A 122,827-nucleotide genomic window follows, 5' to 3' on the forward strand; every position below is an offset into this window, starting at 1 on the left:
ATAAGGATTGACACATTGTTGGATGAACTATTCGCAGAAGTGTACCCGTGGAGGCCAATCAGCTGCTGATAGTGCCTGCACACGCTGTACATGGTACGGAAACAACTGGTTCTCCCGCAGCACTCTCCATACAGTGACGTGGTCAACGTTACCTTATTCAGCAGCAACTTCTCTGACGCTGACATTAGGGTTATCGTAAACTGCACGAAGAATTGCCTTGTCCGTTGCAGGTGTCCTCGTTGTTCTAGGTCTTCCCCAGTCGCGAGTCATAGGCTGGAATGTTCCGTGCTCCCTAAGACGCCGATCAATTGCTTCAAACGTCTTCCTGTCGGGACACCTTCGTTCTGGAAATCCGTCTCGATACAAACTACCGCGCCACGGCTCTGTGCTAATCCATACATCAAATGGGCATCTGCCAACTCCGCATTTGTAAACATTGCCCTGACTGCAAAACCACGTTCGTGATTAACACTAACCTGTTGATGCTACGTACTGATGTGCTTGATACTAGTACTGTAGAGTAATGAGTCGCATGTCAACACAAGCACCGAAGTCAACATTACCTTCCTTCAATTGGGCCAACTGGCGGTGAATCGAGGAAGTACAGTACATACCGACGAAACTAAAATGAGCTCTAACATGGAAATTAAGCGTTTCCGGACACATGCCTACATAACATCTTTTCTTTATTTGTGTGTGAGGAATGTTTCCTGAAAGTTTGGTCGTACCATTTTGTAACACCCTGTGTATTCAACAAGTTCCATTTGAAAATTTCATTTCTTCGTCATTACGAGACATAGCACAAGAGCAGAGGAAAGACAACGTATGGAAAGACATTAAATACCTTTGGCAAGATAGGAATAATGTTACCATTAGAAACCATTATACTGTACGCAAGAACATTTGGCAAGATAGGAATAATGTTACCATTAGAAACCATTATACTGTACGCAAGAACATTCTGTTTCGCCACTCTCTCCCTGACAGCAACAACTGGTTATTATGCATTTCTGACGAACTTGCTAACAAATTAATTTGGTATACTCATTTAAGTTACGCACATTATGGGTCCAGAAAATGTTTTCTTGTACTGAGACAGAACTGTTATTTTGCCAACATGGAGAAACGTATTCGACGAGTTTTAGCGTCATGTAAAATCTGCCAGAAAGCTAAATCAGACACGACTTCACATATTCCTCCGTTGCATCCCATTGTACCCATTAAATTGGGACATATGGCCGCTGTAGACATTTTTGGTCTGATTCCCAGATCTAATAGAGGATTTTGTTACATCGTTGTCGCTGTTAAACTCACTTCGAAATTTGTTACCTTCACTCCGTTACGCGAAGCTGCTGCTAAATCTATTTCGAATGCATTTGTAAAACATTTTTAATTTCATGTAGGACATTTATTGAAAGTAATTTCCGACAATGGACCACAATATTGATCTGCGATATTGACACGTATGTTACGAGCTAGAAACATTTCTTCGATCTCTATATCCAGGTATCACGCTTCTTCGAACCCTTCTAAACGACTGATGCAAGAAATAGGTAAACTATGTAGAATATACTGCCATAAAAAACATATTGATTGGGACACACACATACTCTCGTTCCAGGATGACTCCCTACCAAATGAATCTACTATGTTATCTCCGACAGTTATATTGAAAAACGTTGAACCACCCAACAAAAGTAAAGAATTAGTATCTTTTCCTACATCTCGTCGACTACGCCACCATGAAATAGTTGACATTGCGCTCAACAACATCCAACGTGCCGCAGAGCGACATAGAAGACAGCAAAAACAGGTTTGTACTCGCCGTGACTTTCACATAGGACAGAAGATATTAGTATGCTCACATTATTTATCCAACAGAGGAAAAAGTAGATGTAGTAAATGTGAGCTTCTATACGCAGGTCCATATAGAATTCGCAGCATTTCTCACCCCAATGTAGTACATGTCGAAACTCTGAGAACCAGAAAAACCAAGGGCAATCACCATTTTTTCAATATTAAACCCTTTACTGAATGAACATACTTCATGATTTATCACAATGTAATGCCATTTCCAGATATTTATATGACCACTTACTGATGATGATTATATTTTTTCTTGGCAAGTGCCCGGCAAGGTAAGGCTAGGAGGGCACTTTTCTTGTCATTATATATCAGACAGTGCACATTTTTCATTTTTATGTATATATGATTGTTTTCCTACCGAAAGTAAAATTTTTGTCTGTATGCACTATGAAATCTTGAAGATATAACAAACACCAGTTGACTTTGACACTTGGCCTTATGATATCTCAATATCTTGACTATTCTAGATTTTTTTGCTACTACGTTATGATATTGTGTGTACATTTTTGGACTTGAAAACAGTCTATGTTTTTGACCTTATACGTTTTCTGTCATGCTATGCTGTACGATTAGTTATATCACTAGAAACAAGTTTTCATTTAATGGGTATGTGATTTAAATGCAAGATATTAATCCATATTCATCATTTTCAGAAAGCAATACCATGTGAAGGAAATAAATTATACAACCACATTGTTTTTCTATGAAACGGAAAGTTTACCACTAGAAAGAAAGAAAGAAGATGCAATACTTTGTCATGAAGAGTAAATGGATCAGAATTAACAAGAATATACTATACACACCGTATAATAGCAGTCTTGACTAATTATTTTTCTTTCAGAATACGAGTCGATTATTGCAGGCTGTCAGACACAACTACACATGTTAATTTTAGTGATGAAATATGCTAGAAGTAAGAAACTCTATAATATATGAAGTTTCGAATGATAATGAATATTTGTATGAGGAAAATGGTAATATGAATATGAATAATGAATAATGAAGTATCTATTTTTTGCAGATGATAATAAATGATTATGAATAGTTATATGAAGAATATGGTAATATGAATAATGAAGTTTTTCTTTGTAGATGATGATAATGATGTAGTTATGGTAATATGAAAAATGAAGTTTTTCTTTGCAGATGATGATAATGATGAAGTTTATATATTTTCTATTAGTTAAGAAATTCTATGTAGTTATTTAAGGGATCTGACTTTCCACACTCCAATCCGTAGAACGCCAGTTTTCTTTCTCCTGATAAGTTCGGTGGCAGGAGGAACAAGACTTTTGGTCCGGTGAATACAGGGTTATAAATACAAAATGAAATTGGGGAAATGCAGGAGTAGGTTTAATAATGAATAAAAAAATAGGAGTTTGGGTAAGCTACTACAAACAACATAGTGAACGCATTATTGTGGACAAGATAGACATGAAGCCCATGCCTACAACAGTAGTACAAGTCTATATGCCAACTAGCTCTGCAGATGACGAAGAAATTGAAGAAATGTATGATGATATAAAAGAAATTATTCAGATAGTGAAGGGAGACGAAAATTTAATAGTCATGGGTGACTGGAATTCGGTAGTAGGTAAAGGAAGAGAAAGAAACGTAGTAGGTGAATATGGATTGGGGGTAAGAAATGAAAGAGGAAGCCGCCTGGTAGAATTTTGCACTGAGCACAACGTAATCATAGTTAACACTTGGTTCAAGAATCATAAAAGAAGATTGTATACATGGAAGAAGCCTGGAGATACTGACAGGTTTCAGATAGATTATATAATGGTAAGACAGAGATTTAGGAACCAGGTTTTAAATTGTAGGACATTTCCAGGGGCAGATGTGGACTCTGACCACAATCTACTGGTTATGAACTGTAAATTAAAACTGAAGAAACTCCAAAGAGGTGGGAATTTAAGGAGATGGGACCTCGATAAACTGACTAAACCAGAGGTTGTACAGAGTTTCAGGGAGAGCATAAGGGAACAATTGACAAGAATGAGGGAAAGAAGTACAGTAGAAGAAGAATGGGTACCTTTGAGGGCCGAATTAGTCAAGGCAGCAGAGGATCAAGTAGGTAAAAAGACGAGGGCTAGTAGAAATCCTTGGGTGACAGAAGAAATACTGAATTTAATTGATGAAAGGAGAAAATATAAAAATGCAGTAAATGAAGCAGGCAAAAAGGGATGCAAACGTCTCAAAAATGAGATCGACAAGAAGTGCAAAAAGGCTAAGCAGGGATGGCTAGAGGACAAATGTAAGGATGTAGAGGCGTATCTCCCTAGGGGTAAGATAGATACTGCCTACAGGAAAATTAAACAGACCTTTGGAGAAAAGAGAACCACTTGTATGAATATCAAGAGCTCAGATGGAAACCCAGTTCTAAGCAAAGAAGGGAAAACAGAAAGGTGGAAGGAGTATATAGAAGGTCTATACAAGGGCGATATACTTGAGGGCAATATTATAGAAAGGGAAGAGGATATAGATGAAGATGAAATGGGAGATATGATATTGCGTGAAGAGTTTGATAGAGCACTGAAAGACCTGAGTCGAAGCAAGGCCCCGGGAGTAGACAACATTCCATTAGAACCACTGACAGCCTTGGGAGAGCCAGCCATGACAAAACTCAACCATCTGGTGAGCATAATGTACGAGACAGGTGAAATACCCTCAGACTTCAAGAAGAATATAATAATTCCAATTCCAAAGAAAGCAGGCGTTGACAGATGTGAAAATTACCGAACAATCAGTTTAATAAGTCACGGCTGCAAAATACTAACGCGAATTCTTTACAGACGAATGGAATAACTGATAGAAGCTGACCTCGGGGGAGATCAGTTTGGATTCCATAGAAATATGGGAACACGTGAGGCAATACTGACCCTACGACTTATCTTAGAAGCTAGATTAAGGAAAGGCAAACCTACATTTCTAGCATTTGTAGACTTAGAGAAAGCTTTTGACAATGTTGACTGGAATACTCCCTCTCAAATTCTGAGGGTGGCAGGGGTAAAATACAGGGAGCGAAAGGCTATTTACAATTTGTACAGAAACCAGATGGCAGTTATAAGAGTCGAGGGGCATGAAAGGGAAGCAGTGGTTGGGAAGGGAGTGAGACAGGGTTGTAGCCTCTCCCCAATGTTATTCAATCTGTATATTGAGCAAGCAGTAAAGGAAACAAAAGAAAAGTTCGGAGTAGGTATTAAAATCCATGGAGAGGAAATAAAAACTTTAAGGTTCGCCGATGACATTGTAATTCTGTCAGAGACAGAAAAGGACTTGGAAGAGCAGTTGAACGGTATGGACAGTGTCTTGAAGGAAGGATATAAGATGAACATCAACAAAAGCAAAACGAGGATAATGGAATGTAGTCGAATTAAGTCAGGTGATGCTGAGGGAATTAGATTAGGAAATGAGACACTTAAAGTAGTAAAGGAGTTTTGCTATGTGGGGAGCAAAATAACTGATGATCGTCGAAGTAGAGAGGATATAAAATGTAGACTAGAAATGGCAAGGAAAGCCTTTATGAAGACGAGAAATTTGTTAACATCGATTATAAATTTAAGTGTCAGGAAGTCGTTTCTGAAAGTATTTGTATGGAGTGTAGCCATGTATGGAAGTGAAACATGGTCGATTAACAGTTTGGACAAGAAGAGAATAGAAGCTTTCGAAATGTGGTGCTACAGAAGAATGCTGAAGATTAGATGGGTAGATCACATAACTAATGAGGAGGTATTGAATAGGATTGGGGAGAAGAGAAGTGGCACAGCTTGACTAGAAGAAGGGAGCGGTTGGTGGGACACGTTCTGAGGCATCAAGGGATCACCAATTTAGCATTGGAGGACAGCGTGGAGGGTAAAAATCGTAGAGGGAGACCAAGAGATTAATACACAGATTCAGAAGGATGTAGGCTGCAGTACGTACTGGGAGATGAAGCAGTTTGCACAGGATAGAGTAGCATGGAGAGCTTCATCAAACCAGTCTCAGGACTGAAGACCACAACAACAACAACATGTAGTTATTTAAGTATTTGTTGCAGTTCATTTTGACAGTATGTCTTATGTCACATAGTATAATGACTGAATGTTTTGGGGAAAGACAGCTAGAGTACATACATATTAAGTACACATATCAATACTTGTTTATTCGAAGTTTACTACTTTTCAGCATAATATACATTTGTTCTTTCAGCACAGTAATCCACTTTATATTTTTTCCAAGAGAAGCTTTTCATGATATTAATATACTATATGCACTTAGTTATGGAACCTGTTCTAATACTTGCATTTTTTACCCAGTTGTGTGTATCGTTCATGAATGTGACTACATATACTCTACTTGTTTTATAACATTGCTACAGCTGACTCATGACGAATGACGTTATTAATCCTTATTTCCAGCAATAAGTCAAAAGCAAATATTTTCACACCCAGCAATTGACCATCGATCCCAGCACAATGCATTGTTGGCACAAAAAAAATTATTACCAGTCCCTACTATTACCAGTATACACCTAAATAATGCTACCAGTTTAAGATATATTTCTAGTCCTAAATATAATGCATATTTTTCTGAAGTATTGATTCCATGATGTCTATGTATTATTCGACTAAACACCTTGAATACTAGTTCCAGTGTCTTACTTTTTAAATATTTCTTATGTCACTTGCATGATCTCATATATAAACACTACAATTTTTTTGTTCTAATAAAACCGCATGTCACTCCAAGCATGTGTGTCAATTTGTACCTCTCTATCTACATTATTCCGTGATTTATTCAGTTTTCAAATTTATACTGACTTTTTGATCACCAGGTTTATTTTTTTGACAACTGCTTCTACTCCATATAATGGTTTTAAATGTGTGTAATATGCGTATGTGGGTGTGGCTCACTACACTTCAACGTAAATCATTATGCATAAACATAGACTAGTGCAAAAGACTATCGTAAAAACTGTTAGAATGTTAACGTATTTTTCGGTGCCAACAGGTATAATGAGTTTAAGCTAATTCAATCGACATTATAGTGGAAGCACGGATTTATGATCCACTGAACAAGCAAATAATTAACCATGTTCTGTGAATAACTCGGTGGAATGCTGACGGATAACGTGGAATAACGCCGACAAAAAGAAAAAAAAAAGAAGATGTTCAAATGTGTGTGAAATCTTATGGGACTTAACTGCTAAAGTCATCAGTCCCTAAGCTTACCCACTACTTGACCTAAATTATCCTAAGAACAAACACACACACCCCAGTGTGCGATTTGCAGGGGGGGGATGGGGGGATTTACCCCCCCCCCCCCTCTGCATCAGACCATCCCCTCCTCTGGTTTTAGTTTATGGGATGTTTATTTCCCACGCACTGGAGTAAAACTTTACATATAATTTAAATTTGTGGAGCCGAACACTGAAAGTTTTTAATAAGTCTTACTATTAATATTATTAATATGTTTCAGTTTTCTATCATCAGAATAAGTACAGCTTTTCACAAGTGTGCCTCTACTTTTTGAATTCCTCTCGTGTACCTGTATGTAGATGATTTTGTAAATAAGCTTTACCTATAATGTACTTTTAAAGATATAACAAGGGATGGCTTTTCTGATAGTGCATACGCGTGAATAGTGAGTTTCGGCATTAACATCTTTTTATAAATAGCTGTTTAACCATGCGTAACGCCACGTTACAAGCTAGTAACATATATAATTCTACTAACCCCCTAAGACTCCCCCCCACTGGTAAAAGCACAAATCGCACCCTGACACACCCACACCCGAGGGAGGACTTAAAACTCCGCCGGGACCAGCCGCACAGTCCATGACTGCAGCGTCTGAGACCGCTCGACTAATCACGCGGGGCTTACCACCGACATCTTGACAGGTAATCCTCGCTTTCATTTTAAGGCACTTTCCAACTCACGAATTGAAAATGACACAGGTTTACTTGTCGAAGTATTGGAGTTCTTTACAAATTTATCCGGCCACATTCTCGCGAGTAATTAGAGCACGCAACAGGGCGGGAAAAGCTAAACTTCTCCTTGGGCAATACGTTGAAATTATCGTCTGACTGCTTCGTAGGCTACACATTCCTAATCAGTAAAAGCTAAGAAGTTCTCGTTACTATGTATGCAACTGATACGTTGACGGAAACATTTTAAACCATTAGTCTTTAAAACCAAGACGTCTACATCGTAATATCACGTCCACACTATCTGATTGTAAATTTAGGATGATAGGTTCAAGGTATTTATCCATCTTCACCTACCTGTCAAAGTCTTATTTCTGTAACTTTTCAGCGTGCCCCACGTAGTGTTCTCACGCCGAAGGGGGCTGCCGTCTATTGCTTCGCGCACAAGCGTTTCAGTCTCTGTTATCTTGAATGTTTTGTTGCTTTCCCCACGCAGCTTGTAACCTGTGCACAAATTAATTCTATGGGATTATACTGATATTTTTATTTATCAGCCAGAGCACAAGATCCCCTTTCCAAGTGTTTGTGCTAGGTCTTTTCTCTGTAACAACTGAATGGTAAGTGGCACGGCTCACTGAACAATTCTTGCCATACCTTGCTTCGAAGTCGGTCATTGTAATCGACGATCGACTTCGAAGCCAGGTAGGGCAAGAATTGTTCAGTGAACCACTTCTTGAACGTGACAGCGGTTATCTTGGAATGGTACACAGTACTGTTTTTCTTACACATAAATACAAGTTTACTGTTAGCAACCAAGTTAGAAGAAGGGCCAGCATGCAGAATAAGTACCCAAGAACATTTTCCTATGCGAACTTTATGGCAGTACCATCACTCATTTTCCAGCAAGTATTCGTGGAATGATTCTCGTTCACCCGTGTTTTATCAGAGTAATACACCGAAAAACTGCCTCCTCCTCTTGTATTGCGCATATATATAATGAACGTGGTTCGTGCTGCTACTATGTCACTTCTTTCAATTAAAAACTCTTTGCTTAACAGATTTGAAACCAATGTCTTTCTAAATTCTTTGCATTGACGAAGCGCTACCTTCGATGCCAAATTGCTCAGGCATAACTGTAACGATGTTTTGTGATGTCAGATATTCCCCTCTTATCTGCATTTCAAGAATATCGTTGTCAAAACCATCTATTTGTGTTACAGGTTTCTTGCGATTTCGATGCTTTCCAAGCGACACGAAAACAAATTTTCCTGAGATTTCTACAGCTCCGACACTTTTACTTACTATTCTCTGTGTAATTCTCTTGCTGTCACGTGCTTCTGCAGTGCGTTCTACAGTCTTCAGAATGTCAAAAATAGAAGTATCGCTTTCAGATTCACATTTGAAAAAGTTGCAAATGCCGGACATAAACCTCCTAGACCTGCTTGCGAATCATCTATATGATTACGGTGCAATGCATAATTAGGTGTTTGGCAGATGGTTCATCGGACCACTTTCAAGCTATTTCTCTACCGTTCCACTCTCGAACAGCAAGCGGGAAACACAAACACATTAATCTTTTCCCTTGCGAGCTCTAATTTCTCTTATTTTATTATGATGATCATTCCTCCCTATGTAGGTGGGCGCCAACAAAATATTTTCACAATCTGAGGAGAAAGTTGGCGACTGAAATTTCATGAGAAGATTCTGCAACAACGAAAAAAGCCTTGGTTTTAATTATTGTCATCCCAGTTGGCGTATCATATCTGTGCAGTCTCTCTCCTATTTTCACTATAATACAAAACGAGCTGCCCTTCTTTGAACTTCTTCGATCAATCCCACATGCTGTGGATCCGACAACGCACAGCAATACTCCAGAAGAGGGCGAAAGCGTGGTGTAAGCAGTCTGTTTAATAGATCTGTTGCATTTTCTAAGTGTTGTACCAATAAATCGCAGTCTTTGGTTTACTTCTGACACAACATTATCATGTGATCGTTGCAATTTAAGTTATTCGTAATTGTAATCCCTAAGCGTTTAGTAGAATTTACAACCTTTAGATTTGTGTGTTTTATCCTGTAAACCGAAATTTAGCAGATTTGTTTTACTATTCATGTGGATGACTTAAGACCTTTCATTATTTAGAGTCAACTGCCACTTTTCTCACCACACAGATATCTTGTCTATATCGGTTTGTAATTTGTTTTCATCATCTTATGACTCGATAAGACGGTTAATCACAGCATCATCTGCAAACAGTCTAAGAGGGCTGCTCAGATTGTCCCTTAAATCATTTATTAGATCAGAAACAGCAGAAGGCCTACAACACTGCCTTGCAAACGCCACATATCACTTCTGTTTTACTCTATGATTTTCTATCGATTACCACATATTCTGACCTTCCTGACAGGAAATCACGAATCCCGGTCGGACAATGAAGACGATACTCCAGTAACATTGCCTATGAGAAACTTCAAGTTTATTGCCATCACCTGACAAATTCATTTGGAAATCACACCAATACGTTTACATATACATGTTCATAGCTACACTGCTACAAGAAAGTAGCACTGTGAATCAAATTCCATTTTCGCGAAATTCGGCAAAAGCGCAGCGTGCGGGATAAAGATTCTCGCAGTCTAGTCTGTCGCTCGCGGCTAGCCGCTCCGTGAGAGAAAGAGTCTTATTGGCTCCTAGCAGTTAAAGGTCAGGGATACGCAGAATGGCTGAAAATGGGGCCGCCTTCCTAAATGACGAGAACTTTAGCACAAATGCATATCAAAATGCCCTGAATTTAAAAAGCTACACTCTATCATAGACAAAGCTCTGACCCATATTAATTAGAGTAGATATGTTTTGTAGGTTCCAGCTCACTAACTCACTCACTAGCTCAATACTGCATTTTCTAATTAACTCAACCGATTTTTTAAATTCAGTCTCTTTAAATCATTCCCTCCGAATTTTGAGCTTTAGCTCAATACCTCAATTTTTTAATAACTCCACCGATTTTAGCTATTTACCTCATTTTTTCGTTCACCAAACGATTTCTGAGTTCTTTATTTCGTGACTCATTTCCCTAGGTGAACGTAAGAAATTAAATTGGTTAACAAAGGTAAATTATTCACTTTCACTTTTCACTTTCCGAAAACCACGACGCCAGTGTCTCTATAACTTTTTCTAGTTTCTTATACATTTACATAATTAAAAATTTTCAGTAAGTATTCCATGTTGTGCATTGTAAGATTCTTCTTACCATATATATCTACATAAGCAAGTGTATCATTCGGAAGTTTATCGTTAAAAGTTGCACAAAGTTTCATAGTCGTTTTCTGGGTAGTTACAACATTCCTTCTACGAGTCATATTGATTACATAAATCAAATAATTCGTTATGAAACTAAATGGTCTAATATCGATATCTGATTTTAGTACAGTGTTATACTGGAGACAAGGTAGCTCCTGAGGGCCGGCGACCCATATAACACCATAGAGGACGAGGTTGTCTGTGCCCAAGGTGTACCCAAAAGCACCATGGTAAACACCAGCTATTTACATACAAGATAATGGAAACAGACATGCCGAGCACTACTTCCTGCAGGGGGAACTGGAGCCAAGACCTGCAGGAAGTATCACTACGCCAAAACCTGATTGGCTGGAGACAGCTATTTGGGAGCTAGAACTAGGCCCGAAGTTCAGTTCACGCCGGATGCCGACGTCGTGTACTGCGACCATTGCAGATTGCGTCTTCGTCTCGGAATTGGACTGTTACTAGTGTGTGAGAGTGTTTCCATGAGCCTTTGTAATTAGAAGTGAACTTTTGTTGCCTCAATTAGGAGACTTTTTTCTTTATTGTTACCTTTCATTTGTATGTTCAGTCATCAACCTTGTGAACTTACATTAATAAAAGTTGATTTTGTGAAAAATTGAGAATTGTCAGTCACAACATAGAGTAATTCGTTTAAAATCGAGAAATGCGTCATATGCTTTTAGAAAATCATTTGGTGGATTAATATTCCACATCTCCTGTGGGAAAATTTCGTTTCTACCGTTTTTCAAATATATATGCTGTAGTTTAACGTGATCGAATAATGAATAGTCAACTAATTGATTATTTCTAGGATTTGTCTGAAACATAACAAAATACGAAATATGACATATCAATCTCCACAGTATTATAGCAATTCATAATATCTAACTTGTTCTTTCTACTCAGTCCAGCAACTTCTTCAGTTTGAAGTTCATAAAAAGAGATCGGAATTTTCGGATTTTTCAGAATATTTTTTCGTTGTTCAAGCTCGTTATTTGGTTCATATTTAACAATAGGAACACGAATCTCCATAGAGTCTACAGCAATTTTACCTTCTTTTGGAAGAGTGTCTTTTATTTCAATTCCATCATCATTTCTGTCAGCCCAGCGAAGAATTGCGTCTCCAGAAGTCGAACTGCACGTAAAAATTACAGTTAAACCTCCTTCCCATATAATTATTTTGTAATCCTTAAAAAATCCACCAAGCATTGACAACAGGTGAAGGACTTCATTTCTCTTACTCTTTATTTTTCCAGTGTTAAGAATATGTCCCTCTAAGTTTATTTTGCCAGTAACAGATGAAGTCAGATGAAGTAAAACTGATGAGTAAATAAAAGGATGTTCAATTCTAGATAAAATATTATTCCCTTTTTTACTGTTATGAAGTCAAACAGTTTTGCTACGTAATTATCGATTAACCACTTGTTTGATTTCCCATCGTATGTTGGATAATCTGTTCCATCAGTTCCAATAATACTGAAATTCATGTACAATTATGCTTGATTTGGATGAAGCCACACATCGCCATTATTTATTTCAATCTCTGTATCCTTATTTGGAGCATTCAAATTATTTTTAGTTTTCTCATTCACAGGGAAGGACCAAAACTCTCAATTTTATTCATGATTTATAAAGGAAAAAATTAATTAAGACATTTCTAATTCAACTATTACAGTAGCACTATTAAAGTCAATTAAATTATCGTTTTCATCAGTTACAGTTATTCCTAAGTCTTGCTTAGGATCAAAAATAGGAATATTTGTAGGATAATGTGGTTTGTGAATTATTGATCCACCAAATTCTGCATTAGGCTTGAATGAAGTGATAATATCAGTTTCTTTCTGAAAATGATCAGTATGCTTTACAAACATTCCATCAGCGAGATTGAAATTTATATTGATCAATTCAAACAGAATAATTTTAGGAACATCTTTAGCTACAGTTTTTTCTTTAGACTCAACAACTTGATTACTAAAATCAAGCAAACTTCCAATGCTATCTACTATATCTATATACAATTTTACATCACTTTTGATAACAATTCTGTTTAGAATTTCATCTGCTTTAATGTGAATATTAAGATTTGTCGAATAAATAATTTTTTAAAAAAATTTTCAAACTATACTGATCTACAGGAATTTCTATTGTCTCTATCACAGTAAAGTTTGATATTTTTTGATGTAATATTTGGAGTTAAAAAAGTTGAATAAAAACTGACTAGTGAAACTTTAGTATAAGTATCTCATATTGGCACAGTCAATCGTTTTTTCAGAACAGATGGCTTACCACTCAGTTGAAATAATCTACTCATTTACTACTAAAAAGTTTTTTATAACTGAGCAAAACTGATTGGGAGCCAAAAATAAGACTTCTAGAGAAGAAGTTGAAAAACAGACATGGTATACTTTTACCAAATTATGTTTGATGTGCAATAATTGGACTGAGTGGACGTGGAAAGACTACATTAATGAATGACAATTATAATCTAGCTCCTGGTTTGTTGAACTGGAATAAAATTAATCATCTGTATGTTTATTTTAAAAGCTTAAATCAACCAAAATATCAAGAATTTATAAAAAGATGTGAAAACATTGAAGATAAAATTAATTAAAAAATTGTTATTTTTATTTAATGAATAAATCATACCATTAAATGAATGCAAAGAAAATTCAGTTGTTGTATTTGATGACTTCATTCTCGAAAATCAAGATATCTTTAGAGATTATTTTACTAGAGTTAGGTACAAAGGAATAGATTGCTTTTGCTTAGCTCAGACTTATTCAAAAATACCTAAACAGTTAGTCAGAGACAATCTAAATTTGTAAAATATCTTTAGACAAGATGGTACAAATTTAAATCATATTTACCATGAGTTTTTTTGAGGAGATTTGATGTTTGATAATTTTAAAGACCTCCCCCCATGAACCATGGACCTTGCCATTGGTGGGGAGGCTTGCGTGCCTCAACGATACAGAGAGCTGTACCGTAGGTGCAACCACAAGGGAGGAGTATCTGTTGAGAGGCCAGACAAACGTGTGGTTCCTGAAGAGGGGCAGCAGCCTTTTGAGTAGTTGCAGGGGCAACAGTCTGGATGATTGACTGATCTGGCCTTGTAACATTAACCAAAACGGCCTTGCTGTTGTGGTACTGTGAAGGCTGAAAGCAAGGGGAAACTACAGCAGCAGTTTTTCCCGAGGGCATGCAGCTTTACTGTATGAAAGCTGCATCAAACCAGTCTCAGGCCTGAAGACCACAACAACAACAATTTTAAAGAAATGTGTAGTAAATGTTGGAATGATGTGTTGGGATTCTTTACGACAGACATGAGTAGAAAACCGAATTATGGCAATGTCATAAATAAAATACAACATTTCATAACAACATAAATTTAAACATAAATGTAAACATCGAACATAAACATAAATGCTTAACACAAACATTAAACATGTTTAATTAACGTTTTTATTCCTTAATAAACGTTTACAAAGTATGATGAAGATGTTGTTAAAAAAGCTAAGTGAAATAGAAAGAAAACTGAAGAATTAAAAGAGCAATTCAAGTTTCGGAAAGAAGCAACCAAGAACAGTGTATGAAAAGTTAGAGAAAGAGGAAAAAATCCGTCTGTACGAGTGTTAATCTCTCCTGTCTTACATTGGCTGCGAATGTCTATTCTCAATAGCGTTTTCATGAAAAGAGCATTATCCAGTTTGAATTCATGTAATAGTAGTATGTTGATCATTCCTGCCGGTAACAAGTTCGGCATCACATATTCGTTTTTGGAAAAATTATTCTGTTTAGTAAGAGATGTGTTATAGCATTTCCATAAGCAACAAAAGATTCACTGCTGCTAAGTATGGCCACCAACCATATAGAACCATATTACATGATTCTCGCGTCAGTGTGAGACCTGTACCGAGTTGGATTAATAGGTGTGAGATATAATTATCACGTATCCTATCTTAAATGTGTGGTCCCTTAACAAATTACCCAGCAGACGGTTATAAGACGAAAATACCACAAATAAGGACTATGGGCATTTTCCGAATGAATTGTCCCAATCATTGCCTTGCAAGAGAACAAGAAAAAGAGAAGATTTAGTAATATCCTGTCTACAGCCTTCTCCTCTTGGAGGCATCAGAATCTGAATTTGACTACGATATTAGCTGATTTGTGCTTGGTCATCAATGATAATGTCATAGATGGGGCACTGTCAGACCTCCAAAGATATGTGAGAACCAGAAAGGATGTGGATTTGTGGTTAAATCGTAACGTCCAACACCTACTTATCACATAAGCGTTAGAGGGTTTGGCTACCCTGCTGGAAACACATTTATGCTGTTGCACTTGCAGCTACTGCTCAGTCCTCTCTCTTTCTATTGGTGTATACTCTGTAGTGTTGTGATAAATCTTATACCTACAGTATCCTTGGTTGAAAGCATCAGAATTTTGCTAAGATGTCCCCATTTTCTATTGCTTTAACACGCTCTAGTACCATAGGGGTGCCTTTGCAAGGGCTTAAACAGGGTGAATCACCTAAAACTTGCACCACAAATATTGCGGACATAGACAATGTAACTGATGTGCGTTTTCACAGAATGGATTGGTATCGGTGACTCGTATTATTAGCCAGTAAACATATTGTAATAATACTCACAAAGTGTATTTTTTCTGCAAACATGCAATGGCTATTGGCATTAACAAATTAAAAGGAGGGTAAATTAGAGTGTCAGTGGTGATTATTGCAGGATTCTAGTTGAATCGTTAGTGAGAAATATTGTATTTTCAAAAGATTCCACACTCACACTTGTTTGGGCCATTCAGCCTCCATAGTTGCTAGATATGAAGTTGTTACATTTGCTTACAGTGTGCTTTTGTGTTCCTTGAGAGCATTATGACCTGCTAATCTGTTGGTGTGTGACAGTCCAAGCAATAGGTCATGAGTGGATGATGGGATTTACCAATGCAGAAAAAATTTTCACACTCTTGCTGTGTGGTGTGTGTAGATAGAATACAGTTTGTTATTATGTGGTGGTATGCAGAAAGATATCCAAACGGATATCAAACATCTCGGCAATTATTTATCAAACTCTTCACCCAGTTACATGAAAGTGGTCGTGTAACACCTACAGAATGTAATGAGAGGAAACAAGTGATGACAGAAGAGGGGAATGTTATTGTTCTTGCTGCTGTTGCAGCTGATCCGCACATTAGCACCTGCTCAGTCGCACAAGCAAGTGGCATGAGTCAGGCAAGTGTTCTACTCACATGTCGCTCCATCAAGAGCTTTACGGAAAGATTATGAGAATCATGTTAACTTCTGTACATGGGCATTATAATAGGATACTCCAGTATTACGTATCTTCTTTAGTGATGAAGCCACATTTACCAATCATGGCCATGTACACTATCGAAACGTGCACTATTAGTCTGATGACAATCCCAATTGGCATCGTCAGGTAGAACATCAGCATCTATGTAGTGTAAATGTGTGGTGTGAGGTAATGAATCATCAGCTCATAGGCCCATTTTTCATAGACAGAACAATGAACGTCCACAAGTATCGCAGCTTCCTAATAGACCATCTTCCACAGATGCTATAGGACATTCCTCTGCAGAATACGAGGAACCTGTGGGCCAACATGATGGCTATCCAGCCTGTAGTGAAGCAAGTACTACAGAATGTCTTCAAGAATTGTTTTCAGATCGTTGGATACGATGGAGAAGACCTGTACCTTCGCTAGCCCATTCCCTGGGTTTGATGCCTGTAGACTTTCTTCTCTGGGGAAAGCTGAAAGATGTTGTCTACAAGGACACACCAAATACATCTGATGATATGTAATTACATATTACTGCAGCCTATTCAGACATCTCTGCTGAAATGCTAACACATGTGTAGCAGTCATTCCATACCAGACTGGAAATGTGTATTGCCGCAGCTGGTTGTCATGTGGAATACAGCCTATGATGGTCAGTCGTCTCGTTACTGGTGAGAATCCATATAATTAGTGTATGCACTTGTGTTGTTCTTTAGCTTGTGCTACCACAGCCATTGCGCAGGTGTCAGTGTTGGAACTTTTCAAAATATGATATCTCGTTAACGATTAGTAATGTTACCCTGAAACAAACACCATGGACATTCGAATTTACCGTACTTTTGGTCTGTTAATAAAGTAACGGAAGAATTGATTTTCAGGAGCCACTGGTTGCACCATGCGGCAAAAAGCCCAAGGTGATGCTGGATAAGGCGTTGGGACCAATGAAGGGTAGGAGTGAGGGCAAGTAGGGCAGTGTCATTGGCATACTGCAGGGGGTGTATTGGAGGGGGGGAGGGTGAGGGCATATCCGCCGTGTACAGTAGATAGAGGAGAGCGGAGAGGACAGAGCCCTGGGGCACACCTGTGGAGGGGTTGTTATCTCGCTCCTCTTATAAAGTGTAATGCAAGTATTATTCTGTCAGTAACTCATTATAACATTGTTTTGGGTAAGTTAGAGCGGACGTAGAATTTCCAGTCATTAATATTTTGTGGCGATGCCAGTAAAATTTTCCTTTGTTATACAAAATTTCTTCTGTGAACTCTGGATTCACAGAGTATGTTAAAGGAAAAAGATTTTTGTGTAACTTAAATGACAGTTTACATAAGTGGACACTCTGCACTGAGCTGCACGTCTGTGCAGTTCCTACCTTGATGTTGTCGGTTTATGCCGTAATTTTACACTTATATCAGTTCAGCAAATACTTTGGTGTTACGTGTATTTTATGTTTTCATTTTCTTACTACTCACAAACCAATGTCCCTACAGTGTATTATCAGTGGATTGTGTTCCCAGTGGGCGACTGATATGTGTGCAGTTTAAATTTCGGAAGATATGTACTTTATTTTATTATATACTATCCACCTGCTGGAAAATTATTCTGATAAGGTATTATTACGTTCTCCTTTTAATGCCACAGAAGTTTTCTGAGTATCAAACCATGTCATGATGCAAAAAACTTTACTGGAGAAACCAATGTTTTGGCTAGACCCAGAAGAAGGCCTCTGTGCTGTGGCCTAAACGTTGCTTTCTCCAGTAAAGATTTTGGCATCATAACACTGTTCGATATTAAGAAAGTCCTCGTTAGTTGTTGCCAGTGTAAACACAGTCTAACATAACATTTTGCTACCCTCAGCAGTAGCAGCGTCCCAAGTGGCCAGCAAGGATCACTAATGAATATGATATCAGGTGAGTGTGAATACTAATGTTTATATTGATTTGCAAGATAGATTTTTTACAATAAGAAGTGTATGTAGTGCTATAAAAATCAACACTAAAGCCTAGTTTACACGACGACACTAGTTTGCAGGCAATTGCGCTACTGGCTACTGCATATGTGCGTCGCACGTTTGCGCAACTCGTTGGTGAAACTGAACACTTTCGGCGTGTTTCAACTTTGGCGACACTAGTTGCGTGAGTTTTGAGGTTATGTGTGTTCGTAGAGTGTAGACAACTGAAATATGAAGTGGAGAACGGAGAATAATGTTCGCTTTTAGGATATTTATGCTTTGCAAAGGTATTTGTGGATTTTCAGTGACGCTGATTACAAAAATAAGCAACATATTGCTGCCGCTGAGACCGTCGTGTGCGATCATAACATATCTGAGCTGCAGGGCAAAATTTATTGAGTTAAGGAGCACATATACAACTGAATTAAGAAAAATACAAGCAAGTGTAATTCTAGCTGTGGCAATGCCCTCGTCTACAAGACTAAAATCCCATCGTTCGAGTTGGCCAACTCTTTGTTAAGGAATATTGTTGACAGGAGGGAAGGCCACACAAATTCAAGAAGCTGCATTCTTTATTCAGTATTCATCTATTTAAAACGTCGCTGCATTGCTCCCCATTTACATGTTAGAATTTTGAAATATTGCCACTGTACAGATCTATCTTCAAGAGAGTAGTTTGCAAACCATTCTCTTCTTAATGTGGCCTGCGTCGAATAATTATTGTTGCTAATGTTAGTAATTATTACTGTTAGTGTTAATAATTATTGGTGTTAATGAAATAACATCATCACCAACAAAAACCGTTATCTTATAGCATGTCGATTGTTCTCGATTGTAATGCACGTAATATGATATGTAATTTCAATTCTGGCGACAGTGCCTCATGTATTAAAGTACCTTTATTCCTTATCGCACAATTAATTCTATTCAGAAGAAACGTGAGCAGTTCTGGTGACATTCTAAAATAATTAAAAGAACTTCTTGGATCTTCCATTATAAATTATATCAGCAAGGATGCTGAGCAACCGAGCTGACGTCTTTTCTTCATCCAGTCACGAATCGAAACACGTTTCTTATTGTTTTCTTATGCAGCGATTCCATACAACAATCTTTAACTCCAGCACAACTCATGTGACGTTCAGCCGCCAAAACTTTCATTTCAGACACGACTCAGGGACCCACAAAACGATGAAACTGAAGTGTATACTGGTGTCGCCCTGTCTACAGTCATATATGAAAGCACCTGTGTGTAACTCATTCCACACAAGTAGTGGCGCAACACAATGTCATCGTGTAAACTAGGCTTAACTAAAAAAATTACACCACATTTATGATTATTTGGTTTCCTAAGGACCCTGGAAGTTCCAAACGGGACACTGAAGAACAATTTCCTTGCAATTCTCTTGTAATGTACTGACATTTACTGAAAAATGTCGTTTTCTCTAATAAAAAGATTGTTAGTTAACACCAGAAGACCTGAACTTTTACAGAAAGACGTCTTACACCTATCCAACAAAGCAGCATTCTGTTCAGTATACTTTCAGCCAAATCACTGGATTGGAATATAGGAAACCTATATGGAATGTAATATCTACATTATTTACCGTATAAAATAAGCCCCCAAAACTGTAGCTAAAGGGAAAACCACAGAGACGTGATAATAAATAGTCAAAAACAATAAAAATGTTTCTCAACGCAGGGAAACCAATTCCACAATTGTTGCTGAATCAGCCACAAACTGAAAGAATCGACAACACATTCGCTTTTGAAGCAGAAGTAATTACATTTAAGGAAATATTCGCCAGTTAGCAAGTCCAGTTAAACGTCAGAAAGAGCAAATCATTTGGACTCAATAAAAAATTATTAAGTGTCAAGGAAAGTGCCTATGACAATAACAAACAGATGACAACAGAAATATATGCTTCTCATGATGAAATGTGTTAATTTTTCTTGCTTTCAGCGGCATAAGCTGCATATTTAGGCATATTCGAATGTATTTCTTTATGAATGAGTTGTGGCTTACATCACTGAATCAAAGCGATTTCTGCTGGTTTTAGATGTATTTCACCATAATGCATGTATCGTGGTAACTTACTAACGCACGAAACACAACAACTTTTCCGTTAATTAAGTAGGCGATAATTAAAACCAAACATTTTTACGAAGGATGTGACTGCTTTACCACGGCTTAGAACGCTACGGTCGCTCCGGCTGTCAAACGGTAACAACTTTCGCACCAAAGAGTGTTGTAAATGTATTTATTATTTTATTAGATTGTGTCTTCACTGGACGGGAGCGCTTTTCTGGGATAACTAATCAGGGAATAAATTGTCGTCGTACAAAATGCACTCCAAGTTAACCCGTGGTTAGGCTATTCCTCGGTTAGCTGTCCCTGGACTTATCCGGAGATTATACAAGTTATTCTATTCCGATAATGTATTTGTCACTTCAGCAATCGCCAATCACGAGACTATTAGAAAATAGTACACACAGACGTATATATAAAGTGTTGTAATATACGGTATACACTTTCATTTATACGCTACTGGCCATTAAAATTGCTACACCAAGAAGAAATGCAGATGATAAAGGTTATTTATTGGACAAATATATTATACTCGAACTGACGTGATTACATTTTCACGCAATTTGGGAGCATAGATACTGAGAAATCAGTACCCAGAACAACCACCTCTGGCCTTAAAACGGCCTTGATACGCTTGGGCATTGAGTCAAACAGAGCTTGGATGGCGTGTACAGGTACAGCTGAGCATGCAGCTTCAACACGATACCACAGTTCATCAAGACTAGTGACTGACGTATTGTGACGAGCCAGTTGCTCGGCCACCATTGACCAGACGTTTTCAGTTGGTGAGAGATCTGGAGAATGTGGTGGCCAGCACAGCAGTCCAACATTTTCTGTATCCAGAAAGGCCCGTACAGGACCTGCAACATGCGGTCGTGCATTATCCTGCTGAAATGTACGGTTTAGCAGGGACAGAACGAAGGGTAGAGCCACGGGTCGTAACACATATGAAATGTAACGTCCACTGTTCGAAGTGCTGTCAATGCGAACAAGAGGTGACCGAGACGTGTAACCAGTGGCACCCCATACCATCACACCAGATGATACGCCAGTATGGCGATGACGAAACCACGCTTCCAATGTGCGTTCACCGCGATGTCGCCAGACACGGATGCGACCATCATGATGCTGTAAACAGAACCTGGATTCATCCGAAAAAATGACGTTTTGCCATTCGTGCACCCAAGATCGTCGTTCAGTGCAACATCGCAGGCGCTCCTGTCTGTGATGCAGCGTCAAGGGTAATCGCAGCCATGGTTCCGAGCTGATAGTCCATGCTGCTCCAAAAGTCATCGAACTGTTCGTGCAATTGGTTGTTGTCTTGCAAACGTCCCCATCTGTTGACTCAGGGAGCGAGACGTGACTGCACGATCCGTTACAGCCATGCGGAAAAGATGCCTGTCATCTCGACTGCTAGTGATACGAGGTCGTTTGGCTCCAGCACGGCGTTCCGTATCACCCTCCTGAACCCACCGATTCCATATTCTGCTAACAGTCATTTGATCTCGACCAACGCGAGCAGCAATGTCGCTATACGATAAACCACAATCGCGATAGGCTACAATCCGACCTTTAGTCGGAGACGTGATGGTACGCATTTCTCCTCCTTACACGAGGCATCACAACAGTGTTTCACCAGGCAACGCCGATCAACTGCTGTTTGTGTATGAGAAATCGGTTGGAAACTTTTTTCATGTCAGCACGTTGTATGTGTCGCCACCGGCGCCAACCTTGTGTGAATGCTCTGAAAAGCTAATCATTTGCATATCACAGCATCTTCTTCCTGTCGGTTAAATTTCGCGTCTGTAGCACATCTTCGTGGCGTAGCAATTTTAATGGCCAGTAGTGTACATTACGACAGATGTAACAGACTTTGGTGAAAGCTTATCATGGAGACATTCATTTTCAAATGCAGTCATTCCATTATTTATTTCTGACTTGATGCATAACTCAAGACTTCACTACACTACACTTCAGTCTGATTTCTTTCCATAAGCAAGCTATACATAGCAAATCAAAACTAAACAGGTTTAAAAAAAAAAAATTGGAAGAATTACTCGGAACGACGATCACTTATGTAATATTAAATTGAGGCGAAAGAAATATCGAATATACACAAAGTCGATTACCAGAATAATTACGATTAATCGATTAATTTAAATTAATAGCGCGTACCTACAGCTTAATCTTTAGTTTACATTTTACTTTCACCGAGGAAAATTTACTCGAAAGAAACAACCAAAATTTATGAACAAGATAATGACATGGACTTCCACAAAAAAGCGTAAATAATTAACAAACGAAGTGTTGTGCATTGGAGCTCTCAAGGCATCAACAAACATGCAGACAGCTCGCTGCGTACTACAAGTGGTTTCGGCAAACAATTAACTGGTAGTCAGCAACGAAACATTGCAGAAGGATGTAGTTCAATGTGAGTAGGAAACAATACAAAAAAATTAAGACAAACATATGCTGTGTTTTTAAATATGTAAATAACTTCCCAAATACACAAAACACGCTTGTACTCTCGCCCGCAAACTAGATGTAAATAGGAAACCACCTAGTTAAACTAATGTCTGTTGTGGACAATAATGCGAATCCCACAAACTAAAACTCAACAAAAAATGCTGAAGCACCTTCTCAAGTTGTGCACTGAAAAGGAAGAAGAAATGTACACTTCGTTAATGGAAGAAAAGCTTTCGTGGGTAGTGGAGGGGAAACATGTTTAAGGCTGTGATTAAAGAACACATTCGTACGAAAGTGCGTTACGAAGTGCCAAATAAAATTGAAGCTCAGTACCTCAGAATTGTAATGCATCTAGAAATGCCGACTCAAGAAGCAGAATTAAAACAACAGTTCGTGCAGTAGATGAGTAAGGAATGCTCTATGGCGAAAACAGGACCTGTTTACATCTGAACCGAATTAATATAGGATGATCTTAATTCGACTCAAGCGAAGGGTCCGATTCCACCTGTAAGCTTTGAGCCGTGACGTGCAGATGACGTCATTCGTTGAAGTGCTACAGGCAACTAGTTGGTCGTGTTACCTTCATGTGTTGAAACTCCTAATCGTGCAGACATTAAACTCTTTCGTTGGTTTTCTCAGTAACTATTGAAAACAGTGATTGCAGTTTAGGTTGATTTTGAATAAATTTCCCTTACTAACATGAAATTTTTGCCTGATACACCAATTCCCATCACAAGTCGAATTTCAGTTTGTACAGTATAGTGATGTAAGGTTTTAAACCCCTGTTTCATTATTTTGTTTTATTAGTTCCTGATTTCGTGCTAAAATATTTGCAGGTCAACTGAAGAATGGGATACAACTCATCGGCTTTGACCAATTCTGTCATATTTTAATCATTCATATTACTTGTTCACTTTCGAGCCGTAGATAACAAATTGGTTATCTTCTGTATCAAAACGTTAAAATCGTGAATGAAAATAAATGATTGTGTTATTAATTAATAGAATTTGTATTCTGTTTGTCGCTTGTAATTTTAAATAATTTGTGTACGCATTTTGACTGATACCTTTGCCTGATAGGGAGTTTTCCCACTAACTGTTCCTCTGGAGTTGATTCATATCCTGCACTAAGTAGCACAACTGAGCAGGATACTAGTACTAGCAAAAGCAAAAAAAGTGAAATATATAACGCTAGCATCCTGTTCCTGAGATGAACTGTGAAATTTGAATCCTATTTTTCAGTTGACGTATACAGATCAACAGAAGTTCGGTATGCAAATTTTATGTTGGTTGTATTTTTCGCCTTCGCTAGCGCTAGTATCCTACAGGATAAAATTTTTACGTTTGTTGCTTTTTTCGTCGTAGCTAGTATACTATTGCCCTTCTATTTTTCACTTCACCTGTAGAGGTCAACTGAAATACAGGACACAAATTTTATGTTTGTCACATTTTTCACCTTCGGAAGTGGGGTACAGGGTACAAATTTTACATTTGTTGCTTTTCTTGCCTTCGTGAGTACTAGTATCCTATTCTTCAGTTCATCTATGTAGGTCAACTGAAATATGGGATACAAATTTTATGTTTGTAGCATTTTTCACCTTCACTAGTACTAGCAGCCTATATAGATCAACTGAAGTATGAGATACAAATTGTATATTTGTCACTTTTCTCGCCTTCACTAGTACTAGTGACATATCATTCAGACCAATTAAATAGGTCAACCAAAGTATGGGACACAAATTTCACGTTTGTCACATTTTTCACCTTTGCTAGTACTATCATCCTATATAGGTCAACTGAAATATGGGAAACAAACTTATTCTTCAGATCACACATGTATATCTGTATTTCAAATGTAATGGTACATACATCGCTTTTTCTGAAGTAGAAAGCCCAAATATCGTCTTCTTCAGTTGATCTACAGGGTGTTTCAAAAATGACCGGTATATTTGAAACGGCAATAAAAACTAAACGAGCAGCGATAGAAATACACCGTTTGTTGCAATATGCTTGGGACAACAGTACATTTTCAGGTAGACAAACTTTCGAAATTACAGTAGTTACAATTTTCAACAACAGATGGCGCTGCAAGTGATGTGAAAGATATAGAAGACAACGCAGTCTGTGGGTGCGCCATTCTGTACGTCGTCTTTCTGCTGTAAGCGTGTGCTGTTCACAACGTGCAAGTGTGCTGTAGACAACATGGTTTATTCCTTAGAACAGAGGATTTTTCTGGTGTTGGAATTCCACCGCCTAGAACACAGTGTTGTTGCAACAAGACGAAGTTTTCAATGGAGGTTTAATGTAACCAAAGGACCGAAAAGCGATACAATAAAGGATCTGTTTGAAAAATTTCAACGGACTGGGAACGTGACGGATGAACGTGCTGGAAAGGTAGGGTGACCGCATACGGCAACCACAGAGGGCAACGCGCAGCTAGTGCAGCAGGTGATCCAACAGCGGCCTCGGGTTTCCGTTCGCCGTGTTGCAGCTGTGGTCCAAATGACGCCAACGTCCACGTATCGTCTCATGCGCCAGAGTTTACACCTCTATCCATACAAAATTCAAACGCGGCAACCCCTCAGCGCCGCTACCATTGCTGCACGAGAGACATTCGCTAACGATATAGTGCACAGGATTGATGACGGCGATATGCATGTGGGCAGCATTTGGTTTACTGACGAAGCGTATTTTTACCTGGACGGCTTTGTCAATAAACAGAACTGGCGCATATGGGGAACCGAAAAGCCCCATGTTGCAGTCCCATCGTCCCTGCATCCTCAAAAAGTACTGGTCTGGGCCGCCATTTCTTCCAAAGGAATCATTGGCCCATTTTTCAGATCCGAAACGATTACTGCATCACGCTATCTGGACATTCTTCGTGAATTTGTGGCGGTACAAACTGCTTTAGACGACACTGCGAACACCTCTTGGTTTATGCAAGATGGTGCCCGGCCACATCGCACGGCCGACGTCTTTAATTTCCTGAATGAATATTTCGATGATCGTGTGATTGCTTTGGACTATCCGAAACATGGATTGGCCTCCCTATTCGCCAGACATGAACCCCTGTGACTTCTTTCTGTGGGGTCACTTGAAAGACCAGGTGTACCGCCAGAATCCAGAAACAATTGAACAGCTGAAGCAGTACATCTCATCTGCATGTGAAGCCATTCCGCCAGACACGTTGTCAAAGGTTTCGGGTCATTTCATTCAGAGACTACGCCATATTATTGCTACGCATGGTGGATATGTGGAAAATATCGTACTATAGAGTTTCCCAGACTGCAGCGCCATCTGTTGTTGAAAATTGTAACTACTGTAATTTCGAAAGTTTGTCTGCCTGAAAATGTACTGTTGTCCCAAGCATATTGCAACAAATGGTATATTTCTATCGCTGCTCGTTTAGTTTTTATTGCCGTTTCAAATATACCGGTCATTTTTTAAACACCCTGTATATAGCCCAATTGAAGGATAGGATGCAGTGCTAGCAAAATCAAAAGAAAAAGTGACGCATGTAACATAGCCATGGAATACCTCAGTTGATGTATATAGGTTCCTGTACTTCAGTTGACGTATATAGGCCAATTAGTATCAACTGAAATACAGGATACAACCTGAAGTGGCCGTGCGGTTAAAGGCGCTGCAGTCTGGAACCGCAAGACCGCTACGGTAGCAGGTTCGAATCCTGCCTCGGGCATGGATGTTTGTGATGTCCTTAGGTTAGTTAGGTTTAAGTAGTTCTAAGTTCTAGGGGACTAATGACCTCAGCAGTTGAGTCCCATAGTGCTCAGAGCCATTTGAACCATTTGAACCAGGATACAACCTATATATTTCAACTGAGGTATTCCATGCCAGTGTTATGTATGCCGCTTTTTCTTTTGCTTTCACAGCACTAGTATGCTATCCTTCAGCTGAGGTATATATTGATCAACTGAAGAATAGGATACTAGGACTTCCTACTGAGGAAACAGCGATATATGTAACTTTACATTCGAAATGTGAATATACGTGGTATGTGCCTAGGACAGGTTTTCTCTGTACTCAGCCTTCATATATATGTGCAACACATCATCCGTGGTAACTTATGACGTCACTTTTCAAAGACTAGCATAACTTAATCATAGCTAACACTTGGTTCAAGAAGGTTGTATACATGGAAGAACTCTGGAGATACTAGAAGGTATCAGATAGATTATATAATAGTACGACAGAGATTTAGGAACCAGGTTTGTAAGACATTTCCAGGGGCAGATGTGGACTCTGACCACAATCTATTGGTTATGAGCTGTAGATTAAAATTGAAGAAATTGCAAAAATGAAGGAATTTAAGGAGATGGGACCTGGATAAACTGACTAAACCAGAGGTTGTACAGAGTTTCAGGGAGAGCATAAGGGAACAATTGACAAGAATGAGGGAAAGAAGTACAGTAGAAGAAGAATGGGTACCTTTGAGGGCCGAATTAGTCAAGGCAGCAGAGGATCAAGTAGGTAAAAAGACGAGGGCTAGTAGAAATCCTTGGGAAACAGAAGAAATATTGAATTTAATTGATGAAAGGAGAAAATATAAAAATGCAGCAAATAAAGCAGGCAAAAGGGAACACAAAAGTCTCAAAAATAAGATCGACAGGAAGTGCAAAATGGCTAAGCAGGGATGGTTAGAGGACAAATGTAAGGATTTAGAGGGTTATCTCACTCGGGGTAAGACAGACACTGCCTACAGGAAAATTAAAGAGACCTTTGGAGAAAAGAGAGCCACTTGTATGAATATCAAGAGCTCAGATGGGAACCCAGTTCTAAGCAAAGAAGGGAAAGCAGAAAGGTGGAAGGAGTATATAGAAGGTCTATACAGGGGCGATGTACTTGAGGACAATATTATTGATATGGAAGAGGATGTAGATGAAGATGAAATGGGAGATATGATACTGCGTGAAGAGTTTGACAGAACACTGAAAGACCTGAGTCGAAACAAGGCCCCGGGAGTAGACAACATTCCATTGGAACTACTGACGGCCTTGGGAGAGCCAGTCCTGACAAAACTCTACCATCTGGTGAGCAAGATGTATGAGACAGGCGAAATACCCTCAGACTTCAAGAAGAATATAATAATTCCAATCCCAAAGAAAGCAGGTGTTGACAGATGTGAGAATTACCGAACTATCAGTTTAATAAGTCACAGCTGCAAAATACTAACGCGAATTCTTTACAGACGAATGGAAAAACTGGTAGAAGCCGACCTCGGCGAAGATCAGTTTGGATTCCGCAGAAATGTTGGAACACGTGAGGCAATACTGACCCTACGACTTATCTTAGAAAATAGACTAAGGAAAGGCAAACCTACATTTCTAGGATTTGTAGACTTAGAGAAAGCTTTTGACAATGTTGACTCGAATACTCTCTTTCAAATTCTAAAGGTGGCAGGGGTAAAATACAGGGAGCGAAAGGCTATTTACAATTTGTACAGAAACCAGATGGCAGTTATAAGAGTCGAGGGACATGAAAGGGAAGCAGCGGTTGGGAAGGAAGTGAGACAGGGTTGTAGCCTCTCCCCGATCTTATTCAATCTGTATATTGAGCAAGCAGTAAAGGAAACAAAAGAAAAATTCGGAGTAGGTATTAAAATCCATGGAGAAGAAATAAAAACGTAGAGGTTCGCCAATGACATTGCAATTCTGTCAGAGACAGAAAAGGACTTGGAAGAGCAGTTGAACGGAATGGACAGTGTCTTGAAAGGAGGATATAAGATGAACATCAACAAAAGCAAAATGAGGATAATGGAATGTAGTCGAATTAAGTCAGGTGATGCTGAGGGAATTAGATTAGGAAATGAGACACGTAAAGTAGTAAAGGAGTTTTGCAATTTGGGGAGCAAAATTACTGATAATGGTCGATGTAGAGAGGATATAAAATGTAGACTGGCAATGGCAAGGAAAGCGTTTCTGAAGAAGAGAAATTTGTTAACATCGAGTATAGATTTAAGTGTCAGGAAGTCGTTTCTGAAAGTATTTGTATGGAGTGTAGCCATGTATGGAAGTGAAACATGGACGATAAATAGTTTGGACAAGAAGAGAATAGAAGCTTTCGAAATGTGGTGCTACAGAAGAATGCTGAAGATTAGATGGGTAGATCACATAACTAATGAGGAGGTATTAAATAGAACTGGGGAGAAGAGGAGTTTGTGGCACAACTTGACTAGAAGAAGGGATCGGTTGGTAGGACATGTTATGAGGCATCAAGGGATCACCAATTTAGCATTGGACGGCAGCGTGGAGGGTAAAAATCGTGGAGGGAGACCAAGAGATGAATACACTAAACGGATTCAGAAGGATGTAGGTTGCAGTAAGTACTGGGAGATGAAGAAGCTTGCACAGGATAGAGTAGCGTGGAGAGCTGCATCAAACCAGTCTCAGGACTGAAGACAATAACAACAATAATAATAATAATAATAATAATAATAATAATGCATGAAGATACTAAACATCATGCACTTATCAGACTCAGTGCTGAAAGGCATAATTATTGGTTCCACGGTGATATTACACACAAATGGTAACAGACTTTGTAAATTATTTGCAAAGTACATTGCTAGCTCTGCTGGTGACATAAGGTCCTAACGGACTGTAATGGATCTGAATGTGGCAAGAATATTAGTTGTTACTAATTGATGGCACCATTTGGGGAGAGTACACAGAAAAGAGGTTTTGAATCCAGTAGACACAATGCTTTGAAAATATTTGCATCCACAATGTGCAAAAGGCTTCTTTACAAGCAGACCAATGAAAACTATTGTAGTTCCACTTCTGTGTTCATAGTACATAAGTACCAATGTTTTGAAGACGACCCACATGATCATTATATGACGATTAAGACGCCAGATAATGTGTGCTACATAGATTACATTTAGCAAATAGAAACAAACACACCTCGATCCCGAACTGAATCCTTGACCTCCTGCACACTAACCAAAAACGCTATCCACTGTACTAACTGCACAGCCCTACTATATGCTGAGTTGCCGTACATGTGATTACACTGTTGGCAGATTGCCAATCTTTAACGTCCATTTACTGTCAGAAACATGCGCAGACATGTGAAAGACCTTTATGTATTGCTAGTAAGTGAGGAATTGTGCTGTGAAGTTTGAGTGCAAGAGTTTTCCTTCAGCCTGTATAAGGCTCAAGTTACTTTGATAATGGGGAATGTTGAATTGCCGAAAGTGTGCCACAAAAAGTCTCCTTTATCCACAATACCAGCCCAAGTTGGAAAGAGTTGTGATAAAATTTTAATTATTACATTGAAAAAATGAAGCTGGATTATTAATTATTTGTGTGTATGTTTGTACATATACAGGGTGGTCCACTGATTGTGACCGGGCCAAATATGTCACGAAATAAGCGTCAAACGAAAAAACAACAAAGAACGAAACTTGCCTAGCTTGAAGGGGGAAACCAGATAGCGCTATGGTTGGCCCGCTAGATACCGCTGCCATAGGTCAAACGGATATCAACTGCGTTTTTAAAATAGGAAACCCCATTTTTTATTATATATTCGTGTAGTACGTACAGAAATATGAATGTTTTAGTTGGACCACTTTTTTCGCTTTGTGATACATGGAGCTGTAATAGTCACAAACATATGGCTCACAAGTTTATGCGAACAGTTGGTAACAGGTGGGTTTTTTAATTTAGAATACAGAACGTAGGTACGTTTGAACATTTTATTTCGGTTGTTCCAATGTGATACATGTACCTTTGTGAACTTATCATTTCTGAGAACGCATTCTGTTACAGCGTGATTACCTGTAAATACCACATTAATGCAATAAATGCTCAAAATGATGTCCATCAACCTCAATGCATTTGGCAATACGTGTAACGACATTCCTCTCAACAGCGAGCAGTTCGCCGTCCATAATGTTCGCACATGCATTGAAAATGCGCTGATGCATGTTGTCGGTGGATCACGATAGCAAATATCTTCAACTTTCCCCACAGAAAGAGGTCCGGGGACGCCAGATCCGGTGAACGTGCGGACCGTGGTATGGTGTTTCGACGACCAATCCACCTGTCATGAAACACGCTATTCAAAACGGCTTCAACTGCACGCGAGCTATGTGCCGGACATCCACCATGTTGGAAAAACATCGCCATTCTGTCATGCAGTGAAACATCTTGTAGTAACTTCGATAGAACATTTCGTAGGAAATCAGCATACATTGCACCATTTAGAAAGCCATCGATAAAATGGGGGCCAATTATTCTTCCTCCCATAATGCCACACCATACATTAACCGGCCAAGGTCGCTGATGTTCCACTTGTCGCAGCCATCGTGGATTTTCCGTTGCCCAATAGTGCATATTATGCTGGTTTATGTTACCGCTGTTGGTGAATGACACTTCATCGCTAAATAGAACACGTGCAAAAAATCTGTCATTGTCCCGTAATTTCTCTTGTGCCCAGTGGCAGAACAGTACACGATGTTCAAAGTCATCGCTATGCAATTCCTGGTGCATAGAAATATGGTACGGGTGCAATCGATGTTAATGTAGCATTCTCAACACGGACGTTTTTGAGATTCCCGATCTCGTGCAATTTGTCTGCTACTGATGTGCGGATTAGCCGTGACAGCAGCTAAAGTACCTACTTGGGCATCATCATTTATTGCAGGTCGTGGTTGACGTTCCACATGTGGCTGAACACTTCCTGTTTCCTTAAATAACATAATTATCCGGCGAACGGTCCGGACACTTGGATGATGTCATCCGGGATACCGAGCAGTATACATAGCACACGCCCATTAGGCATTTTGATCACAACAGTCATACATCAACACGATATCGACCTTTTCTGCAATTGGTAAACGGTCCATTTTAACACGGGTAATGTATCATGAAGCAAATACCGTCCACACTGGTGGAATGTCACGTGATACCATGTACTTATACGTTTGTGACTATTACAGTGCCATCTATCACAAAGCGAAAATAGTGGTCCAACTAAAACATTCATATTTCTTTACGTACTACACGAATATGTAATAAAAATGGGGGTTCCTATTTTAAAACACACAGTTGATATCCGTTTGACCTACGGCAGCGCCATCTGGCGGGTCAACCATAGCGCCATTTGGTTTCCCCCTTCAAACTAGACGAGTTTCGTTCTTTGTAGTTTTTTCATTTGATGCTTATTTCGTGAGATATTTGGCACGGTCACTATCAATGAACCACCCTGTATACAATTATGGTATGAATTGCAATCGCCATGCGAAAATACCACAGCATGTTGGGAGAAGAGTGACAACAAAATGGTGTGACTTGTTGATAAAGTGAAGATGGGCTACTCCATTTTGTTTCAGTTGCTGTAGTGGCATGCTGCTGCACTGTGGGCAAGGATTTCAGTGTCTACCAGTGCTGCAGGTATGTACATGCGAACAATTAACACATTAATTATGGAACACTATATTTTACATGTGATAATGAAAACTTTATCACTACCAATCATGAACCTATAGACCGACAGACATGAATTACAGTATATGTGAGATACCATACAGGTTTTTTTTATGAAGTTTCAGGTATTCAGTTTCTTATGATATAATGGTATTATCAACAGTATTCACTATTGTGCAGTTACAAATGTATTTTTCAGATGGTTTTGACATGTCCTTTGCATTTTTCTCCAGTTTAGGGTGCAGTGCATATCTCTATGGAATTGCATCAAAATTATATGAGCGTTCCTTAGTCTGAAAACTGAAGTGTTTAAGGTGTCCTTAGATGAGACTGCCATGAGTGTTCCTTCAAGTTTCTGATGCTCCTGAATCTCTTAGGATACATACGATAACTTTAGGGTACCTTGTGAGTGTGCATCTGTGAGTGCCGCTTCAGATGATAACTTTGTGTGAATGTCTTGCTGCAAACGCCACAGATATATGGGCGTTCACCAGTGTGCAGCTTCAAATGCCGATTAAGGTGACTATTTTGTGTGAACGTCTTGTCGCAAATGCCACAGCTATATGCAGATTCACCGGAGTGCACCTGTGAATGCTGTTTGAGGTGATTACTTTGTGTGAATGTCTTGTTGCAAATGAGACAGATGTATGGACGTTCACCAGTGTGCAACTGCAAATGCAGCTTAAGATGACTACTTCTTGTGAACGTCTTGTTGCAAATATCACAGGTGTATGAGTGTTCAATGGTGTGCACAGCTGCATGCTGCTTCAGGTGAGAGATTTGTGTGAATGTCTTGTTGCAAATCTCACACACGTACGGACGTTCGCCAGTGTGCAATCGTGAATGCTGGAATAGTGTGCCACTGTTTGTGAATGTCTTGCTGCAAATGGAACAAGTGTATGGGCGTTCACCTGTGTGCACATGGAAATGCATCTTCAAACTACTACTCCTTGTGAACGTCTTGTGACACACACTGCACAAATGAAGTAGTTTACATCTCTTCATGCGTGAATGCTTCTTCAGGTCCTCCAACTGTGCAAACACCTTCTTGCAGACGTCACACTTGTGCACAAGACACCCTGTATCACTTTCCCTTCCACAGAATGCATCCTGCTTGTTGGTACATTGAATATTGCCGTCTTTTCCTGCAGCTGGTGAAATGTTGGTAACCAAATCACCGCTGTCATCAGTACTCCTGTCATTCTCCATGGCAACAGGAACAGCACTGCAGAAAAGTTGAGAAAACTATGTCAGAATGTCATATCATAAATATGCAACCATTAATATGAGAAACTATATCAAAATTATCTTAACATATGCTTAGTTGTCTAATGTCTCAAAAAGTTTCCCCTGAAATTAATGTATGGCAGGCTAGATTATATATTCAGAGCACTAAGTGAACAATTAATTGAGTTTTGTAGGGTGCTTTGAAGACACAACGGTGAGAACTACGTTCGTATGAGACATTTCTTGGAGCCAAAGTGTTGCAAATTAGACAGAATTTCCCAGATTTTAAATGTAGGCAAACTGACTGTGGGATTATTACAAAAGAGGAACACCAGGATAAATAAAGACACAATCAATACTCCAGCAGACATAAGAAATTAACTGACAGGGACCATACAACTGTATTACGTAAACTATATCAACTACATGAGCATTCTAAGCCACATCATTTTTTGTAGGTCATTGAGATGTTGCGAGATATTGACTGTTTTCATACCTGTTTCTACCACACAGAACACACCAGCCAAAAAAACAACTAATCGACTTTCCTTACACTATGATACGAGGGTTGTCCAGAAAGTAAGTTCCGATCGGTGGACACCACAGTGAAAACCCGATGAAGCTTTGCACAGATGTGTTAGGTAGTGTGTCTAAGTATGACTGACTATCACATCAAGATGCTCTTTTCAGTTGTGAGCGCACTGTGAGCGAGTAAAGGTGCCTAGAACAATGATGTCTCCCACCAAGTAGGAGGGCCCACTGAGAGGCTTCGCCTTAATGAATGCAGCCCACCTGACACAACTGCCACACACTACCTTCTTCATGGCAATTCTCAGCTGCATTCTGCAGGGGCACTGAAGAGGCTCCTGCAGCCTTTTTGATGGGAAGTGTTCAATAACCCACAACACAGCCCTAATTGGCTCGTCCTGAGTAACATCTCTGTTCACATGAAACGCTAGATACGAAGACACCACTTGGGCACAGGCTACGCGCTGTAGACTAGAGTAGACAATTATCAGAAAGCACAGGCGGCTGCCTTCTATGATGATGGTGTAGGAAATTTGGTATAACGCTCTGACAAAAGTCTAAGTTGGAGCGGCGACTATGTAGAGAAGTATCTGCAAAGTGTAGCTAACTCTTGCAAATAAAATGTTTCTGATTTCACTATGGTTTCCATTTAGCGACCGATTGGCGCTTACTTTCTGGACAACCCTCGTAAATGGAGTCACCGTGACTGTGCGCAGTGGATAAAAAGTTCACAGAGGGGTGGACTACTTAACAGAGGCTGTCCTAAGAGAGGGGTGTGTAGATATTGACGATTCCTGGAAAGAATTTATATATGACAATGTGTGGCTAGAAAAAGGCCACCCTAGGATTTGGTTAAATGTTGAGTTTCAGTATCCATGCATTGATTATCTCTGATACCACACCACAGACAATAAGAGTCAAGCATGATATAAACAAGAGGCAGCTGGCACATGGAAAAGTATGGTTTGGTGTCCACAGATGAAGCTAACTTCTGTCTGTGGCAGTCAGATCCATGTCAGTGTACCTGTAGGCGATTGGTGAAACATCACAAGAACTGGCAGTTCTCGAGAAATGTATCTCTCCATCAACTGCAATCACAATGCATGGAACTCATGAGTATGGCAACAGGATCTTTTAGATAATGTTTAAACGGAGGCTGAATGCTCGCAAGTATGTGACAAGAATGGTGAATCCTGTTGTCATAGTCCTCATGACCAGAGAACTAAACGGCATATACCAGCAGATTAACACGAGATGATGCAATATTATGCAAAGGCTTTGATACAAACCTCCAGCCAGTAGTATTGATGGCAGAACGAATACTGGGGCAACTGTGGTGAGACCTATGCCTACTTCGGTGGCCTTGGAATCACATGGAACCCCTGATGTCGCTACGTCTTCCGGCAGTGAGCATCTTACCGGTCAGCCATCACTCCAGGGTGAATGGCGGACAGTGGTGGGCTCGCGCGTGCCTGGCCGAAAGGCGAAGGTGGAATCTGGCCGCGTGGCAGCTGCCTTACCCCTTTCCAACAGGTACGGGGTGCTTCCTAGTGGTGATGACATCGTTTCCGAGCCACCACAGGATGCCTCGCCTGTTGGGCCAGTGGCCGATTCTCCGGCAAGGTCCCGACAGTCACAGAGGGCGGGCCTATTAGTTATAGGGAGCTCCAACGTTAGGCGGGTTATGGAGCCCCTCAGGAAAATAGCGGGTAGGTCGGGGAAGAATGCCAGTGTGTACTCGGTGTGCTTGCCGGGGGGTCTCGTCCGTAATGTGGAGGAGGCCCTTCCGGCAGCTATTGAACGCACTGGGTGTGACCGGCTGCAGATAGTAGCACATGTCGGAACGAATGACGCCTGCCGCTTGGGTTCTGAGGCCATCCTTGGTTCCTTCCGGCGGCTGGCTGATTTGGTGAAGACAACCAGCATCGCACTCGGAGTGCAAGCTGAGCTTAATATCTGCAGCATAGTGCCCAGAGTCGATCGCGGTCCTCTGGTTTGGAGCCGTGTGGAGGGTCTAAACCAGAGGCTCAGACGACTCTGCGACTATAATGGTTGCAAATTCATCGACCTCCGTTATTGGGTGGAGAACTGTAGGGCCCCCCTAGACAGGTCAGGCGTGCACTACACACCGGAAGCAGCTACTAGGGTAGCAGAGTACGTGTGGCGTGCACACGGGGGTTTTTTAGGTTAGAGGGACACCCCCTTGGGCGAAACGATAAAATACCTGACGGCTTCCCAGAGAGGACATTATCATCGTTGATAAAGAACGTCCGTCCTCAGAGACCAAAAACAGGAAAAGTTAACGTAATATTGGTAAACTGCAGGAGTATCCAGGGCAAGGTTCCTGAATTAGTATCTCTTATTGAAGGAAATAGTGCGCATATAGTATTAGGAACGGAAAGTTGGTTAAAACCGGAAGTGAACAGTAACGAAATCCTAGACACAGAATGGAATATATACCGCAAGGATAGGATAAACGCCAATGGTGGAGGAGTATTTATAGCAGTAAAGAATTCAATAATATCCAGTGAAGTTATTAGCGAATGCGAATGTGAAATAATCTGGGTTAAGTTAAGTATCAAAGGTGGGTCAGATATGATAGTCGGATGCTTCTATAGACCACCTGCATCAGCAACCGCAGTAGTTGAGCGCCTCAGAGAGAACCTGCAGAACGTCGTGAAGAAGTTTCGTGATCATACTATTGTAATAGGGGGAGACTTCAATCTACCAGGTATAGAATAGGATAGTCACACAATCAGAACTGGAGCCAGGGACAGAGACTCTTGTGACATTATCCTGACTGCCTTGTCCGAGAATTACTTCGAGCAGATAGTTAGAGAACCAACTCGTGAAGCTAACGTTTTAGACCTCATAGCAACAAATAGACCGGAACTTTTCGACTCCGTGAATGTAGAAGAGGGTATCAGTGATCATAAGTCAGTGGTTGCATCAATGACTACAAGTGTAATAAGAAATGCCAAGAAAGGAAGGAAAATATATTTGCTTAACAAGAGTGATAGGGCACAAATCGCAGAATATCTGAGTGACCACCATCAAACGTTCATTTCTGAGGAAGAGGATGTGGAACAAAAATGGAAAAAATTCAGAAACATCGTCCAGTACGCCTTAGATAAGTTCGTACCGACTAAGGTCCAAAGCGAGGGGAAAGATCCATCGTGGTATAACAATCATGTACGAAAGGTACTACGGAAACAAAGAAAGCTTCATCATAGGTTTAAGAGTAGTCGAATCATAGCTGATAAGGAAAAGCTGAACGAAGCGAAAAAGAGCGTAAAGAGAGCAATGAGAGAAGCATTCAACGAATTCGAACATAAAACATTGGCAAACAATCTAAACAAGAACCCTAAAAAGTTTTGGTCATATGTAAAATCGGTAAGCGGATCTAAATCCCCTATTCAGTCACTCGTTGACCACGATGGCACCGAAACAGAGGACGACCGAAGAAAGGCAGAAATACTGAATTCAGTGTTCCGAAACTGTTTCACTGCGGAAAATCGTAACACGGTCCCTGACTTCAGCCGTCGCACGGACGCCAAAATGGAAAATATTGAAATAAACGATATCGGAATTGAAAAACAACTGCTATCACTTAGTAGCGGAAAAGCATCCGGACCAGACGAGATACCCTTAAGATTCTACAGTGATTATGCTAAAGAACTTGCCCCCTTTCTATCAGCAATTTATCGTAGATCGCTGGAAGAACGTAAAGTACCTAGCGACTGGAAGAAAGCGCAGGTCGTTCCCATTTTCAAGAAGGGTCATAAATCAGATGCGAATAATTATAGGCCTATTTCGCTTACGTCAATCTGTTGTAGAATAATGGAACATGTTTTGTGTTCTCGTATTATGACGTTCTTAGATAATACAAATCTCCTTCATCATAACCAACATGGATTCCGCAAACAGAGATCATGTGAAACTCAGCTCGCCCTATTTGCCCAAGAAATTCACAGTGCCGTAGACACTGGCGAGCAGATTGATGCTGTATTCCTGGACTTCAGGAAGGCATTTGATACGGTTCCGCACTTACGTTTAGTGAAAAAAATACGAGCTTACGGAATATCGGACCAGGTTTGTGATTGGATTCAGGATTTCCTAGAAGAAAGAACACAACATGTCATTCTTAACGGTTCAAAATCTGCAGATGTAGAGGTAATTTCGGGAGTACCGCAGGGAAGCGTGATAGGACCTTTATTGTTTACAATATACATAAATGACTTAGTTGACAACATCGGTAGCTCCGTGAGGCTATTTGCAGATGACACGGTTGTCTACAAGAAAGTAGCAACATCAGAAGACTCGTACGTACTCCAGGAGGACCTGCAGAGGATTAATGCATGGTGCGACAGCTGGCAGCTTTCCCTAAACGTAGATAAATGTAATATAATGCGCATACATAGGGGCAGAAATCCATTCCAGTACGATTATGCCATAGGTGGTAAAGCATTGGAAGCGGTAACGACCGTAAAATACTTAGGAGTTACTATCCGGAGCGATCTGAAGTGGAATGATCACATAAAACAAATAGTGGGAAAAGCAGGCGCCAGGTTGAGATTCATAGGAAGAATTCTAAGAAAATGTGACTCATCGACGAAAGAAGTAGCTTACAAAACGCTTGTTCGTCCGATTATTGAGTATTGCTCATCAGTATGGGACCCTTACCAGGTTGGATTAATAGAAGAGATAGACATGATCCAGCGAAAAGCAGCGCGATTCGTCATGGGGACATTTAGTCAGCGCGAGAGCGTTACGGAGATGCTGAACAAGCTCCAGTGGCGGACACTTCAAGAAAGGCGTTACGCAATACGGAGAGGTTTATTATCGAAATTACGAGAGAGCACATTCCGGGAAGAGATGGGCAACATATTACTACCGCCCACATATATCTCGCGTAATGATCACAACGAAAAGATCCGAGAAATTAGAGCAAATACGGAGACTTACAAGCAGTCGTTCTTCCCACGCACAATTCGTGAATGGAACAGGGAAGGGGGGATCAGATAGTGGTACAATAAGTACCCTCCGCCACACACCGTAAGGTGGCTCGCGGAGTATAGATGTAGATGTAGATGTAGAATACAGAATGTCTACATCCCTAGGGGGAGTGCACCTCAAACTAACAATTGGGGAAAGTAAGTTTAATCATTTAATAGCTGTAGTGGGCTTAACAGTTCCAGGAAATTCAATAAATATCAGACTGGTGCTTCGTGACATAACTCTTTTCATTTTCGATAGTGTATTTGAATAAATTCTGTAAACAGTGTAAAGTTAACTGGAAAGGACCAAATATACACATAGAAAATGATGTTAATTTATTTGAAATTTTTGATTCTAAAGAAAAAAAGTATTCAGTTTTTGCTGTCAATTGTTGTTGTTGTTGTTGTTGTGGTCTTCAGTCCTGAGACTGGTTTGATGCAGCTCTCCATGCTACTCTATCCTGTGCAAGCTTTTTCATCTCCCAGTACCTACTGCAACCTACATCCCTCTGAAACTGCTTAGTGTATTCATCTCTTGGTCTCCCTCTACGATTTTTACCCTCCACGCTGCCCTCCAATACTAAATTGGTGATCCCTTGATGCCTCAGAACATGTCCTACCAACCGATCCCTTCTTCTGGTCAAGTTGTGCCACAAACTTCTCTTCTCCCCAATCCTATTCAATACTTCCTCATTAGTTATGTGATCTACCCATCTAATCTTCAGCATTCTTCTGTAGCACCACATTTCGAAAGCTTCTATTCTCTTCTTGTCCAAACTATTTATCGTCCATGTTTCACTTCCATACATGGCTACACTCCATACGAATACTTTCAGAAATGACTTCCTGACACTTAAATCAGTACTGGATGTTAACAAATTTCTCTTCTTCAGAAACGCTTTCCTTGCCATTGCCAGCCTACATTTTATATCCTCTCTACTTCGACCATCATCAGTTATTTTGCTCCCCAAATAGCAAAACTCCTTTACTACTTTAAGTGCCTCATTTCCTAATCTAATTCCCTCAGCATCACCCGACTTAATTAGACTACATTCCATTATCCTTGTTTTGCTTTTGTTGATGTTCATCTTATATCCTCCTTTCAAGACACTGTCCATTCCATTCAACTGCTCTTCCAAGTCCTTTGCTGTCTCTGACAGAATTACAATGTCATCGGCGAACCTCAAAGTTTTAATTTCTTCTCCATGAATTTTAATACCTACTCCGAATTTTTCTTTTGTTTCCTTTACTGCTTGCTCAATATACAGATTGAACAACATCGGGGAGAGGCTACAACCCTGTCTTACTCCCTTCCCAACCACTGCTGCCCTTTCATGTCCCTCCACTCTTATAACTGCCATCTGGTTTCTGTACAAATTGTAAATAGCCTTTCGCTCCCTGTATTTTACCCCTGCCACCTTTAGAATTTGAAAGAGAGTATTCCAGTCAACATTGTCAAAAGCTTTCTCTAAGTCTACAAATGCTAGAAACGAAGGTTTGCCTTTCCTTAATCTTTCTTCTAAGATAAGTCGTAAGGTCAGTACTGCCTCACGTGTTCCAGTGTTTCTACGGAATCCAAACTGATCTTCCCCGAGGTTGGCTTCTACTAGTTTTTCCATTCGTCTGTAAAGAATTCGTGTTAGTATTTTGCAGCTGTGACTTATTAAGCTGATAGTTCGGTAATTTTCACATCTGTCAACACCTACTTTCTTTGGGATTGGAATTATTATATTCTTCTTGAAGTCTGAGGGTATTTCGCCTGTTTCATACATCTTGCTCACCAGATGGTAGAGTTTTGTCAGGACTGGCTCTCCCACGGCCGTCAGTAGTTGCAATGGAATGTTGTCTACTCCCGGGGCCTTGTTTCGACTCAGGTCTTTCAGTGCTCTGTCAAACTCTTCACGCAGTATCGTATCTCCCATTTCATTTTCATCTACATCCTCTTCCATTTCCATAATATTGTCCTCAAGTACATTGCCTTGTATAGACCCTCTATATACTCCTTCCACCTTTCTGCTTTCCCTTCTTTGCTTAGAACTGGGTTTCCATCTGAACTCTTGATATTCATACAAGTCGTTCTCTTATCTCCAAAGGTCTCTTTAATTTTCCTGTAGGCGGTATCTATCTTACCCCTAGTGAGATTGGCCTCTACATCCTTACATTTGTCCTCTAGCCATCCCTGCTTAGCCATTTTGCACTTCCTGTCGATCTCATTTTTGAGACGTTGTATTCCTTTTTGCCTGTTTCACTTACTGCATTTTTATATTTTCTCCTTTCATCAATTAAATTCAATATTTCTTCTGTTACCCAAGGATTTCTACTAGCCCTCGTCTTTTTACCTACTTGATCCTCTGCTGCCTTCACTACTTCATCCCTCAAAGCCACCCATTCTTCTTCTACTGTATTTATTTCCCCCATTCCTGTCAATTGCTCCCTTATGCTCTCCCTGAATCTCTGTACAACCTCTGGTTCTTTTAGTTTATCCAGGTCCCATCTCCTTAAATTCCCACCTTTTTGCAGTTTCTTCAGTTTTAATCTACAGGTCATAACCAATAGATTGTGGTCAGAGTCCACATCTGCCCCTGGAAATGTCTTACAATTTAAAACCTGGTTCCTAAATCTCTGTCTTACCATTATATAATCTATCTGATACCTTTTAGTATCTCCAGGGTTCTTCCATGTATACAACCTTCTTTCATGATACTTAAACCAAGTGTTAGTTATGATTATGTTGTGCTCTGTGCAAAATTCTACCAGGCGGCTTCCTCTTTCATTTCTGTCCCCCAATCCATATTCACCTACTATGTTTCCTTCTCTCCCTTATCCTACACTCGAATTCCAGTCACCCATGACTATTAAATTTTCGTCTCCCTTCACAATCTGAATAATTTCTTTTATTTCATCATACATTTCTTCAATTTCTTCGTCATCTGCAGAGCTAGTTGGCATATAAACTTGTACAACTGTAGTAGGTGTGGGCTTCGTATCTATCTTGGCCACAATAATGCGTTCACTATGCTGTTTGTAGTAGCTTACCCGCATTCCTATTTTCCTACTCATTATTAAACCTACTCCTGCATTACCTTTATTTGATTTTGTGTTTATAACCCTGTAGTCACCTGACCAGAAGTCTTGTTCCTCCTGCCACCGAACTTCACCAATTCCCACTATATCTAACTTCAACCTATCCATTTCCCTTTTTAAATTTTCTAACCTACCTGTCCGATTAAGGGATCTGACATTCCACGCTCCGATCCGTAGAACGCCAGTTTTCTTTCTCCTGATAACGACATCCTCTTGAGTAGTCCCCGCCCGGAGATCCGAATGGGGGACTATTTTACCTCCGGAATATTTTACCCAAGAGGACGCCATCATCATGTAATCATACAGTAAAGCTGCATGCCCTCGAGAAAATTACGGCTGTAGTTTCCCCTTGCTTTCAGCCGTTCGCAGTACCAGCACAGCAAGGCCGTTTTGGTTATTGTTACAAGGCCAGATCAGTCAATCATCCAGACTGTTGCCCTTGCAACTACTGAAAAGGCTGCTGCCCCTCTTCAGGAACCACTCGTTTGTCTGGCCTCTCAACAGATACCCCTCCGTTGTGGTTGCACCTACGGTACGGCTATCTGTATCGCTGAGGCACGCAAGCCTCCCCATCAACGGCAAGGTCCATGGTTCATGGAGGGGTGCTGTCAGTTTCGTAAATATAATGCTGTCAATTATATTTACGAAAAATAGTATGAAAATGGAAAATAATATTTGCTTCTGTTGAAAACACGCACAATTTTTATTTGGCTATTGAATTAAGGGAGACAGTGGCCAGAAAATGTAAAAGTAAAAAAAAAAAAAAGATGAGAATGTCATTGGGAGTAAGAAGCATCACAGGATGGTTAACTAGGAGAACGAGGAATACCACATCAGATGAAGTAAAGTGTGACAGAAAAAGAACAAAAATATGCTCCTGCGGGAGAATTTAAAAACATTACTTTGGCAAATAAACCATTATCACAGTACTTACGCTGTATCACATTCACTTGTTGACACAATGTTTATGCCTTGGCCTATGCTGCAATAAACATTTATTGCACTATATTATGACTGTGCTGTGATTGCTAGTTACACGATTTTGTGCTGAAATATAATAGTAAAATTAACAAAACCCTCTTTGGGGCTCACACACTGTGTGAGATACAATGGGTCTACACAGTTATTGAGTTATGTGCTTGGTGAGCACACAGCCCCTGGATATGTAATATCGTTATCCATTCTTCATTCTTCTTGGCTAAATCGTTTCCCTAACTCTACTGCTCATCTGCCTCTTTCATGTCAACACCCTCTATTCTATGACACAATGTGACTATCTCAATGAAGACAAAGCAATTTGCCAATGTAAGATTTTTAAAATTTTTTACACTTGGTAATTTTTCTTTTATTAGGATATGGTGCTTCAGTTTTTACACGCATCTCCTAATATCTACTGACACCACAGAAAGAGTAACAAGTATATACACTGGCGGAAAAAAATCGCAACACCAAGGAGTTGTGTGACAAATGAAAGTTGGTATGCATGTTCCTACATCTGAAATCTATTCAAATTTCGTGTCAGTTGCACGAAATCACGTTTGCTTTAAATACATGCTGTAACGATCGTCAGTGTTTATGCTGTAGTCTATGTTACAATAAACATTTATTGCACTATATAACGACTGTGTTGTGATTGCTTATTAGATGATTTTGTGCTGAACTATAATAGTAAAATTAACAAAACCCTCTTTGGGACTCATACACTGTGTGAGATACAGTGGGTCTACGCAGTTTTTGAGTCATGTGCTAGCCGAGCACAGGGACCCTGGATATGTAGCATCGTTATCCACGCTTTATTCTTCTCTGCTAAATCGTTTCTCTAACTCTAATGTCCATCTGTCTTTTTATGTCAACACTATCTATTCTATGACATAGAATGACTGTCACGTTAGTCAAGAATGCCTTTAACGAGACAAAGATGCAACGCATCGCTGAGATTGAACGGGGTCATGTAATAGGGCTATGAGACGCTGGATGTTTCTTCGGCGGTATTGCAGAAAAACTTGGGAGGAATGTAGCCACTTTACAGGGTTGTTGGCAGCGGTGGTCGCAAAAATGTATGGCTACAAGGAGACTGGGCTCCAGACAGCCATGTGGCACTTACTAAGAGGGGACAACCATCGTTTTTAGCATATGACTCTGCTGCATTGTACTGCATCTGCAGCGGCAATTTGAGCAGCTCTTAGCTGCGCAGTGACACAACGAACTGTCACAAATCAGTTACAGCAAGGACAGCTCCGAGACAAACGCCCTGCAGTGTGCACTGCAATGACCCCAAACCACCGCCATTTTCAACTTCACTAGTGTCAAGAGTGAGCTCATTGGACGGCAGGTGGGAGGTCTCATGCGTTTTCTAGTGAGAGCTGGTTCTGCCTCACTACTAGTGATGGCCATGTGTTGGTTAGGAGCAGGCCGGTTGAGGGCCTATAACCAACCTGTCTGTGTCCTAGACACACTGCAGCTACACATGGAGGTACGGTCCACAGTGAGATTTCATGTGACAGCATGAGCACTCACAGTTGTCCCAGACACCCCACTGGAAATTTGTACATTAATCTGGTGATTGGACCTGTTTTGCTGTCATTCATGAACAGCATACCAGATGGTGTTTTCCAACAGGATAAACCTCACCCACAGACCGCTGTTGAAACCCAATGTGCTCTACAATGTGTTGACATGTTTCTCAGGCTTGCTCGATCATCAGATCTGTCTCCAGTCTGGCATACGGGACATCATGAGACACAACTCCAGCGTCACCCACAAACTGCATCAACTGTCCCTACATTGATGGGTCAGGTGCAACAGGTATGTAACTCCATCCCAAAAACTAGCATCCAGCACCTGTACAACACAATGCATGCACGTTTACATGCTTGCATTTAACATTCTGGAAGTTACACCAGTTCTCGATGTGAAACTTCCTGGCAGATTAAAACTGTGTGCCCAACCGAGACTCGAACTCGGGAACTTTGCCTTTCGCGAGCAAGTGCTCTACCAACTGAGCTACCGAAGCAAGACTCACGCGCGGTCCTCACAGCTTTACTTCTGCCAGTATCTCGTCTCCTACCTTCCAAACTTTACAGAAGCTCTCCTGCGAACCTTGCAGAACTAGCACTCCTGAAAGAAAGGATACTGCGGAGACATGGCTTAGCCACAGCCTGGGGGATGTTTCTAGAATGAGATTTTCACTCTGCAGCGGAGTGTGCGCTGGTAGAGCACTTGCCCGCGAAAGGCGAAGGTCCCGAGTTCGAGTCTCAGTCGGGCACACAGTTTTACGAGTCTCGGTCGGGCACACAGTTTTAATCTGCCAGGAAGTTTCACATCAGCGCACACTCCGCTGCAGAGTGAAAATCTCATTCTGGAGTTCTCGATGTATCAGCATTTCACATTTTCAATGGTTTATCTCATGCTTACATTAACCAGTGATCTTGCAACGTATTACGTATATTACCTACACAAATGTAGTCCCGAAATTTCATTACTCAATATTAATAATTTTTTGGTGTTGTGACTGTTTTTTCTGTCAGTGCTTATTTACATATCAGATAATCACATACTTTTTTGTGTTTTGTGCTGCTCAGGAATCCACACTATATACCATTAATTTTTCCTTCTTTGCCCTCCCTTAGAGTTGACATAATTTTTGAACGGTAGCTCACTGACAATCTGAAAAAAAAGAAGGAAAACAGGCTCCTCAACTTTCCAATCACTTGAACCGTAGGCAGCAAGCATCACTGGTGCCAAATACACATGGCACAGTTTTAAACTGGTTGCAGTGTGTTCGTTTAATGGGAACAAGAGCACCCTCTTCAGTTTCAGGAATGATACACACAGACTTGCTCCCTAATTGTACACAGTGGTCCTTTCTGTCTAGTGATGCTATTTCCCTAATGTGTACCATTATTCATTGCATGTTTTTACTACTATCGGATAGCAGACACCCACTCTTTGCACTTGCTTTCCCTGGTACAACACCCCAAATATAGAGCCCCTAATGACATCCCTTTTGACAGCAAAAGATATAAAAATTAGTTATCCTGACCTAGCTACTGGCAACAAAATATTAACACTATTGAAAGTTTGAGCAACAGAAATACTAGGGAACTAACAACATCTATTCCACGAAAAGAACTAAATAAAAGACTATCAGATGATCACTTCATCTATGAAGTATGCAACTCTAAATAAAGAATTCCAAATATATGCTTTATGAAGGTTAAAACCCAGACGAGATAAAGTGATCAGAGATAACATTTATCCCAGAAAAGAGTTGTAGCCGCATCGAGCTGTAAGTTCGCTGTGACTACAATGAAAAACTTCAATGGAGATGTTAATTCAAGTATGGTCCTGACGTATTAGTCATAGTTCTGAAGAACGGTGATAGAACATTTACCGTTTACCCGGACAACGGAACAGAAATTATACGCGAGGGAAAAGTAACTCGTGTGATACTTAATCAATTCTGGGACTTAGTCGTCGTGATCTGTGATCGTCACGAACATTGAAGGACACAGCAATGTACCAGACGCCGACATAAACTCTACAAATAAACTTGAGTAGGAAACATATACACGCAATCATGAAGAATTCGCAGGTACGCCGTGTTGTCGGAAGCTGCAGTCAATGTCAGAATTGCTGATGTAAATCGTAGTTTCAGTTCCTTGACAGATCGGTGTGCTTTCCAGTGCATTGGTTAGATAGTTCAGAAGTTCACTAAATTAAGATATAACTTTAATACTTCGTGTCGTGTCGTCTACATCATTTAATTGAACTTTATTGTGTAACTGTGAATAATTATTTTCTTTATAGAACGTCGAAGCTAAAGGTGATTGAGTGACATTATCAACAAGGAACAGTAATTGAACATTATATTACGACGGTATCTGTATTTTATTTAGAGAATACATTATCTCTGGATTTATGACGTAGGAGTTGTCGAATTAGCACCGTAGCGACGCACTAACGACGCTATAATACTTCACAAATCAACATCCTCGCAAGACTAATGCGGAATCGGCTTGAATGGTAGAACTTATAACAATTAGAGATATCATATTATCTACGTTTGAACATTCATTTGCAAACAGGCCATAAAAACTACCGTTATCAAGTTTCGTGTAAGCTTATAAGTCCGTCGCGAAAACGCGAAGGATATTTGGTTTATTGTTTCAGATCGTTAAAAGAAAAGAAAAAAATTCATTGAAGTCTATGTTTATGTGCTGCTCCATGACTCTGCTGTCAATATCTTTATTCTTTGCTTTTGTGTAACTTCTGTGTTTTTAGTAAATGTTTTTTTCGTATCCAGGGTGTAATTATAAAGTTAATAAAACGTTTTCTTGCCTTTAAAATAATATTTTTCATCAGATTATGGGCCCAGAACGCGTGTAAAGGCAAACAACATAGTTTAATTAAAACAATATTTGAAATGAGCTTATATCTGTAAAGAAACATGATTGCTAGCGGCGATTATAAGGTCGGGTCTAGCGAAGCGGGGGATACAACCCGTCGGCTTTGACCAATGACGTCAGACATTAGTCATAGATAGTAATGTCTTCACTTCGAGGCATAGATAATAAAACAGTTCTGTGTTCCAGATAAGCGCTTTCATTGTACATTAAAATAATTATTCGTAATAATATTGAGGTAATTTGGAGTATTAGTTTGTTATTGTAGAACAACTTTTAGTGTCTTATTTGCGTTTATAGAAATGGATTTATCTGTTTCTGGGTATGTAATTTTCGTTACTGTCTGTCTAGGCGAGCTTCGGTTATTCCTCGATATTTCCGTGTGGTAAGTTCACTTTTCCATTTGCTTCTTTTACTGTATTTCACAATTTTGACATATTTCACTGTTTTATTCCACCAATATGTGTATTTTCGTGTTGTGAAGTACGTAATAGAACTTTCTCAGCTGTCGATCTTCTTTCGTTTCCCAGCACTAGTATCAGTACGACATTTTCGAATTGTACTTGCTATATTACAGGCGAAACCCACGACACAACTAAAATTTGTATCCCGTCCTTCACTTCGCCTTTACACTGACACTATATATGTCAATTGGCGAGCAAGATACAAATGTTGCGTATAGCTATATAGCTCAAGTAACGAATGGGATACTATTAGCGTCCAAGGCAACAAGAAAACTGTACCCCATAATGAAGTACGGGATGCAAATTGTACATGTGTCGTCTTCTTGTCTCCGTGTAGTTCAATTGAGGTACAGGTTGCAAATGTAACGTACGTCTATTTCCACCTTTTCGTTACCAGTGTACATATATCGAGGTCAACAGCAGTCTGGTATACATATATTACATACGTAGTTCCTTCTGTCATCAGTAGTACTGATATGTACGTAAGAAAAGACTGTTAGTAATAGCGGAGACGAGATAAACAACACATCTACAATTTGTATCCCGTGTTCCACTTAGGGTTTACTGAAGCGGAGGATACATTGTTCAAGTGAAGAACTGGACAGTAATGCTAGTGAAAATGAAGAAATCGACTTACGACAAACTCGTATTCCGTACTGTACTTAAGCAACACACTTCAAATGAGCTTTCAATTTGTATCGGGTGCTTCATTTACGGTTTAGTGAAGCAGGGGATACATAGTTCAAGTGACACAACAGGACAGCAATGCTAGTTGAAAGTAAGAAATCGACTTACGCTGAACTTGTATCCCGTAGTGCACTTAAGCAATACAGTTCGAAAGAGTTTCGAGATACAACTGATATACATGTAACGTGATGTATTCTTTGCTAGTAATATATTTCATTCATTTCTTTCCATTGTATGTTGCGGAGAAATACTAAGATAGAAACACGTGATATTGTTAACGTGAAAATACTACTGGCCCTGTAACGCGCGCGTGGGGCACACGATATTAAAGCCTGTACTATAGTAAGTGAGTGGGGTTCACCTTACGAGACAGGATTTTTTTATAGATATTGACCGCGTGTACCTAAAAGGAGGCAAATCAGACTTACACCCACTCAGTAATAACAATGATACGTCAAGCAAGTCCGAAGTGCAACTACACGTTAGGAAGTACAAGAAACAACACAGAAAATGCTACCAATTTGTTAATAAAACGGTCGCCAGCCTAATTAGGCATTAACTGAGTTTCTTCCCTGTACAAGTTGATGTACATTCATACAAAACAACACGTAGTAACACTGCATACTATGGTAAATTTTAGAACCAGAAAATCTATTGAACTGATAATTTCACTTTCTGTACTAATGTGGGTAAACCATAAATACATAACATTACACTATAATGTTTACTACAAAACTTCGTACTGTCTATTGATCTGATTAAAATCGGGCATAGGTTACCCTAGAAATAGCACTTTCGAAACACACACAAAGTCAATTTTGATAAAGGTAAAACACTGATAAATTTTGGTTTCTACTTTGGCTTTGACTTTGCTGATCAAATCAGTTTAGAATACTTCAGAATTCAAACGAATAAAAAATGCCCTCAAGATTTCCAATATATGATTTACTACTCTTTTTATCTTATTTCCTGCTCATTTAAATACCAATATATCTTCCTCAAAATAATTAAGTTTCATTACTAAATCAATATCAAAAATAATCTTCCCACTTTGTCAGACCTTTGTTATTCGTCTATTAGTTCATTAACAAAAAAATTCTTTAAACATCATTCTAACATAGCTAGGTCTGCAGTTAATTATTATTAACACAAACTTTAATTTCTCATCTTGGAACACTCGGATTGCACAACATTTGGAAAGGACCCTGTCTAGGTTAGTTGCGAGGATAATTAAATGATAGGACAGTTCTGATAAAATTTAAGTTGTTATTGAATAGTATGGAACAAAAGAAACACTGGTCCACACCAATACAGTACTAAAAGTTTCAACCTGTTTGTACCGATGTGGTGGTTGGCAGGCGGCGAGATGGCGAGGCACAGAGCACACATACAATCACAGCAATGGCTCTTGATGAATCGGCACTTTACTTCTTCTTAGCGTCGCAATACTTTTCCATTTAGTGCCTAAGGAATTTTGCCATGCTGTATGGGCGTTGGAACGGCATATCCGAGGCTCAATGAAACCACGTCTTCCAGGAGAGCCTCCTCGATCCAGAACGTGTTGCTCAGACCAATGCCCAACTCCGACTACTACTGCTGAGCCCGTTATGCCATGCCGCGCCCGTGTATATTTTCCCGCGCTCGCCTGCCATCCACCTTTTACCGCTCCCCTACAGACAGGGTATTCACCCGAGGTTTTGCATTCTACATATCCTAATACATTGCCTACGTATGGACCAGATGCACAATTACAATTTTAAACATGTTACAATAGATTCAACGTTTGTTACACTTCAATTCTATTACAATATTGCTTGAAATTTGACATAAACATTAATATTCACATTGAAAATTGTTTACAATTTCTTTAACATAATGGCATGAAACAAAAAAAATAAGAGAAATGAAATCGGAACATCGATTACACTAATTTATCGAAAAAAAATATTATTTGTATAATAGGACAGTGTTGTTGTTGTTACACATGCCCCTGTTTCCAGTAAATTTCACTAAGTGCAAATTTGATGGGAACACTGAACTTTATATTTATACAGGGGTTCTGAATCTTTGTGTGAATGTCCCATCAAAAAAAATTTATACCACAAACTTCCTTTCACTCACATTATATAGGTCTATACTTTTTTAATATATCAAGAACATTTACCTATCGTTTGCTTAAGTGCCTTTGGCACAGTCCAACCTCCTATCTCAACATTATTTAAGTAGCAAATTACTCATTATTATTAAACTTCTCAGAAAAATAAATTCGAAAGCTGAAACACAAACACTTGCCCTCAAAGCATATACAAATATCTATATACACTAAAAAACAATTCGTTGCTGCTTGCATTGAATGGCAGTCCATTTCCTTATTTACTAATAAACACATAATAATATTTAGAAAAATCACTACATCTATTTGCTGCCTATTATTCATATTTGGGCAGTCCATTTCGCATCATTTTATCACATAACCTGCACCACACTTACAATTCTCCTTTGACTATTTATCTGCCCTCTTTGATTTTTGGCAGTCCTTTATATTATGACTTATATACTGCCCACTTTGGTTTTTGGCAGTCCCATCTTTTATCTGGCTTGCAGCATTTGCTTTTTCTTTTCAACCCTTTTCTCCATACATCTTTACATTTATAGTACATTTGGTAATCTGAAACTCACATAAGTACATTACCACACTGATATTGGTATACATATATTTACAAAGATTTGTTACATTTGGAATAAATTAGTTTCAGCATAAGATACAGCACATTTACTGCAAATTGCTCTCTGAGTGTACTTGGGTCACTCACTCCTAGGAACATACAGTTTCAGGTCCACAACATTTCTTACACCTAAAGGTCTTTTGGATTTTGGGTAGATCAGGTAGTAAGCATTATCATGTGGAATGTTCTGTATTACATACGGTCGATTATAAATATATTTAAATTTGGAAATTTCATGGTTCAGTTCACTAGATTTTTCGTGGGTTTTTAAAAGAACATAATCTCCAATTTTAAATTTTGAAACTTTCAGATTTTTATCATGTCTTTTAGATCTAGATTCAGCTTTTTGCTTTGCCCTTTTTCTGACTAATTCTTTCTTTTGACTCAACCCCAAGCTTGTACAAGGTGGAAACTCCAGTTTTTCCTCAATTAAACTTTCACTTCTGCTGCCTAACAAAATTTCTTCCGGACGGAACCCAGTAGATTCATGATGTACTGTGTTCATGACATTCTCAAAGTCCAATATAAATCTGCCCCAGACTCTAAATCATGCCCCTTCCTGTTTTTTCTGCAACGCACCTTGGTCGACTGTGACATCATCCCAAGATACGTTCCTGACCTGTGAATCATTTATATTTGGTGGCTTTTTCGGTTTCTGGAGTTCTAAGTCTTTGCTTACTTGAACTCTTTGCAAAATAAACACTGAGTCGTCCGGTGGTTCCTTCTTCCTGTGTTCAGTCTCAGCATCTGGGTTTTGTTTTGACACTTCATCATCGGTAGGTACAATATCGCAATTAGCTGTATTCCCATTATTTTCACTAGTACCGAAATACTCGTCATCTGAACTATAGTCCGAATGCGACCATTCTGGATCGCTTTCAGGTTCTAACATAAAAGCTTTTCTGAGACAGGCACTAAGTTCTTCCTCTGCATTTTCGTCAGGCTTTGATTTTAACTCGGTATCCTCTTTCGACAAAATGGCCTCATTATCAGCTTTACTCACATCCCCTGTTACTTCATATTTAGTGTAATCCTCGTGGACTTCAATTACTTTTAGGTAATTACCTGCCCCTTCTCCACGGTGCCTTTCGGTAGCAGCTTGTACTGTTGGCAGATCGTTAACAGAAGTTACTTCCTTGTCAATGCTTAGGATTTCATCCTCCAATTCCTTGCTATCTTTAACCTTCGCCCTATCGGCAGCACTCGTACTTTGCGCGGCGCTATTTACTCTCTCCTCTTCAAATTTGGGCCACGTCACCTTATCGACGTCCCTACTATTTCCTTTTCCACTAATTAACCTCCTTGCCTCATACTCCTCCTTAAATTCCTCCCACTCACACTGCTTGAGGCCTTTGTACAGATCGTCGATCGGCACACGCCAATCAGTTACTTCTGCTAATTCATTCTCGCCATTTACTTCATTGCTAATACTGCTAACAGCACCTCTCTGTGTATCCACTGTTCCATCTACTATTTCCTTCGCCACGGAATTACCACTCGTAATGTATTCACCAGCTCTTACGGCAATGTTCGTACCTAATGCTGCTGCATTGCTAGCGGCTTCTCTCTGAACATCTGTTCTGCTAGGCTGGGCCGTTGCCCTCTGATGCTCCACTCGCCTGTTAACAAGTATTGCTCTGCGTGGCGAAGATGACTCACCAGCGCTCGCACCTGACGCTTGTTTCGCAACAACACGTTGCGTCGTTCCACGACTGTCTCTAACCTGTCTCATAACTTTACTGTCGGTCCGGTCACATTTCTTAAATTGGGGCCGGTATATACTGTCCGCTTCCGTTTGGCCCACAACATTAGTGGAAATCAGTTTCCCACGTCGTTATTATTTTGTGCGGTGTACCCTCTACCACGACCTGGATGACTCCCTGTTCCTCTTCCTCTGCCTCTACCTCTCTGTATCATGTTGACGCGAAACCCATCGCCGTCATTTCTCTCGTCATTATTACAGTTATTCCTGTTACTAAAATTCTGATAATTGGCACGACTTTCGCGCCAATGGTCTTCGTCTTCGACCCTTTCGAGAAACGCTTGGAAGCTACGATGATTGCTTCCCACGTATCTCTTCGAATCTTCTGGAAGCTTTTTATATAGCTCCAATATGATTTCTGAATCGGATCTTCTCTCTCTTATATGCGTCAACTTTCGGTACCAATATTCGCAGAAATCTTTCAAAGAATTTCTGCCCCTATTATCATGAAGCTTGGCCATGATAAACTTGCGCCACAAATGATCCTGTTTTTGTTCGGACCAATATTCTTCCGTAAACTTTTGTTTAAATTCTTCAAACGTCATTTGTTCGGTATTCAAGTTAATTTCCCAGCGCTTAGCATCACCTGCTAAGGCGCTAATTACTACATTTATCTTTTCCTGACCAGACAAGTGTTCAGGAAACATCCTCTCGCAATTTTTGATGAAATCTAACGGATGCCATCCGTTATGTTTCTTGGCGGGATCGAAGCGTTCCTCACCTTCCAATAGCTTCGTAAGTGGTGTGCCATTATAGACAACACCAGGCCTATCTTTAATTTTACTCTCAAGATCGAAAATTTTGCCTTGAATTTTCGATGTATTTTGTTCACACTTTGTACACATCCGGTAACTTTCTCGCCTAAAACTCTTTCAGTGTCTGAAACCACCCTTTTCAACTGTGAGATTCCGTGTTGACATTCGTTTACGATCTCAGTTTTAAGACTGAAAACTTTTTTGTCTACTTTTGTTTCAACCAGAGGCTTTACTTTCTCTTGGATGTTGAGAATTTCAACATCAAACCTACTGTTAGTGTTGTCAATTTCCCCCTGCATAGTATCCATATTTTTATTAATTGTGTCAAATTCAAACTTCATAGTATTTACCACAGAACTTAAATTACCCACTTTTTGTTCTACCTGTTCTATTTGTTTACTAATTTTAATTCCTTGCTCTTCGACCTGTGCTTTAAGCTGACCAACTTGTGTTTTAAGCTGCTCGTCAACGTGTGTTTTAAGCTGATCATTCTGTTTTTTAAGCTGATCATTCTGTGTTTTGAGCTGATTACTTTGTGTTTTAAGCTGCTCGTTAACGTGTGTTTTAAGCTGACTAACCTGATTACTGACTTGTTTTTGAAGGTGATCATTCTGTCCTGCAATTTGTTTCGTTAATTGTTCAAATAAATCGTTCATGCTTAAAATTTTCACATTGTCTTGTTCTACGGAATCGGTGCGTTCCGATCCTACCTCAAAATTTTCTTTCGATTCATTCTTTATCTGTGGAGAATCAAACATGTCAGTGGATTCGTTCACGTACCCACTATCATCTACAAAGCCATCCTCTACTTCCTGTTTTATTCCTTGCTGTGTTCGAGGCAATCCCGACATTTCAATCTGTTCGTTAACACGTTCGTGATATTGTATGTACGCCAATTGTCTATGGCTAACGCCATCTGTTATCTGGCTGCGTACACTCCTGTCATTGCCAGCCGCATTTTCCATTACGCTCGGCACATCTACTGTGTCTACGTTCCTGTCCATACTGAACGCAGATTACACCACACTGCTGTACTTGACGTTCACTGCTGTTTACTTTACTAACTAATATTGCAATTCGTGCCACTGAACATCCACTGTTCGGTATTCACATTAATTTGTGACCGATAACAACTGGATGTCCTGTCACCGGGAGCCACTTGTAACGCGCGCGTGGGGCACACGATACTCTGGGGCACACGATACTCGTTAAAGCCTGTACTATAGTAAGTGAGTGTGGTTCACCTTACGAGACAGGATTTTTTTATAGATATTGACCACGTGTACCTAAAAGGAGGCAAATCAGACTTACACCCACTCGGTAATAACAATGATACGTCAAGCAAGTCCGAAGTGCAACTACACGTTAGGACGGACAAGAAACAACACAGAAAATGCTACCAATTTGTTAATAAAACGGTCGCCAGCCTAATTAGGCATTAACTGAGTTTCTTCCCTGTACAAGTTGATGTACGTTCATACAAAACAACACGTAGTAACACTGCATAATATGGTAGATTTTAGAACCAGAAAATCTATTGAACTGATAATTTCACTTTCTGTACTAATGTGGGTAAGCCATAAATACATAACATTACACTATAATGTTTACTACAAAACTTCGTACTGTCTATTGATCTGATTAAAATCGGGCATAGGTTACCCTAGAAATAGCAGTTTCGAAACACACACACAGTCAATTTTGATAAAGGTAAAACACTGATAAATTTTGGTTCCTAATTTGGCTTTGACTTTGCTGGTCAAGTCAGTTTAGAATACATCAGAATTCAAATGAATAAAAAAAGGGGGGGGGGACCTGAAACTTATGATCACTGTATTAAAACAATTACTGAAATCATTATGCCCTCAAGATTTCCAATATATGATTTACTACTCCTCTTATCTTATTTCCTGATCATTACTAAATCAATATCAAAAATAATCTTCCCACTTTGTCAGACCTTTGTTATTCGTCTATTAGTTCATTAACAAAAAAATTCTTTAAACATCATTCTAACATAGCTAGGTCTGCAAGTAATTATTATTAACACAAACTTTAATTTTTCATCTTGGGACACTCGGATTGCACAACATTTGGAAAGTACCCTGTCTAGGTTAATTGCGAGGATATTTAAGTGATAGGACAGTTCTGGTAAAATTTAAGTTGTTATTGAATAGTATGGAACAAAAGTAACACTGGTCCACACCAATACATTACTAAAAGTTTCAAGCTGTTTGTACCGATGTGGTGGTTGGCAGGCGGCGAATGGCGAGGCACAGAGCACACATACAATCACAGCAATGGCTCTTGATGAATCGGCACTTTACTTCTTCTTAGCGTCGCAATACTTTTCCATTTAGTGCCTAAGGAATTTTGCCATGCTGTATGGGCGTTGGAACGGCATATCCGAGGCTCAATGAAACCACGTCTTCCAGGAGAGCCTCCTCAATCCAGAACGTGTTGCTCAGACCAATGCCCAACTCCGACTACTACTGCTGAGCCCGTTATACCGTGCAACGCCCGTGTGCATTTTCCCGCGCTCGCCTGCCATCCACCTTTTACCACTCCCTTACAAGCCAGGTATTCACCCGAGGTTTTGCACTCTACATATCCTAATATATTGCCTACGTATGTACCAGACGCACAATTACAATTTTAAACGTGTTACAATAGATTCAACGTTTGTTACACTTCAATTCTATTACAATATTGCTTGAAATTTGACATAAACATTAATTTAAAAAAATGGTTCAAATGGCTCTGAGCACTATGGGACTTATCATCTTAGGTCATCAGTCCCCTAGAACTTAGAACTACTTAAACCTAACTAACCTAAGGACATCACACACATCCAAGCCCGAGGCAGGATTCGAACCTGCGACCGTAGCAGTCGCGCGGTTCCGGACGGCGCGCCTAGAACCGCGAGACTACCGCGGCCGGCAAACATTAATATTCACATTGAAAATTGTTTACAGTTACGTTAACATAATGGCATGAAAAAAAAAAAAAAAAATGAAATCGGAACATCGATTACACTAATTTATCCAAAAATTAAAAAAAATATTATTTGTATAATAGTACAGCGTTGTTGTTGTTACAGCCCCTATAAATGTGAAGTACAGCTTTTCTCTCTTGCATTCCTTCGTTTCTGGACATTCTTCTCAGCTTTTTCATCTTTGTAATACATGATCTCTGGCGAATTCTGACGTCATTGGTCAAAGCCGACGGATTGTATCCCCTGCTAAACTAGACCCATAAGGTCAGCATTGATAAGCTTGAAGGACCTGAGCACTGGGCCAAATGGTAATGGCATATTTCTGTGGTGCTGCGTTCATATGGACTAGAAGATATTATTAACGGTACGCGTGAATGTGTAGAGTTGCGACAAGTGCACAAAAAGAAGCGTATGTGGAATGGCACAAGGACGACGCAAAGGCAGCGAGTCTTATAGCAAGTGCGCTAAGTAAACCTGTTGCAGAACTCGTCTTAACGTGCAAGAATGCTAAAGAAATCTGGGACAAATTACGCGCCCGATTTTAACGTAGCAGTACTCAGCGTTTGAATATGTTGATTGAAACATTTTTCCGTGTTAAACGTGATGAAACGGAAGATATTAGTGCACATGTGGCCAAACTGCAAAAGTTAGTTGTGGACCTGAACGATGAATTAGCAAAACACGAAGAAAATACGCTATCTGAAAGAATCTTAAATGGTCGACTTTTGTCTACACTGGGAAAAGACTACGACAATTTTAAGGATCTATGGGATACGATACCGAAAGAAAAGCAAAGCTTGAATTTATTGATTGAAAAACTCTGTACTATTGAACTGCGTGAAACAAGAAAACTGCAAACAAGTAATCAGCAAGCAAAGATGACGAAGTCACAATTAAAACAGAAGTTTCCGTGTAATATATGCAAACAATTAGGTCACTGGGCAGCAGAGTGTCCACAGAACACTCGTGATGGCAATAAAAGAAGAGAGAAGAAGCGAGAAAGTGAACACGCTGCATTTACTTCATACGCTATGGGTGTGTGTACCAGTAATCACAGTGACCCAAATAAATGGTATTGCGACAGTGGCGCTACAAATCATATCACCCCCAACGAACAGTATTTTGTTTCGTATAGTGAATTTGATGCTTCTCAAGTAATTGCATTGGGAAAACAAGATGTCAAAATGTGTGCGTACGGTCAAGGAACAGTTTACATCCAAATTCGACGTAACAATAAATGGTACAATGCTAGAATGGACAATGTTTTGTACGTCCCTCATGCAAGTGCTAATCTGTTCTCTGTGAGAGCCACTGCCTGCAGAGGCTACAGTACTAATTTTAGTTATAATAATGTCTGTGTTCGAAGACAAGTCAATGGCAATATTCTTACGACAGGTTATGTGAAAAATGGACGTTATGTGTTAACATGCATGTTGTTAGAAATGCAAAAATGAATCATGTGAAATTGATGACTTCATCCGAAACATTGCAATTGTACCATGAAAGGTTTGGTCATCAAAATAAACAACATGTGAAGAATATTTTAAAAGGAATGAACATTAATGTGGAAGGTGCCAAGAGTGAATTTTGTGACAGCTGTGCGGTTGGAAAGATGCATAGGCTGCCATTCAACGAACAATACGCTCTACCAGTACTGGTGAATTAATCCACGGGGATGTCAATTGACCAATGAGCACGAAATCTTTTGGAGGTAAGCACTATTATGTATGTTTCAAAGACGATCTTAGTAAATTTCGTCGAATTTTCTTTTTAAGACACAAAAGTTAAGTGTGTACTGTGCTTAAGCAGTTTTTAAATGAAGCACGAACTAATGGACATGTTGTCAAACAATTTAGATGTGATCATGGCAAAGAATTTAACAATAAGAATGTCAGTGAACTGTTTGCAGACAGGGGAATAGAGTTTCTGATTCCTCCTCCTTACAATCCTGAACAAAATGGTGTGACTGAACGGGAAAATAGGACCATTGTTGAAGCTGGCCGGTCAATGCTAAATCCGAGTAAATTACCTAAAGGGTTGTGGGCAGAGGCATGTAACACAGCAGTCTGCCTAATAAATCGTACTGGAAAATCTTCAGTTGAAAATAAAACCCCTTATGAACTATGGTTTAATCGACCAGTAGGATGACTTCATCATCTCAGAATTTTTGGCACAGGCTGCTACGTTCACATTAACAAACAATTCCGTTCCAAGTTTGATGATAAGGCAGAATTTGGACGACTTGTTGGATGTGTTAATGACAAGGATGGGTTTAGAGTTTGGCTTCCATCTAAAAGAAAAGTGGTGTTGAGTCACGATGTGAAATTTAAGCCAGAAATTGTTTGTGATTTACATAGTGATCATGTTGAATTTGAAGTCCCTCAGGAAGAATATAATGATCCGAATTCATCTAAAGATGACCAATGTAAATCTCCTAGGCTGTACACTTCTGGAGGAAGTCACACTCAAGAAAAAATTGGCACTCTCGATTCTAGAGAAAGTCAAGAGTTCTAGTGAATCTGATGAAAATAAAGAATTAACATAATTTCTAAAAGCAGAAGCTGCTGACTCTTCTAATGAAGAGAAACTGAAGAATAAAAGACAACGAAGAAAACCATCCTGGATGTAAAGTGGTGAATTTTGTATGGCAACAAAAGTTGATGCACTTGAATACAAAGATCCAAACTGTTTTTCAGAAGTATTGCAGTCAAACCAACCTGGATGTAAAGTGGTGAATTTTGTATGGCAACAAAAGTTGATGCACTTGAATACAAAGATCCAAACTGTTTTTCAGAAATATTGCAGCCAAACGAGAAGGAAGAATGGAAGGAGCGAAAGAGTTAGTTTGGTTACATCGTCTGCTATCAGAATTAGTGGAAATGTCGGGGCAGCCTCCAGTTCTTTACATCGGCAATGGTAGTGCATTGAAGTTCGCAAAAAATCCAGAATATCATCGACGCTCTAAACATATAGAGGTCCGACATTTCTATGTTCGTGAAAGATATCTGAATGGTGAGATTTTCTTGGAACACATTGATGGACACAACCAGTTGGCAGATATTTTGACGAAACCCCTTCAACGAGTTCGATTTAATTTTCTATATTCAGAAATTGGCATGCAAGAGACAAAGCAATAATTTCATGAGTTTTTCTTTTGGAGGAAGTATTAATAGAAAAGAGACGGAGAGGAGATTAGTGTTTTTAACGTCCCATCGACAACGAGGTCATTAGAGACGGAGCACAAGCTCGGGTTAGGGAAGGATGGGGAAGGAAATCGGCCGTGCTCTTTCAAAGGAACCATCCATGACTCTGCTGTCAATATCTTTATTCTTTACTTTTGTGCAACTTCTGCGTTTTTTTGTAAATGTGTTTTTTTTCGTGTCCAGGGTGTAATTATAAAGTTAATAAAATGTTTTCTTGCCTTTAAAATAATATTTTTCATTACAGATGAGGGTAGTTGTTGCGGTACCGAGTGGAGCAGTCGCTGTGTGTAGCAGTACAGAAGACAGACATCCTTCGAACACCATTGCTTCAATTAGCCGCTTATACATTTCGGCGTGCTGCTCCATAGATACGCGGATATCTGTTAAAGGGAGATAGTATCTGAAACTAACCAAACAAAGCGAGGAGTTTGTTGTAACAGTTACAGATCGGAGTTGTCGCAATCGACGGATGCCGACCTGTGTCAACCGGACTTGAACATCCATTTCCATCGAGCCGACACACACACGAACAGTCGCGCACTGGTCCATGACACAAGTAGCTTACCAGTGCAGATAAGTATGCCACTTGAGTCAGTTTCAGTGGAATACAGCATCTCAAAAATATTGATAAGTAGATTGATTCTATGGCAGACTGGATCCATTGGACGGTGTAAGACTAAAGACTACTTTTAGAATCTCAGGCACAGCTCACAGTAGTCTAACCCACAAATCCATTTACAGCAACTTTTTAATTGTTCGACAGCAGTCACATACATTTCCAGTTGCTCATACCAGATAGTAACTTAAGGGTCAAACAGCTCTGAGCACTATGGGACTTAACTTCTATGGTCATCAGTCCCCTAGAACTTAGAACTACTTAAACCTAACTAACCTAAAGACATCATACGCATCCATGCCTGAGGCAGGATTCGAACCTGCGACCGTAGCGGTCGCACGGTGCCAGACTGTAGTGCCTAGAACCGCTCGGCCATCCCGGCCGGCACAATAACATACAATGTATTTATGAGAATATAACATTAAATTAAGCTCACTGGTTTTTTTCCCCCTCCGAAAGAGATTTCGCTACAAGGAAGAAAGGTTCCCCTTATTGAATCTATACAGTGAAGCCACAAAAGTCATGGCACTAGCACTCCGTCTTCAGGCCACGAGTGGCCTACCGGAAGCATCCGACCGCCGTGTCATCCTCAGTTGAGGATGTGGATAGGAGGGGCGTGTGGTCAGCACACCGCTCTCCCGGTCGTTATGATGGTATTCTCGACCGAAGCCGCTACTATTCGGTCGAGTAGCTCCTCAATTGGCATCACGAGGCTGAGTGCACCCCGAGAAATGGCAACAGCGCATGGCGGCCTGGATGGTCACCCATCCAAGTGCCGACCACGCCCGACAGCGCTTAACTTCGGTGATCTCACGGGAACCGGCGTATCCACTGCGGCAAGGCCGTTGCCCAACAAAAGTCATGGGATACCTCCTAATATCGTATTAGACAACCTTTTGTGCCTGGCGTAGTGCAGCAATTCAACTTAGTGTGGACTCAACAAGTTGATGGAAGTCCCTTGTAAAAATATTGAGCCATGCTACCTCTAAAGCCATCCATAATTGGGAAAGTGTTATTGGTGAAGGATTTTGTCACACACTCACCTCTCTACTACGTCACATAAACGTTCAGTGGGACTCGTGTCGGGCGATCTGGATGGCCAATCATTTGCTCGAACTGTCCAGAATGTTTTCAAACCCATTGTGAACAACTGGACATTGTCATCTATAAAAATTGAGGTCCATGAATCGCTGCACATGGCTCCAAGTAGCCAAAAATAACCATTTCCAGTCAATGACCAGTTCATTTGGGCAAGAGAACCCAGTCCAGTCCATGTAAACATATACCACATCTTTATGGAGCCCCCACCAGCTTGCACAGTGTCTTGTTGGCAACTTGGGCCATAGTGTTGTGAGGTCTGCACCACACTCGAACCCTATCATCAACTCTTTACCTACTGAAATCTGGGCACAGCTAACAAGACCACTGTCTTCTAGTCGTCTAGGGTCTAATCGATATGCCAAGAGCCCAGGAGAGGTGCTGCAAGTGATGTCGTGCCTTTTGCAAAGGCATTCACATTGGTTGTCTGCTGCCATAGCCCATTAACGCCAAATTTCGTTGCACTGTCCTAAGGGGTAGGTTCGTCGCACGTCCCACATTCATTGCTGTTGTTATTTCATGCAGTGTTGTTTGTTGGCACTGACATCTACGCAAATGCGGCTGCTCTCGGTCATGAAATGAAGGCCATCGGCCACTGCGTTGACCGTGGTGAGAGGCAGTGCCTAAAAATTTGGTATTCCCAGCACACTCTTGACACTGCGGATATCAGAGTATTGAATTCCCTAAATATTTCCGAAATGGAATGTTCCACGTGTCTAGCTCCAACTCTCATTGAATGTTTGATGCCTGTTAATTCCTGTTGCGCGACCATAATCACGCCAGAAACCGTCTCACAGGGATCAGTTGAGTAGAAATTAAAGCTCCGCGAATGCACTGCTCTTTTATACCTTGTGTAGGCAGCACTACCGCTATCTGTATATGCGCATATCGCTACCACATGACCTTTGTCGCCGGCCGGAGTGGCCGAGCGGTTCTAGGCGCTACAGTCTGGAACCGCGCGACCGCTACAGTCGCAGGTTCGAATCGTGCCTCGGGCATGGATGTGTGTGTTGTCCTTAGGTTAGTTAGGTTTAAGTAGTTCTAAGTTCTGGGGGGCTGATCACATCAGAAGTTAAGTCCTGTAAAGCTCAGAGCCATTTGAACGATTTGACTTTTGTCACTTCATTGTTCATCTCCGTTGTTGTCAGTAAGATTGACAGAGGAAGCGTGTTGCCTTATTTTTACTACAAACTTTTGTTGTTGATGAGTTGTCTGATGAAGATAAGTGATTTATATTACTCGTTACCTCAATTGTGCGGAGAGTCACAATTTTTTACAATGCTAATATTTAAACAACGTCTTTTGAAATAAAAATGTAGATACTTTTTTTGTGGACTGGCAAGACAGCCAATCCATTAGGACAGGAGGCCGAAGGGCACGCGTTTAAGCTCAGGCAGGATGGCGTGAGGTCTGGAACAGGACAAGGTCTTTATAGTAGCAAAATTAGTACGTAGCTTCTGGAATACTTAACTTTAATCCATAATTGGTGAACATCGGTCTGACGGTACATGCGTCACAAGATAAATAGCAAATGATAATGGCACCTTGCTAGGTCGTAGCAAATGACGTAGCTGAAAGCTATGCTAACTATCGTCTCGGCAAATGAGAGCGTAATTTGTCAGTGAACCATCGCGAGCAAAGTCGGCTGTACAACTGGGGCGAGTGCTACGAAGTGTCTCTAGACCTGCTGTGTGGCGGTGCTCGGTCTCCAATCACTGATAGTGGCGACACGCAGGTCCGGCGTATACCAACGGACCGCGGCCGATTTAAAGGCTACCACCTAGCAAGTGTGGTGTCTGGCGGTGACACCACACTTTTTTTTTCAGTTAAATAGTTTCTTCCGATTGGAGAAAGCGGCCACACTAATCGTTAGGAAAGGTGGCCAAGGTGTTCACACCAATAAGAGAAAAAAAAAGATACAACTGGCTGCTAAACCCTGATATGTAATACGTACAAAGCATGTATTTCTAATAGAGTATTTTCTTTTTCAGTTAAGAATATTTGGTGTGGTACCTGATAATACATAGACGCAATATGTGTTAAGTGGCGAGCTATCAATAAGCATGGTTTGATGAAAATTGAGTTTCTCTTTACCAACACCTCCGCCCCCCCTCTCCCCCACCCTTTCATATGCGGCCCGAAGTATCGCTGTACAGTGTCAACATTGGCTCTTAAGTAAAAAAGTTTAACTGCCCCTGGTCTTCACTGGTTAACCTTACGCCACCGACTTAGTCGAGGACTTACACATTGTAAAACTGATGTTTGTATCAATTTTACCTAACAATTTTGTGAATTTTAATGACATAAAATAAACAATTACATCAATGTATTTGTCAGGCCCACAGACTACTGTGCTCGTAAGGGTTCCGTTTGGCTCAAATTGACAGCTTAATTAGTTTTAGCGTACCGTTTAAAAAAGTTGTTTTTCTTTCATTATCCTCAAGGACTCAAGGATACGTTTACAGTAATAATGTTAATGAACTAGCGGACTGTAATGGTGGCGTAATAGAACAATCAGTAGAGCCCAAAAAAGGTCGAATAGCGGGATAGTTCGTGTAGTCCCCAATTTTGGCACACTGCTAAGAGTGAGAGCCATGAACAACATACAAGAAATCCTGACCGGTGGGGGCTTAATGTCGAAGTGGGGCTGCGTCTGGAGGTCACTTTCGCACCTTTTTCTTGAATAACTCAAAAAACTGTGGCCTCGAGAGAAAACGGATCCCACAACAAAATTTAACTGCATCAATTGCTGACAATGTCCAGTTCATTTTTTTCTGCGAGACTAATAGTTTGTGCGAAACGAGCGAGAGAGAGTTTGAAAATCTTGCATATGGTTTTTGAAGGTTAGCTAGTAAATTGTGGGTTGCATAAAACGACAGCGGTAGGTGCAGTTGACCATGCTGTAGCACTGAATCGAATAGTGTTCATGTGATTGGTTCCTGAGTCTTGAAGATAAAATGAGGATATATTGATCATCTGAACCTATCATCTAGTTGTTTTTATTTCTAAGTGTTAAGACTCCCATAAACGATCAAAAATTTTGTCATCAAACTTAATGACGCTTTCAAAATATCTGACCGCGAACGGTGCTATTTGACGTGTTTGTCAAGCATAAATCGTGTTTGACGTGTTTCTCAGAAATTTTGCTTGACGGAAAATGTGACAAAATGGTGGACGTTACATGTGACCATGTTTTGCTGCATATGTTTATATTATTGGAAAATTGTTTTATTAGTATAGTGAGTTCCCACACCTTGGGAACTGTGGTCAAGTATAAAAACAAAATAGCACTGACAATAGCACACTTTTGTGCCAATATCAATGCAACAAAAAGTATACTCTAAATGATATTTCCCGAGTGGCTAAACATTCATCTCTTACCATGGTACAGAGAGTAAATTCATCCGTAATGTGACAATTGCACTCACCATCGTCAACAGAAACTAAGTGTCAAGCAAGTATCATGAACTGTGCATATCAGGACAATATATACTTAAACAGTGCAAGTCTTGCTGTATCCATCAGGCAAGATGATTTTTGTAGATATGTTGTGTCATTAAAACTCAGCTGCATTTTGGGCCGATTGCACCAATGCCGATTATACAGCACAATAACCGAGGGTCCCGTGATCACGTTTCTAACTTAATCGGAACTAAGTTGTCTCTGTCCTGCACCAACGTTAAATGCCGATTAGCTAATCGGGAGTTTTACTGCGGTTAACTCCACGTGTTACAAAGGAAAATGCCGATATACATGCAAAGATAACGATATACGTTGTCTGCCTGTGGCAAGGGTGTTGTAACCGCCTTGGTCTGTGGTACTTACACGCGCTTTTTATATTGTTGGCTTAACATAAGCGTTGTTACTGCACTATGGAGAACAAGAAAGGGACGCCGAATTTTTCCAAATTCGAAGAAGACATGCTTTTAGAGTTGGTTGCCTCCAATTCAAGTACATTAGAGTGTAAAAAAACAGATGGTTGCACAGTTAGGGAAAAACTGGATGCATGGGAAAATATAGCAATACAATTTAATTCAACTCCAGGTAAGATTAAATTTTATTTGAATCATAAATCAATAAATATCTGTTACTAATGTACACTGCTGGCCACTGTAAATGCAACACCAAGAAAGACAAGAGGTAGCACTACAAAATTTTGTAGATAACATGTTGACCAAGTATCAAATGATTACGTTTACAGACGTCTGTGACATGTTGTTCCTGCCAGAATCAGTAGCCAGAGTAGCCGCCATTGTTGGAGATCACCACTGCCACACGTCTCGGCATTGAGTCAAAGAGACGTTGGATGTGTTCCTGGGGTACAGCAGCCCAAGCAACTTCCACACGTTGCCAAGGATCATCTGGTGTGGCAGCTGGGGATGTAATCTGGGTCCCTCGTTGAGCAACCATGTACCACATGTTTTCTATCGGTGAAAGATCCGGGGAGCGAGCCGGCCAGGGAAGCAATTCAATCTGGTTATTGACGAAGAACCTTTGGACAATGCGTGCCACGTGTGGTCGCGCATTATCCTGTTGAAATATGGCTGTGGCCGAGCCCTGAAGGTAAGGAAGGACAACTGGCTCCAGCACCTCGGATATGTAGCGCCGGCTATTTAAAGTACCGGCAATGTGTACTAGAGGCGCGCGAAAGTAATATCCAATACTGCCCCATACCATAATACCCGGTGCAAGACCAGTGTGGCGGTGCATAATGCAGCTGTCCAGCATCCTCTCTCCACGGTGTCTCCACACTCGAATCTGACCATCGTGGTGCTGCAGACAAAAGCGTGCCTCGTCAGTAATGACAACGTCATTCCATTCTGCCATCCACATCCGTCTGTCATCACACCATTGGCCACGGAGACGTCTGTGGTTCTGCGTCAATGGTAGACGAAGCAATGGACGTCTTGCGGACAGACCACTCTGCTGTAAAAGGCGTCGAATGGTATGCGCAGACACTGGATGATGGGTTACAGATGCAATGTGCTGTGCTATGGTTCGAGATGTCACTGAGCGATCCGTCACTGCCATACACACAATTTGCCTATCAGCACGTGCAGTGGTGCACCGAGGTGAATGCGATCAACCACGTTGGTCCGTCGTACCCTCCTGCATCCAACGGTCACATATCCGCATTACAGTTGTTTGGTTTCGTCCAACACGACTAGCGATTTCTCTGTATGATAATCCACAATCTCGGTAAGCCACTATCCTTCCTCTGTCGAACTCGGATACTTGATCAAAAGATGTTCGCTGTTGTCTACGAGGCATAATTGATCATCTTGTGAAACAACCACAAGGTAAACACACATGCCGAATGTACACTTGTCGAAATCTCCAAGCCTTAAATGGCGCTATGAGGTGGTGCCACAGGCGCGCGTGATGTGCGTCTGCGCTGAAATTCTAATCAGTTGCATATCTCATTGCTGCAAACCCATGGTGTAAATTTCACTCGATTCGGATGCTTCCTTCAGGGTGTCGCATTTACGGTGGTCAGCAGTGTACATTAAAACACAGTTTTTCATGGCACTTAGATTAATATTGAATAACAATTCAAGATACACACAACAAAAATGATATCAGCTACTACAAAATATATCCATTTCAGGTGTGACAAAAAGAAGGCCTGAAAGGCTTAAAACATGTTACGAGAATATGAAGAGGAGGTTGCAGAAGGATTTGGCTGAAGAGAAGATTCAAGTCTATAAAACAGTAGGCAGGGAGACAGTACCACTACCTAAAAAGAGTCCACACGAGGCAAAACTACTGGAAATAGTTGGCTCATCATTGAAGCCACTGGAAAATACCTTCGATTCGGATGCACAGTACAGTGTAATAATGGATCTAAATGTAGATGATGCAGCAGTTGGTGATGCCAGCAGTACCATAAACAGTAATGGAACTGTAATTGCTTCTGAAGCTGGCTAAAGCCTGATCCCAGCACAGGTTGTTATGGAGAATGTTCAACAACCCTTCTCCAAACCTTCAAGCGCAGGAACACAAGAAACATGTAATCAGAGAAGGCTGCCACCGAGACCTAAACCAACTTCCTCCTCTGTACTGGACAGTGTGATGCAGAAGAGGGTGGAAGTACTCCAGCAGCAGCCGGAAATGATGAAGAGAGAACATATGAAAGAAATGAGAATTAAAAAAAAATCTTAAAATTTTGGCACTAAAAGAAAAATAAAATATTGGAAGTGGAAGAATTCCACCAAATGTAATGTAAATGTTTTTTAAACATTTCGTTATTTGTGCACTATAATAATTTCAAATAAAAATAATTACATACATGTATTAACAGTTTACCTCAGTGAAAATGTTCATCAATGATAGTGCGACGAACTGCTCATCCTGGTAATGTGTCATCACGATACATTTGATGACCGGGAGCCATTGGCTCATTATTGTCAATATTGGGGCCCCTCTTGCTATGCAACAGCCTCTGCAACAGCCTCAGCAGAAGCCGCATAATTTCCATATCTTCTGGTGGCTCTTCCTTGCTTGTGCTCCTTGTAATATTATGCAAGGCAGCTGTATTCATGATAATTGCCATTGTCTTTTGTGGATTACACCTCATTCCCATAGATAAAATGGGGAATCTCCTTTTCCACAAACCATACAGTCTCTCCACAGTGTTCCTTGTTGTAATGTGAGACCTATTATATTGGTGCTCTGCTGCACTCTGTGGATTTGAAAGTAGTGTCAATAAGTGAGGTCTGCATGCACAGCCACTATCTCCTAGTAAGTGACCGACTGGTATTTCTCCATTTTCAAACTGTGCCTTTCGAGCGCAAATACAAAATATTATACTATTGTGCACAGAGCCAGGCCACCAAGCCACAATGTCCCGCATTCTTAAATTGTGGTCGCTGATTGTTTGACAATTAAAGGAGAAATATGACTTCCTATTGCGGAAAAGTTCTGCATTCTGTCCCCCAGGTGTCTGAATCCTGAGTCAATCCACTGTACCAATGACTCCAGGAAATCCAGCCAGTGTGTTGAAAACATCCATGACAGAGTGTACTTCCGCTCGAGAAGGAAACACTATGTATTGACGAGACATTGTTGCTATGATTCCTGACACTTCACTTATAATTCTTTGTGCCATTGTAGAATGTATATTAGCACTGTCACCAATTACTATATTAATATGCTCCAGTTGCGTATGCTGCCTTTAATGTCATCAGAAGTCTGTTCATGGGCGAGGGGCGAGATGAGATTATTTCGGTAAGTTGAAAATTCTAACCTATTGTGGATTTGATCCAATAACCACCACACTGTTTCTTTTGAAAAACGAAACCTCTCTTCAAGTTTCCGGTCACCATAATCTTCGAAAGGATTTCCCCTTTTCACAAGTACACCAACATGGTTGTGATGATTTATATGTTGAAGGTATAGCATTTCCTCGTCTTCTATGCCATTAAAACATCAAAACGCTCTGCCATGTTACATGTTTACAATAAGTTAACCGTGATCAATTCAAGATAAGTGACCCTTTGAGCTCAGTTAACTTTAATCACAATCAAATCCCTCGATTTACTTTGATCGAGGTCAGTGCAGCTGAATATTGAGTTAATCAGGGTTAAATGCTGACTTGACCACGGTTAACTTCTAATCGACATTGGTGCAGTCGGCCCTTAAAGTTAACTTATAAATGACTATAGACTGTGAAGAGTGCAGTCCATATTAACATACGCATTTTCTGGTCTCACTAAATGAACAATTTTACCAGATATCCATAAAATTTTGACAATTCAGTTCTAACGAAATTTGGTCTGCTGAAAACAGTCCAGTCATCTTTGAAGTGAGACAGAAAGACTGATGTGAAGTGCTCCCATCCATGTTACACACCAGTACTGTGAGCCAAGTATATATGAGTTATATGAGTACACAGCAAATCACTTGTGGAAGAAATATCACATGGGCAGCAGATGTACATGCTGCCATGATGCTCACCATGAAGGACACTGTTTCATAATTCAATCAACAGGGTGACAGCAGGGTTGCCTACAAGAGTTAACTAATGCCAGTGCCACATTTTGCATTTTGTCAAGGTTAAAACCATAATCATCATTAACTAAAACATTCATCAAATGTCTTGTAATACCTGTCCTGAAAACTGAATCTCAGAAGGATGACACAGATGTTGAAATCTGCATGTTCTCACAGTTCACTGTATGGCTTGCCTGTTTACTGTGCTCAAATACAGAAGATTTATCACACTGTAGCAGTGTGATACAGCATCGATGTTCCATGCAATGTTCTTGAATTGTATGTAAATTACGTCCAATATCTGACAAACCATACTGACAGAGAATCTTATACAACCCTGACTTTCACAGAATCTAGCTGTTATGTACAGTGTCAATGAGTGTGGCTATCTTTGGTAATGGCAGAAAAATAGCCATGACTTTGTTTAGAGAGAATGTGGCCCATTTTATTGGTTCCATGTTTAAGCAGTGCAAAAACAATCCTTCCTATAAATTGGTTTCTGTAAAAATTTTCCTAGCCAAGCAAATAGCAGGAAATGGACAAATAGAGTATCAAAGTGACTAGTGTGAGGTATAGCTTTGCAAAAACATATTTAAATACTTGAATGTAATCAGGATACTTAAGAAAAACTTTTTTGATGATTAGGCAAAACAATTATTTCATGAGCAGCTGCTACTAGTTATGTAAATGAAGTGTCAAGAAGTTCACATTTTCAAAGCATAGCTATTTTGTGCATAAAAGTTGTATTGGCAGGATATTTAATGGTCAAACTAGTTTCCTTCCAACTGGGTACTAAATTTAGGACACTTTGAGAGCAGAAGACCTAATGAGAGCAAAATGAGGTGTCAAAAATATCAAGCTTTCTGAAAAAATTTGAAAATAGATAAGAAACTGAAAAAACTGTCAAATGTTTTATGAACTTATGTATCTAAAAAGGAAGAAGTAAAACAGATGAGAGAAACATTTACTGCATTATTGAATGGTGCTCTAAATTATGTACAGCATATGAACTAGCAATTCACAGCAATTTAGAATTTGAAGTTCAATGTTTAACTTAGAATCTTAGAATTTTAAAGAGTTGTGCAGGATATTTGTCAGGTGGATTATGTAGACCATGCAGTCTGCTGCTGTGTGGCCTCAACACATTTCAATCATCTAAGGCCAAAGGTATAAAAAGGTTCCAACAATTTTTTAGTTTCAAACTTTTTACAATAGAGAATCCTTCAAATTCTTAATCAGTACCTCATTTGCTGTACATGATTTCGAACATAATCCAAAGACATGTCAAATATTTCTGTAATCTATTTTATTTCTTACTTTTGGATCAATCATTACACAAATTTATATATTTTTGTAGGAGGCAGTTTCCCTTTAACTGTTAGGAAGGCCAGGAACTTGAGCTTCCCTCTTAGCGTCTTGAGACAGGGCACTCGGCTTTGAATTTAATTGCAAATCCCTGTAAATTGACCGTGGTGGATAACCATTGTCTGAAAAATGTTTTATGTGGTAGTTTTCCTGTAGATGGTCCTTATTAGCAATAATATGTGCTCCTTGAGCAAGTGTATCAGGAACACAATATTAGTCTGTAGATGTGATAACAGCTGCCTGCTTGCAGATGAACATTTACATTAGTCAACCTGCAAGAGACACTGTGTCTCAGGGTGCTGTATGTTTTAATAAAAACCAAGACATCCAGGAAAGGGAGCCATACCTCTTTTTCCAGCCCAAGGCAAATTTTACGTTTCCATGAATGGAATTCAGTTGGTACAAAAATTGAAGTTTCTCTTCCCACTGGGGTCGCTCTAAATAAATGTCATCCACCTACCTCCAAAAGATAACCTGCTGTATCCACTGCCTTGTCCGCAAAACCTTCATGATGATTCAAAGTTTCACCAGAGGTTCAAGTGAGTAATTTTAAAGCATGCATGTTCCCCCAGCCATAATTACAGGAACGCTGTTGTTCGAACAGGAATACATGCACGGATGTTAAGCACCTACTCAAGTTTATTTAGCGAACAGAATTACACATGAAACACAGACAAGAATAAATAAAAATATGTAAAGAAATAAACATAAATTATGCATTAAAAAACTGTTGTTAAATGCTGATTTTGAGTCTCCTTGTCCAGTCAAGGCTTGATGGTGTAGCCATGAAAAAGTTCTTTGTATCACCCAGATAAGCTCTCAATTTGCACTACTCAACAATGTTCCAGAAGGAATCGTTACACGCTCCACAGTCACAGCTTAGGATTGGCTGCTTACTTACCCCATTTGTGCAGGTTTTGTGCACAATATCTGGGTCCTGTCTGAATGCAATTTAAATTCTTCCACTCATGCCATGGGAGTTCAAAGAACTTGGGTCTCTGCAGATGTCAGTCTTTGGGCATTCCAGGTTTCATGCTGTCAATGGTGTAGTTGCTATCAGCAAGCTGTTGGCCCCAATCACAGAGGTGGATTTTTGGAATGAAGTTAGCTTGTAGCCAACCCTGGAACATCTTCATGGATGGTAAGTTGAAGGTTATTCATTATTTTGAAATATCCTTTCAACAGGGTTTCTTGTCTCATTAACAGTGGAGGGGTTATAAGGCTGAGTGCTGGAAGCCAGGATAGTGGAGTAATTCTTACACACCCAGAGATGATTCTCAAAGTTGTCTTGAGTGTCTATCTTATTTACATAAGGGCTGTTTAACAACATCACAGCACAATATTGAGCCACAGAAAACACTATGCTGACTGCAGAAATTCAAAGCACATTTGATAATGTTCCCCAGTTAGTACTGCAGAGTTCCTAAACAAGATTGTTCCATGTGCTTAATTTCCAAATAGTATTTTTGGGATGGTTCTTGAAGGGGAGTACCTTGTCCATGCGTCTCCTGTTTGGTTTGAAACCTGCTTGTTGTACAGGGGTGTTTTCCAGATTCTTGTGTCTATCCTGTTTAATGGCAGTCTTTTCAAAAGTTGGTAGTAACAACTGAGGATTACTATTGGAAATTATTTTCTGCATTATCTGAAGGTTTCTATTCAGGATAGCAATAACTTTAAAATTATGAAAGCATTTGGTAGACATCCTGATTTTAGGATCCTCGTAAAAAAAATTTGTCAGTCATACCCTTGTCCTCTTCCAAGAGCAAGCTAGAAATTCAGGGTTTAACCCATCAACACCAAGTAATTTGCCTGTCTTCACATCCTGGAGAGTGGAGAGCTGTTTCTAGTTCCCCTAGTGTGAAGTCCTGATAGAACTGTGTATCGGCTGACGTTATTTGCCAAATGTTACTGAAGTCCTTTTTTATTTTTGGAGAGTGCTCTGTCTTTTGGGGCTTTTGAGAGTTAAACAATCCTGTCTGGCCTGGTGTCACTGAGTAACCTACCCAAGTTGGTGGGCTGCTTCCACATAACTTCTTAGCAAGCTCCACGACTGACATCTTTATTTCTTCAAATTCAACTCTATTGTTGTTTTGAGCCATTTCTCTCTTCCTGATTCATACATTTTTCACATCAGTTCATGAGCTAGACCAGGATAATCATCCGTCATGTATGATTTATAATGTTTTTTACATTCATGGTTCCACCCTACAATATATTTCTTATGGTAACCACTCGGCACACATTTCTTTTCAGTCAAGATTACAGCACTACCAGATCTGTCTCAATTTACAGGTTAAGCTGGATCCATCAGATTACTTTATCAAATTTCTTGGAGCCATGCGGGGTAGCCACGTGGTTTGACACACCTTGCCATGGTCTGCACGGCTCGCCCCAATCGAGGTTCGAGTCCTCCCTCGGACATGGGAATATAAGTATTGTCCTTAGCGTAAGTTAGTTTGAGTTAGAGTAAGTAGTGCGTAAGCCTACAGACCAATGACCTCAGCAATTTGATCCCATAGAAACTTACCACCAAGTTTCTTGGAGAATATTTCCCAGTTTACCCATTGAAATTTTCATGGTCTAGGAGTGGGTCAAATGGTCTAGGAGTGGGTCCTTCGCACATGAAATGTGTGTTGGCTGTTTGGAGGGTCACATGGAACAGTTCTGAATATTTAGCAGTTGGTTTTGAGAATTTCGTGATGAGATGCAGAGATCAGGGTTGTACTCTCTGTTCCATGATCCAGACCTAACACACCCTCATCTTTTGCATCTCCCATTCTGGTGCTGCAGTAGCATTCTGGCCACAGGTGTTACATTTCCACAATGTATGATGGCCAAATCAAGCATGTGAACCTTACCAGTGTCAGAAACCAGCATTTCCTATTCCACGTACACTTGAGTATTGTGGTATCTTCTGCTGCAGCACTTATAAGCTACAAAAGCACCCATGCACAAAATGAAAAAGGAGAGATACAAAAAAGTATACAATACCTTTCTGGTTCACTGCCACTATTTGTTGACTCCACTTCATGTTTAAGTACCTGGAAGAAGGATTAAGAGTATTAATATTATTAATAATAATAATAATAATAATAATAATTCCCGTGGAGGCCCAGGAAAAGAATAGGCCTCCGGTATGTTCTGCCAGTCATAAAAGGCGACGAAAAGAACAAACCACTAATAGGGCTAACCCCCCTTTTAGTGTGATTAGTTGGTTCAGGACAGAACTAAAGGACCCTCGGACAAGCGCCGTCGTGGTCAGGGACGACGCTTGAACCCTATGCCCACCCACAATGGTAACGACACTGCTAGCCAACTGGAAAATGATTCAAATCCAAATAGAGGTGTTTTGCAGGATATGCTTCCTGCAACCACCCTTGAAAGAAAACAAAGACAGAGGATGAGATGGTCAGATGAAGTTAACCGACACCTCATGTTCTGTTATTACCAAGCAACAAACCTAGGAGCCAACACAACTGGATACAGATCACAAGTATACACAACACTTATTACCAGATACCCAGAATTAAAATTTTTAACAGAACAACGACTAGCTGATCAGATCCGTGTAATAATCAAAAATAACAGGATACCCCAGTCAGAATTAGAAAACATCAAACAACAAGTACAACAAATACTGGAACAAAATAATGTGCAATCAGAAGAAGAAGAAAATACAGTAATGGACTCAAACATCCCAGAGCAAACAAACAAAGAACAACACGCATCAATTAAACAGTCAGAGGAAAACGAAATCTTAAGACAGCCACCAGAACAAGCACAAATAGGACACGAAGTGACACACATGTTTGATATAGAAGAAAAATTTCAGCTGACATATATAGAATACAAAGACACAAATACAGACATTAGACCATTCTTGCATAGACCGCCAAATAACCCACAAGTCGAAACAACAATAAAAACTATCAACACAATCATACACAACAAAATAAATGAAAACACAACTATGGAAGAGTTACAACTACTGGTTTATATAGGAGCACTCACTACACTAAATATACACACTAGGAAGAGGTCAGAACCAACCAACACACAGAAGAAACCCACAAAACCAGCATGGCAACACATGCTACAGATCAGAATAGAAAAACTGAGAAAAGACATCGGACAGCTAACACAATTTATAAAAAATGAAATGTCAGAAAAAAATGAAAAAGGTTAGGTAAAATCTCACAACAAGAAGTGATAGAGCAATTAGATGAAAAGAAGCAGAAATTACAAGCTTTGGCCAAACGACTTAGAAGAAACAAAAAAAGTGAAAATGGAAGGAAACAAAACCAAACATTTAACACAAACCAAAAGAAATTTTACCAGACAATAGATAACACACACATTAAAATAAACAATCCACCAAACATAACAGACATGGAACACTTCTGGAGCAACATATGGTCAAACCCGGTACAACATAACAGGCATGCACGGTGGATACAAGCAGAAACAGATACATACTAGATGATACCACAAATGCCTGAAGTGATAATTTTGCAACATGAAGTCACCCAAGCAATTAATTCTACTCACAATTGGAAAGCCCCTGGAAAAGATAAAATAGCAAATTTCTGGCTAAAGAAATTCACCTCAACACATTCACATCTAACTAAATTATTTAACAAACGTAATTGTTAGGTTCAAATTAATGATATGGTTATAATAGAGGGAAACATTCCACGTAGGAAAAATATATCTAAAAACAAAGATGATGTGACTTACCAAATGAAAGTGCTGGCAGGTCGACAGACACACAAACAAACAGAAACATACACACAAAATTCAAGCTTTCGCAACAAACTGTTGCCTCATCAGGAAAGAGGGAAGGAGGGGAAAGACGAAAGGATGTGGGTTTTAAGGGAGAGGGTAAGGAGTCATTCCAATCCCGGGAGCGGAAAGACTTACCTTAGGGGGGAAAAAGGACGGGTATACACTCGCACACACACACATATCCATCCACACATTGTGTCTGTGTATGTGTGGATGGATATGTGTGTGTGTGCGCGCGCGAGTGTATACCCATCCTTTTTTCCCCCTAAGGTAAGTCTTTCCGCTTCTGGGATTGGAATGACTCCTTACCCTCTCCCTAAAACCCACATCCTTTCGTATTTCCCCTCCTTCCCTCTTTCCTGATGAGGCAACAGTTTGTTGCGAAAGCTTGAATTTTGTGTGTATGTTTGTGTTCGTTTGTGTGTCTGTCGACCTGCCAGCACTTTCATTTGGTAAGTCACATCATCTTTGTTTTTAGATATAAATTATTTAACAGTTACATTGCAGACCCATACACATTCCCTGATACACTTACACATGGAATAACTTATCAGAAACCTAAAGATCAAGCAGACACAGCAAACCCAGCTAAATATCACCCCATAACATGCCTACCAACAATATACAAAATATTAACTTCAGTCATTACACAGAAATTAATGACACATACAACACAGAACAAAATCATAAATGAAGAACAAAAACGCTGTTGCAAAGGAGCACGAGGATGTAAAGAGCAACTGATAATAGATGCAGAGGTGACATATCAAGCTAAAACTAAACAAATTATATATAAAAACAAAGATGAGGTGACTTACCGAACAAAAGCGCTGGCAGGTCGATAGACACACAAACATACACACAAAATTCAAGCTTTCACAACAAACTGTTGCCTCATCAGGAAAGAGGGAAGGAGAGGGGAAGACGAAAGGAAGTGGGTTTTAAGGGAGAGGGTAAGGAGTCATTCCAATCCCGGGAGCGGAAAGACTTACCTTAGGGGAAAAAAGGACAGGTATACACTAGCACACACGCACATATCCATCCACACATACAGACACAAGCAGACATATTTAAAGACAAAGAGTTTGGGCAGAGATGTCAGTCGAGGCAGAAGTGTAGAGGCAAAGAAGTTGTTGAAAGACAGGTGAGGTATGAGTGGCGGCAACTTGAAATTAGCGGAGATTGAGGCCTGGCGGATGACGAGAAGAGAGGATATACTGAAGGGCAAGTTCCCATCTCCGGAGTTCGGATAGGTTGGTGTTGGTGGGAAGTATCCAGATAACCCGGACAGTGTAACACTGTGCCAAGATGTGCCGGCCATGCACCAAGGCATGTTTAGCCACAGGGTGATCCTCATTACCAACAAACACTGTCTGCCTGTGTCCATTCATGCGAATGGACAGTTTGTTGCTGGTCATTCCCACATAGAATGCATCACAGTGTAGGCAGGTCAGTTGGTAAATCACGTGGGTGCTTTCACACGTGGCTCTGCCTTTGATTGTGTACACCTTCTGGGTTACAGGACTGGAGTAGGTGGTGGTGGGAGGGTGCATGGGACAGGTTTTGCATCGGGGGCGGTTACAAGGATAGGAGCCAGAGGGTAGGGAAGGTGGTTTGGGGATTTCATAGGGATGAACTAACAGGTTACGAAGGTTAGGTGGACGGCGGAAAGACACTCTTGGCGGAGTGGGGAGGATTTCATGAAGGATGGATCTCATTTCAGGGCAGGATTTGAGGAAGTCGTATCCCTGCTGGAGAGCCACATTCAGAGTCTGGTCCAGTCCCGGAAAGTATCCTGTCACAAGTGGGGCACTTTTGTGGTTCTTCTGTGGGGGATTCTGGGTTTGAGGGGACGAGGAAGTGGCTCTGGTTATTTGCTTCTGTACCAGGTCGGGAGGGTAGTTGCAGGATGCGAAAGCTGTTTTCAGGTTGTTGGTGTAATGATTCAGGGATTCCGGACTGGAGCAGATTCGTTTGCCACGAAGACTTAGGCTGTAGGGAAGGGACCGTTTGATGTGGAATGGGTGGCAGCTGTCATAATGGAGGTACTGCTGCTTGTTGGTGGGTTTGATGTGGACGGATGTGTGAAGTTGGCCATTGGACAGGTGGAGGTCAACGTCAAGGAAAGTGGCATGGGATTTGGAGTAGGACCAGGTGAATCTGATGGAACCAAAGGAGTTGAGGTTGGAGAGGAAATTCTGGAGTTGTTCTTCACTGTGAGTCCAGATCATGAAGATGTCATCAATAAATCTGTACCAAACTTTGGGTTGGCAGACTTGGGTAACCAAGAAGGCTTCCTCTAAGCGACCCATGAATAGGTTGGCGTACGAGGGGGCCATCCTGGTACCCATGGCTGTTCCCTTTAATTGTTGGTATGTCTGGCCTTCAAAAGTGAAGAAGTTGTGGGTCAGGATGAAGCTGGCTAAGGTAATGAGGAAAGAGGTTTTAGGTAGGGTGGCAGGTGATCGGCGTGAAAGGAAATGCTCCATCGCAGCGAAGCCCTGGACGTGCGGAATATTTGTGTATAAGGACGTGGCATCAATGGTTACAAGGATGGTTTCCGGGGGTAACAGATTGGGTAAGGATTCCAGGCGTTCAAGGAAGTGGTTGGTGTCCTTGATGAAGGATGGGAGACTGCATGTAATGGGTTGAAGGTGTTGATCTACGTAGGCAGAGATACGTTCTGTGGGGGCTTGGTAACCAGCTACAATGGGGCGGCCGGGATGATTGGGTTTGTGGATTTTAGGAAGAAGGTAGAAGGTAGGGGTGCGGGGTGTCGGTGGGGTCAAGAGGTTGATGGAGTCAGGTGAAAGGTTTTGCAGGGGGCCTAAGGTTCTGAGGATTCCTTGAAGCTCTGCCTGGACATCGGGAATGGGGTTACCTTGGCAAACTTTGTATGTGGTGTTGTCTGAAAGCTGACGCAGTCCCTCAGCCACATACTCCCGACGATCAAGTACCACGGTCGTGGAACCCTTGTCCGCCGGAAGAATGACGATGGATCGGTCAGCCTTCAGATCACGGATAGCCTGGGCTTCAGCAGTGGTGATGTTGGGTGTAGGATTAAGGTTTTTTAAGAAGGATTGAGATGCAAGGCTGGAGGTCAGAAATTCCTGGAAGGTTTGGAGAGAGTGATTTTGAGGAAGAGGAGGTGGGTCCCGCTGTGACGGAGGACGGAACTGTTCCAGGCAGGGTTCAATTTGGATGGTGTCTTGAGGAGTCGGATCATTAGGAGTAGGATTAGGATCATTTTTCTTCGTGGCAAAGTGATACTTCCAGCAGAGAGTACGAGTGTAGGACAGTAAATCTTTGACGAGGGCTGTTTGGTTGAATCTGGGAGTGGGGCTGAAGGTGAGGCCTTTGGATAGGACAGAGGTTTCAGATTGGGAGAGAGGTTTGGAGGAAAGGTTAACTACCGAATTAGGGTGTTGTGGTTCCAGATTGTGTTGATCGGAATTTTGAGGTTTTGGAGGGAGTGGAGCTGGAAGTGGGAGATTGAGTAGATGGGAGAGACTGGGTTTGTGTGCAATGAGAGGAGGTTGAGGTTTGCTGGAAAGGTTGTGAAGGGTGAGTGAGTTGCCTTTCCGGAGGTGGGAAACCAGGAGATTGGATAGTTTTTTGAGGTGGAGGGTGGCATGCTGTTCTAATTTACGGTTGGCCTGTAGGATAATGCTCTGAACAGCCGGTGTGGATGTGGGAGAGGAAAGATTAAGGACTTTTATTAAGGATAGGAGTTGACGGGTGTGTTCATTGGCTGAGTTGATGTGTAGGTGAAGGATTAGGTGGGTGAGGGCAATGGATTGTTCAGTTTGGAACTGGTATAGGGACTGATGGAAGGAAGGGTTGCAGCCAGAGATGGGAACTTTAAGTGTGAGGCCTTTGGGGGTGATGCCAAATGTCAGACAGGCCTGAGAAAATAGAATATGGGAGCGTAAGCTGGCTAGGGCGAAGGCATGTTTGCGGAGGGAATGTAAATAAAACTTAATGGGGTCGTTGTGGGGGTATTGTGAGGGTGACATGGTATTAGAAGGTGGAAAGTGTGACATGAGGTGAAATGAAAATGAAAATAAAAACTAAACAAAGGTCGCTACACTATGCATACATTGATTACCAAAAAGCTTTTGATAGTGTACCCCACTCATGGTTACTACAAATATTGGAAATATACAATGTAGATCCTAAATTGATACAGTTCCTAAACATAGTAATGAAAAACTCGAAAACCACACTTAATATCCAAACAAATTCAAATAATATAACATCACAGCCAATACAGATTAAGTGTGGAATATACCAAGGAGACTCATTAACTCTTTTCTGGTTCTGCCTTGCTCTGAACCTACTATCTTCCAACATGCTAAATAATAAAAATTATGGATACAATATTACTGGAACATACCCACACAAGATCACACATCTGCTATACATGGATGATCTAAAACTACTGGCAGCAACAAATCAACAACTCAACCAATTACTAAAAATAACAGAAGTATTCAGCAATGATATAAATATGGCTTTTGGAACAGACAAATGTAAGAAAAATAGCATAGTCAAGGGAAAACACACTAAACAAGAAGATTACATATTGGATAACCACAGCAACTGCATAGAAGCGATGGAAAAAACAGATGCCTATAAATATCTAGGATGTTGTTGTTGTTGTTGTGGTCTTCAGTCCTGAGACTGGTTTGATGCAGCTCTCCATGCTACTCTATCCTGTGCAAGCTTCTTCATCTACCAGTACCTACTGCAACCTACATCCTTCTGAATCAGCTTAGTGTATTCATCTCTTGGTCTCCCTCTACGATTTTTACCCTCCACGCTGCCCTCCAATGCTAAATTTGTGATCCCTTGATGCCTCATAACATGTCCTACCAACCGATCCCTTCTTCTAGTCAAGTTGTGCCACAAACTTCTCTTCTCCCCAATCCTATTCAATACCTCCTCATTAGTTATGTGATCTACCCACCTTATCTTCAGCATTCTTCTGTAGCACCACATTTCGAAAGCTTCTATTCTCTTCTTGTCCATACTAGTTATCGTCCATGATTCACTTCCATACATGGCTACACTCCATACAAATACTTTCAGAAACGACTTCCTGACACTTAAATCTATACTTGATGTTAACAAATTTCTCTTCTTCAGAAACGATTTCCTTGCCATTGCCAGCCTACATTTTATATCCTCTCTACTTCGACCATCATCAGTTATTTTACTCCCTAAATATCAAAACTCCTTTACTACTTTAAGTGTCTCATTTCCTAATCTAATTCCCTCAGCATCACCTGATTTAATTTGACTACATTCCATTATCCTCATTTTGCTTTTGTTGATGTTCATCTTATATCCTCCTTTCAAGACACTGTCCATTCCGTTCAACTGCTCATCCAAGTCCTTTGCTGTCTCTGACAGAATTACAATGTCATCGGCGAACCTCAAAGTTTTTACTTCTCCTCCATGAATTTTAATACCTACTCCGAATTTTTCTTTTGTTTCCTTTACTGCTTGCTCAATATACAGATTGAATAAGATCGGGGAGAGGCTACAACCCTGTCTCACTCCTTTCCCAACCACTGCTTCCCTTTCATGCCCCTTGACTCTTATAACTGCCATCTGGTTTCTGTACAAATTGTAAATAGCCTTTCGCTCCCTGTATTTTACCCCTGCCACCTTTAGAATGTGAAAGAGAGTATTCCAGTCAACATTGTCAAAAGCTTTCTCTAAGTCTACAAATGCTAGAAACGTAGGTTTGCCTTTTCTTAATCTTTCTTCTAAGATAAGTCTTAAGGTTACTATTGCCTCACGTGTTCCAACATTTCTATGGAATCCAAACTGATCTTCCCTGAGGTCCGCTTCTACCAGTTTTTCCATTCATCTGTAAAGAATTCGCATTAGTATTTTGCAGCTGTGACTTATTAAACTGATAGTTCGGTAATTTTCACATCTGTCAACATCTGCTTTCTTTGGGATTTCACCTGTCTCATACATCTTGCTCACCAGATGGTAGAGTTTTGTCAGGACTGGCTCTCCCAAGGCAGTCAGTAGTTCTAATGGAATGTTGTCTACTCCCGGGGCCTTGTTTCGACTAAGGTCTTTCAGTGCTCTGTCAAACTCTTCACGCAGTATCATATCTCCCACTTCATCTTCATCTACATCCTCTTCCATTTCCATAATATTGTCCTCTTTTATGATTCTTGAACCAAGTGTTAGTTATGATTAAGTTATGCTCTGTGCAAAATTCTACGAGGCGGCTTCCTCTTTCATTTCTTCCCCCCAATCCATATTCACCTACTATGTTTCCTTCTCTCTCTTTTCCTACTGACAAATTCCAGTCACCCATGACTATTAAATTTTCATCTCCCTTCACTACCTGAATAATTTCTTTTATCTCGTCATACATTTCATCAATTTCTTCATCTGCAGAGCTAGTTGGCATATAAACTTTTACTACTGTAGTAGGCATGGGCTTTGTGTCTATCTTGGCCACAATAATGTGTTCACTATGCTGTTTGTAGTAGCTAACCCGCACTCCTATATTTTTATTCATTATTAAACCTACTCCTGCATTACCCCTATTTGATTTTGTATTTATAACCCTGTAATCACCTGACCAAAAGTCTCGTTCCTCCTGCCACCGGACTTCACCAATTCCCACTATATCTAACTTTAACCTATCCATTTCCCTTTTTAAATTTTCTAACCTACCTGCCCGATTAAGGGATCTGACATTCCACGCTCCGATCCGTAGAACGCCAGTTTTCTTTCTCCTGAGAACGACGTCCTCTTGAGTAGTCCCCCCCGGAGATCCGAATGGGGGACAATTTTACCTCCGGAATATTTTACCGAAGAGGATGCCATCATCATTTAATCATACAGTAAAGCTACATGTCCTCGGGACAAATTACGGCTGTAGTTTCCCCTTGCTTTCAGCCGTTTGCAGTACCAGCACAGCAAGGCCGTTTTGGTTAATGTTACAAGGCCAGATCAGTCAATCATCCAGACTGTTGCCCCTGCAACTACTGAGAAGGCTGCTGCCCCTCTTCAGGAACCACATGTTTGTCTGGCCTCTCAACAGATACCCCTCCGTTGTGGTTGCACCTACGGTACGGCCATCTGTATCGCTGAGGCACGCAAGCCTCCCCACCAACGGCAAGGTCCATGGTTCATGGGGGGATATCTAGGATACAGACAAAAATAGGAATAGATAATACAAATATTAAAGAAGAACTAAAAGAAAAATATAGACAAAGACTAACAAAAATACTGAAAACAGAATTGACAGCAAGAAACAAGACAAAAGCTATAAATACTTATGCTATACCAATACTGACCTACTCATTTGGAGTAGTGAAATGGAGTAACACAGACCTAGAAGCACTCAATACACTTACACGATCACAATGCCACAAATATAGAATACATCACATACATTCAGCAACAGAAAGATTCACATTAAGCAGAAAGGAAGGAGGAAGGGGATTTATCGATATAAAAAACCTACATTATGGACAGGTAGACAATTTAAGAAAATTCTTTCTAGAACGAGCAGAAACTAGCAAAATACACAAAGCAATCACTCATATAAATACATCGGCTACACCACTGCAATTTCATAACCACTTCTACAACCCTTTAGATCACATAACATCAACAGATACGAAGAAAGTAAATTGGAAAAAGAAAACACTACATGACAAGCACCCGTATCATCTAACACTGCCACACATCGATCAAGACGCATCCAACACTAGAGGGAGCTGTAGAGGGCAAAAACTGTAGAGGAAGACAGAGGTTGGAATACATCCAGCAAATAATTAAGGACATAGGTTGCAAGTGCTACTCTGAGATGAAGAGGTTAGCACAGGAGAGGAATTCGTGGTGGGCCACATCAAACCAGTAAGAAGACTGATGGGAAAAAAATTACATAATGGTGAGCTGACTGCCCGTTTCATGGATCCAGTTACTTTGCAATGTATTGTATGCTTATATATTTCTGTTGTGCTATTTGTTATACTTTGTGAGCCTCTGCTTTTTATTTTGGAGTTTTTTCTGCATTTTGTACTCCATTTGTGATAGATGTAAAGTTATGACACTTCCTGTCACCTGCGACAAGTATGCTGAGAGTATTTTACATGAAATATCATGTTGAAGTTTAGCATTTTTAGAAGCTGTTAATTGTATTATGCTGAAGCTCATGACACTAAAAGGGATATACAGAGTCATACTGAAGCTTAAGGAAATATAATGTACAACGTAACACAATGATGACAGGTAGTGTGCACCATTTCTTACGTGTTCCTTGGAAATATTGGGGCTTCTACAGTTAAATGCACTTTTGACGAGTTACTAATCCCTATTATATAAATTTTATTTGTCTTTTTTGTGGGTAGTCAAGTGATTGTGATTAGATACTCCCTTGGGAAACCTACTATTTTATGCACTACAAGGGCAGATGTTATCTCACCTCTGCGTTTTGATGCTGTGAACTACACCATGTACTCTAGCCAACTAACTCTGTGATATTTTCTTAAATGTGGTTATGATCCTACTGCATCCTCCACTATCCACATGTACAAGTGTGATTAAGGCAAGTAATTTCAACAAGACCCAGCAGTAGTTACATGTATTGCACAGGTTTAATGTTCAAGTGGCCATAGTTTTGATACACCCTGAGCTTTGGGTGAGGACACAAGATATATCTGGATGGACCGTTTTACTATTACATTGTCTTATGATGCTGGTGCTAGACAATTGAGATCACGTTAGCCTCTTTTTGTCTGGCTACCTGCTAACTAGTTTGCACACAGATGTTAGTTAATACCTGTAATAAACAGGGAGGAATAGGGACAACCTCCAAATGACATGGTTTCTTACTCAAATGACAAGGCACAGCATACAGCCACTTGTACTGTCAGTGAGTATCAACAGAGGCATGTCATTGCAGTTATTTTTTGAACCCCTCCATCGTTCTTTACTCTATTGCTGGGTCACTGACTCTATTCTGTTTATCAACTTCCATCGTGCAGCAATCAGCCAGGGCTAATACGGACTATGCCACACTGACAGTACTAGTTCTATCATACTATTCCAGCCAAGAGTATTGAAGTATAGCTCCCCCAGAAGCAGGTCCAATTCACCTATTTTACAAAGTTTATCATGAGGTATGAACAGCATCTTATTTATTAGTTGAGCAAGAAGCAGGTTTTACTTTATTACGAAGTGACACAGTGGACTAATGGGCAATCAGTAGGCTTTTGGGTAACAGTTCTTGGAGCTGCACAATCATTTCAACTCTTATCACTTTTAACCCCCATGACACCTCACCTTGATACGCCGCCGAGATGATGAGATGATGGGAAACACAAGATTCATCTAGAAACAAGCTCACGCCTGCTCCTGCTGAAAGATCCAAATTGCCAAAACCAACTCTACCTAACCAGAAGTTGTGGGGTGATAACATAGTTAAAGGCATTCTGAAACATGATGATGTTCAAGCATGGCCTTCTCCTAATTGTTACACATTAGGGGTTAGTATATTCATGTGTGTTAGTTTGTTTTCATTGGATATATTGGTCCTTTTATGTATTCCGTAATATGGGAAGTGTATTAGCTGCTATACGTTAATAATGGTGAAATTATGCAGAGCATTACAGTACTTGATTAAAGGCAATATAAATAATATGCTTCATGTGAAATTACATTAACTGAGATTCAAACAATTAATGTGTTAACAGGATTAGTTTATTGAAAGGAATACATGAATAAATAGGAAGTTTTCACTATATTTTCGAATTAGTCCTTGGCATTGCAACTGTTATACAACTTATTAACTTTGTCAAACTAAACCCCTTAGAGCCTCAGCTCATCCGCCCCTCATAACCTGTGAGACCAGATCGCTCCCCCTGACAACCATCAAAGGCAGCATCAATGCTGTCATTTGCAACCACGGTGCACCATAACTGCACTCAGTTGTCGCCAACACTCCATCATAGGCACTGCCCAGCTAACAAGTCTTGGCAGCCATTGCCCTATCCCTGACAGCTTGGTACACCGTCACTGCACCCATTGTCATCGTGCCACAGCTTCATCACACCACTCCAATTGTCCACATATCTCTATTGTCAATAATCGAAATTGACCAGTACAAATGATAAATTATTGTACTCCTACTTCTAAAGTAAAAGAAATTCTCAAACTTTGTAACCTTGCCCCTTTCAAATTTTCTATATAACTTACTTTCCATTACAAAGTAGCACCTTTTAGCAAGTGCCACCTGGCTGAGTGAGCAATTTCTTAATTACACGTTTTCAATCATTTAAATAATTCAGGTACTATGTCGGTAATTTTGGGATCAGTAATCTGCTTCTACACTGTACTGTTAATCAAAAGTTTTAATTTTTCGAAGTTTTGTTATGCACTCAGCCTAAACAGTGCTCCACTGCAAAGCCACAGCTAGCACAGGCTGATTCTGTACCAGCTACTGCCCGATATTACCACCAACCCACACCCCTTTCAAGTGCATAACATTCTCACAGTGAGTAACGTTAATGGGGTGACGCTTTGGAATCTTAGCTTTTTTTTTTTTTTTTTTTGGTAGGGTTTAAGGGCGCTCAACTGCTGAGGTCATTAGCGCCCAGTCACTGGTGTTAGAGCAAATGGAATCTGCTAAAACTCAAGGGGATGGGGGGACACCAGAAGTACCTGACAAAGATGCAGATAAAATAAGTAAAAAGGTTAAATGTCTTTGGACAAGCCAGTTAAAGTTATAAAACGCAGAATACGAGCAGCTGCTCGAGCGTCATCAGCTAAAACATCCGGTAAAGTAGATGGCAGGGACAGGATAACACGAAATTGATTAAAACGGGGACACGACAATAAAACATGGCACACTGTTAACGCCTGACCACAAGGGCACTGCGGGGCTGGATCACCGGAGAGCAGGTAGCAGTGGCTAAACCGGCAATGCCCAATCCGCAACCTGGTCAGAAGGACCTCCTCGCGCCGAGATGGTCGGGAGGATGTTGTCCAAGCAGTTGGGAGCAGTTTTACTGCCCGGAGCTTGTTTCCTTGGAGGGATGACCAAGCATCCCACCACGACGACACAAGCCTCTTACAGACATCCCCATGAACGTCAGATGACGGGACACAATGGGAGGCTGGCCGAGGCAGGAGGACTGCAGCCTTGGCTGCAGCATCCGCAGCCTCATTCCCAGGCACTCCTACATGTCCGGGAACCCACAGAAAGCTGACAGAACCACCATTATTAGCGAAAGAATGGAGGGACTGCTGTATCCGTTGAATCAAGGGATGGACCGGATAGGGAGCTCCAAGGCTCTGAAGAGCACTGAGCGAGTCAGAGCAGAGTACATACGATGAATGGCGGTGGCGGCGGGCATACTGAACGGCCTGATGGAGAGCAAAAAGCTCGGCCGTAAAGCTGGAACATTGGTCGAGGAGCCGGTATTTAAAGGTGGCGGCCCCGACGACAAAGGCACAGCCGACACCATCGTCAGTTTTGGAGCCATCGGTGTAAATAAAGGTGTGACCAGCAAGTCGAGCACGAAGTTCGACAAACCGTGAGCAATACACTGCAGCCGGAGTACCCTCCTTCGGGAGTGAGCTGAGGTCGAGATAAATAGGAACAGGAGCCTGGAGCCAAGGTGGTGTCGGGCTCTCACCCTCTCTGAAGGTGGTAGGGAGGGCAAAATCCAATTGTCGAAGCAGGCAACAGAAGCGGACTCCGGGTGGCAGCAGGGCAGACACATACAACCCGTACTGACGGTCGAGAGAATCGGCGAAGAAGGACTCGTAAGAGGGGTGGTCGGGCATAGACAACAACCGGCAGGCATACCGACACAGCAGTACGTCGCGCCGGTAAGTCAATGGTAACTCGGCAGCTTCAGCATAAAGACTCTCCACAGGACTAGTGTAGAAGGCTCCGGTCGCAAGACGTATCCCCCGATGGTGGATGGAGTTGAGCCGGCGTAAGAGGGACGGCCGAGCGGACGAGTAGACGAAGCTCCCATAATCCAGCTTCGATCGGACTATGGACCGATACAAGCGAAGCAGGACAGTGCGATCCGCTCCCCAAGATGAACCGCTAAGAACTCTTAGGACATTAAGGGAACGTGTACAACGGTCCGCCAAATAAGAGACATGTGGAGACCAACACAGTTTCCTGTCCAACGTGAGCCCTAAAAACTTAGTTGTGTCCACGAATGGGAGAACAACGGGACCGAGATGTAAGGATGGCAGAAGGAACGCTTTATATCGCCAAAAGTTGATACAAACTGTCTTCTCTTCAGAGAACCGGAAGCCATTTGCCACGCTCCATGAGTAGAGGCTGTCTAGACAACGCTGAAGGCAGCGCTCCAGGAGGCATGTTCTCTGGGCACTGCAGTAGATCGCGAAGTCATCGAAAAGAGGGAGCCTGAGACATTAGGTGGAATGCAATCCATAATTGGATTGATCGCTATGGCAAAAAGGGCTACGCTCAAGACGGAGCCCTGAGGCACCCCGTTCTCCTGGAGGAAGACGTCGGACAATACGGAACCCACACGTACCCTAAACTTTCGATCCGTTAAAAAGGAATCAATAAAAAGGGGCAGGCGACCGCGTAGGCCCCACCTGTGCATAGTGCGGAGGATACCTCCTCTCCAACAGGTATCATAAGCCTTCTCCAAGTCGAAGAACACGGCTACCGTTTGGCGCCTTCGCAAAAAGTTGTTCATGATGAATGTCGACAAGGTCACAAGGTGGTCAACAGCAGAGCGGCGGCGACGAAAGCCGCATTGGACATTAGTAAGAAGTCGTCGAGATTCAAGAATCCAGACTAACCGAGCATTAACCATGCGCTCCAACACCTTACAGACACAGCTTGTAAGAGAAATGGGGCGGTAACTAGAAGGAAGGTGTCTATCCTTCCCAGGTTTGGGTATAGGAACAACAACGGCGTCACGCCAACGCATGGGGACTTGACCTTCGGTCCAGATGCGATTGTAGGTACGAAGAAGGAAGCTTTTGCCCGCCGGAGAAAGGTGTGCCAGCATCTGAACGTGAATGGCATCTGGCCCCGAAGCAGAGGACCGGGACAGTGCAAGCGCACGGTCGAGTTCCCGCATAGTAAAGGGGGCATTGTAAGTTTCCAGATTCAGCGAGTGGAAGGAAGGTCGTCAAGCCTCTTCTGCCTCTTTCCTGGGAAGGAAGGCAGGATGGTAATGGGCGGAGCTTGAAACCTCCGCGAAAAAGCGGCTGAAGGCGTTGGAGACAGCCACAGGATCAACAAGGACCTCATTACCTGAGGTCAGGCCAGGTACCGAGGAGTGGGCCTTAATGCCCGACAGCCGGCGCAGGCTACCCCAAACGACAGAAGAGGGAGTGAAACTGTTAAAGGAGCTGGTGAAAGAGGCCCAACAAGCTTTTTTGCTGTCTTTGATGACTCTATGGCATTGCGCTCGGAGTCGTTTGTATTCTATACAATTCGCCAACGTAGGATGGCGGCGAAAGGTGCGTAAAGCACGTCGTCGAGCACGGATAGCGTCCCTACAAGCCTCGTTCCACCAGGGGACGGAAACGCGACGTGAAGAAGAAGTAGTACGAGGAATGGAACGTTCGGCAGCATTGATGATAACAGCCGTGAGGTATTCGACCTGACTGTCACAACTGGGAAAATCGTGGTCCGGAAAGGTCGCCAGGGATGAGTACAGTCCCCAGTCAGCTTTCAGTAGATTCCAGCTCGAAGGACGTGGGGATGGGGTGTGGTGCAGGAGACGAACGACACAGGGGAAGTGGTCGCTCGAATAGGTGTCAGAAAGGACATACCACTCGAACCGACGGGTAAGAGTGGCAGAACAGATCGAGAGGTCCAAGTGGGAGTAGGTATGAGTAGAGTCCGAAAGGAAAGTTGGGGCGCCGGTATTGAGGCAGACAAGATTGAGATGGTTGAAGACATCCGCCAAGAGTGAGCCCCTTGGACAGGACGCAGGAGAGCCCCAAAGGGGATGATGGGCATTGAAGTCGCCAAACAATAAAAACGGCGGGGGAAGCTGAACGATCAGGTGCATCATGCCAGCCCGACTAACAGCAGATGATGGTGGAGTGTAGATGGTACAAACTGAAAAAGTAAAAGCAGAAAGAGTAATGCGGACAGCTATTGCTTGGAGTGGGGTGGTCAATGGGATGGGATGGTAATAAACATCGTCCCGAACGAGCAACATGACCCCACCATGAGCTGGGATACCGTCCACAGGGGTGAGGTCATACCGCTCCGAGGTATAGTGGGTAAAGGCAATACGGTCAGTCGGGCGCAACTTGGTTTCCTGGAGACCAAGGACGAGCGGACAGTGCAGGCGGAGGAGCAGTTGTAATTCATCTACATCTACATCTACATTGATACTCCGCAAGCCACCCAACGGTGTGTGGCGGAGGGCACTTTACGTGCCACTGTCATTACCTCCCTTTCCTGTTCCAGTCGCGTATGGTTCCTCCCGATTAGATCGGATACCTCGTATGTTCCAATGAAACAACACCATCGCTAGTCAAAAGGTTGGGGGAACGAGACGGGGGAAGAGCTGGTCACCTCGACGGCCGCGGAGGGCCAGGTTGCGAGGGAACTACGCTACAACCGACGGGAGGCGGATCCGGATCCATCGACTCGTCGCCAGCTGCGGCCGCTGTCCCTGGTTGTGTAACACGGGCCGCATCATTTGCCGACGAAAGGCCGGCGGAGTGCCTGGCAGCAGAGCGTCCCGGCGAAACTGAGGACGGCCGGGAGCAGCGACTCACGGATGGAGCGTCAGACGAAACGCGCCGGGGTGGAGAGGGGGATAGAGACTTCTTCTTGGAGGCCTTCTTGGAAGGCCGAGGAGGCACAGGGATGGTGGGCTGGACCCGAAGAAGGTCCTCACGCGCGGGGTCTGTTTTGGAACGCTGGACCTCGGAAGCTGGGGTCCGGAACGTTTCCCCGATGGACGCCTGAGAAGAGGATCGCTTCTCAGGTGGCGTGGGGGGAGGAGGAGGAAGGGTGGCCCCTGGGGCAGAGGGGGTGGGGGCCACGGGGGAGGAGTATTTGGAAGGGAGGGATTTGGGAGGCGGAGGCAGAGCCCCCTGATGGGTGGAGGAGGTGGAGGGGGGACAGGATAGGGGTGAGGATACCGCGGAAGGAGTGGACACAACTGAGGCAAACGAGGTGGTCAATGGCACGGGATGGAGGCGGTCGTACTTCTTCCGGGCCTCAGAATAAGAGAGCCGATCCAAAGTTTTGATTTCTTGTATCTTTTTCTTCTTCTGATATGCGGGGCAGTCTGAGGATCTAGGCGAGTGGACGCCAGGACAATTAACGCACCGAGGTGGTGGGGTGCATGTATGTTCCCCACGAAGAGGACGTCCACAATCGCCACAAAGGGGCTCAGCCTCACACCGTGACGACATGTGCCCAAAGCGCAAACACCTAAAACAGCGCATAGGAGGCGGGACGTAAGGTCGCATGTCACACCGGTAGCACATCACCTCCACCTTCTCCTGGAGAACGTCCCCCTCGAAGGCGAGGATAAAGGCCCCCGTGTCGATGCGATGGTCTTTGGGGCCGCGCTGGACTCGCCGGACGAAATGCACGCCTCGGCGCTCCAGGTTGGCCCTGAGCTCATCATCAGATTGTAGCAGGAGGTCACAATTAAAAATAACCCCCTGCGTCCTATTTAGTGCCAGATGTGGGACAATGGATACTGGGATGTCCCCTAGGCGGTCGCACGCCTGGAGCGCCGCCGACTGTGTGGCGGAGGTGGTCTTGATAAGGACGGACCCTGAACGCATCTTGCTGAGAGCCTCGATTTCCCCGAAGACGTCCTCAATGTGCTGAACAAAGAACATGGGCTTGGAGGTGGCGAACGTCCCCCCATCGGTTCGAGAACAGACCAAATAGCGGGGGAAGTACTTCGCCCCAAGCCGGCGGGCCTGTCCCTCCTCCCATGGAGTGGCCAAGGGGGAAAGGGCAGGAGAATCAGAACTAGAAACGGTACCTTTTCTTTTGAAAGACTCGGCCGCAGAGCGACCAGATACATGTTGACGTTTCATCTGCGAAACGTCCGCCCCGATACCACCCACTCCGACCAGGGGCTCTCCCCATGGGCGCCACCCAGCCGCAGCAAGGGCCACCTGGCAGGATGACCATTGCCGGGAGTCCTGATGCCCCAAGGAGACGGGCATCTACCCCTTGGCCGACGTGGGGAGGGTGCAGCTCAGGTATCGGCAGTACGATCCCTGTGTTGTCAGGGGGCTACAACCTAGAGGGTACATGACGACCCCACCACAACGGGCTGGCTACCGTGCTGGATTTCTGGTGCCATGGAAAGTCCATCATGATCGCTGGTGCAGATGGAGATGCACTATGGGCATAACTTGGACAACCCATCAGGCGTTGAGGCCCAATTTGAGGAATAGTGGGTAAGGTTACAACGCCGGTGCAATGCTGAGTGCCAAGGTCTTAGTGCACTTAGGACCAGTGGTACACCATGTAAGGTGTCCTTCCCCAAAAGGCTCGTACTTCTGTAGAATTTTGAAAAATGGAGGTCAAACCCCAAGGGGGACCATTACATGGAAGGCCGAAAAGGTTGAAACTCCTTTTAGTCGCCTCTTACGACAGGCAGGAATACCTCGGGCCTATTCTAATCCCCGGACCCGCAGGGGGGGAAAGGAATCTTAGCTGACGACTGTACAAGTCTACCATACCTCCAACAACCGACCGTGCTAACAGACAGGAAAACTGAGATTTCACTTTGTGGCACGAACAGCAAGAGCTCACACTGCTGGTGCTGAAGCTGCAGAGATCTTTCTGGAGTACATTATGCAACAATGACAAACATGCAGTGCCAATGCAATGCTTGTAATGGCACTGTGTGATAAGGCATACTGCCGTCATGTGTCATCATAGCGACAACTGAAAATCTGGAATGTATTTCATAATGAGCGACACTACTGTATACGCACACACTCAAGGTCTAAGCTTTTTAAGAACGAATGTAGCTTTGGATTTAATATAAAGTATAATCTCTATGCATAGACTAACAGTGGGATTCCAAGACTTTTGAGAATGTTTTACTTTCAAGTTTGATTGGATAACAAATGACAAAAATATCTTTTTCATGAGATATAATTACAAATTATCAGTTTAGGATTTTTCCCTTTACTTGATGTGAAACCATGCTCCTCGTCAAATTTCATGATTCTGAGGCATTGGGAAGCACCCTTTACGTTTTGTTGAGTGAGTTTCTGAGTATCAAAATATGTGAAATAAATGGCCATATCTTTTGATTGCACTGACATATAATATTAAAATTTTTACAACACCAAGGGACAACAGACCTTACTACGAAACTGGGAGCCAGCAGCAATGGGAACGAAACTCAAAAAATTGGAGAAACTAAAAACAGAAGGAAAGCTTAAAAAACCACTATAGAAGGGGGTTGGTTGTCCCCAAAAAGAGCTTCAATTGACTGACATCATCTCACTGGGACTAATAAACTCGAGAACGCGATTGGCTGAGCACGTGTCATCTGCTAAAATGGAAGATATATCAGGCGACAGCTGTAGACGGGCCCGTAACGGAGTAAAATAGGGGCACTCGAGTAAAAGGTGTCTCAGCGTCCACAGCTGAGAGCAGTGGGGACAGAGTGGGGGAGGATCACCGCTTAAAAGATGTCGATGGCTAAAAAGACAGTGCCCTATCCGGAGTCTAGTTAAAATTACCTCATCCCGATGACACGTTCGAGAGGAAGAGGTCCAAGCACAGGGAAGAGCTTTCATGTCCCGCAATTTATTATTGGGAAGTGTCGACCAATGTGCATGCCATAAAAGAGCAACACAATGACATAAAACACTCCGTAAATCGGCGAAGGGAATCGTGCGAATAGCTGGCTGAAGAAGAGAGACTGCAGCCTTGGCCGCTATATCGGCCGCCTCATTTCCACAGATACCAACGTGTCCCGGGAGCCAGAGGAACGCCACCAAGACGCCCCCCCCCCCCCCCCCCCAAGTGGAGCAAGTGTAGGCAGTCCTGAATCTGGTGGACCAGAGGATGGACAGGGTAGAGAGCTTGGAGACTGAGGAGAGAGCTGAGAGAGTCTGAACAGATAACATACTGTATCCGCTGATGGTGACGGATGTATTGGACAGCCTGGAGAACAGCGTAAAGCTCCGCAGTATAAACCGAACACTGGTCGGGAAGCCAAAATCGATTTGGGGTGTCACCAACAATATAGGCACTCCCTACACCAAACGATGTTTTTGAGCCATCAGTGTAAATAAATGTGGCTTCTTTCATTTGTGCACATAGAGCAGCAAATGCCCAATGATAAACAAGTGAAGGGGTACCATCCTTGGGAAACTGACAAAGGTCACAGAGCAGGCAGGTCTGGGGATGGAGCCAAGGCGGTGCTGTACCCCAAGTTGTCAAGAAAGTCTTAGGAAAGAAAATGGAGCAGTTGATGGAAGCAGACTCCCAGTGGTAGTAGGGAGGAAGGGCGGCCTGCATACCCTAAATCCAAGGAGGCATAAAAAAAAAATGTCATGGGCCGGATTAGCAGGCATGGAAGACAGATGGCTAGTATAACGACTCAGAAGGACAGCTCGCCGATTGGACAGTGGAGGTTCAGCAGTCTCAGCATAAAGGCTTTCCACAGGGCTGGTGTAAAAAGCTCCAGAACTAAACGTAATCCACGGTGGTGTATAGAGTCGAGACACCGGAGAATAGACGGCTGAGTGGAGGAGCAAACTATGCTTCCATAGTCCAATTTCAAGTGCACTAAAGCGTAATAGAGGCGGAGAAGGACCACTCAGTCCACTCCCCAGGAGGTACCATTCAGGACACAGAGGGTGTTGAGAGATCGCAGACAGCGAGCCGAAAGATAGGAAACGTGGGAGGACCAGCACAGTTTTCTGTCAAACATAAGACCCAAGATTTTAGCGACATCCGAAAACGGAAGGTTGACAGGTCCTAGATGTAAGGAAGGTGGAAGAAACTCCGTACGATGCCAAAAATTGAAACAAACAGTCTTACTGGGAGAAAAGCGGAAGCCTGTTTCGATGCTCCAAGAGTGGAGGCGATCGAGACACCCTTGAAGACGTCGTTCAAGAGGGCTGGACCATTGAGAGCTGTAGTAGATTGCAAAATCGTCCACAAAGAGGGAGCCCAAGACATCAGGAAGGAGACAATCCATAATTGGATTTATGGCAATGGCAAACAGTACAACACTTAGCACGGAGCCCTGGGGTACCCCGTTTTCTTGGGAGAAAGTACGGGAGAGAGTAGTGTTCACCCGCACTCTAAATGTGCGCTCTGCCATAAATTCGCGAAGTAAAAGGGGCAGCCGACCTCGAAAGCCCCAAGAGAACAGTGTGCGGAGGATGCCTGTCCGAGAAAATTGTTCATGATATAAGTAGAGAGAGTAACAAGATGGTCAACTGCAGAACGATGCTTTCGGAAACCGCATTGGGCAGGTGTTAAAAGACTGCGGGACTCCAACCACCAAGCTAAATGGCAATTCACCACACACTCCAAAACCTTACATACACTACTTGTGAGAGAAATGGGGCAATAGCTAGAGGGGAGATGTTTGTCCTTTCCAGGTTTCGGAACAGGAACGACGATAGCTTCCCGCCATCGTCTTGGAAAAGTACTGTCAGTCCAAATTCGATTATAAAGGTGAAGGAGGTAACGCAGACTATGGTATGATAAAGGCAGCAACATTTGGATGTGGATACCATCCAGTCCTGGGGCGGAGGAGCGAGAAGAAGAGAGTGCATGTTGGACTTCCCACATGGTGAAAACAGTATTATAGCTTTTGCGATTTTGAGCTGAGAAAGCAAGACGTTGCACTTCTGCTGCACATTTCTTTGGGAGAAACTCTGGCGGGTAATTTGAAGAGCTCAAAATCTCAGCAAAGTGTTGACCCAATGAGTTAGAAATTGCAACGGGGTCCACTAATGTATCATGCACGACAGTGAGCCCACAGACCGGGGAGAAACTAGGCGCACCAGATAACTGTCGAATCCGACTCCAAACTTCTGAGGAGGGAGTGAAAGTGTTAAATGAGCTAGTAAAGAAGTCCAAGCTTGCCTCCTTGCTATCGCGAATGATGCGACAGCATCGCGAACGGAACTACTTATAGCGGATACAGTTGGCCAAAGTAGGATGGTGTCTGAAAATGCGAAGAGCACGTCGCCGCTCACATATTGCGTCACGGCATGCCTCGTTCCACCAAGGAACTGGGGGGCGCCGGGGCAATTCGGAGGTGCGAGGTATTGAACGTTCCGCAGCTGTAAGAATAACGTCTGTGATATGAGTGACCACATCATTGACGCTAGGAAAGTGACGGTCATCGAATGTCGCTAGAAACGAAAAGAGTGTCCAATCGGCTTGGGCAAACTTCCAGTGTCACGGGCGCATATATAGCAGTTGTAGCTGCAATCGAAGGACACATGGAACGTGGTCACTCGAGTGTGTATCAGCAAGGGCGAACCATTCGAAGCGCCGAGCTAGCAGAACAGTAACGACCGAAAGGTCCAAATGAGAGAAATTTGTCGTGGAGGCAGACAAAAATGTAGGTTCCCCAGTGTTGAGGCAAACAAGATCCACTTGGTGGAAGACGTCTATCAATAGTGAGCCACGCGGACAAGGATGTGGAGATCTCCAACCAGCAAATAGGGGGGTGGAAACTGACCAAGAAGATGAAGGAGATCGGCTCATGCCATTGGTGTGGACGATGGAATGTATACAGTACAAAGAGAGGAGGTGTATGCAGAAAGGGAAAGACGGACAGTGACAGTTTGGAAGGACGTGTTTAAGGGAATTGGGTGATAATGGAGAGTATCATGGAGAAGAATCATGAGTCCTCCATGTGCTGGAGTGCCTTCAACAGAGGGGAGATCAAATCAGACTGACTGAAAATGGGGGGAAAAAAAGGCAGTCGTGGGGACGCAGCTTTGTTTCCTAAAGACAGAAGATGACCGGAGAGTAGGATCGTAAGAGGATCGACAATTCATCCCGATTGGCTCAAATGCCGTGGATATTCCAATGGATAATGGACATAGGGTGGACAGAAAATGGAAGAATGTGACCAAGGTTGCCCTCAACTCAACAACTGCTCAGAGCTTGCAACCGACAGCGTGGAACGGCATTCAGCTGAAGGCAGAAGATCCTGATCCACAGGTTGTTGAGGAGCAGCTCCTGCCACCAGTGATCGGCCGGTTGATCGGCCGCCAGCAGTGCACCTCGGCGACACAGAAGACGGCCGAGGGCGGCTACCGCCAGGTGGTGCTGTAGAGGAGACACGCCGTGGCAGAGAAGGAGAGGAACTTGGTTTCTTATTAGCCTTCTTGGAAACAGGATGTTTAGATGAAGGAGGAACCGATGGTTGTGAAGTTGGGGCACGTAAAAAATCTTCACGAGTAGGCTCTTTTTTGGAAGTCCGGGTGTCTGAGGTGTCCGACTTTTGGGCTCGAGATTTAGCAGAACCCGATGAAGGGTGAGCCATAGAGTGAGCAGGCGAAAGTGGGGATGACTATGAAGTCTTTTGCGATGGAGTCCTTGCATAAAAAGTTCTCGGTTTACTTGCCGCGTCAAATTTGGATAAAATCCCAAGCTTTCGATGACTACCTCCGTCATCTTCGTCAGGGGGAAAACTGACGAAGATGACGGAGGTAGTCATCGAAAGCTTGGGATTTTATCCAAATTTGACATGGCAAGTAAACTGAGAACTTTTTAGGAAAGTGGGGATGTTGAACGGGTGATCTTTGTGCTGGCCGATCTGACGACCGTGGCACTAAAGGTGAGATCACAAGTCTGCGTGGCCGCCTCCTTTGTTGGCCGAGGAGAGGCAAGGACAGTGCTGTATTGACCTGTCTGAGGCACATTGGGCTTTCGACTGGCAAATAATTTTCGAGCAGCAAAGGTCGACACCTTTTCCTTCACTCTGGTTTCCTGAACGAGCTTTTCGTCTTTAAAAATGGGGCAATCTCTAGAGGAAGCAGTGTGGTCACCCATACAGTTGATGCAACGAGGGGATGGAGGTGGACAAGCACCCTCGTGGGCATCCTTGCCACACGTAACACATTTGGCCGGATTGGAACAGGACTGGCTGACACTGATAGCAACGTGTAGGGTTTGGGATGTAAGGGCGTACGGAAATTATCTCATAGCCCGCTTTTATGTTTGATGGGAGTTGAACTCTGTCAAATGTCAAGACAGTATGGGTTGGAACAATGTTCATGTCAACCCTTTTCATGACTCTATGAACAGCTGTTACGTCCTGGTCAGACAGGTAGTGTCGAATTTCCTCATTGGACAATCTGTCGAGGGAGCGTGTACAAACGACCCCACGTGAGGAATTTAAAGTGCGGTGCGCTTCCACCCGGACAGGGAAGGTGTGTAGCAGTGAAGTATGCAGCAATTTTTGTGCCTGGAGGGCACTGACCATTTCTAACAACAAGGTGCCATTTCGTAATCTGGAACAAGACTTTACAGGACCTACAATTGCGCCGACACCTTTCTGAATAATGAAAGGGTTGACCATGGAGAAGTCGTGACCTTCGTCAGACCGAGAAACAACAAGGAACTGTGGCAACGATGGAAGAACTGTCTGTGGCTGAGACTCATTGAACTTACGCTTGTGAGCAGACATAGTAGAAGATGAGGAAACCGTTTCAGAAGTATCCCCCATGATTACCGGCATCTCCGATGGCATGCTCCTTCCTTGAGGGGCCCTCTCTGAGGGCACTCCCGCCTTAGGTGATTGTTCACACCTCAGGTCACACCTCCCGACAAACGGACGGAGGGACCAATCGGCACTTTCGGAAGGTGTCAGCTCGAGTAATCACCCCTCCCTGGGCCTGGCCATTACCAGGGGGTACGTACGTGTCCTACCTGTCTACCCTACCCGGGGCAGGGAATTACGTGTTACCCCGTCACCAGCTACGCATGGAAATGCATGGGTCGGCCTTCAGACACGCACAGGGAGGAAAAAAGAGAAAGAGAAAAACAAAGAAAGGGAAAGGAAAGAAGAGAGGTCTCAAACACCGCAGCGGAGAAAAGGATAAAGAGAAGAGGTAAGGAAACGAGAAGGACAAAGGAAGGACGAAGACTTGCAAGCGGAGAAAGCAAAGAATGTGTTACATTTTCGAGCATCCGTCTCCGGACGTAGGCACAAAACATACTCCCAGAGGTGGAGAAAGGGAAGGAAAGTGGCGGAGGTGTGGAGGGGGGGGGGGGATGAAGATGGGGGACGGGGAAGAATGCGGAAAAGGAAGGTATGCAGCCCGGAAAGGAAGGAGGGCCACATTAGCTCGGGGTCCCATGCTCGCTACACATATATCCACAAAAGAGTTGTGGACCCCCTGGGGGGAAATTTGAACTTGATACACTTACTTGTTTCTGACAAGAAGGGACTGTTAACAGTCAGAAAGACAGACAGACAACAATGGGTTTGTCTGCTCCATGACAGTGAGTTACCGATGTGCCGAAGAAACTGAAGTGGCAGGTATTTGAAGATAAGTTTGTGTATCACTTGAAAGCCTTCTTACCTTCGTTCATGAGCAGACTTCCAGTGATGAGTCTAGGAATATAATACAACCTCACTAGCACTGTTCCCATAGCGACCATAAAGATGAGATTAGATCAATTACAGTGTGTACAGAGGTGCTGAAGAAACCATTCTTCCCCTACTCCACATTTGAATGGAACAGGAAGAAGCCCTAATACCTGATACAATAGGAAGCACTCTCTGCCATGCACTTCACAGTGATTTGCAGAGTAAGGGTGTAGATGCAAATGCAAAGGAGTGGTTAACAGATATATGAAGTTCCTTCCATCATACTGTGCTAAGTGGCTCACAGAAAATAAATTTTTTTGTAAAGACAGATGAATCTTAGTACTTACCGAGTTTTCTTCTTGAACAGATATGTACTCGAACTCTAGCTCAGGAGATGCCAATGGGCCAGCTTCCATCTAAAAATTAAAAAAAAAAATTAAGTCACTAGGTAAGGTATAAGTATAAGAAACACAGATGAAATCAGTCTACACAATACAAATGATTATTTCATTTCAATTCCAAATCTGTGCTAGGCTGGGGCTCAAAGCCCAATTTCCCAATTATTGCGAGAACCGTGACAAACTGACACTAAAAATGAATTAAATGCACTGAAATTAAATGAGCTGAGCAGAGGGGATGTAACCAGTCCTTCATATTGCAGGTTCGGTGGCATTTCTATACAGTTTTTACTGGTATCAGGCAATGTCCATATCACTGAAGCTAAAATTGCAACCTGCCACAATTTCTGAATGATTGATTTATTTCACCATAACTACTCATAGTTTTAGGCCTGGGCTCATCATCAGATGGCACCAAGGATTTCTTGTAAGAATTTCACATTTTTGTCCTACGTTTGCTGTGCAGCTGCAGTAATGTTCTTCATATTCACTTTGATACAGTTTGGAATCACTTTTATTATTAGACAATATTTGTTAAATGCAATTGGAAATTATGATTTTTGAAATCGTGCACAGTTCTCTAAGCCTGGTGAGGTAATAACATTATTTTACCAATCACGGTTTCATATACCAAAGCTGTTTTCATAAATATCACTGAGGAAGAAACCAACTAGAATAACTGTAGAAAAACGTCCACCTTTTTAGGTCAGGCAGGCATCACATGCATGAAGCAGCTACTTGGACTGCAGATTACGTGTGGGGCAAATACGTGTCTTTTTTAGGATAGAGAAATCCCTCCATAGGTCCGATAAGATACTATGAGGGTGTACTGAAAAGTAATGCCTCCGAATTCAGTATGTGAAAACTCTCACACATTTGAAATATAACTAACATCATTAACATTTTACATCTTTATTCTTCATGTCTACATATTTATTTCTCAATTCAGTCCCTCTGGTGCTGAACGCATTTCTCCCAACAAGAGACCATTTTGTTGTTACCATCACTATAGAATGTTTGACTTTGTTATCAGAGCCACAACCTCACCTCTGCTTGCACCGCTTCATCACTATCGAAGTGAGGTCCTTGAAGTTGATATTTAAGTTTTGGAAACAGATGAAAATCACATGGGGCTAAATCGGGACTGTGTGGAGGCTGATTGATGACAGTGAACCCAGGGCTTCAGATGTCAGTGCTCGTTTGTGGTCTGGCTTAGCCACACTGAAGGAGATGATGTCTCATATGTGACTGCTGTTACAGACTTGGTTACAGCACTATTTCTTACCCACTGATGTAGTTATGTTACACACTGCCTTGTTACAAGCCACAATTTGGAAGCCTCTACTAGCAGAAGGTTGCAGCTTACATCAATGAAGTAGGAAATCAACAGAGCGATGTGCAAGACACTTAATACTTCAAGTGATATAGAGAACAGAATAAAAAATTTACACTTGAACACAGCCTTGCACAGTTAAAGAGTCGCACTCTTCGTAGCAGACTGGAGAAAGAAAACGTTAATATAATATCAGTTAACTGCAGGAGCGTCAATGGAAAGGTCCTAGAACTAGTCTCCTTTCTAAATGGTAACAATTCCCACAAAATACTAGGTACAGAAACCTGGCCTGAACCCAGTGTCAATAGCAATGAAATAGCAAACACTGACTGTAATGTATATCACAAAGATATGTTGAACACTGCTAGTGGAGGTACAGTTATAGCCATAAAGAAAATATGATAATATCCATCCAGGTTAGTACAGATTCTGAATGAGAAATGATTTGTGTAAAGATAAGTGTTAATGGAGGATCAAACACAGTCATTAGGTGCTCTTACAACCCCCCTGCCTCTGGAGAAGTAGTAGCGGAACATTTGAGGGCAAACTTGGACAATATTTTGTGTAAATTTCCTACTCATGTTATAGATTAAGGTGAAGATTTCAACTTACCAGCTGTAGACTAGAAGCTTCAAGTGGTTAGGGACAGGGAATTGTTTGAAATTGTTCAAAATGCATTATACAAAATTTATCTTGAGTAATTAATCAGAGAGGAATTGTGGAATCAACATCTTAAACTGCTGGTGACAAACACAATCAAACTTTTCACCTCAATTTAGAACACAGAATTAGTCTTCATAAGGCCATTAAACAACACTAAATACTTCGGTTCAGCTGCTACTCCAGGAGACAGCTGTAAATGGGGATAGAAAGAAAGAAAGATCTTTCTTCTTAACCCTATGCTGTCCGGTGTTACCACAGTGGTGTTGTACCCAAAATGGCGGTCAATGGCCAGTGACACCTCAGTGGTGTCGTGAACATAGTATCGCACACTGGCCGGTGACAGCACTTTAGTATTTTTTGCATTCTGTTGGTGATTTGTGTGTGTGTGTGTGTGTGTGTGTGTGTGTGTGTGTGTGTGTGTGTGTGTGTGTGTGTGTGTATATATATATACACTCGCACACACACACATATCCATCCACACATATACAGACACAAGCAGACATATTTAAAGACAAAGAGTTTGGGCAGAGATGTCAGTCGAGGCAGAAGTGCAGAGGCAAAGATGTTGTTGAATGACAGGTGAGGTATGAGTGGCGGCAACTTGAAATTAGCGGAGATTGAGGCCTGGTGGATAACGAGAAGAGAGGATATATTGAAGAGCAAGTTCCCATCTCCGGAGTTCGGATAGGTTGGTGTTAGTGGGAAGTATCCAGATAACCCGGACGGTGTAACACTGTGCTAAGATGTGCTGGCCGTGCACCAAGGCATGTTTAGCCATAGGGTGATCCTCATTACCAACAAACACTGTCTGCCTGTGTCCATTCATGCGAATGGACAGTTTGTTGCTGGTCATTCCCACATAGAATGCGTCACAGTGTAGGCAGGTCAGTTGGTAGATCACGTGGGTGCTTTCACACGTGGCTCTGCCTTTGATCGTGTACACCTTCCGGGTTACAGGACTGGAGTAGGTGGTGGTGGGAGGGTGCATGGGACAGGTTTTACACCGGGGGCGGTTACAAGGGTAGGAGCCAGAGGGTAGGGAAGGTGGTTTGGGGATTTCGTAGGGACGAACTAAGAGGTTACGAAGGTTAGGTGGACGGCGGAAAGACACTCTTGGTGGAGTGGGGAGGATTTCATGAAGGAGGGATCTCATTTCTGGGCAGGATTTGAGGAAGTCGTATCCCTGCTGGAGAGCCACATTCAGAATCTGATCCAGTCCCGGAAAATATCCTGTCACAAGTGGGGCACTTTTGTGGTTCTTCTGTGGGAGGTTCTGGGTTTGAGAGGATGAGGAAGTGGCTCTGGTTATTTGCTTCTGTACCAGGTCGGGAGGGTAGTTGTGGGACGCGAAAGCTGTTGTCAGGTTGTTGGTGTAATGCTTCAGGGATTCCGGACTGGAGCAGATTCGTTTACCACGAAGACCTAGGCTGTAGGGAAGGGACCGTTTGATGTGGAATGGGTGGCAGCTGTCATAATGGAGGTACTGTTGCTTGTTGGTGGGTTTGATGTGGACGGACGTGTGAAGCTGGCCATTGGACAGGTGGATGTCAACATCAAGGAAAGTGGCATGGGATTTGGAGTAGGACCAGGTGAATCTGATGGAACCAAAGGAGTTGAGGTTGGTCCTACTCCAAATCCCATGCCACTTTCCTTGATGTTGACCTCCACCTGTCCAATGGCCAGCTTCACACGTCCGTCCACATCAAACCCACCAACAAACAACAGTACCTCCATTACGACAGCTGCCACCCATTCCACATCAATCGGTCCCTTCCCTACAGCCTAGGTCTTTGTGGCAAATGAATCTGCTCCAGTCCGGAATCCCTGAAGCATTACACCAACAACCTGACAACAGCTTTCGCATCCCGCAACTACCCTCCCGACCTGGTACAGAAGCAAATAACCAGAGCCACTTCCTCATCCTCTCAAACCCAGAACCTCCCACAGAAGAACCACAAAAGTGCCCCACTTGTGACAGGATATTTTCCGGGACTGGATCAGATTCTGAATGTGGCTCTCCAGCAGGGATACGACTTCCTCAAATCCTGCCCAGAAATGAGATCCATCCTTCATGAAATCCTCCCCACTCCACCAAGAGTGTCTTTCCGCCGTCCACCTAACCTTCGTAACCTCTTAGTTCGTCCCTACGAAATCCCCAAACCACCTTCCCTACCCTCTGGCTCCTACCCTTGTAACCGCCCCCGGTGTAAAACCTGTCCCATGCACCCTCCCACCACCACCTACTCCAGTCCTGTAACCCGGAAGGTGTACACGATCAAAGGCAGAGCCACGAGTGAAAGCACCCACGTGATCTACCAACTGACCTGCCTACACTGTGACACATTCTATGTGGGAATGACCAGCAACAAACTGTCCATTCGCATGAATGGACACAGGTAGACAGTGTTTGTTGGTAATGAGGATCACCCTGTGGCTAAACATGCCTTGGTGCACGGCCAGCACATCTTAGCACAGTGTTACACCGTCCGGGTTATCTGGATACTTCCCACTAACACCAACCTATCCGAACTCCGGAGATGGGAACTTGCTCTTCAATATATCCTCTCTTCTCGTTATCCACCAGGCCTTAATCTCCGCTAATTTCAAGTTGCCGCCACTCATACCTCACCTGTCATTCAACAACATCTTTGTCTCTGCACTTCTGCCTCGACTGACATCTCTGCCCAAACTCTTTGTCTTTAAATATGTCTGCTTGTGTCTGTATATGTGTGGATGGATATGTGTGTGTGTGCGAGTGTATACCCGTCCTTTTTTCCCCCTAAGATAAGTCTTTCCGCTCCCGGGATTGGAATGACTCCTTACCCTCTCCCTTAAAACCCACATCCTTTCGTCTTTCCCTCTTTCCTGATGAGGGAACAGTTTGTTGCGAAAGCTTGAATTTTGTGTCAGAATCATCGTCGGAAGCTACTGAAATACGTCCAAGAAGAATTCAGTGAATTCTACACTTGCCAACTGATTCAGATGAATCAGATGATGAAGACAGTGCACAGTGGTCAGACTTTGATTTACTGAGGACCAATAATAAATTTGAAAGATCTCCGGGTCCGAACATATTTCCCAAAGATACACAGAGTGTCAAGAATATCGTAGAATTATATACTGGGAATGATCTATTTGACTATATTAGCAACGAAACCCAACAATTACTACAGTCAAAATTGCAATAGAAGGAAACTGGATACAAATAATGCCAAATTTGTCAACCTTACAGGACCTGAAATTAGAAAAGCTTCCTATCCTTATGGGAATTGTAGGAAAAGCAAGGATTGACGATTACTGATCAACGAATCCATTGACAGACACACCGATATCTCGCAAAACGCGCCGGATCTGTTCTGCACACGTGGTGTTCCAGTTGTGTGTAATTTACATGTGCACTTCAGTGTTCCACGTAACATGGACCCCTTACCTCACTTCAGTGGCCCGCCACATGCACTACAGACATGCTATGCATCAGATAGTTTCCACACGGGTGGCCTTCTCAACCCCCCCCCCCCTCCCCCCGCCACTCACTTGCGGGGGTCCCCGTTTCCGGTCGCTCAACTGCCTGCCGCTCCCACAGCACCGCCTGTGTCTGCCACGCCGGTCTCTTGCCGTGTTATGGAATTGGGTCGTTTCCATCCAGCACTCGTCACTCACGGTCTAGTTTCTGGGCCCCCCCCTCATGTGCCACTCATCCGCCTGTTTCCACGGTTACTACTACCGATTCGCTCACTTGGTTTAAAACCAAGTCTACCATGCCGGCCTCTGACTTAACCTCAGTTCAGCTGCTACCCCAGGAGACACCGAAGCCATCGTTGTCACTCCCTCCTGGCAGCATGCCGAAGCTACTGCCCTTATATGAAGGCAACTCGGCATCGTGGTTCACACTCGTCGAGCCCCTGTTCGAGATACATCGTGAGTCTGACGACAACTCGAAGTTTCTCTGCCTTGTCACACACCTCCACGATCACTCAGATTTGATTTGTGACCTGCTCCTTTCATCACCGCCTGCACCAAAATACGAGTTTGCAAAGATGACTATAACAGAACGACTTGCCTGCTCGCCACAAGAGTCAATAATCAAGATTCTCTACAAAGAGCACCTGGGGGAACGCACTCCCTCACAACTCTGGCACCACCTTCGATTGCTCGTGAACGAGCATACCGTGCCCGCCGCCACGCTAGGGGCTGTGTGGTCAGCCAGACTACCTACCAATCTACAGATCCATCTGTTACCACACTCGTTTGAGTCCATCGGCTCCCGCCTACGCATCATTGACCAGTTGTATTCACTGCTGCGACAACATCAGCTGGTTCATTCCACACCATTTGCCGGCACAGCCGCCCCCACCTTTGGCCGCCAGAGGCAGTGCTCACCACGCCTTCACCTCGTCTACTTCTCCTGGCAGCGTCAGCTCACTCTCTCCGCTGTTGAGCACTCCAGGATTGCCCACACCCCTTACGTACCGGTCTATTTACTGGAACAAATCAATGAGGACAAGCCGACCCCGCTGTCGCAGTCTCCACCTCCTTCTCACCCTTTCTGCTGGTACCACAAAGTGTTTGGCGACAATGCCAAGAAGTGCAGGTTGCCATGCCAACACCCAAATGCCAACTGCAGGAACTAAGAGACGCCGAGTCCTGTGGGTAATCTAAAAGGCGTCCTCTTACATTACACTCTGTTCACTTGTCCGCCCGGCCGAGTGGTCGCCTCTGTGTGACTGACACTGCGTCAGGTCTAGCTTTTGTGGTTGACGCTGGTGCTGACTTGTCGATCATACCTACTTCGATGGCTCCACCCGCTTCTTCACAGACAAAGTCACTTCTACGAGCTGTCAACGTGTCCATGTTAACTATGTTACCTACCTCAGGCACAGTAAAGGTTACGGTGACCCCATCTCCTCCTCTACACCTTCCATGGACATTCTACATTGCCGACATTGATGAACCGATCCTCAGTACGGATTTTTTGTCTCATTACGAACTATATCCGAACGTCATACAGGGTTCATTGCTCCACCACACTACGAACACTCACATACCATGCACACACACCTATGTCCAACACTCTGTTTCCACCACAACATATGATATCATACGCATTGTGACCTGCATTACCGACCTACTGTCAGAATAAGACTCGGCGACGCAACTCTGCGAGGACAACGAGAAGCTGAAACAATGCATCGCGTCCACTTACAGCAAGCTCGTCGTGGCTCGTACCCCACTTCTGCAACTGGGTCCACGGTGCTGCCACCTAAACAAGATTGCTCGGCTGAGCCTAGCTCAAACTCTCGCCTTCACACAGCAACTGGTCTTCACCAATCCACCTTGTCCCCAAACACGACAGATCTTTTCAAATATGCGGCGATTACAGACACTTAAATGCTCATACTGTCATGGACAATTACCCAGTGCCAAACATCAATGACTTCACTCGTATGTTATCGGGCGCCATAATTTTCAGTGTTATTGACTGTAAACGCACCTACCACCAGATTCCCATGACGCCGGAAGACATTCCTAAGACAGCTATCATCATGCCGATCGGTTTATTCCAATACCACTTCATGCTGTTCGGCCTAAAAAACGCGGCACAAACGTGGCAATGTTTCATAGACTATCTTGCGACAGTTCAAGTTTTGCTTTGCTTATCTGGACGACATTCTCGCTTTCAGCAGCTCAGTGGAGGAACATGAAAATCATCTGTCTACAGTCCTCTAGACCTTGAGCTCCAATGGTGTCGAGGTGAACAAAGACAAGTTTCAGTTGTGCCAGGCGTCAGTCTCCTTCCTAGGTTACACCGTCTCCGCTGATGGAATACAGCCTCCCAAATCTCGTGCGCAGGCTATCACATCTCTGCTGCCCCCGGCTACTTACAAAGAGCTATGCCATTTCCTCCGCACCATCAATTACTATCATCGCCATCTGGCTTCCACCGCCACTGTTCAGGCACCCCTGATGGACGCGCTATCAGACAAACAAACTTCAGGTATCAAACCCCTCTCTTGGACTGCTCCAATGCTAGAGGCCTTCAAGGCTCTGAAGACTTCTTTAGCCCACACTGTGACCCTCGTCCACCCCGACCCTTTGGCCAAGTTATTCATCACTATGGCCGCCAGTGACATTGCGGTGGGGGCAGTGTTGCAACAACGCAAGGACGACACAATTTCTCCCCTTCATTTCTTCTCTTCTCCAAGAAACTATCTATGGCTCAGAGAAAATATTCTGTATTCATTAGAGAGCTCCTTGCTGTTTACGAGGCAATCAAACCTTTCCGCCCTGATGTCGAGAGACATTCATTTTTCGTCCTCACTGATCACAAACCACTGGCAGAAGCATTCTGCAACCCACCCCCTCGACGTTACCGCCACTTTGACCTGGTTTCTCAATTCACAACGGATGTCTGTTACATCAAGAGTGCAGATAACATTGCTGTGGATTTCTTCTCGTGGATCAGTGCTGTTTCCCGCATTGTTGATCTTTCCGATCTGGTCTCCCTCTAAGCTTCTGACGAAGATTCTGAGGTTCTCCTATGAGACCCACAAACATCACTTGTTTTCACAAAGGCTACATTTCCTGGCTTTTTCGACGAGGTGTGATGTGATTCTTCGACTGGCACCCTACGGCCTTTGCTCCCACCCAGGCTGCACCGACAGGTTTTCGATGCACTGCATAACCTAGCCCACCCGGGCATTTGAGCCACCACACGTCTGGTGTCAGAACATTTTGTTTGGAAGAATATCAAATGGGACTGGGCACACAGCTGCATCACTTGCTAGCGCAACAAGATCAGCCACCACACCTGCCTGCCTCTGGGCAAGCTCGACATTCCCGCAGGACGATTCCGTCGTGTACATATTGATCTGATCGGGCCTCTTCCTCCTTTGGAGGGCCATACATCTTAACTATCGACCGTTTGTCTCGCTGGGTCGAGGCTGTCCCTCTCCCTAACATTGCTGCCGAGACAGTAGCCAAGGCTTTCATTGGCTCACGGATCACTCGTTTCGGGTGCCCGACCACTATCACCACCGATCAGGGTCGACACTTCGAATCCTCCCTTTTCACCATCCTCTGCAATATCTGCAGTATTAAAAAAATACACACTGCCACCTATCACCCACAAAGCAATGGGTTGGCAGAGAGGTGTCACCGCGCCCTCAAGACGGCCCTTCGATGCGATGATTGTCTCTGGTAGGAAGCTCTCCCATGGGTGCTACTTGGTCTACGCTCGACCTATAAACCTGACCTACAGGGGACTAAATCCAAATTTGTTTTTTGGCACGAATCTGGTTCTACCATCCTCAACAAGACATCAAGTGGTTTACATCTGTGTGCTGACTTTAAAGACAAAGCAAACTCACAAACAAGTAGGTTAGATTCACATAGTATAACTGTTAAGAGTTAAAACAATAAAAAAAAGTTAAACTTTTACTATATTCTCAAAAGATAAGCAAGTTTTACAGGATACAGCTTACAGGTGAGAAAATCGGTCCGAGTAACAAAAGATCTGAAGATGGCTGGTGACAGCCTCAATCAACAATTTATGTTTGAAATATTATGTGATTGTGCTAAATGATAACCTGGTTTAATAAGACTTATTCTTTTTACTTTCTTTATAACATTCTTGCCAGTTTTATTCTTGACTTACTGTTTGAAACAGCATAATTGCTCATGTTATATTACTTACTGGCTCTTGTTTGACAGAGGTTGCACCACAGAAAGAATTTTGATGTTTTTCTGGTGCTGCCATCTGAAAAAGAAATACCATATGTGAAGAAACTATCAAGAGCAATCCAAGGCAAAATCATGAGCCGTAAATAAAGTAGGTGAAAAGTTCTAGATTTATGTACCGTGGAATTCCAGGATGTACTTGAAGCAGTGTTTTTTATTTTGTTTGACTGAAGCTTCAACCAGTTTATTGCTGTTTGGTGGACGCTGACAATTAAGACAGTCTTTGAAACATTAATTGTTCTATACATATATAGATACAGTGAATAGGGGACCAACTATAAGTTTACTGGAACTATTTTCTGTTTGAAAGAATTTAGATCTTTTTTAAGTTGCCCTTAGTTTCCTAAGACATGAAAATACAGATATTTCATAAATTCAAGTCAAAATGAAAGAAATACCTTGTTGGCTACTCATTTTCTAGATTATTATCTCAACACCTAGAGTAAAACTCTGTAAAACACTGTAGGAAACCAAGTTCACTGGATATAACCTTTCATGATACAGCATCAAATATCTTCTGTTCTTCAATGGTGATTACTTAACTTATGAAACCACAAAAGATCTAATATTCACTGAATAGTGTAAAATAGCAGACTTTCTCTTAATCGACATCTACATACATATTTTCACTGTACTGTGCATGGCAGAGGATACTCCCAAGTGTACCAGTTATTAGCGATTCTTCCTGTTCCATTCACACATGGAGCACAGGAAGAGTGATTGCTTCAATGTCTTTGTGCACACTGTGGTTAGGCTGCTCTTGTCCTCAGGATATTTCTACAAGTAGTATCAATTACATACTGTCTTTGGTGATTGTAATTAAAGTCTTATTTAGACCAAACATGTTTCACATTACTTTTCAGCACCTTCAGTGGTCATGGTAACAATGATTTTTCTAACAAATATGTCTGTCAAATTCATAAAGAAGCTACCATTTTCAATTATTACTATTGCTATTAAACTGTATCAAATCTCTATTATCACTCAGATTTTTTTCTACTTCATTTCTTTCTACACCTAAGTCCAATTTTAGTAAGCTGCACTTCACTGCATGAAATGTGTTTTTATTTTCATGTTGGGTATAACCACTTACACCTCAAAACAATGTGACGGAGGTTTTAAATTTGCCTGTACATTGTCCGTCTGTTGCAGTTTGCCTTGAAAATGCCGAAATATCGGCGGTCGCTGTTAATATTACCTGGCTGAATTCCCGTAATTTGTTTGAACCTCAAAACAAGTTTCCTCCTCTGTATAAAACGTTCAAATAACTCTCGAGAATTCAGCCAGGTGACATCTTCAACAAACACCAAAATGTCAACAGATGCACACCCTGTTATTTTCAAGACACCAATGTAATGAGAGGGCACTGTGCAAGTAGATTTAAAATCCATGTATGCAGACCATATGATGAAATGCAACATGCACACCATAAATACTAATGTCATCATGCAACAAACATGATCAACATCTGAAGTTATCGGTAGTGAATACTAACAACCAATGTGTGAGGTAGCATCGACTCTGCTTACTTAATAACTCGATCCCAATAGCTGAAAGTAATTGCCAGGATATCTGTGTTACATTTTTTTTTTTTATTTTTTAACTTGGCTAGATTAGGACCTTCCCATCCTCTCTTAAATATATTCCCTTTTTTTTACATCATAGTTATGTAAGCAATAATGATAGTTTTAATATGACCAATATAATGAACTGTCATGAGTGTCTGTAGAGGCAATGTAAATAAATAATAATGACTAAGAACTAATAAAGTTACAGTAGTACTGGCAATATTTCTATGCTGTTGCTGCTGCTACCACAAACGATGATGATGATGATAACTACAATAACAACAACAACAATTAATGGCAGATATAAAAACTATTTACAGATGTACAAAATACACATTCTCTGATATATTGAGTTCCAGGGAAGGGAAATTTAAGAAGATGTCACCAGCTAAAAACACTGGGAAATGAGGATCTGGTTGGAAACAAGGAAGTAAAGGGGTAGCATGTGCATACAGAGATAAAGACAGTCATTATTATTGCTTCAGTAGATATGTCATTAACTATCTTTTGAAACTGGAAATGTTATTCAGTTCTCTAATATAATGAGGGAGTTATTCCAGGGACAGGTTCCTGTCACTGAAAAGGACTTCGAGGAGAAAATGGCTCATTGATGGAGTGGGACAGAAAGGATTTAGCCCTGATGAGAATGGGTGTTTCTGGCATGTTGTTCAGACAAGAGCATTAAGGTCAAGGAAAAATGTGAGGGACAGTGTATGTTGATAAGACAGTACAGAAGACAGAGTGTATGGAAATCTCTGCACTTGGCTGCACATTGCCAGAACTCCTGTGCATATGATGGTGAAATATAATGAAAGAGTTGAACACAACATTTACACTGAACACAGGGCATTCATAAGCAGTTCCAGGCACTGTCAGCTTCTCTGTGAATGACTTTGCAGGACGTCATCACTGTAGTCAGTGATTGGAAGTGTAAGTATTTGCAGAAGTTTCTTTTTCAGATCAAGAGGGAAGAGCTTTTTAGATTTTTGAGGGGAATGGAGAGATCCTGATGTCCTCTTCCACACTGCAGTTGCTTTCTCGACCCAGTTTAGATTTTCATCTGTAACTACTCCTGGACTCTTTGCTTTAGTCACACTTAGAACTAAAGATGGTAGGTATGTATTCTGTAGGATGACTGGTGGCAAGGCAGTGTTCTGAAATAGCAGATTTGTTCCGCTGTTTAAGAGTGAGTGACACTTCTGATCAATATATCATCCTTTATGGTCCTAATGATCTGACCAAATATGACATGCCACAACTACAAGGAATATGGTAGATCTAAATGAACACATAATCAGCAAACCACCGTATAGTACATGGTGGAGGGTATCCCCCAGGATTGGTCATATTCTGCAGAAAGATGATGTTAAATGTGTTGTTCAACCACCATCTATGACTAGTGCCCTTTTGGGTTCTCTAAATAATGATCTTTGTTTGCATAAGGCAAGTATCTATTGTGTTCCTTGCAGCTGTGGCACATCATATATTGGTCAGATGATCAGGACCGTGGAGGACTGGTGCATTGGGCATAAGCCTTACAAATACTTAGAACAGTCAGCAAAACTATTAATGAATACACTGGCTTAGCACTGGTCATCCTATGGATGTTCTGCCACACACTTCCAGCTAACAGTGTTGTAAGGGAAGCACCATTACAGTCACTCAAGATGGTAGTTAACCTACATTACTACTGTAGACTCACTTTGTTGGGGTAGTTTGCATCTATCTTCAAGTGCTGCCAAGCGAGTTTTTTCACAACCTTTGTGACACTCTCCCATGGGTCAAACAAACCTGTGGCCATTTGTACTGACCTTCTTTGTACTCTTTCAATATTGCCCAGTAATCTTGGCTGGTTGAAATCCCAGGCACTTGAGCAGCATTTTAGAATGGGTCACAAATGTGATTTGCAAGAGATTTTCTTTGTAGATGGATTTCATTTTTCCAGTATTTTTTCAATGAACCAATGTCTGATATCTGTTTTACCTACATTTTAACCTATGTGACTGTTGCATTTCATATCTCTACAAATTGTTATACCCAAATATTTGTAAGAGTGGACAGATTCCAATTGTGACTCTATTGATACTGTAGTCATATGATACTATGTTTCCTCATTTTGTGGAGTGTGCAATTTTACATTTCTGAACATTTAAAGCAACTGGTCAACCTTTGCATAATTTTCAAAGCTTATCAAGATCTAACTGAATATTTGTGCAGCTTTTTCAGTCAGTACTTCACCACAAGTAATAGCATCACCCATGAAAACACCGCGGTTACTATTAACATTGTCTGCATGGTAATTAATTAAGGGTAGCAACATGCTTCCTTGGGGCACACCCAGTTACTTTTACTCTCCATCTAAGATCACATGCTCTGTCCTCTATCACAAAATACTCAATCCAGTCAAAATTTTCACTTGATAAACCTACACAATCATAAATTTAATAATAGACTTAAGTGTTGTTAATAATGTAAGATGCAAAACTGCAGATTTTTAAAAATATATACAGAGCACAGCAAGCACTTCTAAATACACTACTGGACATTAAAATTGCTACACCATGAAGATGACGTGCTACAGACGCGAAATTTAACAGGCAGGAAGAAGATGCTGTGATATGCAAATGATTAGCTATTCAGAGCATTCACACAAGGTTGGTGCCAGTGGCGACACCTACAACGTGCTGACATGAGGAAAGTTTCCAACCGATTTCTCACACACAAACAGCAGTTGACCAGCATTGCCTGGTGCAACGTTGTTGCGATGCCTCGTGTAAGGAGGAGAAATGCGTACCATCACATTTCCGACTTTGATAAAGGTCGGACTGTAGCCTATCGCAATTGCAGTTTATCGTATCGCGACATTGCTGCTTGCGTTGATCGAGATCCAATGACTGTTACCAGAATATGGAATCGGTGGGTTCAGGTGGGTAATACGGAATGCTGTGCTGGATCCCAACGGCATCGTATCGCTAGCAATCGAGATGACAGGCATCTTATCCGCATGGCTGTAATGGATCATGCAGCCACGTCTCGATCCCTGAGTCAACAGATGGGGACGTTTGTGAGACAACAACCATCTGCACGAACAGTTTGGCGACGTTTGCAGCAGTATGGACTATCAGCTCAGAGACTATGACTGCGGTTAACCTTGACGCTGCATCACAGACAGGAGTGCCTGTGATGGTGTACTCAACGATGAACCTGGGTGCACCAATGTCAAAATGTCATTTTTTCAGATGAATCCAGGTTCTGTTTACAGCATCATGATGGTCGCATCCGTGTTTTGGGTCTTCGCGGTGAAGGCACATTGGAAGCATGCATTCGTCATCGCCATACTGGCATATCACCCGGCGTGACTGTAAGGGGTGCCATTCGTTACACGTCTTGGTCACCTCTTGTTCGCATTGACGGCGTTTTGAACAGTGGACGTTACATTTCAGATGTGTTACGACCCATGGCTCCACCCTTCATTCGATCCCCGCGAAACCCTACATTTGAGCAGGATAATGCACGACTGCATGTTGCAGGTCCTGTATGGGCCTTTCTGGATATAGAAAATGTTCGACTGTTGCACAGGCCAGCACATTCTCCAGATCTATCACCTATTGAAAACGTCTGGTCAATGGTGGCCAAACAACTGGCTCGTCACAATGCGCCAGTCACTACTCTTGATTAACTGTGGTGTTGTGTTGAAGCTGCATGGTCAACTGTACCTATATACGCCATCCGAGCTCTGTTTGACTCAATGCCCAGGCGTATCAAGGCCGTTATTACGGCCAGTGGTGGTTGTTCTGGGTACTGATTTCTCAAGATCTATGCACCCAAATTGTGTGAAAATGTAATCACATGTCAGTTGTTGTATAATATATTTGTCCAATGAATACCCGTGTATCATCTGCATTTCTTCTTGGTGTAGCAATTTTAATGGCCAGTAGTATTATAACAAAAGCTGTTTGTCTTTATTTATAGTTATTACTGTAATCAACTGAAATGGTTAACTTTAGCAGTATACTCAAGAACATATTATGTATCTTCTTCACATCTCTGAGAATTCTATGGAACAAAGGAAAAGGAGTCTTTAAAACATTGTGTCAAAAGAGAGAGAGAGAGGAAATGTTTAATGTTATTGTAATACGTATAGTTTTTCTCACAAAATATTTCATGCAGCCCCACCCCTTCACTGATATGTAAGCTTAAAAATAATTTTTTCTAGAATCTGAAGACACAGGTCTTTAAAGTTAGTTACAGAAAAGAAGTAGGAATGATGGGAACAGTTCTGAAGTTTGCAATTTGCAACTTATCAAAGTACTAAGTATTTTACTTCTTGTAACTTAAAATATATAATTAAAAAAACTGGTAGAGAGAGAGAGAGAGAGAGAGAGAGAGAGAGAGAGAGAGAGAGAGAGAGAGAGAGAGAGAGGGAGAGAGAGAGAGAGAGAGAGAGAGAGTGTGTGTGTGTGTGTGTGTGTGTGTGTGTGTGTGTGTGTGTGTGTAGCACTTGTGCACGAAGGGCGAAGGGTATTGTACAAACTTAATTATTGTACAAACTTAATTATTTACATAGGAAGTTCACCCATCCCAGGAATCTAGTATCTCAACAATTTTTGTCTTTTATCGATACAGGCAAGATATGTGTCTACCCATTTCTGAGAAAAAGGGGCCTTAACATGACAGACAGTTGAATAACAAATGACAAAAAATATTTTTTATACAATATATTTACAAATGAACCATTTCTGGATTTTTTCCTTTGCTTCTATTTTGAACCTCGCTTCTTGCCAAATATCAGCATTTTAGGTCACCCGGAAGCACCCTGCAGGTTTTGCTGAGTGAGCCTGTGAGCACTGAAACAAGTAACATAACTAGCCATACCTTTTGATTGTATTAAATTTGAAGGTTAAACTTCTGACACCAGCAATGGACTGTAGGACTTAGTATGTGACAAATTTCAACTAGATGCATCTACCTGTTCCTGAGAGAAAGGGTTCTTAACAGGCAGACAATAAAGTGGTCCTATAAGAGTTCCAGTTTTACCAACTGGTGCACAGAAGTAAAAAAATCACCACATCAATTCATATAAACATTTCAGCATCTCTCACAAGAGAAATTCATTGGTTTCTTTCTTACCCAAAATAAACTGCAACTGGAAAGGATGTGTTAAAACTATGACAAGAAATAGCAGGTATAAAGGGATTGTTACTACTACTGCATAACACCAATAAACAAAACAGAAAATTTAAGATACCATGCAAATTGTCTTCATATATATATATATATGTGTAACGAAAGATATTACATCTTGGCAACCTGAAACAACAGAAATTGCCAATGTGAGAGTAACAAGGTAAATTATTTGATATTGCACAGAAGTACATCTAAATTTGTGAACTTCTATAGACAGTATAGTGAACAGATTAGGACAGCTAGGATAAACACAAAGCCATGAGCCACCACAGCAGTACAAGTATAGGGTGTTTCAGAAAGGACTTTACAACTTTGAAAAATCATATAAATTAATTCATACTGCCTCCAGAAATGATTGTAGTGTCGATTTGTAGGGAAATACATCAAGTTTTGTCTCACATAGTTTGCTAGTGCCGAATCACACCACAAGGTTGTTAGTGGCAGTTGCATTAAAGATGGCTGCCTTCACTGGACCCGAGTGTGCTAGGCGTGTGTTTTGGTTTGAAGAATCGAAGTAAGCGACAAAATTTCAGCGTAATTTCTGTACCAGGTATGCTAAAGATCCTCCTAGTAGGCCTACAATTTATGAGTGGCATAAATGTTTTGTAGAAACAGAGTGCTCAGTAAGACATGGGAAATCATCAGGTCATCCAAGCACCATCAACGGGATACTGTACCTGGATACTTACAACAATTTTTGATACCACAGACCAATGAGGAGGACCAAGAATGAAATGTTTACTTCAAGCAAGAAGGCACACCACGCCACTACCTGGCTGATGTACAGAATTTTCTCAGTGACTGCTTTCCAGGTCTATGGATTGGCTGTGATGTGCCAATTGCACGGCCCCCCTGTTCCCCAGACCTTACACCACTCGATTTTTTTTTAAAAATAGGGTTTCATCAAGAATATCATGTTTGTACCTCTGGTGCCAGCTTCACTACCTGAACTTAGACAACAATTTACACTGCCACCGAGCAAGTTACACCTGCAATGCTACAGCGAGTTTGGAAAGACTGACTTCCGATGGGATGTGTGCAGGGTAACCAATGGAAGCCACATACATCTTTAGTTTACGGTAAAAAAGAACTTTAGGTGTTTCCCTACAAAATAACACTAAACCCAGCTCTATATCTTCTTTCAATAAATTTATATGAATTTTTAAATTTTTTAAGTCCTTTTTGGAACACCCCGTGTACATGACTAATAGATCTCCAAATTATGGCACAGAGATGAGGTGATCCCATTGCCCAGTGGGAAACCACTGCAGCCAACCTCCTGAGAACTGACGGGTAAACCACAGATGTCACTCACATGAGGAAATAAGTCAGGCACTGGGCAACTAGTGCACAACAAAATATTAACACAGAGATCAACAATAGGCCTAGAAAGCCAGTGGTACCATCACTGCTTTCAAAAATCAAACAAGCTTCAGATCAAATCCAATATCAAAAGTGCCAAAGACTTTGAGCATACCTGTCATGTATAACAGCAAACATGGCTGTGATGGAAGATTGATGTATCTGAAGAAAAATGATAAGAAATGGGACTAATCCTGTATTCTTAGAAAATGGTGCAAGAATTCAGGAAATCACATGGATTATGGCTGAGAGGGACATACTGATAATGGTACTAAGTGAAGTAAGATAAAGGGGAATGGAAGCAAGGCACTGGAAAAAGAATATAAAATGTGGTGGCCAGGAAGAGAAAAAAGAAGAAATGGTGTCGTAATAACAGTGGTTAAAGGGCTGATGAACTAAGGACTTAATGTGGAAAATGGATGTGATAGTGTAATTGAAGCTAAGATGATGGAAGGAAATACCCTTGACATAATCCCGGTTTATGCCCCACAACAATGATAGATGAAAAGGAAGAACTTTTCGCTAAAGTCAAGGAGGCTGTAACATCTAACATGACTGGGATTAGAGGAGACTTAAATGCTAGAGTTTGGAGTGATAGAAAAGGATATAAAACAGTTGTAGGAAGCCTTAGAGAAGATCACAAAAAAGATGAAGGTGAGGTCTGAGAAATAAATGGGTCACTGCTACTGGATGGTATCAAAAAAGAGATAGTCACAAGTTTACTGAATACAGTAGGAATTTGCAACAGAAATCCATAACAGACAATCTAGTAATAATTTGAATGGAAGTGAAAGTGATACCAAGTATTCGTGTCAACAGTGACCACAGACTATTTGTAGGGGCATTGAGGAACTTCGGAAATAATAAATATGGGGGAAAAAAACAGCAAACATAAAATACTAGAAAACTAAATATTGAGAAACCCATGGCTTATGTAAGGAAAAAATCAGAACACAGCTTCCTAAAGATGAGTGGAAAGATGTGGAGGAAGAATGGATGAGATTAAAACAGGCCTTAGTCAAGGCAGTAGAAGAAACAATCAAGACAAAAAAGCTATGGGTAATGGAATGGGAAGCAGTCAAGAAGAAGAGTAACGCATGGAGAGAATCATTCAAAAACAGAATGAAACAGAGAAATGAAAGGAAATGACCACACACAGCAGCACAGAAAGTCACAAAATACACAGAATGGAATTTTATGGATGACAGAAGATACAGTATTATATTGCATATTAGGCAACATAAAGAAGCAAAAAGAAAATACTTCAAAAGTCATCAATGAAAAATACCATTACGAAATAAATGGCAATATAAAACTAATACTTCACATGCCATGACTTCCAAGGTGCAACTGTGCATAAAAATATATCACTCCCCAGTAAAACAATGGATGAACCAGCAGATGGGCATCTGATCCATGCACAAGTCCAGAGTATTGGTGATGTTTTACTGATCAAGCATGGTTTGGATCAGATGCCCATTTGCTGGTTCATCCATGGTTTTGCCAAGGAGTGACATGTTTTTATACACACCTGCACCTTGGAAATCATAGCATATGAAGTATTACTTTTATATGACCTGAAGATACACCTCCTGGCTATAAAACCAGTCATCATACAGGGAACAACACAAACAGCTATTAAGGACTTGGACTTTCTCTCAGTTTAACACAGACTATTTTACCATCTATAATTTTAAATTGTTTGACTGTCCTTCACATCATGTACAAATGTGGTACAATTCGAACACAACTAATCTACTCTGCTAAACTGAGTTTACATATTCCTCTTGAAATGATTTTTCTTAATAAATGCTCACTATTAGTACCCACGTTCACTTTAAAAATAAATATTTTTTTTGAAGAACCTGCCTTAAGGAATACAATTTTTTTCTCTCATTTAACTTATTCAGTGAAGAACTGCATGTTCCAAACTTAGGTCATAAGAGTTTTCACACCGTGAGAACCCAACAAGCAACAAAAATTTGCAGGTAACAACATTCATTAAAATAACATTTATACCAGCAGGAGATAGTGACAAGAGCAACAGTATGCATCTTAAGTCAAATAAATCTAAATCCAGTGAATATAAAATAAACAAGAAGTAGTATTTTGATGAACATAGGATGCTTCTAACACATTTTCAGTTTAAAGATCTGGAATAATACAAGATACCCTATTTTAGTTAGCTCTTAAAGCTTCACATTTGTGCGATGCCCGCAGGAGTTTCATACAACCTACACACAGATTAGTGTAATATTGATATATTGTTCTATGACTTTTTTCCGATACCAAATTTGCCTATGCAGTTTTTATACACAACACATTTTGCATATTATTATATACAATGTTTTCCATGAAAAGTGAAAGCTAGGGAAATTAATTCCTAGCTAAGTGCATATTATGCAAACATACACAATCATCTGAGATATGGTGTGATATTCTGCAGTAATTCTCCAGCTGCCATTGGCAGTTTTAGAATCCAGGAGACAGCCACAAGGATTTTAAATTGAAGCAAACCTCGAGACTCACAAAAACCATTTTCATAAAGCTGAAGATTCTAACACTTTCTCGCTTGATGAATTTCTTAGCAGAATGGATTGATGGGTGTATTATTATTTATAGCATATGTCAATACTGCATACAGTCCGACTTCTGTACAAATTTTGTGCAGTAATGCTATCATTGTAAATACACACTATAAATTTTTTTAATTTATTTTTTTAATTTGGTGATGTGTGGCTACAATAGCATAAGAATTATCACACTCTTCAAGTGTATTGAAATTTTAACATTTGGTGAAAAGTTTTATATCCTTTGACATGTAAATATGCTTACGAATTTTTCTAGACCGATTCCAAATCCATAAGAGCAATTTCATGTGGGATCTGTGGAAGGTACATTAGCATATTTGGTCCTATTTTGGAAATATTTATTGTTAGTAGTTGTTCTCTGACATGTTCTACATCCTAGAGGATCTCCTCACTGTGTATCAATTGGAAAGAAAAGTACATCTAAATGTAACTCTTGTATATTCTGAGGAACTAAAATTATTTTAAAAAGAACCACATAGTGCCAACCGAATGCTAACTAAAGAAAAATAACAAAATTCACATTACACTATAATTAACCTGCAAGTAATACACGCCAAATATAATTTTGTTCAAATGGAGCATTCCAGAATGACCTTAAGTTGTCCAATAAGTTCTCCACAAGTACAATATAGAGGCTATAGATGACAATTTGTAATTTTGGAAAGACATGAAGTCTTATTTACTGTGTCACTGTAGTTCAGTGAGTGCGCTGGTTGTGATTAACTGCAACACATGAACTATTCAGGAAAGCAAATGCACTATGACAATACTAGCACATTTTGTCCGGCATTTGTAGCACACTGTGTAATATCTGATCACATAGCTCAAATAAATAAGGATTACGATAATTGTCGTTACGATACAACTAACCATTTAAAGCGTGAACGTTCCGAGGAACAGTTCACGTCATCTTTCTGCTATGCGTCTTTCGAATCAGCGGGAGAGAAGTACATAGATATATACAGGAGTACTGGAGTAGTTAACTGCGTTTACACTATGCGCTTATTAGACATAATACAGAAACACAGACAGCTGATACACATTGTTTTGTTCCAGTTTACCTCGTGGCATGCGAGACAACATTCCTACACGAAACACGTAAGTACGCCACTGGTCCTATTCTATACTTTTGCCCAGAAATTAGTAACTAAGATATCCAACTCAAACACGCAGAAAATACGCACTCTGCTAGACAGTAAACAGATTCTTAGCTACAGAACTCTTCCGTGAAATCTCAGTTGACACATGGTGCTCACATTTGAATTTCAGTGATATCTGGCGGCGCATGTTGGTAACGTCTCCGCCAGCTGTGACAGGTGAAAATGACGGACAGCCGATTTTTGTAGCCAATAAGAATGATGTTTTGGTTTCAATAGCGGGCGAAACGAATTTTGATTTTCAAGATAACATCCTTTAGCACAGTACGTATCTTAGCGCGACAGAACTGAAGTTTCTCAGGAAAAGATGTACACACAGAAGCACGTAATAAATGATTTAACACAAGTGTTATCATTATATTCTTTTACATTAGGTGTAGTGTGTGCTAACAGGATCTACGGTTTGTACACTGTTGCTGGATTCTTCATGAAATGAATGAACATATTCACCTTTTGAAGTATTCTCTACGCACACATATTCGAACAAATAACTACTAAAAAGTTTTTTTGCGCTGCCTGGTTCTGTGAAGAAATTTGGGGATTACAGAGGTGTCTGATCCCAGCCATTGCTTTAACCCAAGACGTCATCAATATGGCGGAAATGTCTATACTAAGCGTATCCAATATTACGCTTATGACGTCACTACATACACACGGCAACAATCACGAAAATAATTATAAATAAGACAATAACATCTCACCCTAAAATACAATCAAACTAACGGGACAACCGCGGGAAATTGGGGGTTCTAAGGTGAGGACAAGCTAAATATAACAGTAAAAAATAAATAAAAAGCACACACCACGGTCCAAAAACGAAAAAATTGCGACATTCCGCTACACCAACAAACACATGCAGGAATCGGACACTTCCCTTGACCTATATAGGACAACTACAGGTGACGATACCAAAACGCCATTACCTACAACTAAAATTTTCTGTGCGTAACTTCTCTTTTTTTATTGTGATGGTCATTTCTCCGTGTGTAGGTGGGTGCCAACAGAATGTTTTTGCAATTGGAGGAGGAAATTGGTCATTGAAATTCCATGAGAAGATCCCGTCGCAACGAAAAACGCCTTTGTTTTAATGATTGCCACTCCAATTCACGTATCATGTCTGTGGCACTATCTCCCCTATTTCTCGATAATACAAAACGAGCTGCCCTTCTTTGAACTTTTTCGATGTCTTCCATCTGATGCGGATCCCACACCGCACAGCAG

At 41.7% G+C, this 122,827-nt stretch overlaps 1 protein-coding gene and 1 pseudogene across 2 annotated transcripts; both read right to left on the reverse strand.

The window, feature by feature from the left end:
* Window positions 1-32,332: 32,332 nt before the first annotated feature.
* On the reverse strand, window positions 32,333-121,657 carry LOC126425141 (zinc finger protein 239-like). 2 transcript variants are annotated; one of them, XM_050088085.1, is made up of 5 exons: window positions 121,320-121,641; window positions 109,698-109,760; window positions 99,958-100,026; window positions 74,235-74,284; window positions 32,333-33,564 (listed from the first exon to the last, which is right to left on the reverse strand). In XM_050088085.1, exons 1-5 carry the CDS (start codon window positions 121,320-121,322, stop codon window positions 32,733-32,735), a joined length of 1,017 nt encoding a protein of 338 aa, XP_049944042.1. In that variant the 5' UTR covers window positions 121,323-121,641; the 3' UTR covers window positions 32,333-32,732. The 2 variants fall into 2 exon arrangements, with proteins under 2 accessions (XP_049944042.1, XP_049944043.1); XM_050088086.1 differs by lacking the exon at window positions 32,333-33,564 and adding an exon at window positions 60,425-60,552 and having other exon boundaries at window positions 121,320-121,657.
* On the reverse strand, window positions 61,521-61,638 carry LOC126425337 (5S ribosomal RNA; annotated as a pseudogene).
* Window positions 121,658-122,827: the final 1,170 nt, after the last annotated feature.

Source organism: Schistocerca serialis, chromosome 10 (genome assembly GCF_023864345.2).
Source record: "Schistocerca serialis cubense isolate TAMUIC-IGC-003099 chromosome 10, iqSchSeri2.2, whole genome shotgun sequence".
In the NCBI taxonomy this organism is placed as follows: domain Eukaryota; kingdom Metazoa; phylum Arthropoda; class Insecta; order Orthoptera; family Acrididae; genus Schistocerca; species Schistocerca serialis.

Coding starts and splice junctions, on each gene's coding strand:
- LOC126425141 (XM_050088085.1), bottom strand. Junction 74,285..99,957: donor CTGTTCAAGAAGAAAACTCG/GTAAGTACTAAG, acceptor TCCTTCTTCCAG/GTACTTAAACATGAAGTGGA. Junction 33,565..74,234: donor AGTGGCAGTGAACCAGAAAG/GTATTGTATACT, acceptor ACTTTTCTGCAG/TGCTGTTCCTGTTGCCATGG.